At 40.2% G+C, this 144,179-nt stretch overlaps 1 protein-coding gene across 5 annotated transcripts; it reads left to right on the forward strand.

Moving 5' to 3' along the window:
* The first annotated feature begins 25,254 nt into the window (after nucleotides 1–25,254).
* On the forward strand, nucleotides 25,255–111,065 carry NCK2 (NCK adaptor protein 2). Of its 5 annotated transcripts, none has more exons than XM_017817390.1 (5): nucleotides 25,255–25,568; nucleotides 57,096–57,167; nucleotides 76,954–77,195; nucleotides 97,765–98,486; nucleotides 108,433–111,065. In XM_017817390.1, the coding sequence occupies exons 3-5, from the start codon at nucleotides 76,970–76,972 to the stop codon at nucleotides 108,625–108,627; spliced, it is 1,143 nt and encodes a 380-aa protein (XP_017672879.1). In that variant the 5' UTR covers nucleotides 25,255–25,568; nucleotides 57,096–57,167; nucleotides 76,954–76,969; the 3' UTR covers nucleotides 108,628–111,065. The 5 variants fall into 5 exon arrangements, with proteins under 5 accessions (XP_017672879.1, XP_017672877.1, XP_017672880.1 ...); XM_017817388.1 differs by lacking the exon at nucleotides 25,255–25,568 and adding an exon at nucleotides 39,508–39,526; XM_017817391.1 differs by lacking the exon at nucleotides 25,255–25,568 and having other exon boundaries at nucleotides 76,957–77,195.
* Nucleotides 111,066–144,179: the final 33,114 nt, after the last annotated feature.

A 144,179-nucleotide genomic window follows, 5' to 3' on the forward strand; every position in this document is an offset into this window, starting at 1 on the left:
GAGTTGAAAAGAATGGTGAAAATCACACAAATAATTCTTAGCATATTTAAAGTTAATGCATACATCTCAACACAAGCATGTTTTCATATGGCTACATGTACTTTGTTTCTGTATGTATCAGCCAGACTTCCTATGAGTGCATGTGTGTGGGAGGAAAGGATATGATTATGGATTTGCATAACATCCTGCATGAAAGCAGACTGAAACTGAAAACATGGAGGAAATTATAGAATCTATTTTTAAAGTCTACATTACTGCAAATGTTGCTTCATCATGTTCTTATCATTGCTGATTAATTATGTAGAATGAATGAAGATGAGTTCTCACCTTATCTTCCACCTCTGCATTGGAGAAGAAATTTAAGCAGGGTGTTTTGGGACACTCACAAAGAGGCATCGGCAAACAGTGGAGTTAGTACCACAACCTTATTTTTTTTTGTCCTCTGGTCATTCTGCAGATACCAGTATCTCTCCTCATGCATGAGATTATTGTCTCCATGGTAGTAATGAAAGATGAAAAGGTCAAATTTTAAATGTGAACAGTAAGGACCTCTTGCTACTACAATGGCTGATGTAGGGGATGTGTGCCTTTGCCTTTTGTGAATATCTCAGTTATATCAGCAATATTGATCTACTGTGGGAAGATCTTGTTTTCCTATCTTTTTGTCTTCATACCGCTTCTGTCCAGCTCTTCCAGAACAAAACTGCTATTAGTTTTGATAGCTCCCTGCCTCCTAATTTTCTTCTTTTCAAGCATGGGAGGCACTTGTATTAAACCACCTGAAGCACAGTCCTGGGCTGTGCTGGAGGTGTGTGCTTTACTGCATGGCTCCTGGAGGTGGGGACAACCCCCACACGCTGCAGCACCCCAACCTCTTCTTGCAGCCCCCAGATGGTGTTAGAAGCTGCCAGTACAGGAGAGAGCCCCTATGGCTGCTATTGTAGGTGGGGAGTGTGTCTGCTGGCTGTGTGGGTCCAGGCTCAGCTGCAGGCAGCACAGGTGGGACAGAGGACACTAATGTAGTTGGGTGCAATCAGATGAAGAGAAAGGGTAGCAGGGTGTGGGGAGTTAGGTTATTTTATTATGGAAAATGAAGAATGGTGCTGGGGATGAGAGCCTGGCAAGAGAATTTGAGCAATCCCAGGACCAACAACCCCATAGACTGAGAATACAGGGACCAGAGTGCACCCCACCCTGACATTTGTGCTGTGGCAATTACAGCTATCACAAATATCAAGGCATTTCTAAGTTGCAGACACAGCTGCTTCATGTTTCATATAGTAGAGTGCCTCGGTGTTGTCAGCCATTTTAACTTTCATGGGAACTTCCTAATAGCTGTCTTAAAACCTCACTTTTAGAGTCATTCTGTCACACAAAAATTCCTTCCTTCCTTCTTTCCTTCTTTCCTTCTTTCCTTCTTTCCTTCCTTCCTTCCTTCCTTCCTTCCTTTCTTCCTTCCAAGTTTAAGTAAACAAACTCAAAAAGGCATTGTACAGGAGACTGCCACCGATAAGCAGAAGTTTTGGATTAGAAGTAAGGGGTACAGAAGAACATTTGGAAAGTGTTAAGAAAACTAGTCAGTATGATGCAATGGTGTACCTCAATGAACAACCCAACCAATGTGAGTTTCTATGAAAGCTCTAAGAAACCACAATTGCAGCATGTCTGTCTACATTCCCACTACTCTCCACCCCTGAAAGATACAACAAAATAGAGAGAGTCTGTCTTTAAAAATTCTGCTTGTCAGGCTCTGCTCAAGTCCCTGAAAATTAGCAAGAAAACAGAATAAATGAAGGGCAGTCAAAGGGGCATCAGGTGAGTGTTGTGCTAAAGAGGAAGCAGAGACCCTTTTAAAGCAGGAAGTGAAATAAATTGTTACAAAATGGGAATGATGCAGAACTATATTTAAACTTCATTTCATGTAAAGAAAAATGAAGATGGAGTGCTGGTGATTAGGAAGTATTGACAACACTTTAGCTGTTGATAAAAAAACCTTTGAGACAATATTGGGTAAATTAGCTGCCCTGAATAAATTAATCCATAATATTGAAGGGATTATTATTGAATTGCATATTTATTCTCCTGTCTCAGAGAAAAGGAAAAATATGTTAAGATGGGGAAAGAACATAGTGGAAGACTCAGCTTGTTGATTTAAAACACCCATAAGCAGGGAGGCATCTACAAATGATGGAGGTTTCAAATGTTCCATTACAATTGGTTACAATTTAGGACTTTGTTCAGTTGTTCACACATAGGCATGGCCTGATGACCCTGGGGGACAGCAGACACGCACTGGGAACTGACAGTTGTATCACAGGAATGACAGGAAACCCACATCTCTCTGGAGCATAGGACTGGAGGCCAGCCAGGACCGGACAGGCCTTCAGCATCTCAAAATCGACCAGGCAGTGGTGGTTAACAGCCAAATCAGGAGCTGGGAGCAGGAGGTAGCTCCAACTTAAGGCACCAAGTGCCTATTTCCACAACTGAGCTACATGCAGACCTCCCACTACATTCCTCCAGTGCAAAATAGTTCAGTATAGTTATTGGCATCTAAAGATCTTGTCAGCTAACCGAAGGTATGGACGCCTAAGGTACTTTGAGCAAAAGATGCAGCAGACAGTGCCAGCCCACTGCTCTAACTTCAGGCCTCTCCTTTAGAGAGGTTTATGATGGAGCAAGCTCCCTCTCCACAGCTAACAATGAGAGAGAGGCATGGAGCTGCAATCCCTCTTGATCAAAGCCAACCTTTAAATGGAAGGGATTCCCTTTTTCAAGTGTTTGTTGCTCCTGAGAGTGATTTTTCTCAGTGTTTAGAGCAACAAAGCCAGCTTCCTGCTGGTAGACAAGAAAGGAAAGTGGCTCTTTTTCTTCTCTATGGGGTTTGGAAGTGATTTCTCCTGAAGATGCTAGGAGGGCTCATTGTATACAGCAAAATCAAAGAACTGCAACGTGCTTCAGTTTCATCCCTGGTGAGTTGGCAACCATGCTGAACATAGGCCTTAACTTCCCTCCCTGCAGAGCTGGATCTCCCACTGTCTCTGCCCCAGCTCCAGCTCACCCTGAGACTCAGAGTCTCATGAGGGGAGGCACTCATGCCCCACATGGTGCAGTGTGGGTCCCCAGCAAGGATGCAACACTCGGGGTGAGACTCACCACCTGAGTCACAGTGACAGGGACCAGGCTCAGGAAATGAGTCAATCACTGGCCTTCACCTTCTGTAGCTTGTGCAGATCTCGTTCATAGAGGTAGCTTTATTTAAAAACAAACCTTGCTTCCATCTGTAAACGTATCATCACAACACCACAGCATAGCAGACATGGCCCATGGCTTCCTCCACTTGCTGTCTTCTTGGGGCGAAACAAATCACAGCTCTTTCTGAGTAAGGCTTGCCAGAACACAGTCAGATTGGGTTGTCAGTAAGGAAAATGTGGGGTGATTTTTCAGAAGGGAAGTGGAGCATACTTCCTGCTGACATTTCTGTGCCCTCACAAAATACAGCATTGTGTCTCTACCACTCCCACCACTGAGGAGGGCAAACAAAATGTCAAGGAGAGGGAGGGGATTCCTCCAAGATATACACTTCATGCAACTGGAAGAAATTCAATTTGAAGAGATTAAGGTGAACATTAGAGCAGAAATTCCATGTGGATGACGTCTAAGAAATTACAGAGAGCAATTTTGAAAACTGTGCTTCTTAAGCACTGAGGGGAACAACAGCGCATTGTAAGGCACAGCATCTCTCACAGGTAATAGCTGTATTACAGTGGAGTAGTGTTCACACTATAGTTTAACATGAATCATAATGCTGACTGATGCATAAATACCATATTATTTTATATAGGCTATATATGCACTGTATTTATGACATTATTTTTATCTGTCCCTATAATGCAAGTTTAAAAGTTCCCTAAGCTAGTCCCTAGGAGTTATGTATAGTACTGCGTAAAACCCTTATAAAGTTTAATATAACCAGTACTCAAGGAATGTGCTCATTAACTTTAGTTTTTGTTTTGCATTAGGGAGTAAATAAAATTCAGAATTTCCTGTTTGCAGTAAACACAGATTTATTTTCAAATGTTTTTGGATTATAATGCAGCACTTCTAAATGCAGCTTGGGAATTCCAGTAGTTATCTGACAAGTGACATGGAGTAGGGTTAAGAATGTGACCATCCACTATGAATAGTTCCCACTTACAGCTTTAGTATGTGTATTTATAGAACTCCTTATTTTAGGCTTAATGCATTTAGTGGTGGTATCACTGGAATTTGTTCTTCCTGGGCCCACTTTTTTTTTAGAATACAGCAGAGACTGCTGTCTGCTTGGAGTCTGGCAAGAGACAGTATTTAACATTTATCTAGTTTACAACTGAAAATGAGGAAAGAGCGAGTTCGGTATCTACAGATCTAAGCATTTGCATGTCCATTTGCTAGCTGAACATTCAATCACAGAAGCTGCACAAACAAATTAGGCATACAGCTATACAAAACTAGTTTGGAAAATTGGGCCATGCGTGGGTGTGTGCATCTAAATATTTTACAAGCTGAACAATCACCCTGGAGTATTTTAGGTTAGAGGTAGATAAATGATATGTCCATCCAAATTTACATCTAAGCAAAATTCAAAGATGAATATGCATAAAATCTTTCAATTATCAGATTTGCAGGCATTCTAGATGTCCTTCCTGCAGGGCAGTGCTAGGAAGAGCTCTGTGCTTTTGAGATTCAATTATGTGACACAAAAGTAGCAATAAGACTACTACCAAAGTCCAGGTTAGCTAAAAATATTTCCAGTAATCTATTTCATTGCTGCGGTATAGTAGATCTTAACAGTGTTAACAGTGACACAGGCACTCAAAGAGGTAAACCAATGGAATGACTGGAAAAGTGAGACGCCCAGCCCTGCCATGCAGCCATGGTGGGGAAGGCTCACTGACATGCTCAGGAATTTTGGAGGGTTTTGCTGTTCCCTCCACAGCATTACTTCAGTTCAGCCCACAGGTCTCCGTGCAGTGCCTGGAGCCCAGTGATGTGGGGCCTGCTGTGGACAGGCAGTCTGGAGCCTTGACTCTGTATCTCAAACTGCCTGGGAGCAGGCAGCAACATCTTGTCCATGGTATCATCCACATTCCGGCATGGCTGGGCTTTGTCCCCTCTCAATGTCTTCACCTCCTCCTTGCTGAGGGCACAGCTCCAGCAAAAAGAGTGATGAGCCACTGCATCACTCTCCTGAAGTGACTCTGCCAAACCATTTTTTTTCTGAATCCAGGGCCTTCTTTTTGTGTTTGATGTTGTAATCACAGAAATTGAGCTACAGGCCCATGAAGCGAGCTGTCAAAGGCAAGCCTACAGCAAGTCATCAGCAGAATTTGTGGATTTGGATACAAACACTGGCTTACACCAAAGGACATCCCTTGTTTTCCACCTGCAGACAGGCTGTTTAAGTCTTGCTGTTTAAGGGTGCTCTCAGGATTTCCCAGGTGACTAATCTTACCTTCTGGCACCAAAGGCTTCCCTGCTATGCTCAGTCCTCATAGCCTGTACTACAAGGTTCGTATCCCTTTTCCACTTAAGTTAATTATTACTCGTATTGAAACACTGCCTTTTAATTAATGGGAGGGTTGATGATCTCATATGTTTATCTGTTAGAAGTTTTGTTACTTTTTAATAACAAGAAGCCTACAATGAAACAAACCTACCACATGAAACGATGGCAGCTGGTTGTCACCTCAAGTGGTAGAGAGGGCTGTGGTTTGGGGAAAGCCCCACCATTTAGGGCCATCTTCTTCCACATGGTGTTTGGTGTACACCACCACCTAACAACTGCTCTGAGAGGTCCAGCAAGTCTCTTTGAAGGACAGGCAATGGAAAGGGAAAAAGTAAGTCAACAACAATAAAGTAGCAGCCTTTTACGTGACACCTACAAATGAGCTGTCCTCATTACTAAGATGCTGGCAGATTGATTCTTGCAGCTGGCTAGTTTATCAAAAACTATGATTTTTCTCTTCTTTCCTTCAATGAAGATCTTTTTATTTTGTCTGCTGATTTGAAGAAGCAACTCAGAAATATATTTCCATTTCAGTTTCTGCTCATTTTTATCAGGATTGGGATACAAGTGAGAGGAAAGGAAGGAAAAGATAAGGCAAACAACTCCCTATGTGTATTTCCTGGTAGTGCTGCCTTAACTGGTATACGTCAAGCCCAGAAACACCAGAAGACAGAGCACACCAGACTTGGTTCCAATCTATTGGCCTTACCACTCTTCCAGAAGCATTTGCCAGCATTACGTTTCTCTGCCCAGAAAGTTTCTGAACCACTGAGCTACATAATCATCTTTCAGTGGGCCCTACTGGCAGTACCTGTGTGTGTACCTCTCCTCCTCCTTCCCCTGTCCTGAGATGCTGAGCATTGGTGCTCATGGGGCTGCAGGGCCCTATGGGACAGGTGCTGCAGAGGACGGTCAGCCCACTTTAAGGCATGGGAGGAATGCAGACTGTCCAGAGAAGATCCCTCCTCTACAGATTTCAGAAAGTATTTTTTCTTCATCAGTAAACAAACAATGAGTCATTGGCTGTCACATGGGAGAAAATTAGATTACAAAGAATGTATAAGTAAATAAATTAGTTCCCGTTAGTCATGGCAACAGCTCAGTGTTCCCACCCAAATATTTTATTCCAATTCATCTTTCTGCCTTCATTTTTGTAATATTGTTACCCTTGTACTTTGGGGAACAAAATTCTAGTAAGATTCTTTTGGAAATACAGTTTTTAAAAATACAGTTCTTGTGTTAGACTATATTTGAAGATGCAGTCTTTATTTTTTGATATTTATGTCCAGAGATGGAGCTGGGGAGGGAAGAAAGAGAGCTGTACCCTCCTTTGCCCTGACAGTGCTACAGGTCTTGTGTATGGCATTTGTCAGTCGACCTGTAAAAGGACCTTTTACCATACAGACATCTGTTGCTCACCTCCCTGCCCCGAATGTGGTGCATTATGCTTTATCTGTTTTACAGATGCCATCCAGAAGAAGAGCTTTGGAGGTTTGCTGACCTCTGTCCCCAGGCATTGATGCCAGAATATTGCAGTCCAAAGAACCATGTCTCTCTGGGGAAATTGTCTATTTAAAAACATGTTTCTGCTCCAGTCCTTTCCTTTACATCTGAATGTTAGAGCAGTTGATAAAAATTTTTTATGTTTTCCCCAGATCCTGCAGAGATGGAAATCTTGCAGAAGAGCTGCATTTTCATCCTTAGTTTTAATTCTGTTCTTTCAAAACCCTTGTTTTGCTAATAGCTACTGAATTGTCTAAAAATTATATAAGATGGTTTAAATGTATATATTTATTAGAACCTCAGTCCATGCCAAAAGTGTGCCCTCCAAAGTAGAGGAAATTGGAAATTTTTGGAGTCACATCTTGATTTAAATGACATCATCCTCATCTATAGGCACAAATTGATATTACCTTTTTCACTAAGATATGAAAAAGACTTCAGAAACTATTTCAGAGAACTGAATAAATTAAGTATTGCCATTATTCACAGATTTCCCCAAAACTCTTTTCCCATTGGTTTTGCCCCTTATTATGAGAGGTAGGAGGAATTTAAGGAGATGGCACAAACACCTTTTCTGATACACTTTTCAATATTTGCAACTAAGAAGATTATTCCTTTTAAAATAATATCAAAAAACATTACCCACCTTCCTGACTACAACTGGTTTTATATCTGCATGGTACTGTTACATATGTCTGTTCTAAACATAAAATTAATTTCTGCTACTCCAAGCTATAAATATGATGGCATTTTCTTGGTCAGAAGGACAACAGAAATTTTCCCATAACCAGTATTACCAATATAAATCTCTTCATACTATAAATCACAGAATCACAGAATATGCTGAGTTGGAAGGGACGCACAAGGATCATCGAGTCCAACTCCTGACCCTGCACAGGATCATTCTCTAGAGTCACACCATGTGCCTGAGACTATCACCCAAATGCTTCTTGAACTCTGGCAGGCTTGAAGCTGTGACCACTTCCCTGGGGAGCCTGTTCCAGTGCCCAACCACTCTCTGGGTGGAAAACCTCTTTTTAATATGCAACCTAAACCTCCCCTGACACAGCTTCAGACCATTCCCTCAGATTCTGTCACTGGTCACCACAGAGAAGAGATCAGTGTCTGCCCCTCCTCTTTCTCTCACGAGGAAGTTGTAGGCTGCAAGGAGATCTCCCCTCAGTCTCCTCTTATCCAGGCTGAACAGACCAAGTGGCCTCAGCCACTCCTCATATGGCTTCCTCTCAAGGCCCTTTACCATCTTTGTTGCCCGCCTTCAGACCCTCTCTAATGACTTAATATCTTTCTTATATTGTGGTGCCCAAAACTGCCACAATATTCAAGGTGAGGCCACACCAGTACAGAACAGAATGGGACAATCCCCTCCCTTGACCAGCTGGCGATGCTTTGCCCGATGCCCCCCAGGACACAGTAAATGAATCAGTTTGATTTGGACTGAATTTTCTGGTCAGTGGACCAAAAATGTAGTTTCCCCTTTAGTTCTGCTGTATTTCCTATATCTTCAATGATAACACTTTATTGAGACTATTGTCTTCAATTACCCAGAAGAGATGATGCATGAAGGAAGGAGAGAGAGAAAAGCAGTGTGGAAGGGACTTTCGGCCCTCTATGACGCACAGGTGCTGCAAGGTTTGCGAATGCATCGGGTAGGTGGCCTGGAGCCATCTCTTCCCTACTGTTTAAACAAGGATTCTTCTTATTTCTGGTCTTGCAAACATGTTTAGGCTGCAATAAATTTAAACTGCCCTGTCGAATTCTCAAGGCTCTCAGAACTTGGAGGCAATGTTAGTAAAAATTTAAAATAGGGGACATCGCAGATTATTCATGCAGTCAACTTAAAAGGCTGTGGGATTTGTTCCAGTACAGCAGAGAATTTTTTCATTATTGGTGGCAGTAATAACCGTAAGCTGAGGTCTGTGATTCAGTTTATGGTGGTCTTAATTTATGATGGAAGACTTTATTTTTAACAATAAAAGTGGGGGGATAGCAAAATTCTGTAAAGGTAATTAACTCCACAGATGCAGGACTGAAGGCTGCTCTAATGAGTGAAAAAAAACCCAAACAAATCTATAAGGGTGATGGATTTTATTCTTTTTCTTCTCAGCACGTTAACTTTAACGTATCTTTTTTTTAATTGACACTTTTAATGAAACAATTGAAATACTACAAAACTATGTTTAGTTCTGCTTATTGTTGATGTTAAAGACATTTTTACACAAAATCTGAACAAGAACAGGTCAGGTGGAGTAACATGTGTTTGAAAACATTTCCTCTACACAAAGTATAGTAAGACAGACTGTATGTAAACAAGTACTGATTCATGGTCTTGTCTTGGAATGAAAGGAGCAAATTTGTTTCTAAATTCTCCATCTTCACTTCCTAGTGGAGAATTGATTCTTGGATGCTGGACTGAATAAAATCACAGTTTGTGTTTTGCTATTTGGTTCTTTGCTTCTATTTGGATGGCTTTTTTTTCTTTCAAGGACGGAAAGTAGATGTTCATGAGCCTCACAGAGAAAAAAATAAATTAATTTCTTTCAACACAATCCATCTGATTTGAGCTGCTAATTTAACAGAGAAAAGTGAGGTCGAAAACCAACTCTCCAAAGGCCAACTCTGGTAGAGCAAGAAGGTAAGAATTTACCCATCTCAACCTGTCAAGAGTTGATGTTATTAATCCCTATGCTACTGTTTAACATATATGTAAGGTTAGCAATTAAAAGATGGATATTTCCATTCATTTAGATTACAGGTAAGGTAAGAAATTGAGGGCTGAGTTTATTTTTTCAATACTTTTGAGACATCAAAAACATGTGAAGTAAAAGAATTTTAATTCTTATTTTACGAAAGTAAAAGTATTTGTATTTCCTTGTTGACACGGTGGGTGGGAGCAGTGGAACCAGAAGCTTTGTGTTGAATTTCCTCTGTGATAATGAATTCCTTTTGATGAAAGGCAAGACTCCTAACAGCTGCACGCTGTAATTTCTTTGTCCTAAATGTAGCTGTATATAAAGTATACCTGCCTCATGGGATATTCCAGCAATGAATAGAACTGCATATGTCGAAAGTACTACATAATGCCAGAATAGCTGATACTTAGGTTGATACTTTACAGCCTAAGTGTCTGAAACACTTTTCTCATTACCTTATTATTATCTTTACTGCTTGCATGTGGCCTGACCAGGCAGAAACAATTAGACAATGACAAGGAAAGAGGCAGAGGTGTTTATAGTCAAGTCACCATAAAGTCCAGAGATTTTTTTTATTTATATATTTGAAATAATTTGCAGTAAGAGCTGAAGGAGGTTTGGATTTGGGTTTTTTGTTTGTTTGTTTTTAAGATTCTGGTATTTTCAAATATTTAGAAGAGTTTTGTGTTTCCTGGCTGTTGTCTAGCTCAAGATGATACATAATATGTAAATGTACCAGCTATTTTCTGAGATTCTTGGGAAGTCACAACATAGGCAAAAGTTATCATCAGAGTCACACTGGAAGTGTAAAAACTAGTGTGCCCCAGAGTATTTATTTAGGTAAGAAAATTTTATGCAGCTTATGGAAGAAATACTCTGTGAGGAAATTCAATTTCAGTAGCTTTTTTATCTCATTTCCTTAGTTCCTCAGTCATCCCCCGACCTCAACTATTTCTTTAGGAACCCTGAGTGAGCAGGGAAAAATGTATTGAATTTAATGGTTGGCTTGGGAAAGTCTTCCCCAAAGGACTGTTTGTCCATTATAACTGGCTGTCTGCTGCATTTATTTTATTTTGTTTTACTGACTATAAGGACATGAGTACTTACATTTACTCTCTTTCTCAAAATATTGTGGTTTGGCTGAGTGGTTTAGACTAAACTGAAGAGTTACATCAGCACTAGAGAGGATGGTTTATTTTGGTCTTTTTACCTGTGTGTTTTCAAACTCCACTTGTCCTGTAAGCATCAGGCTGTGTGTGGGAGCAGTACTACAGTGGGAGGATGCACAGGAGGCATCACCACTCATTCCTACACACTCACAGATGCAGGGAAGTGTTTTACCCAAATGCTCTGCTCTGTTGTAGAAGGGAATTTGGAGATGGGAGCAAGGCCAGGGACCCCTGCACTCAGTGAGTTGGGAAAGGTGGATTTCACAGGGACCTGGTACCATATCCCTCACAAGCGCTGTGCAATTTAGTTGTAGGCAAAGCAGAGTGACCACACTGTGATCTGCATTAATAGCACCATCCAGATCAAACCAGAGCACAGATGGTAGCCAAAGTCGACCAGGGATGTCCTTGCAGTCACCATGGCCTCATCCATGATACAGAGGATACGCACAAGCCACTCACCGCCCCTTCAGCTCAGCTGGGATGGACTGCTGTTCCCTGAGGACCCCACACCATTTCAGCTGCAATGCCTGGCTGTGCTGCTGTTCTGCTGAACAAAGGGACAACTACATTTCACCAGAATCCAGTTACTTCGATGAAATGTTTTTTCAGAGGAACGGTCAAGATGCCCGAGCCCTTGCAGCTTCCCTAGGGGCTTAGTCTCCACCTCTAGGACATGTACCTTGGCACCCTGTCTCCTGCAGCCCTGGTGCCAGGATGCCTGCTCGCCCACGGACAGCTGGGCTCGGCGCCCAAAGAAACCTGTTCTCACTCTGGCTGCAACGAGTCCAGCAGCCTATTGCTTGCTCATTCTCTGGGAAAGCCTACACTTAAGAGACCAGCAAAGCAGCCCTGAGCACGCTCCAGTCACGTGCAGAAAGGATTTGGATTACAACTCTCCAGCTCCACAGGCAGCCCAAGCATCCTGGCCTTGCGCAAATGCAGTGGATTTTGCCTATTGATCTATTTTTTTCCGCTCCAAAGGGCTGACATATGAGACCGTTGTTCAGAAGTTAATTCATGCTGCACTAGTGATTGTATTATTATTGCTCTCATGCTGCTATGGATATAGAAGACATTTTACAGGAAATCATGAAGACTATTGCTTTAAGCAAGGCTGTAATTTAAAGTTATCCAAACAACATGACCCATGCTTGTATCCTCACCTCTATAGCACTGCAGTGGTACAATACTAGTCCAGCTGATGTTCTGACCTAAGTTTTCAACATGTCCATTTTTTTTTTAATTGATATGTTTAACATTTTAGACCTGGTTCATCAGTCTAAAATCTGAACTAGAGAGCGCTTAAACTTGAGGCAAAATTCTCCTTTGTATGAAAAAGAGATGCAGGAGTCCAGTATATATACTCAATGAAGAAATGCTCTTTACCTGCTTGGGAGGTATGAGATGTATCTGCAATTCATGATTTTATTTTATAGAAGTTATATTTTGTTCCCTCAGACTTAATGAAAATGAAGAAATCAGTAATCATATTCAATTAGTCTAAATGGCATCACTGCATTATTTGTAATAGGAGACAAGATAACTTTAAAACGTGCCAGAACAAATTGTTTCTTGCATACATATTCTTTCTTTTATGTCTGTCCTAGTGTGAATATCCCCCTTGAACACTTTCCTGTATTGGACATACTGATTACACTGTTCATTTAGCAAGCAGCAAATGAATGGAAGTGCTATTAAAATACACCAAATCATTTGCATCAGAGTGCAACCACTTCCTTGAAAAATGAAGGCAGCTGGGAAGACCATGTAGGAATAACAGCAAACATGTAAACTTAGGAGGTGCAGTTCAATCTGGGAGCCAAAAGTGCAGGCCGTGCTCCTGTGTCTGGTTCTATGTGGGCTGACAGCAGCTGCAGGGCAGGATGAGGCAGGGCTTCTGCTCTCCAGGGCCAAGGGTGTTACTGGGAGCAAAAGGAACTGGGTGGAGGGGATAGGATTACTGCATGCTGTCTCTCCCTACCAGAATGAGGGTCATCCACGTTCCACCGACTTATTTGTGGGAGAGCAGTTAGAGGAATTAATTTACTAATCCTACACCCAGCCTCTCTCTTCCCTGGCTGCAATCTTCCAATAATTTCCCAATATAGACTCTATCTCCCTGTCTGCAGCTGTTCGTTATTTGTTATTTTTAATTACAAAATGCTATTTCCTAAGACTCAGAGACTTTTGTTTCTTCATCAAATCTACTTCCACCTAAAGTACATAAAGAATTTGCACCTTATACATGAAAATCTTGTCTAAACTATATCTATCAATATAATCTGAAGAAATTAGACACCTGCTCTAATAGTAAGCCAATGTTCAAGAAAATTCGGAGAATTGGAAGGCTGATTCTTCAATCACTCATAAATCACGAACATATGCTTTACTTTTGAGTAGCCCTGAAATAGTTTGCAGGAATAGTTTTTAGGTAGCTAAGGATGGCTAACCGCACTCCTGCAGTTGTTCAGTGGAGACAATGTGGGGGCAGTGTCTCTACGTGCCATTGCTTCAGCTTCCTGATTGTATGACTGCAACTTAATGAGCTGCTTAGGGGCTGACCCAATGAAAGGCTTAAGTGACTAAAAAAAGACTTATGTATTATTAAGATGCCTGTACTCAACATCACAAATCCATACCTTCCTGTTTGATTTCACAATGCTCTAAACACTGCCAGCTCTGCATCTGCACGTGCCCGGGACCGTCCCTGATACTCTTGTCATGTCTGGGTGTGATTGCAACCCAAAAATGCATCACTTGTTTGCCTTAAGGGCCTGCCACAGTAGACTTGGCACACAACCACAGGATGGATCCACTGCAGGAGGCAGCAGTGTTTATGGAGCAGCTTTGACAATGAATACCCTCCACCTTTGCTGTTGAAAGTAAAGGCAAAATCTATGGGGCTGGAGGAAGGATGTGTAAATGCCATTCCATAACGTGTAGGGTACTCACATGGAAAGGAGAGAGTTAGACAAATCTGGAGATTTCCATCTCCTAGTCAGCAAAGCAAGTTCAGGATCCCTTCATTGTGGCCAGAGGAACAGGAGTAGGATCTCTAAGAGGTGTTTATGCACCATGTCCCTTGGTGCTAGGCTGCTCCCTGAAAAAGTTGCTGGCTGAGAATGTTCTTACTCTGACTCCTTTGCCCCAAAGATTTGGTATCACAAGCCCCGGTGAGTCAAATAACCATTTTGTGACCCCAAAGCTGAAGGTCTCACCCAAATCTCACACTGGCTTTCATGCTTTGGCTTTGTATTTGAATCACCTCAGTTCAACAACCTGAAAGAAAATAAACAACAGCAAAACCTACATAGCTTTACGCCACAGTAGTGAGTCAAAGGGAGGGTCCAGTCAGGGCCAGAGCAGGTAGAAGCAGGATACATGAGTGGCAAAGGAGAGAGATGTTGCGCCTCTGTCCTTAGCTGAACATTTTGGTGGCTGCATCTGCAGGCTCCACGTATGCTCTCCAGCAAGCATCATGACCATCTCTGGGTTTGAGCCCTGCTTGCACTTAATGACCACCTCTGCTGGTGAAAATGTTAGCAAAGATTTGAAAAATTAAGATTCATTAGAAAACGATTAATTAGTATGAGCACAGGTGCCTGTCCAAATTGCCACATACAGCTTAAATGGTGGCTGCTGGGGATATGTTCCTATTAGGTACACGCTCTCCTACCTTTGAATAAATATTTTCTCCCAGAGCATAAACATTTATGATTTAATCTAATTTAGCCTTAGAGAAACCACAAATGTCTAGGGTAATCTTAACATTTGTCACAGATAATCATTTGTTGTTGGTCAACGAATAATTAATCCGATTTAAGGAGTTCTTAGGTGACACAGGTCAAACACACACACTTCTGCACTGCTGAAAGCAAAGAACTGAGGCCCAAACACAAGCTCTGAATAGGACAGGTTGCTTCATTCTTGGCATTAGCTCAGCTGATGTATATAGGCAGCAGAGACCAAACTTACCAAGACCTTCTGCCCACCCTGTCCTTTAGAAGGCAGGGCCTTCTACTTCTAAGTAGATCACAATTTGACCCAGAAGTGCATAAAACCAGTACATCATTCATCTGAGAGAAACTAATTGGCAGATATATTCCTCAAGCTGCTTTATTCTGCTTATGCAGAATGTTACATTGATTGAAGACATAAGCAGGAAGCGCCTGGGAAATTACAACTGAAAAGTGAAGTGAATTCGCTACAGGTCTAAATCTTACATTATAGTAAGAAAGACATACAGGCCTATTTGAGATAGAAAACCTTTTCTTTATATGTATATTATTAAAGAGAAAGGAAAAAAGAAGAGAAAGAGGAAAGGAATAGGGGAAAGCTAAAAAAAGGAAAAGGGAAAGGGAAAAGAGAAAAGTCTTTTGAGAGTTAATTCTTCAGCCATTTTCCTCTTTTTTTGAGCTGGTACTCCATGACAACTTTTCTATTATATGCCGTCTCTGATGTATTGCTATGAAAGCATACAGGACTTTTCCATTGAGTGGAAAATTGGTGAGGCTGTCTTGTTTACAACTGTTAACATAATAACTCTGATAAAGTAGTGGACATAATTATGCCACTTTCTGACAAATTGTGGAAAAAAATAACTTTATGATCCTTTAGCCTGGCTGTTGCACCTGAATGTGTTATCCTTAAAACCAATTGTGATGTTGCTTGTTAACAGCATCCCTGCTCAGAGAGGGCTGTGCACACTTGGTGACTTCCTGGCTTCAACAAATCATAGTAAAAGTGTTCTCCCTCCAAGTGTAGTTTAAGGATTTTCACAGTAATCGGTGTTCTCAATAGGCTCAGCTTTGGAAGAAAAGTGTGAGACTGACTTTATTTGTGTCCCACAGGTTATAGGCAGCAACCAAAGCTCTGGGCTAGAAGGGGACTAGGTGGTCGTACCATCTCAGCAGATTTCCTCTGCAGTCCTTTCTGGCTCTGCTGTGGGCTGCTGCTTCTTCCCAACTACCCTTGAAAAATCAAGTCAGGTCTAAGACTGAAAAATAAATGAGTAGACACTGCACTGCTGTAGTGATCATGCCATCCCCATTATAAAGATTCACAGGCAAAGCAGTTTAGTGCAAGCCCAGTTAAGAAAAACACTCTGTATGCAGTTGAAAGTAGACCCAGGCTACTTAGAAGCACTTAAAAAGCACAGGATGACTATTCTTTCAATGCTTTCCCTTTGTGCTTCTCAAAGTGCTTTACGAATGCTCATCAAGTATGTGTTATAACACCTGTGAGGTGTTATAACATTGCTACTTTCCAAAGGGTAATGCAATTTTTGGGCATCTATGTGGACATGCGTGAAAGTTTCAGAGATACTAAACACCCAGAGTGACCAGCCACTAGTATGCCTAACTTGTAACCACCAAAAAGCACTATTAAAACTGAAATGACAGGCTTCCTTTTATTTCCCTCCTAGTAAAAAAAAAGCTAAGGAGTAAACATTTTCAAGTGTGCCTCTACAGCTCTGAGAGCAAGAAACTTCTTATTTGGTTGGTTGTTTTTTGTTTTTTTGGGTTTTTTTTTTGCCTAAAGTAAGCTGAGACAACCTAAGCAAAGATGCAATTCAGTCAGTTTGGTCTCTAAGTAAAACAAAGTACACACCACATTGGATGACTCACAGTGAAATTTCAAGAGCAGATAAAATCAGTGGGAGCCAGGAGCTTTCCTGTAAATGATTTCAAAGGTACTGACACCAAAGCACAAGGCAGCACAGTCTTAGGCACCTGTTAGGGGAAGACACCATTAAAACACACTTCATCGTGATACAATATGTTGAATGGGCAAAGAACAGTGTGGGGACAGGCACAAAGAAGAGTTCGCAACCCCTTTAGACCAACAAGAACAACAACATGTCAACATAAAGGCACATTTCATTCTCTCTGGTTTGGATACTTCCCAGGAATTCCCCTTCCAGGGGTATTGTGGTGGAGAGGGCCCAATAACTAGGAGGTTTGGGACAGGAATTGGGAGAATGCAACCACACCCCGTTATCATTTTTCCCACCCGCCCTCCCACAGTGAAGATCTTTTCTTGCTCCCTATGCTTTCACAGGAGCTCTGAAGCAGCTGGCAAAGGGAGGCAAGCCAGCTACAGCTCTGCTGGCAGGGGGCTTTGAGGGGGGCTGCAAAAGCAGCGAACCTTGACCCTCTGCAGGTTCCCTGTGGTCTGCTGGGAAACTCCTATGGTAAATAAAACCATTCTGTGGGGTGAGAGCAGAGGAAATGGTCTTTTCCTGATTGATCTATAAAAGGACCACCATGACCTACCGTTATCAACATGAAGTAAATGATCTGCAATTAGTTTGCCTACACAATTTGCCCTGTCAGCTAGGGACCTCACCCACCAAATTTTAAATCCCAGGAGAGCAGCGGTGTTGAGCTCTGCAGAAAGTCAAGGTATAAGTAATTTCAAACCTAGAACAGACCTGATTGTTATGTTGGGTCAAATAACTCATTGTATAGGACCACTGCATTTTCATAATGCAGCTGAGCAGCACGTGGCTGACTGCTCACCGTGCCTCCTGCCTGGCAGGCGTTCACAGCTATGGTAAGAAATCTCCACTCAAGAGAGGTTTGGCATTGAAAGAGCTGCAATATTTTAAATTGGTAATTTGGGGAACTGTGCAGACCCTTGGTCTGGAATAGACTATTTCTTGCTGAGAGCAGAAGTTGCTCCTATATTCGGCAGATGGCACTGACTCAGATGCTCATTGAGAGTCCTTTGCTTCATATGCCCATTTATGTTCACAGACTACAGATAAACATGTAGTGACTTAGGTTAGTATGACAACAGTGTTTGGCTAATGAGTGTCAAAACTATAAACACAACTGATCCTCCAAACATCTGTTGAAGAAAAACCAGCACCTGATATGTTTCATTTGAGTTCTGGTTTTTTCAGCTAAATCAGAACTAATTTTGCTGCTGTGAGTCATAACACTAAAATATACCACCTGTATATGATGCCCTCTGTATTTTACATCTAGAAATTATCCCTCCATTGTCCCAGTGAACTATTACTATAAATATATAAAAAATAGGAATACTCAACTACCAAAGCTTTACTGACTAAGCTAAAGCCATACAGCACCTGGATGACAGTGACAGAGAGAAAACTAAGGCTGGGATCACTGATTTCTGAATTATTTTTCCTGTCTCTAGACAATACTTGTATGTAATAGAGATCAGCTAAACAAATGGTAGTGAAGCACATCTGAGGTTACATATGCTCTGCCATTTGTTACTGCCATGTTGCTGTCTTTGCAATAGATGCTTAAAAAGGGACTGCTTTAAAGCTAAAAAGCCCCACCCAAACCCAAGAAATACCTAACTGTATTTTGAAACCTGATTGTTTTTTCCTAGCTTCTTTGTCACTACTAAAAAGTAAGTTTGTTCCTTCAAATACCTGATTGTAATACAATCAATATTTAAAATAAATTTTACTTTACCTTTTTTCAGTTAACAACTCATATTTATTATTTTGTATAGTCAAAATTTTCTCCACCTCTGACTTAAGAACTCAGTGTTTCCAGATTCTTTTATGTAATATTTGTATTTGACCAGTAATTTTTAGATTGTTGTCTGGTATTCAGTTTTTCTGTTATGTATAATCATTCAGCAATTTCAATTATAAATGATGGAGTCACAGGAAAATTTCTCTTTTACCATATTAGTTCTTCACACTATTTTTCTCTCAGCTAATTCTAATTTTAATTAGTTTGAGCAGCAATTGATTGTACTGATGTACTATTCAATTAATTCCACAATGGTGACTGAGGTTATTTGCTGAGTGACCGCAAAATACCAGAGTACACCGTATTTTACAATAATTACACATCAGTGCTACTGGAAACAGTGGTCCATCTTCTTGTATATCCAAATGCTGATTTTAAAGTCACACCTATTTACATCTTTTTTAACCTATTTCCCATTAGAAAACAAGGATGACTTCATTTGTTAAGTGTAGAGATCATAAGATCTGTAACATTAAGAAGGAACTTTAAAAACTGACCATACAAAACATTTTGAAGTGAATTTTTTCATCAGGAGCAGGTGGAGCCTTGGTTTGTTATTGCGTACTCATTGTTTTTTTGCCTCCCGTTATTGTAGATCATGCAGATACAGGAAAATCATCTAGTGATCACACTATTGTTATGGTCTTTTTTGTCTTTTAATTCTGGATTGAAAAGTAAAACACAGACTACACTTCTGTATTTTCTGAACCAGAAAAAAAGCAGATTTGGCTATGACCTATTTAGATTGTAGATGATGTTTGATCTGCATGGATTGTACATCTGTCTAGACTGAAGCCTAAAACCTTGTGTACTGATCGCTAAGAGTCTGCATTACCCATTCAAATAGGAAATGTTGCATGAAGGTAAAATTCATGCCAGCAGATAATAGCAGAAAATTACTTACACTTTCTGACCTAATTCAGAATTGTCAACCTCAAACATTCAAAAATTCAATCAGGACACCAATCATGAAACTAATGTAAAATCCTGATTTAAAAGCACATTGATTTTTCTTTTATCTACAGGTTTTTAAGTTCACAGGGATCACGCTTCCAGACTTTCCCTGGCAGTCATGAAGGATGAAAACACTGTTTTGAAGGTTGCGCTTTTCACATAATCTTATGCCCCTTGGAATCAGTGCTCTAAGAAATGCAAAATATTTTGTATAACAATTACGATAATTGGCAATACAGTTTTCAAAGGCAGGGCCTTTGACTAATGACTGATTAGTCATCAGTTATTAGAAAAGAATTGGGAAGGCTAACAGGGAGCATTTGTTTTCTTCTCTGCAGTAAACTACAGTATTGTTAGGTCGTGTAACTCTGACACCAGCTAAACCTCTAAAGATTGAAGTTGACTCTTATGTATGAAGTTGGTAATTAAGGCTATAGACACATAGTACAGAGCCAAGGAGAAACTTAAATCCAAGTCAGCATGATGTTACAGGATCATTGTGTTTTCCCAACGTCTTGGCCCAAATCAGTGCCACCATCCCTCTGCTCCATTTGCCCAGGCTCTTGGGTTGACAGGATCCACTAAGGCATCTATGGATCTGCACCAAGTTTTTTTGCCCATATTTCCAGACCATGACTGCCATGGGATAGGCCAGAGAAGATGTCTTGCCCATGCACACAAATGCTGCAAGGCTGTGGCTGGTGGGTCCTCAAGCAAGCTGCCATGGAGCTTGGCCAGTCTGAGGGCCCACAGGATGAGCCTTCCTCCATCAATAAACAACTACATACACTCGAAGAATGTTCCTCCCAAGCAAAGAAAGCACTGGCCCCTGGGCTTATGCAACCCATAAATTGGTGATGCAGCCTATGGGATCTCCAAGTAAGAGATAACTTCCTCTGTTTCTCTTCTGTTGCCTCTCCCTGCGTGTTTTTTTGCCCCTGAGAGGGGAGTATGAGCTAGCAGTCCTGAGCAAAGTCCAGTGCAGGCAACTACATTTTGCTGATGTAACCTACCACAGCAGTGGGATGCTATATCCTGCACCACTGGCTCTGAACTGTTGCACGGCCCTGACACATGTCAGGGAGTTCTCCTCCTCCCTTGAAATGGCTGCACCTCATGGTGGGAAGATGCAATGCCTGTGTCTCTGCAGTGTGCAGAACAGCCAGCTCTGGACAGAATTTGGTATTTAAGTGCAAAATGGAGATTACTTTTAACAGCAGTATTTTGAATTTCAAAACTGTATGAAAGATCAGTTTTAACCTTTGAACAGAGTTCAAAAGATGTCCCTCAGCACACTTCCACTTTTAAATAAACAGGAGAATCAAGGGCCCTGACATTTCCAAAGCCCAAACCACCAGTTTGTTTTCCTTACATAAATACTTTGAATCTCAGAAACTGTCTACAAAAGATAATGATAGAATTTGTCCTAGTAAAATGCAATCTGCTGAAAGATTTAGCTTGCAGTTTTACAGCACCTTTGGGGAGCTTTGGTCCATTGAATAGAAGAATTTGGATGTATTTTGAGCTCTAAGGACATGTTCTTCCCCTCAACGTTTTTCATAAATGTCATTGAAGATGCAGCAGCCATGCAGTAAGTGAGAAAAGCAGCTGCCTTACCGTCAGGCTGAATTAGAATCATAGTGCAAGTATACTTAAGTGACTCAGCAGTAACGAAGTATTTGGGATCTATTCTCCCTAGTAGTGGTCATGTAATTCCCCTTCATCTACATGGGAATTGAGCACATGTTTTAAGCAGAAACTAGATGTGTAGTGATGTAAATCCTTTGAGAAGGAGAAATTTTTTTTGAGAGAGAAAAAACACAGACGCTGCTTAACTGAGTTGTAAGCTGGGAAGTTTTCTGGAAGGTGTTATTAAAATCAACATTTTTTCAGATTAGAGAGAATTAAAAATCACCTTTTTTTTTTCCCTGGAATACCCAGGGTTTCTTTACCTTTCCATTTGTTATGGCACAGTATTAACAATACCATGTTTATAAATGGAATTTATTAGAATATCGATACCTTTAAAAGGCAGTTTTGAAATGCAGGAGTAGTGATTTTTAAAACAGGTTAATCACAGAATGACAAAACCAATTATGTTGGAAAAGACCTCTCAGATCATTGAGTCAAACCTATATTAATTTAGATTTAGGTATATTTTCTCCCCAGTGGGCTAACACAGAGTGACCAAACACCTTTACTGTCTACCTCTGAACTGGACAATGCTGTTTTCCAGATTTACAAACAACTTACCAGTCCTTCTGTCTCACATTCCTACTAAAATGTCCCCCAGTGTCCTATGGGAGCAGGTATTAGCTCATACTCTAGATAGAGCAGCTGGTGATAAAACCTGGAGCATCTGGAGAAAAGATCAGGTATTTGTGCAGAGAGTGGATGGAGCTGCATCCAGGAGGTGGTAGTCATCTTGCCACAACACGTGCAAACACATTAGTGTGGTTTGGGTCTGTAAGGCTGGAATCCGTGCTAGAGATTATGGTCATGTGTCCATCCTGTGGAAGACACCGCTCTGCCAGGTGGGTGGCAAAGCACAAGCAGCATCATATGGGGGGTCAGAAAATGGGTAGTCATACAAAAAGAAAGGCAAACAAAAATAAAGAAATTTAAGCCAAAAGATATGATTTTTTTAGCCTCTTGTGCAAGATATGAACATCAAGATGAATTGACTGCCGTTATGTAATTGCAAAATAGGTCTGTCACACAACCTCTGGGTTTGGCGTTTACAAGTAACCCTGTTTGAAACAGCAGTATGAGGTAGGCTGTTTCTCTGCCAAAGACACAGTTGCATATTTTTATTGCTTAACAATTTTTTCTTTTCTTTTTTTGTTATACAGTTATGGCCTTAGGCTGGGAAAAATATTCCTGTTCTTCTCTCCTGTGTATATATTTTCTAAGGACTGCACCACTCTTATGCATATGCAAAAGTGCATGCTTTGCATATTTACTTTCTTTATACAAAACAGTGTGCCTGCCACATCATGTAATGCTTTCACTTCTGTACAGATTCCCCCAAATTTATCATCTTCTCATATTTAGAATGTAATTCTCACTCAAATCACAAGCAGCCAGCTCTCCTTAATAACAGTTATTCCAGAGATAACAGCTAATTATGACATTTCAAAAGCTGTACATTAATATTTCAGTAGGCTCAATGTTTTGAAATACTATTCAGGGCAACATCTTGGTCACTTTTGCTGGGAAGGATGTGTTCAGCAGATAGGCAGTTAAAATATCTTTCAACGTACAAACTCTTGGAAACCCTTTCTATGGTATCTTCTGCTCATGATAAGCCATAGTGTGTAAAAAAACCAGCTTTAATGGATCGCTTTGTTATATTTACATATAACATATATATATTTAACAACAGTATGCTTCAGAGTCCTTAAATTAGTCCTTTGCTTGAAGACAATGTATTAATCCAAATCCCTCCCTGAAACATTCTTCTTCTGTAAATCCTATTAGCATTAATCTGCTGAAGTTAGGTGCACTTTATCATTTTTTTTCAGATATCTGGAAAGCTTTGAGATCTACTGCTCACTCAGTGGCTTATGGTTTCAAACACTTTTGGAGGTCTAACTTAGCCTGGGAACCTTGCAAGTTCATGTCACCTTTCCTTGGACATCCTCAACTCAACAGCACTGTATGGAAAACAACAAAGTGGAGGGTTTACTGTTCGCAAGGGTGTGGTAAGAAGGGACAAAACTGAGACTGAAATCTGTGTATTTTGAATGCAAAGGAGAGTGGGATAATTCACCTCTCCTTTATCACTCCCACAGTGCATTATGTTCCAGAAACAACAGAGACTTTTATCTGAAAGTCCTTGGATGACCGATCCCATTTAAATTCAGCCTAAGCCTCTGCAGGCTGGAGTGAGGCCTGACCATGCTGTGAGGCAGAGCCAGCAGGGACCCCAGATATTTTCCAGCTCTAAAAAATCATGGTCAGATTATTGTTTCAAAAGGAAGATTAACACCTCTTTCAGTCGAAGTCAAATGCATGCACAAAAAAGACAGGAAACGGGCTTTCTGTTTCTCCTTGAGGTGCATGCAAGTCTTTTTTGGAAGTAAAAAGTGGCCACGTTTCCCTTTCAGGTTTATCTCACAGGCACGTGGAAGGTGCTTGGGGCTTCCCAAACCATCATTTAAATGCTGCAAGAATTCATAAAAGTTAACATAGGGAAGAGGGAGTTATTTGAGGATTTCTAAGCTATTTTAAGCAGGAGCATGGAAAGATTGCCAAGCACACATTTTTTACTCATCATATTTAGAGAGTATAAAGTCTTTGTCCCAAGATCTCCCTGATAGCTTTGGCTTGGTCAGAGAAAATAAGACAGTGGGGCTGCTGACTTTATTTTGGATTCGGAAAAGGTGGTGTTGCTTAGCCTTGGCACCCAAGCCAGGAAATGTCTCCTGAGGAGAGGCTGAAGCAATATGGGTAACGTGCCAGCCCACTCTTCCGGGAAGCTGCCAGGCTGTGAAGGGTTAATGGTTTTACAACGTTTCTGAGCAGTTTCTCCGTCACCACCCCCACAGCACTGGTTTATAATTCGAACTCTCCAGGTTACTCCAGAGGGATGATCCTTCCCTTTTCCCACAGCCCAGGGACACTCCTGGAGGGGGTAGTGTGCCCTGGGGAAGGCACAGGGGCCGGCAGGCCCAAGGCCAATGGCTTGGCTGGCACAGTGGCCATTCAACTGGAGACTAGGGCGACCGTGGGGTCTCCTGTCTGCCGTGTTTATCCATTCGTGGAGGGGTGCAGGGGGCTGCCTGGACCAGCCATAAGCCCAGGTATGAGGCTCTATTTTGGAAGAAAAGGGTTGCTTACCCGAGGGAATGACCTCAAGTTGTGTCAGGGGAGGTTTAGGTTAGATAGTAGAAAAAGGTTCTCCACCCAGAGGGTGGTAGGGCACAGGAAGAGGCTCCCCAGGGAAGTGGTCACAGCACCAAGCCTGATAAGAGTTCAAGCAACATTTGGACAACGCTCTCAGGCACATGGTATGTACTCTTTAAGATGGTCCCGTGCTGGGCTAAAAGTTGGACTCGATGATCCTTGTGGGTCCCTTCCAACTCAGGATATTCTGTGATTCTGTGGCTTGGGGTGGCTGCCGTCCCCGCCGCCCTTTCACGGGGGCACAACACCTGAGCAGGTACATACCGAGCACCCGGATTACCGACCACTGACCGACCCCGTTGATACGCGGGGCGCTGAGGCTGAAACTTCGTCCCGGGGCGGGAGTGGAGAGAGGGGCCGGGAACAGCGGGGGTTGCGGGCGCCCCGCGGCCGAGGGGCGGTGGAGGCGCCCCGACACAGCGGCTGGAAATTCCCCGGCGGCAGCGGCTCCGCACCCTGGTCCGTGGCAGCTCGGGGGCCATCCTTGGCGCGGCCCCGCCCCGGGGCGCTCCCCCCGGACCGGCCAGGGGCGCGCGCGCCTCCCCATCCCCAGTTCTTCAAGCGCTCGCCAGTACTTTCCGTGGGCGCTTCCGCTCCCAGCGGGGCAGCTTCCCCGGGAGTGCCGGGTCTCACGCGGCTGGAAGGGGACCGTGAAGCGACAGAGGAGGTGGCAGGGCGCTCCTGCCGGGCAGGGCCCCCTTTGCCCCGCCCCGCGGTCGCGGAGTGGTCCTGCCGCAGAGGGGAAGGAGCCGCCCGGGCCGTCCCTACCCGTCCTTCCCGCGGCGGGGCGGGGAGCAGCGGCCCTCCCGCCGCGCGAGGGAGAGCCCGGGGAGCTCCTCCCGCGCGATCCCGGCAGCGGCAGCGGCAGGAAGGGCAGGGCGAGGGCGAGGGCGGGGGCTGTGCCTGTGCCGGGGGGGCGGGCGGTTCGCGGGGGAGGGGCCGCCGCCGCCGCCGGGCGCAGCAGGCAGAGGGAAGGCAGGGAGCGGAGCTGCCGCCGTCGCTGCCCCTGCCGAGGGCCAGGGCCTTGGACGCGTCCGGCGAAGAGCGCAGGAGGAGGAGGAGGAACGGGAAGGGGGGGAGCCAGCCGGCCCCTCTCGGAGGACGCGGCCCGCATCCGCCCGGGGAAGGGCAGAGGGAAGCGGAGGGGGGAGCGAGCGGGCGCCACCGAGGAGACAAAGAAGCGGAGCCCGCCTGGGCTGGGAGCCTCCCCGCCACCGCCCGCCCCGCTCCGCTCCCCGCCGGCCGGCAGGAGGTGAGCGCGGCCTCGGGCGGGACGGGGATGGGGCCGGGGCGGGGGCCGGGGCCCGCCGCAAACTTGTGGCGGCCACGGGGGGCGACGCGGGGAAGGGACACCGCGAGCGGGGGAGGGCGGGTGTCACCTGGGCGGCCGAGGCTCCGCGGCCACCTCGCGGACGGGGGGGCCGGTACCTGCCGGGGGCGGCACGGGGGGCCCGGAGCGGGAGGAGGTGTTTGTGTGCCACGTCCAGCTCCGGGGGGGCTCGGGGGCGGCTCCTCCTCATCCTCCCGAGTTGCTGCTCCTGTGTGTGTGTGACAGCCGCTGCTTTGTGCCGCCCGCCGCTCGGCTGGGGGGCAGCGCCGGGCCGGGATACCCCCCCACCCCACCCCCTATGGGACTCTGGAGAATGGAGACGGCGTATCCGGCGACCGCGGGGGCAGCGGCGGAGGAAGGCGGGCAGCGCCTCCCGCCCGGAGCGCGGCGCAACCGGAAAGTTTCCCGGGCGAGAGCGGGAGCGCCGCCGCCCCGCACGGGGACCGGCGGGCGGGCACCCTGGGCTGCGGCGGGGACGCGGACTGGTTCGTTTTTCTTTCCGTCCCCGACTTGCGACTTTAGTAGAGCTGAGGCCGGGGGTGTTCTCGAGGAGCGCAGTGCGCTATGGCCCCGGTCGATGGCAGAAAGGATATGAAGGTAAAATTACACTTTGTAGGGTAAAATTACACCTTTTGTACTGACTGTTCAGTGAAGCGCATCCGTGGGTGTTTTGGGAAGAAAATTACTGGAGTTCGTCCTGTTTTTTAATTAAAAATGTGCCCAGGCTAACAGCTACCCCTCGGTGGCAGGGTAGGCGCTGTGGCCCACCTCAGATCAGGTTGTCAGATCGGGATTCAGATTTGTAATTCAGGTCTGACCTGCGACTGGCTATTCGTGAGTGCCTCTCGGCTCTAGTTCCCATGTTAACATCACCCACGGTTGTTTCTTTGCAGTGAATGTGTCCCTCTACGTGCGTCAGGGTTATTCCCTGAATTCCGTGCAGCATTTAACTTGGATTTGCCTTGTTTTTGTTACACGAAGTGAAACCTTTTGTTACTTTAAAAGTTGAATGGTGACTTAACGTCGGGAAGAATTTAAAACGTTTCTAGCTTGAACAATGTTTCTTCTCCTTCCCGTGAAGCAATTTTTGTTTCTGAGGAACATACTGCTACTGTTCTAGACGCTCAACGTGGGAGAATTAGACTTGCTTTTATGAAACGCGGTAGTGGCCTTTGTAAAAACAAATTTTCATGGCCTAACCACGCGTGGTTTGTATCATCGGGAGTTTGGACTGGGAACTTAATATGGAGGAATTTGAAAGGGCTCACTGGGTAGGAGATTATGAAGAATTTCTGTTTGAAAGTACTTGTTTTACCACTGCTTTTTAGGAATCTGAAGCAGTCAGCACCATATAGATGATGTTAATGGCACTGTGTTTTAATTTTTAGGATTTTAACCTCTGAAGTAAAGTGATGTTGTTGCCTGATTTCACAACTCTGGAAATTGAAATCCTCTATCTCACCAATGTCAGTTTAAGGAGTTAAGCAGATCGCTTTGTCTTTGTAATTGACTTTCTTCTTACGACTTTGACAAAAGATGTCACTTTTGGGAACAGTGAATAAATGTAGCGATAGAAGACACCTGTACCACTAAGATCAAGGCTGTAATTAGCAAATATTTTTATGTAGGCCATGAAACAGATACAGATTCACTATAATGTTAGCTCTTATTGCTGTTGTTCTGTCATTACAACATTAGCGATTGCATTTGCCTCCTGCTTCTACCAGGTGACATTTCTAATTGCTGTTGTGATACAATGATACACAAACTCTTTTTTGCTATATTTTTCTGAAACCAACAGCAGGGTCAGTCCTTGATTGTCTGGATGATCCTTGTTATTACATCTTTACTGCTGAATATATGATAAATTTAAAACTGCAACCTTTGGCTTCTTACCACAGTGGAAAGAGTATTTATTATCTTTTCTTTAGTTTCCTGGCTAGCAATCTGGAAGTGTAAGGAAAGTGTTTGTTCTCTTATGTGTCACCTCGCATCTTCTATTAGGTAAAGAGAGACGAGGTCAGTGACGAGGTGAGGTCAGTGACGTCTGCTTCTTTTCCAGCCTTTGTTTCTTATGCCTTGTGTTGCTGTTGGTATGTTAATCCTTTGCAGCACTCATGGCTTTCCTGTTATAGTAGAAACTATAACAGGAACGACTCAAAAAGTGATACTCAGATAGCTTTGTTTGCTGGTTGTGGTCTTGAGCAGCAGTAAAACTACATGGAGTATCTGCATTTTTCATGCTCCTTGAGCATAAAAGCTGCTTCCAGACTCATGGAGACAGGTGCTGTATCAACTTACTTGCCGCAGGTTTGAAATCCAAACCAATGCAACTTTGAATCCAAAGCGATTGTTCTAGAAAAATATTTTCTGTTTGTATCAAGAGACTGATGGTTTCTAAGACGCAGGTATTCCCAACCCCCCATCCCCACTGTGTTTTGAGGAAGGAGGATTGCTGGTGCGGATTTATTAGAGGTGTTCGAAGGAGTTTTTAGATAGCTGAAAACTGTGAAACTGGATGCTGCCCTGTTTTGGTTAGTTTAGTCAGACCGGGTGTAAGGTGCTGGGTGCTCATCTCTGGACACACTGCTCCCCCAAAGTAGGTCATCTGGTGTTGAAGAGGCAGAGAGTTGAGGCACTCTGCAGGAGAGCTGCTTTCTGCTTCTAATGAAATAATAAACTTACAGGCAATATGTCTTTATTTGTGTATTTACTAGGTATACAGAAGTGTTGCAGAACAATAGTTTTGATGGAGTGAAAGTCAAGAATTCTTATTAGTTCCTGAAGTAGAAGACCTTCAGAGACAACTGGGATGGTGTTTGTAATGTGGAAAATAGCATTGTGTCTTCCTCCTTAAGCACAGAAGTGAGGCCTGCACTAATCATTTAACCTGTTCACCAATGTCCAGTCTTTTGAAAAAGCTAATACATGAGATCCCGATACGTGTTTTGAAAAATTACTTTTCTGTTTGTTTTGCTTTGCAAACTTATGAATGTTGGTGCAGGAATCTTAGACTTTTTTCAGTTTAAGCTAGTTCCAATTTAAATTTTTCTTGCAAATTAATCAGGCCCATTAGTTTTCTCATAGTAATGTAGTCATCAGTATCCTGCCAATTAAACCATTGCTCCATTCAGTGGTGGGTAAAGTAATTCTTCCAAGTGTTAAGTTTGGTGTTGTTGGTATTTTTTGTTTTGGTTTTTGATTGTTTGTTTGGTGTTTTTGTTTGGTTGGTTTTTGGTTGTTTTTTTGTTTGTTTTGGGTTTGGTTTTTTTTCTTGGAATAATCTCTTTTCCCCCATCATAAGGATTCTTAATTGTTTCATAAATGCTAATGACATGAGTAAATTGGAGGTGCATTGAAATATGAAATACATATTTTTATATTCCATTAAATATATGTGACACAACAAATTAATTTGTTTCTCACCTTTAATAAAGTGAGTTCATATTTTAAACCCAGCACAAATAATAATTTTGTGTGCAGTGAGGTGGCCTGCCAGTGTATGCTTTTAAGCTTTAATAGAGTATTGTAAATTTTAAGAATTCAGGTGCAGAGGAATAAATCTTGATTAGAGAATAGCAGCCTATTGCATTTTAAATTAATGCAGCTATGGACAAAACCCTGGTGTCAGTAAAGTTTTAGAAATACTCACGCTAAGAAAAACGTCTGTTACAGTGGAAGCTCAGGCATCCTGGTATAGCCAGTATTTGATCACAGTTGTAGAAACGAAGTAGAAAAAAGCTTAGAGGCTTTTTCACTCTGTAGATTTGTTGTACTGGTTTTGGTCCTGATCTCATTAACAAGTATTAATATGGTGATATGTAACTGCTATTGATTATTCAGTGGAACAGACAGTGTGGTGAACATGCTGAGACTTTTGGCAGATCCCCGAATTCTCAAAGTGTTGCTTTTCTCTTACAGTCATGACAAGGTACAGATGCAAAATTAAATGCCATACAGGTGTGTTTTTAATCTAGACTGAAGAGACTTGATCCAGTTTTCCTCAACTCATCTAAGATAGTGTCTGCAGAGTACACACAACCATGGAAATAGACACGAAAACAGATAGTGAGATATACCGCAGATAGAATATAGCTGAAAATTCATTAGACAAAAATTATATGTGTGGTATATTTACAAAATCAGGTAGTAACTTAGGCAATCTCCTTTTTTTTTAAATAATGAAATGCAAACTTTATTTCAAAGAAGATTTTTAATTAAAAATTGGAGAAATATAGTTGGATAGTAACCCTTGACTGTTGTGTTTCAGCGGGTTGTGCCATTTGGATAGGTGGGGTGCTGGTTTCCTCTGTCGCTTCAGAGATATCTATTGTGTGGTGCTTGGAGGTGATGTGGATGGTGTTTGCTGTACCAGAGCTGTGCTGATTAACTGAGGTGGATCAACTACTAAAAATAAATGAGCAGGCTCCAGTTTATTACTTATTTAGTAATAAACTAAGGACAGTTTTTGGACTTCTGAGACATTTGAAGTTTCTGCATTTTAGAAGTGGTACAGTATTTATAAGGGCCTTAGTAAAGAGAAGTGACAGGAGTGTGAAAGCAGGTGCTGAAGTTTAGCAAGAAGATAGAGGCTGCAGATGCTCCTCCTGACACAGGGTCATGTCCTCTTACAGAGTGAGAAGCTGCTTTTAGCTGATTGCTGTCTCTTGGCTGTCTTTCCCTGCAAGTTAGACCGGATCAGCTCTGTGTAAATATGGAGGAGCCATCAGACCCTCTAGGAGAAGAGGAGGAGGGTTAGCAAAAACAGGTGCTTTTTGCTCATGCTGGAGTGGGATTCTTGGTTCTGCTAGCAGAGCAGCATTTAAAAAAATGTTTTATTTTTAAGAAAATAGAAGTAAGCTTTTGAAAAAAAAATTAGTTCATTTCTCTTTGGATTGAACTATATTGTCCTTATTTATATTATTTTCAAAAAATCATTGAACAGCATCTAAAGGGGAGCCATGAGGATGGTGAAGGGTCTGGAGGGGAAGCCTTTTGAGGAGCAACTGAGGTCACTTGGTTTGTGACAGCCTGGAGAAGAGAAGATTGAGGGGAGACCTCATTGCAGTCTTCAACATCTTCATGAGGGGAAATGGAGTCCCCCTGTTTGTGTGACCAGTGACAGGCCTCAAGGAAACAGCAGGAAGCTGAGTCAGGGGAGGTTTACGTTGGATGTCAGGGAAAAGATTCTTCACCCAGAGGGTGGTTCAGGAACAGGCTGCCCAGGGAAGTGGTCACAGCAACAAGCTTGTCTTAGTTCAAGTAGTGTTTGGACAACACTCTCAGGCACATGGTGTGATTCTTGGAGTATCCTGCATAGGACTTGATGATCCTTGTGGGTCCTTTCCAACTCAGCGTATTCTATGACTCTGTGACTGTTCTAGAACCTTTTCTTCAAAATAAGATTAGACCTTTGCAGAGTGGGAAGGTTTAGAAAGGAGTGGTGGTGTTCTTTAAGCATACAAACTATAAATGAAACATACTGGGATTTTCTAACTCATCCTGCCTGAAATAATTCTTTTTGTATACCAATTAAGTTAACTATATAGTAAAATAAAGTAATTCATGAGTGGTCCCTTGTACTGGGTCTGGCTGAGACAGAGTTCATTGCCCCATAGTAGCCCTCACAGTGCTGTGCTTTGCATTGGTGGCTAGCAGGGTGTTGATAACACACTAGTGTTTTGGCTGCTACTGAGCACAGCATCAGTGCTGTAACGTTCCTTCCCCAGTTGAGGGCAAGATCCTGGGAGGGGACCAAAGTAGGCCAGCTAACCCAAACTGACCAAAGGGGTATTCCATACCATATGATGTCAGCTCAGATATAAAAGCTAAGTCAAGGAGCAGGAAGGCAGGCGTTCACTGTCTCCAATGGCTGCCTGCTGAGGAACTGTCACCCATGCTGAAGCCCTGCTTCTCGGGAGTAGCCGACCATCGCTGCTGATGGGAAGCAGAGAATAAACCCTGCTATCTTTCACTTCGCTTTTGCACACACAAGCTTTTGCTGTAGTAAACTGCCTTATCCCAACTACAAGTTGTTTTCCATCTTACTCTCTCCCCTGTCTGGGTGGGAAGGGGAGTGATAGAGCAGCTGGGTGGGCACCTGGCATCCAGCCAAGGTCAAACCACCACATCCCTTCACAGTTTTAGGAGAGAACAGGAACACTAAATCCTATTAAAACTTACTCTGTATGTGGAGAGTAAAACTGGTGTATTACTCTGAATTTTTTAGGGCATTCTGGGCTAATAAAACATTTCAAGGAACAGCAATAAATTAAGCCTCCTGTTTAGCAAACCCTGGCACCAATACCAGAGGAGGGAAGTCCCAAGCATCGATCGTACTGACCTCTTGGTTTTAATGCAATAGGAACATGCTCAGCGTACCTTGGCTGCAAGGTTTTTCCTTCCTGTTCTTACAGTAGCAGTGTGTCCATCGCACTTGTTTTCTCCCACATCTGTTGTGTGTTGGACTTGGCTCCCAGTGCCATCCTGGGCTACCGCTGTTCCAAGGGAGCTGAATTCTTGGTTGACATCCTAATGATGTTTCAGATGAAGACAAGGAAAGTATTTTTCAACCTTTTAATGCCGAATGAGAGATATGTGGCTCTATGATATGCTCTCGGGCTGAATTTTGATAGCTGTCATGACAACAAACGACACGTTCATTTCCCTGAATCGATGGTGTCCCTCCAGACACACACAGAGTGTTATCAAATTTGACAGGTCTTGAATGATGACATGTCAAGGATTCTGGATTCCACCACAGAAGACTTGGGCTGCTGCAAATGCATGCTGCCACCTGTCTTAGCAAAACTTAATGCAGACTTTTTCTGGGGTTTGAGTTCAGGGGTTTTTTTCATTTTGTTTTTACAAGTATCCTTTGGGTTTTCATTTTAAATACATTTAGTGTTGGTTGAAAATTTGATAATTTTAGATTGAAAAATTGTTTGCCAAATGGTAGCAATAAAAAGAAAAGGTAGTTGGACTTTGTCTGGTCACTTAAAGATGTATATGTTTTAGATGCTTTCAGTGTTTTTAGAAAAAAATTCAGCAAAACCAGAAGGATAGGTTTTGAGTATTTTTTAGGTTGAAAGCAAACCCTTTATTCACTGAATTATTTTTTTTTTCATTTCATTTTAGCACTATCAGTCAGTGATGATACAAACACCCCATGGTAGTTCAGCTGTGGAGTGCAGGGACAGGAGCTGACACCTGTGTAATTGGGCTGTGAACAGGGGCAATGAGTGGCAGATGGTTTCTTCAGTTTCTTTATAACCTCGGCTGTTGTAACTTTAAAAATAAACAATCTTAGTTGGCCAGCTGTTTCTGGTTTAACTAGACTGAATAAGTCCTGCAAAGTTGGGCAAAAACCTGTATATACTGATGTTTTGTACTGGACTATTATGTTATATTGTGGTCTGTCAATATCTAGTGCTCTGGTAACTGATTCAAATGATCTGCAAAGAACAGTTTTTCATGACTGGTGTTGTATTTATTTATAGTTATGAATTACTTTTGTTAACAATACTGTCTGGCTATACCTGTAACATAAGTGAATTAAAAATTGGTACCATTTAGGTGCTGGAAAAAACATACCATGTTCATGTCTTTAATTAGTCCTTCCTACCAGAACTTGAAATCCTGTGGATGTAGCAACTTTAGAAATGTAAGCTAAGAAGTATTTTTTAAAGTCCCTGCTATTTTTACAGCTTTGTGGTTTTTATTAAGAATGTTTTTGTTTGAATTGTAAAAGAGGTTGGCTACGGTATATCTTGCTTAAGTGTGCTTTCCTTTAATCATTGCATGTTGAATACAAAAATATGTAGGTTGCATTTATAGGTATAAAGATGTCTATTTTTACCTCATAAAGGAGTGTAAGCCATTTAGAGTATAAACATACTGACCTTCACCTTTTCTGTCTTTCAGAAAAAAGATTAAAAGAGATATTGATGATCAATCTTCCTTTACGTTTTCAGGTCTGTAGGCAGTCTTACTGCTAGTGCTGCAGGGATAATATATAAATAATTATATTGTGGACTATTCATAAATTCACACTGTTTTGAATTCCATTTAATTCCGCTAGAGAAAGAAATTAATGCTAATATCCCAAATAATTAATGCTATAATAAAGAATCTGCCTTCCACTTGGCACTAAATGACTTATGTTCCATTACGTCAAAAGATTTAAATCATTTTGAGCATTCAATATTAAAATTTTAGTTCAAGAATATTAGAAATTTAATCAGATATCTCAGTAAGAACTGGGTGGATTGTATTGGGTTTAAACACTGGCAATAACAAAGCTCATGTTTAGCAGAAGTATCAAAATATGACACATCATTTTTATGAACTTTGAGGCTCTTAAGGGATGCATGGGGAATCATAATGAACTGAAATGTTATAGACTTCCTATGGCACAAAACTGTTAAAGTCTGTGTAATGTTGTTACTGTGGCAATGTGTGTCTTCCTCTGTTAGTCCTGTCTTGGTTGTATTCCTTAAGGATATTTTCCTGTTTTGCTGACAGGAGATCCTGGATGTTTATTTTATTCAGATATTCCTTTCTCCTCTCTGCAATGTGAGGAAGATAGAATGTCATAGCTTTGCCAAAATTTCATTCTTTGTTTTTTATCCCAGCTTTTCCCAGTGTTGCTGTGGCCCTGTGGAAATGCAAGCACGTGTTTAGTACAGCTAGTATTCCTATCAGAGTGGATGTCTTATTTATAAAACATGAAGTTCAGCCCTAAGTACATCTTTTCCAAGACAAGAACCACAGGTACTTTGGAGATCAGCTCTTTTAGTTACACATTCTTTACTTGTCACGACATGTATATAGAATTATATGTTGAATTTCTGCTGTACTGACTCAAAGCCAGCTTATTTTTAGGGACAGACTTTGTGTCTGTACATTGTGTATTACACTACTCTGTTGGCAGTCCCATAAAGTCCGTGGGACTGCTAATAGTTTAGCATTGTTTAATGAATGATAATACTGAGATGTTACAGAACAGGATTGGATTCGGCAGTGCTTGATATAATGCCTGCTTAAGTTGATGGGAAAACAGGTTAGTCCCTCATGGAGAAAACAAGGAATTATTTAGTTTGGTGCTTAATTTTAAAATGTGAAAACCTAGAATTTAAAACAGAAAACCAAATTTTATGAAAAAAAGGAAAAACTAAAATGCAATGCAAGAAAATCCCTTAAATGCATTGAGGGTTATAGTGCCTGTTTTGGAGGAACCAAGGTTTGAAGGTAAGTATATCAATGCAGATCATAGAAATTAACAATTTTTAAAACTCTTTACCCCCCATGTTTTAACTATAATAGAATTTTTAATGGTGCAGATAGACCTAGTTTCAATATTCTGTGATAAAAGTCTTTGCTTGCCCTTGTGATTTGACTGTTCTGTTCTTTGAATTATTTTATTTTTTGCTTCTTTCCGGGTGGATAATTTTAGTGGTTAAGTAGTTGGTCATTTGGATTCCTTTGAGTTAATATAAGTGATGTACTTGTGGTTAAAAGAAGATACCATACATAACTACAATCTGAATTAATGGCCATTGACTTACTCTTCTGCAGCAATGGCATACATACCATTACTGACCGTACATAGCATTAGAAGAAGCTTAGTGTTTAGTACATTATACTATGCTTGCTAAGCAGGTAGTAAAATTTCAAATGCTTTGTTCTTCAAAAATAGCAGTTCTGAATCTGATGTCAGTGAGTCATATATGCAGGTGAGTCAAGGTAGAGAGCACCTTTTGCTGTATGATAAAGTCACTTCAGTGACAGAAAAACCTGGGAGGAGTCTCTTTCTCTCTAGACCATAGATCAACAAGATAATCATTAGTTAACTGCCCTGCTGTGTCTGCCTGGGCAGTGCTGACAGAGGAGAGCAGTGACCTCCTGCAGCCACCCCCCAGATCAGCTCTGCCTACCTGCTGCCCACCTGCTGCCACCAAGGACCTGACTGGAGCCCTTGGCTCGTGTTTCTGTCCCATTTTCTTGCCACTGGTATTTTGTACTTGAGGGGTGTGCCTAGCTAGCAAGATGCTGTGCCTAGTGTTAAGCAGCTGGATTTCAATGGATTGTTTAAATTGCTGATGCTGTCCTTCTAAAATTGTGATGCCTACTAGATGCAAGAAAACCCCAACAAATGCAACCCCAAAAACCCCAACATCAATCAAAACTCCAAACCCCAGTAAGAATACTTGCACCTGGTATCAATATAATTCACAATTTTGGTGGTTGTGTAAATGCACCTTTAGATTTTATTATACAGAGTCTATAAATACTTAATCTTCATTCAAGAAAACTTTTGATTTAGTTGGTGCATACCTTGATTGTTGTGCTTTCTAAACTGATGGTGATCACCTCTGTTTCGACTTTGTTAATCTTTTCCCTCGTCCTTTTCCATGTGCAGTATTTTGTAGATAGTTAGGACACAACTTGATTGTGAGTGGACATGTTTTTGCGTTGACTGTAACCTATTCATATGGCAGAAATATTTCTGCAAAGAAAGTAAAATACATAAAACTAGAAAAAACTGTATCCTGTCTAATATGACAAGATTTTTGTATAATTGTTTTTAACTTTCTTCTTCCATGAATATGTTCTAGAATGGTATTAGGGTATTGGGGCAGGCTCCCTCATGTTTCACTCAATAAATGCCTTTCCTTAAATAAAAAAAAAATGCTTTTACATTGAGAAATGTAATGAATGAATGTTTAGCGTTGTTTTTGTATCATTTTCAGTGCAGTTGTTTTAAAATACTGTAAATTTATGGAAGGCTAAAATAAATGTGTGTAACTGTCTTGTGGAGAAATCTGTACGTTCCTGCAGCTTCTGTGTGTGACTGATCATCATATGTTGTCTTACATTGTGCAGCCCTCTGCTCTAATACCTCTTTCAAAGCATTTGAATCTGCCTTCTTACTCCCATCCCCCTTCAGCTCTCTTTGCAGTATCAGAGGGCACTGGTCATTGCCTCAGAGATACACATCTTCTGGTTAATGCACTCTTTCCAAGCAGTGCAGGGGCTGTCAGGTAGCTGAATGGCATCCAGCTGCTGTGTTATGAAGCCCTTTGTCTAACGATCTGCTATTAAAGTTCCCGTGGAGGCTATTACTCATGTATTCTTCATGCTGGAAGAGTCTTTCCATTAAATTAACAGCTGTGAATAGGATTTGGATGGAGGTATTTTTTCGTTATTGTTTTTTTGACTCACTATTCTAAACATGTAGTTGCACAGAAATAGGGTTGTCTATTTGCTTGTATCTGTTCAGAGTGGGAGTAAGTTCAGGGTGCCTTACAGGTTATTCTGTTGAATATCATGTTCTCATTTTCTACCTTCATATGTATATGCCTGCAACCTGGTATTTGAGAAATCTTAATTTTGAACTTAAAATACTTAAATGAACTGAATTTATGAATACTACTGTGGTCCAAATTGGGGTAGGATTTACCAGTTGAACTGGCTTTGGACTAAGATGAATTATATGAAATTAACACTGTACTTTCCTTCACTATGCAACATCCTCCTCCTGCTTGTCCACTCTTCTCTGTGGGAGAGCTGCTGTAGCGAGAACTGTGTGATGATCAGCACTGGATCCCAGTGTGATAGGGTGTTGGGGGAATAGCAGTAGCAATATTATTTAGGTTTTTCTGTTTTCCGATAGCTGGATAGTATCTTTTTTGTAATATTTCTCCAGAACATTGCTGTTATGAAAAGTCTTTGTTCTTCTGTACTGAGATGTAGCCTGGGGTTTTCAACTTGTAGATGTGCTGTAATATACTTACTGACAGTTGCTGATTTTGGGGCTTTTGTATGCATCACCAATCTGAAACTTTTACAGTTTTAGGGGTAGGTAAAGGAAAGGGAGTGGGAAAGCAGAAGTCTTGAGTTTAGGGAGAATTAGACAACAGATCATGATTTATAGTTAGTAGTCTTAAATGTACATTTTAAAAGAAGTTTCATTTGGGCATACTTCCAAGATTGTTTTTTAAAGTCATTTTTTGTGCATATCAGCTTTTGCTGCAAAGTGGGCATAATGCAGATTGCTGAGTCATTGACCCTTATAACCAACAATTTATGGATCTTTAGCTTTAGCTTCCTACCAAGAAGCAGTAGAAAAGTGATTTTTATATGAAATCACTAGGTGAATAAACTTGTTCACAAAGGAAGAGCTTTAATTTTTCTCTGGTATGTCTAATTTTTTATCATTATGTATGGACTTACAGAATGTGCTTGGCTGAGATTGATCATTGGTGTGTGAAATGACCAAATTATAACAATGGAGAGTTTTCTGAGGTGGGTAATATATTTTCATATGTAGCTTCCAGCGATGAGTTTAATACACTGAAGGCCACACTTTCAATGCTTCTGTTATTGAAATGTAGTGCTCTGATCGTTTTTCTGCTGAACTTCAATTTAGAGCTTCATCTGGAAAACATCCAAGCATCAAAGCAAAATAATAAGAATTTTCTTGGAATGCAGGAAGATCTTTAAGTATAGAATTAAAATATGCATCAAGAGCTTGAAAAAGTGCACAGAACACTTTAAAGGCTAAATCTGTAAGTTAGAAAGGAAAAGAGATTTACTGGCATGTACACTGATGTTGTAATAGTTTGCTAACTTTGGGTACGAGAAGTAAACTTTTGCACTCTTCCTGTTTATAGCTTCATTTCCCATCTTGAATCTTTTGGCTTTGCTTTAGCTAAAGGATTGTTACCATTTTACTGATAGATCCTCAAGGAGTATAATACTACTTGCAGAGGCCTGAATTGGTCCTCTGCTCCACTTCAAAGCCACCAGGTGAACTCTTCCAAATATTTAATCAACTGAGTTATGATACTCAAGCCACTTATGAATATGTTTAGTTAACTTTTCTGAAGTTTGGATTTGGGACTTTGTCAAGAAAAGCACATATGTGAAAAAAAAGTATGATTAAAAGAAGTTTATGCACAGTTGAGAATCAGTTGTGGCTCCTTGGCATTTTAGGTATGGCAGTGTAAGGACTGCTTTTCTAGATACTGTTGTCTATCTAGAATAGTTTTTTTGCCAGTGTAGTAGTAGTTGTGGGAGGACAGTAGAGTGCATGTGGCTTCAATAGCATCTTTTCTGTTTTTTGCACCTACAATTAAGGATAGTGTAAAAGTTGAATTTCAAACTGATTTTATTGAAAGAATAATGAAAGAAATTTCATCTGTATTACCCAGGAACACCTCCATATATCATGCTGAAGTAATTATCTTTTTTAGGCTTCCCATGTCAGATTTTCCTTCCTTTGCAGTAGGTCTGAACCTGTCAAACACAGATTTGGGTAGTTCTTGAATTGTTCTGGCAGCATCAGCACGTGGTTTCAGTGCAATCTGCAAAATATATAGGAAGTTCTGTAAAGTGTAGACTTTCTAGGGCTTTTGTTTGGCTTTATTCTGCCTTCCCATGAATATTAAAATGTTCAGGAAATTTAGCATACTTTATTTGTCTCCTAGGCACAGTAAATTTTAACTGTAGCATGTGGAAGCTGTGTTTGATCCTATCCGCAAGCTCAGTCAGTATACCTGAAAAACCTGGTTACTGGCTGTGGGGGAAAAGGGGAAGAGATCTGCTCGTCAACTTAAATCTTAGCAGACATGGGGATTTCCTCCACCTCTTGTATTACAGAGGACTCTTCTGCTTGCTTTAATTTCTCCACTGTCTTTTCAGCTCAGCCCACACATTTTTCTCGCTTTTCTAGGAATAGCTTCCCTAGATGGCAACACCAGCGGCTGACAGCTCTGTGCTTGTTACGCCTGGGGAAAAAACCCTGGCTTTCTCAAAGCCCACTGCCTCTAGCAGCAATGAGCAGATACACTGTCATCGTTAGGAGATGTGAGTGGCAGGTATGTGGTAGTCTTGTCTCTGCATGGCTGAAACACTCATCAGCTGGAGCAGCTGAATGGATCCTAGTCTTGGATGAACATGATTTATTAGTATAGCGGAACAGTGTTTGTGCTATGTGACGTATCCTAGGTGATGCTGCCATGAATTGTTTTAGGTGCTTGCAAGTGTTCTCTCTCAGTTAGGGTGGAAATGCTCTTGATTTTCTTCCTTATACATAGAAATTTTGCAGAAGGTCTGGATTGCAGAAGATCTGTTTGCAGAATCCTCTGTACTTCCTTGCCATCTTTTCCAAGTCACAACCCCATTCTGGATGAATGGTGTATGTACACTGTCTCCTAAACAAATTTCGCTATGGAATATGCACATGTGAAGTTTGTTAGAGACTACAGGATCCACCCCTTTTGAGTAAAATTATTTTCCTGATTTCTGTGTGTGTTTAAAAACACAGTATCATGTGCAATGCAGGTCTTCTCAACATTTACTACTTGCTGTTAGTTTTCATCCTAGGGGTAAGAAGGTGTGTGTTAAGATAACTTAGTTTCAAGAGGTGATATGAGGTTAAAAGACAATAAGGTAAAGCTGACTGTACCAGCAAAAAAAGTAAATGTTTCTCTGTATCTAAGTCAGAAAATAACACGATCTGGGGTTCCATCCTTGAAAGAAAAAAGAAAGGAGGAAATTCATTCTGGTCATGCAATGTTGTTTGATTTCAGTTTGCTAATCTGAGTTTTCTGTCTTAGAAAAGAAAGATCATTTCATCTCAGATTGCAAATAGCGGAAAATAGACATCTCTGGAAAGTAAAAACTATAATAGAAGGATGAATTAGTTGCTTTCTACCTATGGCACAGGACTCACTCATTTTGGCAACAGCAAGATGTTTAGTTCAGCTCCGCCAATTTTTTTTGAAATTTCACTCTAATTTGCTGAGCTTAGAGAGACCGTGATTATTTCAACCAGCAGGAGAGCCTTATTTCTTTTTCAGGTTTAAAAGAAATCTGTTTGCTAATTCTTCTGTTATTTTTTTGAATGTTACTTCATCATGTGCACCATTAAATTTTGTATGCAGGAATGGGAATAAGTAATTATTTCTGCTTCAGTTGGTTCACACTGGAATAGCCATAAAACTCTTGATCCTGATTCTTTGCTGTTTTGCAGCTTGTAAATCATGCACTTTGTGCTCCAAGTGCAACGTGTTTGTAAAATTCTACTATTGATGTTGATGTATCATTTCTACTTCAGTCTCACTTAAGGCAAGTGTAAATAACTTTACAGAGTTGCAAAACAGTAGGGAAATAAGCCTGCACAAGCAAATGCATCAGATTTATTTTCTGGGGCAAATGAAGAGGTTCTTTGAAGCCTGATCAAAGCCCAGGCTCTCCAGTTGTGCGCAGTATAAAGCTAGTGGTGTTTGAGGAGAATTTGTTGGCTTCAGGAGTTTTGGTTTTGTTTTGTTTTTCTTTATTTTTTATTAGGGCTTTATATCTCTGGAACCCATATTCAACATATTTCTGGAAATGACAAGTGTACTGCCATATGGTATGCCAGATTTCAAGCCACTCTGAAGTGCATGTGTGAATTTCAGAGTGCCTGGAAGAAATGAATGAAAACCAATTTTATCTATTGCCGAGCTCTGTAGGCAGAGGAGGGGGGAGGCTTTGAAGTACATTCTGCTGGAGGGATTGTGTGCTTACTTCTGAGCCACCATCCTAATGCAGCAAGGTGTAGGTGTAATTTATGTTTCAAAATATGCACTAATTTCAGCTGGACTGTCAGTTTATTCTGGGAGATGATAAGAAATTCATGGCTAGGCTTCGCGAATGAAGATTTGGGAAGGGCTCTACCCACATCTGTTACAAGCGCGATTAGGGCAGAGCGACGCTCAGGACATCCACGTATCAAGCATGGTTCTGATTATCAAGCACGGTTCTGATGTTCCAGTACCTTTCACCTGCCGTTTCGACCCTTGCCTGTCGCTACAGGGCTTTACAAATGTGGGTAAAACCTTCAAGCCTGCGCAGTGGATTTGTTAAGTCAGACACAGTATGCACAGAACTGGACCCACCCTTTAATCTTAAGGTTCATCTGCCAGGGCCAAGCAAGCTTGGACGGTGGCAGCGAGGTCCTCAGGACGTAGGTTTAATTACAGTACCCTTTGGTAAGAAATACTGAGCATCCTTTTGCTACTGGCAACTGTTATCATTTTCAATTCTTCATTTCCAACCCTTTTTGTGCCTAAACCTCTCTTTCAGACTAATGCCTGAACTTAATTCTTACGTATTGTTTAACTGTTTTTTTACATGTATGCTGTGTCTCCTTAAAAGGTTCTGTATTGATTGTACTTCGAGTAGATTTCTTAAGCTTTTGTTGGTTAGTAAAAGCTGAGGAAGCATTACTGAAGGTATTTGTACCAGGGTTATTTTTAATCCTAGAGACTTTTTGAAAACTTTTTAAATGCAGAAAAGATGTTTGGGGTAATTGTGTCAGGTTTTAGTTAGAAAAAGCATCTCCTCCTTGCAGAGGGCAAACTAATAAGGTAGTTCCTTATTACGATCAGTTGTGTTCATGTAAGCTTACACAAATTCTGTGAATTTTCTCCAGAATCAAAGACATTTAATTTTGAAATTTTCTTTACATAGAAGGGGGGGGGAACCTACTTGTGAGGTAATTTGAATGATTAGTATTTTGCCACAGTATTTGCTTTGCTGGTAGAATTTGTTAAAATTAATTCTGTCTTCCTGTAGCAGTAAGAGAGTGTTCACAGGGGAAATCATATTACTCTACTAAATCCTTTCCCCATTTTTTTCTTTTAAAAAGTGTTGTACCTGGATACAGTAATTGTTCATAAGCACTTCCAACCCACAGCCTTTATGCTCTTGTATGAAACCCCAAGGCTTTTGATAAGATTCTGAGTTTCTTCCTTGTTAGATCATCTCCATGGTTCAATTTAACTTGCTGTGTGCCAGTTAATTGCCATTTCTGACCTTGAATGAAAGCATATGTTGTGTACTCCACTTGTAACAAAAATGTGATGGCGAAGGAGTGGTCTTCAGTGATGTAAAGCAGCAGTTTTTACATGTGTTTATAATTACCAACATTTCTGATGTTCTCACATAGCCTTCTGGTGGAAAAATGTTTTCATTCTTACTGGAAAATACTGATACATTAGGTCTGTGTTAATTGATTAATTAGTTTGACAAGGATGAATCTTCTTGTGAGAGTCAAGGAGCAGGAACTCTGGTTCTTGCAGGTGGCAGGCAGGAGGGCCAGGAGCTGCCCTTGGGATCTGTGTGTGTGCCACTCTGCTCCAGGCCATGGGGCAGCTCTTTGGTGAAAGGACGTGGTCAGGGGCATGAACGGATACAGGATGTGATGCTGATAGCATGTCCTTTTGTGGGGGACAGTGGGCAGCTGTTGGAAAATTCATGGAGTTTTGAAGGAGGTGAAAACTATATCCTTTCCTTCTGAATGTTAGTTTTGGGTTTTTTTCTTGGTGCGTGAAATATTTCCAAATGACCTTATTCTTTCTGAGACAAAGGATTCTTTCAAAATAACATCAGCAAACTTTTTTTATACAAAACTTCAGTTCATATATGTATTCCACTTTAAGAGTTCCGGAGTATAAATAAAACACTCCACAATAATAATAAGTCATTGTTCTTTGCTTTTGAAATTCTGTAATACTGTATGTAACATTAAGCATGTATTCAGTGTAATGTTTATTTGAGATCAGGAATTTGGCACTTCTGAAATGCAATTTCTGTGTGTTTTGGTAGGAATAAAATAAAAAGACATTTTAGGGTTTTTAGCTTTACCTGCTTTACACACAAAACAATCTCAAAGCATAAGGTTCTGTGTCAGAATGGTAATACACTTCTCAAATTGCCATCCATATAGAAACTGATTTTGAAATGGTTTAAGAAGAGTATTACTACACTTTATTTGTTAGTCCTCTTTCTTCATACATTTGTTTGGGGTCTCTTCTTCCACTTTTTCTAGAAATCCTGTGTATATTCATATAAAGAAACCTAAATAAGAGACAGTCACAAAATGGAACACATAGCGAGCCATTTGAAGAATCCCTGTATGCTAAACCTTTTCATCATGTGTCTCTGACTTGGATCTAAATTAGCAACAAGCATTTCCCCAGTTCTTCCCTTCTGAAAGACCAGCTCTAATTCATTAGTATTTTATCTTTCAGGATTACAGTTTAAGCTGTCAAAGGCAAAACCCTAGCTAAAACCTGAGATCTTCTAGTGTAAAACTCAGTGTAGATGGACTGTGTTTCCTTTATTGTGTATAAATTTTCTTGAATGTATTATCTCTGAAATTTCAGTGTATGAAAAGCAATGTCTACACCGAAGCTATTACTACCTAACCCTTATTTTCTGTCAAATTGTTCTGAATTCTGTAATAATTGATGGTTGTTTGTCATCAGCTTGAGAAAACTAAACTCTGCATAGCTCTTCTGTGTGTATTTTTCCTTCCCTGTCTGTGCAGGGAATTGGTAATTGCTTAAAAACTTTCTGCATCGGTTTCAATTTTGTTAGTTTTATGTTTCAGCTGTTCTTGTCCTGCTTCTTTCTCTGCTTTTGACTGCTCAACCTTCTCATGTGAGTTGTCACACTAGTCTCCCAATCTGTATTGTACACAAGGCATGGAGTTTTTGCCAGACCCTTTCTAAAAGACTACATCTGCTTTCCAAGCTCTTGCTTTGAAGACACCAGCAAGGAGCAATGTGGCAGATCCCTCTGAAATGAAATTGTGATTGCATGTCCATCAAAGCTTTAAGCTAGATATTGCAGGTAATGACACTAATAAAGATGTGATAGCATGGTCTAGCAATCAAAATATATCCCTGGTAGATTCGTACTCTCATTTACATGTTGGTACTGTTTGGAGAAGCTCTGTAGACCTGAAGCAGAACTCTTGCTGCCCTTAGGCCATCAATTTACACATACTTCTAGTTCTGCAAGTTTTCTTTGAAATGATAGATGCATGTGGTTGGATTTTTTTGTTTTGGGTTGGTTCTTTTTTAGTGAAGAATTGTTTCATAACATTTGGTGGTAATTAGCCTGACTCAGTCATTGGAGCTGTGGGGGAAATCCTGCCCTGCTGAGAATCACAGAAGTCTTGTGATTGATTTTTGAGGATCTCATTCCATTTTTCAGTAAAGCTTTTGTATAGGTATACAAGATGTCTTTCAAAGTTTGTGGATGTGTGTGTATTAGTCTGATGGCTTATTCTTTAATTTGATGTCATAAACTTGACTAACATGTGCCAGTGACTTTTTAAAGCTGGTGTTTATGTTGGGATTACCTACTCTTCTGCTCACCTGCGTAAGTTGTCTTCAAGTAGCAGGTCCAGACAGTCTTCCTTCCTCTCTGCTCCAAGGAGAGCATTGATAGGAAAGAGAAGGTTTTTTGCCTGTGGGTACATTGAAAGGCTGGACAGAGAAACAATTCTGCCCTCCTTTGAGGTGATTCTTCCTTTGAGAATCTGAAGCTTTATTCAAACAGGAGGTGTTTTTGCTCTGTGACAGCTTTGTGTTTGGTTCTCAGGCCCAGTGTGCTAATTTGAAGCTCTCATCACGTTGTATTCTGCAGAAAAGGGGAGTCACGTTACTGTGGTGAAGCCAGTCAGTTTTTTTAGGCGGCAAAGCTGAAACAAAGTGTGTAACATTTATTCTTACAGTTTGTAAGTGTGACACTATCTTGTTTAAAACTTTGTTACTGATCAGCAATAAGTGTTTTTACACATGATAAGAATTTCGGTGGGTGTGTACTCTGGAGGGTGGGTTTTTTTCTGTCCTTTCTTGCCTTTGCATTTCAAAAAGCGAGATAGTAATATGTCTTTAAGAAAAATAAACAGGCCTGAATTGCTTTGTTTTAGGTATGTTTTGGGATGCTGAATATTGATTGAGCTTGCCTGAGCTCATTAAGGCCTGTCATCAGCAGGAAGCATAAGGGTAATTCTAGTTGAACAACTAAGTTTGCACATGTAAAGTTAGTACAAGTTAATAAAGCATAAGGTGAGAATAATTTTTTTTGGCAAAGAAATAAGTGGTACACCCATGTATGGGGACAGAACCAGTATTAGATGATGCATCAGGCTTTTTGTCCTTGATATTGTTTCACTGGGGTATGTTTACTTCTGACTGTTGGACCATCACCAGAATTTTGAATCCTGTTCGCACAGGATGTCTTCCTGGAGTGATTTTTTTTTTTCCACCATATGTCAAATGTGCTAAGAATGTGAAGCTTGTTGTACTGCTTTCTTAAGGTACCTAGTGCTTCTAAAAATACAGTAGCCATAATTTAAGCACTTGCTATGTTCATAGTCTGTATATAGGTTCTATTTTTGAAAACACTTAATTTTACTGGGAACTGTTACTTTATATTCCTCAAGAAGAAAGCACTTGTGGCATCTGTGGTATCACTGATCTAAATGAAAGGTTACTATAACTGATTTGTTTGAAGAAAAATTGTGTGTATGCTTTAGCAATTGACAGTGAGTTTCTGAGATTGTTACTCTTAGGCTTCATGGCAATAGACTTCGGGTTCTCAAGCAGTGTGGGATGTTTGTGCTCTTTTGCAGTTTGAGAGGTGTAACTTCCCTAGAGGATGTTTAAAGGACCCATATTTGCCATCGTAGCCTATTGAAAGGAATGTTAGATTACAAAGAAAACAAATCTAATTAAAATCCTGCGGAAAGGAGATATCGTTCCACCTCCTTTAAAGTTAACTGTGATTTAGAAGTACAATTTTCAGATCTTTATTAGCTTTAAAAAACTCAGAGATTATATTCTTAGCTTAATTTCTAGGCAAAGACATTTGGATCATGAAGCTGGTATCTTCATGTTTCTGTTAGTGAGGTTTCTGTTCCTTAAGGTCCTTAAAGGCATTTTAAAGAGCATGCAGAAAAAACCCTATGGAAATGCACTAGAAAAGCCCATGTGAGTATTATGCATGGGAAAATGCCTCCCTCTTTTGTTTCCTTTTCTAGCAGAAAGAAAAAACAACCATCAATGCTGTTGTCTTTATGATCTCCTCCACACAGAGAAAGCTCTTGCCTAGATCTTCCAATTTTAATTATGGAATTGGAGTATGAACCTTGGAATTGCTTAACTGCCCTCCTTTCCTCCATCAGTATCCTCTCTCCCTCAACCTGGAACTTACCTGTTTCTCAGGTTGTCAGTAGGCATGTAAAGGACAAAATTTAATAAAATTGTAACTAAAATTGCTTAATGAAATGGCTGAAATATTTAAAAGTCTGTTCTTGACACTTTGAACCTATCTGTCCTAGAAACAGTGTTTGGGGACTATGTTTGAAAGTGGACAGCATATGTTTTTCTGGCTTTTGATTTTTAACAACAGATCATGTGTTTAAATGTCATCATGACATTTTGATTGCTAGCCTGAATGAGGAAGATGATTTAGTCAGGTCAGCTATTAAGAAAGAGCTATTCAGCAAGGCTTTTGCGTATCCTTCAATGAGAGCTTTGACTGTGATGAGTGCTAACTACAAATGAGGGATTTTTTTATTTGTTTTCTTTGGGTTATCTATTCCCATAATGAAGGACAGACCTGGACATCTATAAACATCAGTTTTTGGGTAGTGGGATGAGATTTGTAAAGACTGTAATGAAGGTAGAGGGACACGTGATTATTATATATCCATAAATGAAGGTGCACTGAAGTGGTGAAGCATTCAGAGCTTCTGAAAGTTGTGCAAATTTACTTTGCAGTATTTAGCAATGATAGTTTTTTACATCCAGATAGGATAAGAGCTTGTTTTTAAAAATACCATCATTTTTTCAGTATCCTTCAGATTAGTGGGGTTTTTGTTTTGATCTCCCCCCGCTGCTTTCCAACCTGGTGTCACCCTGTGTCAAAGGATTCCTTACCCAGGAAATCTTTGGAAAACAACAAACAAAACAGCACCTAACAAACAAGAAAACAACAACTGGGACACCATTTGAGTAAATGTTGAATTTGCTTGGTGGTTATTAGTAGGGTCTGCATATGTTTTGAGCATTGAGACAGGAACACTTCTGTGCCACAGGCAGAAGGCACTGGTGTTTGAGAAGCATGAAATAGCAATGGCCAACCGGCTTCTTCAAGGGATGGTGGGAAGAAGAGGCATTTCCCAAGTCTTTCTGAAATGCCTGGCAGACAAAGAAAATTCAGAGCTACCTTTCTTGTAAATGAAATTTTATTAAGCTGGGATTGCTAGCTATGTCATACTGTAAAGGTGGTTGAAAAACGTGCTGATACTCATTTTGTTCAGTTTATTTTCCTACTGTAGGGATTTAAATGAGACCTAATAGAGTAATAATTGGATTTGCAGTGCCTGTGTGACATGAAGGAGGATTCATGGTACTGCGCTCAGTGTATTCTAGAGAGTAAATGCAAAAATGAAGTCTCGTATAATAAAGAACTGAAAACAAATAGATTCCTTTTATATATCCTTAAACTTTAAAAAAGTGCAAAACTGTAGCTCAAGAATTTTCTTCTAGGCTTTGTCAAAATGTTTCTGACAGCCTCATTGACTGCATGATTCAGTTGGAAACTATTTTAGATAAACTATTATTTTCATTGTAAGTAAATACAGTAAAGTATATTAATAACAAGTTTAGTTAAAATTATTGTGTTTTATATTGAAAGTTATGCTTTAACAGCAGAAAAACACGATGGGTTACTGATTTGAATTTGGTCCAAACTGATAATATCCAAAACTACTGCCTTGCAAAAGGGTCTCTGTGAATACCTCTAAAAAGGATTTTGAAATTAAGTGCCCTGAGCAGGTGAAGATGTTAGCTACTCTTCATTGGCACTGATTTTGAATTAAGGATATCTTGAGTTCTGGAGTGCAACCCTGCATTTGTGTATTATCTGGGGGTTTTTAAGTTTCTTTTTGAATTAGTTGTACATCCTAGAACATACCACATTTTGACCAAAAAGAGTTCTTATTTTCAGACTTTTCTGAGTATCCTTTATGACTGTGATCAGGAAAAAAACCCAATCAAACAGCAACAGGAAACATCCACCTCTATCTATGTGAGTCTTGGTGAAAGAAGCACAAGCCTGGAGTAATCCTAAATATAGGCTAGTTCATAATGAATGCTTGACATTCTCTTGAATTTTATATCATGTTGATAGCAGAAGCACTTATGATATATGTGAAGTGAGTTATATCCTTACTTTTGAAAGCATTCTCCATTCTGCAGACATATCAGGATTAGAAGCTTTGTCTAATCAGTCTGCTATTATTCATCATCATTCATTTATAATATATTTATTTAAAGGTTTACTCATAACAGAGATATGTTTCTAGGTAGAATGTATATACCAGTACATATTGCTCCAGTTACTTGGGATGTGCAGTTTTTATTTTAATTTCATAATATCTTTATTACTATTTAATTAAAATAATATCTATTTTAATTTCATATCTTGAGTAGTTTAATTTAAAAAAACAGATAAACTTATGTTCATCTGTAGTTTCAAGAACAGTTATTTTAATATGCCTGAAAAGAAAGAAAAAAAAAAATCCTTGTATTTTTTTCTTAGTTGATTTAAAAGACAGTTTCCGACTCCCTTCTGGGTTGATCCTTGTCTGTTTTAAAACAACAAATAAACAGAATCCTATGGCACGGTTCAGCAAACTGAATTTGCCACATAATTAAGCACTAAGACAGACACTTGCAAAGTGAAAGGAAAATCAGCAGTTGAAATGGCTTAAGGAAAGCAGCAAAGTCAGTGAGATATCATACTCTTGAATTAAAAGCCCTGAATACCCTTTGTCAAAATAAGGGAGAATAGTATTTTCTTTTATGTATATTTTAGATAAATTTGTTTCATGCTTCTGAGGAGTTGGCATGTTATACTACTGCTGTTAATGTTTTATTGGGAAAAAGAAGTTTTGAAACAAACAAAATGACAGTGGAGGATGTAGAAGTAAGCAGAAATATTTGTAATTACTTTGAGTCAATATGTCTTTTTTCAAAGAAGTGAACGTAGAAGCTATTATCTTGGGGGGCAAATTTGGACAAGGTAATTGGCTTTGACCTTTTGCCAGATGTCTAACAGTTCTTTTTTTCCTCTCCCTTGTGTCCAGATAAATGTCATGCCTTTAGGTTTTTGGTCCCTTGTTCTGGTTTCAAGAGTGGAGCTGCTTATGTAGCTAATCTGCACTTAAAATTATTTCTACTTCTAACCCCAGTAGGACTATCTTTTGGAGTATTCAGGCAGAATTGACATAATTGGATTTCTGCCCAGATACTGCACTTAGATAGCTTTGGAGATGTCATTAATTTGACAGCTGCCATAGGAAATCTTTGTTTTGACTATTGTTACAGGGCCTTCAATGTTTCTATTGCATTTTCATTTGTAATCTGCCACTGAATTGGCATGATTAAAATAAGTAGAATAAGGCACCATCAAATGAATATGAGACATGAAAGGAAGAAAATCACTGCTAAAATCCTCAGAAGATAGGCTGTTGCCAAATTTTATTTGGGTATGATGAGATTTTGGAATACCTAGTTATCTTTCTAACAGCAGTAATAGCAGAGCCTGCAGCTAGAGCTGCTGTGTGCTGTGGTGGAACCAAAGATGTGTTAACGTTTCTCTTCTTGTTGTCAACCTAAAGCAAAATTTCTGGCGGTTCAGGCAAAAACTGCTTCAACTGCTTTTCTGATGGTTAACTTGGAATTAAAAATCAGGTGGTTTGGGGAACTGTGTTCTTGGGAAGTAGTGATCCTATCAACTCAGACATTTCTTCAGACTAAGGAAGAATGAATAATTTACCAGAACAGGAACTCCAATAAGGATTGCAGTCGGCCTTTAACTTTGAATTGCCAGTGGGCTAAGTCTGCCTTACCTGACTGTCTGTAGCCCCTGCTACAGTCCATTTTCTGTTACATCTCGCCCCAAAGGAAGTCTTCTCAAACTGTTTAACTGTGAGATTTATTTGCTTATTTTAAACTTAGTCGTCTTAGCTACGAGTGGTAACCAGCTGTCTCTCCCTAGTGTTTCTCTGATACTGAGTTAGTGTTACATCCTTCTGTGGCAGTTAATTCATTGGAGTATGTGGTTTTCACTTCTCCAAAAGGCATCTGTGAATGGCTTTTTGCAGTGGGGGGGTGCATTTTCAGTAATTTACAAGTGCAGGTTACTAGATTACTGTAAAGAGTATATTAAAATGCTTTCTGTTGTCATTTTTCACAGTCCTAAAATCCACAAGTATTGAATTAAAAGCTCAGACTTGAGTAGAGAGGTTTGGAAGAACTGGTATGATTCGGTGGATCATATATGTCTTTGCCATTAAAATGTTTTACATAAAGATGCAATAGGAAAAATAAATTTCGGAAGGAGCTGCTTGGGCTGATGAGTTGTTAACCCCTGAGGTCATCCTCAAAGACTCTGAGCTGATTTTATATTTAATGGAAAAGACTGTTGTTGTGCAGTTTTTACAAACAAAACATTAAATTATCAATCAGAAAAAGGCTGAAGTTCAAATGGAACCAATTATTAGAATGTATGTACCAAATACTAGTTTATAAAATTCTGAAGAAAAGTAATTAGCTATAGATGCTAAGATGTTTCTAAAAATGAAATCTATAATTTGAATAATAAAGTATCCTATTAAGGAAACCAAAATAATTATCTCATGCTCAAACCATGGCCTGAGAAGCATGCTTAGTTAAGTATTACCTAAGGCTGAAGCCTAATCCTTACCTTTCCCTAGAGATACTTAGAGTTTATGAACAACCTTGGTACATATAGTTTGGTTTCTGCTTGTCTATTTGCAGTTATAATTGGTAATGCAGGTCTTTCAGGATACATTTGTAAAGGTTTTTGAGCTGGTTAGAGCCGTCCTAAGCATAAATCAAGACCTTTGTTGCTTCTCCTATGTGGGCTTTAGGGATATTTATACATATACTTACATAGCCAGCTTCTAAACCCTTAAATAAGGAGAACAAGAAAGATTATGAGATCCATTTCCTTGCTGTAATGCAAAAGGAAAAATCAGGGAATTGGTCTAAAACAGAGTTTGAATACTTCACCTTTCACACATGGTTCTTGAATAGGAATGCTTAAAATACCTGGGGCTATCTTGGTGGCATAGTACCTTTGTTGTGAGCCTCTTTCAGCTTGCAGAGTGTGATTGGACACAGCTTGCACTTATTTTGGTGCTTAATTATCAGTCTGAACAACAGATACATGTGGGGTTTTGGGCAGGGCGTGGGGGTTGTTTGATTTTGAGACTGCAGTATTACATGTCCTCTCAAAGAGTTTGTAGCCTTCCTGGGCAGGAAGCTTCCTGGCCTCCTATTTGTGATTTATCCACTCTGCTTTGTCGTTTTTTTCTTTTTCTCGTGCAGGGGTTGCCCTGGAAGTTTGCAGCTCAGCATAATCAAATATGAATTAGATCAATATCAGCAAGTATCAAGATAGAAAATCCTACTTAATCCAGGAATTAAAAAAATTGCATATTACAGTGAGTTTAGGTAGTAATTTGGTATCAGCATCAGCTGTTTTAATACCTTTTAATAGCTCAGACTTTTAGGGGAGAGCTGAAAGAATGTAAGAAGTATGTGATTCCTCTTAAAATAATGTGGATTTTTACAATATATGTTGTAGAATTCTTAGCAGGTGCAGTCACTAACTGATGTAACCCTCCTCATTTCTTTCCAGTTTAAAAAGGTGCTGGTCATTCATGTATTTGGAGGATATACATATAAGGCATCTGGCACTGGTAGTGTTTATTTTAAATACTGATATTATTTAGACAACCAGCTACTTGTGTTTCATGAGTAGATCAGGAGTTGGTGGTTGTGCAAGCAGATGTAAAAAATAGTCTTGTTTTTTGAAAACATCTTGTGTATACACCAGTCTGTAGAGAATATGCGTTTGACTGCAGGAGTTAAATGAAAATATAGGTCAGCGTAGTCTCTTTGGTTGCATGTGATGAGTGTGAGACAAGCATGTTTTCTCTGGCTGCATTTCTCTTCCTACCCGCCCCCCCCAAAATAAAATAGTTATTTGAACGACCAATGATACGTGTCCAACTGCTTCCTCTTTGATACAAACAGCACAACCGGGAGGTGTACTGCAGCTCTGGCATGGCAGATAGGAGCACAGAGAAGATGCACGTGTCAGAATTCTGAGACATGAATTTCTCAGGCTAAACTGTGCAGCCTCTGGTGATGGCTCCAAACCTGAACTGCTTAAAAAAGCCCATTTAAACACAGAAATTTGTCTTTGCTTCAAGGGCTAGTCTCATTTTTACAGCTGGCATACAAGTCCAAATATTTCCTTGCATGTCTTTTCTGCATGCAAGGCAGTGAACCTCTTCTCGTGCCTCATTTCACTTGCTTCTTTGCTGTTAAAGAACCACAATCTTAAGAGGAGAAAAGCTTAGTTGTGTAGAGTACATAGCATAAAAGGACTTTTAACTTGGTTGTTTCTTTTACATGTATTATAATGCAGCATCGCAATTTGCTGTCTTTCTGAAACCTTAAATATGATGTGAATCCAGTCCTCCTTTCTGTTTTCTCCATGTATTTCATACTGAGTCTGAAAGTGTAGTATTATTTTAATATTACCATTTTCTTAGCTTTAGAAGAAGGTAATAGTAAGTGAGTTTTGAGCGGATATATATGACTAGGAGGTTTAAAATACTGAGCATATAGTAGAGTCTTAAATAAATGTGGCGGGTTTCTTTTCCCTTTAAGCAAAATCAGGCAAATTTGAGCCTTTGAGTACTTAGGCTGATCTGTTTGCTGCTCCACGAAACTGGATTGTGCTTGCCCAATTGTCTGCATAGTTAAAATATTTTGAACATAGCCTATTTTGATGTAACTTCATTTGAAATATCTGCCTAATGGAGAAGTCTTAATGGAATACTTTAATAGCCCAGAGTGGTTACCTGCAATTGCTCCAGTGTATTTCAGTCAATTACAAAGAAAGGCAATATTTAATGTTGGAGTGAAGCTAGATGGTGTAATGAACTGGCAGATTGCCAGCTTGATCTTCTCCACAGGAGAATTTGTATTAATGTGATGCTTTTCATTTGTTCTCCAGAAGGTCACCAGTAATACGTCAATTGGAGTTAAAATTTCCACTCTGTGCGGTACAGGTTTATGGTCAGATCATTCTTGTGTATTAGCATATTAAGTATCAAAGAGATTATTTTAGCTATTTCATGTCAGGAATAAATAGGAGGTGGCTGGGTATTGGGAAGAGAGCCTGAGAGAATTGTCATCGAAATAGGTGCTATAAGGTTGAATCTGGATTTTAACCATGGAGGTAAAGAAAATGGGGCACATTAGAGCTATTAGTGAAAGGAGAGGCGGTTAATAACTGTGGGTGTTACTTGTAGCGCAATCATTACAAGGACCCTAGTTTATTCTTTGAGGTTGTCATCTTTAAAGATTACACAGTGAAATATAAGGTGCTTAGATGTTACTGATATTTACCTTTTGGTGCTTGTTTTCAAGCCTCAAGGTCAAACTTGTATTTCTGGCTGTTGAAAAGGGCTTTTTACAGTGGGATCTGTATAGTTCTTGTGTTTGGAAGACTTTGGTCTAGAAAACAAATGAGTCATTGAGGATACTGTTAAGGTGTGGACAAATTTGTCTTTCTGCCTTGCATGTTTGTAATCATGTGTTCTGCTCCTTATCATTGTCTTCTGTTCCTCTGCTATGGGCCTCAAGTAAAGTGAGACTATGAAGACTGGCATGAGTGGTAAGGAGCTGTGGCAGTTTACATGCAGTAGGGCCGACATTACTGCATTAGTTTGTGTACTGAGTGAGATGTGACAAATGGGCATCATGCTACAGAATTGATGGGCCCTGGGGATGCCATGGGACATGACTGCCCAGCTCTGTGCCTCTGTTTGCTTTGCTGCCATTCAAAAAAAGTTGTTGATTTGATTTCCCAAGGTTTCTGATGTTGTGCCACTTTGTCTTTCGGGTGGACAGTGTTTGCCCCACATGCTGCAAGGCTTTTGAAGGTGGTTGAAAATGATTTTGTATTCTCCAAGTTTAACAGTTCGTCCCCCAGCAATCCCAATTTGCTATCAAATATTTCTGTCTGTAGTCCTGGCTGGTAGGACACAGCAGAAGAATCAGAAAACCCTCTTTTTGGTGCAAACTCTGCCTGGCGGCAGGTAGTCCCAGACCCTAACCACTGTTTCCATTTTTTGCTCTGTGAGAAGAAAGGTCCTGAACTTCTGTAACTGAAAGGTTGTTTCAAGGAACATATTTTAAATATAAGTGAATATTTGAGGTCCAAGTTTCCATCCTGAATTTGAGTCACTTGGTAAGTCACAATGTTTTAGGTGAAGTTTTGGTCTGTTTTGATTAGTTTTTCAAGTATTGGTGATGAACAGTATTGTTTTTGGCTCACTTTCAAACACACATTCAGTATGCAAGTGTGCATTTGTGAAGATGGAAGTAGTAATTGAGAGAGTGTTGGGTTTTTCTTTAAGGAACAAAACCAACCAAACAAAAAAAATTAGAGGCTTGGTATAGCTTTTCAGTAATAGATAGTAATGGGCTGTAGATAATTTGTGAGGTAGGAAAAGGAAAGATAGTACTATTCAGAAGATCTTGTACCAAAAAATGAAGACTTTTATTTTCCTACATTTCCCCATTAATATTAAAAAAGTCCTTGTATTATTGACAGGAGAAAAACATGTACTACAGAACATCCAGCCAGCAGGAAAATATATCTGCTCTGCCTCAGGGTTTTAGTGTTGCTTCATTTATTAAAGTATCTTTCCAAGTTACTTGATATCTGCCCTGTAATTTCGATAGAGCTGTTTTCAGTGAGAACACAGGTAAGGTCTATAATTGGTTAGGAAAACTGATATAGCAAAATGTGGTTGCCTGCAGTCTGTGTCTGCAGAAAGCTGAAAACACAGGTGGGGTGGCAGGTATTCCAGCCACCACCTGGCAGAGGAGAAGGGATTGGTCACCCTGCAGTCCTGTCTACTTTCTGCTGTCAAAGGCATTATCTTCATTCAGGTGCTGAACTGGATCAGGAGGCTCTTCTGTTATTCTGTTGGAATAACACTTCCTCATTATTTGCTACCTTCCATGACTCTTTTGTTGTTTGGGGGTTTTTTAATCTTGTGTGTTTTTCAGGAGGGCTGGAAATGTTTGGTCTCCCCTCGCAGCTGCTGGGGAGCAAGGGGTGAGCTGCCAGGAGCTGAGAGGCAGAGAGTCTTTCGTGCTTTACCCCCTAACAATATGTTTATGCTTAAATATCTGTCAAACTGGGGCTTTAGTAGTTCTCTTACTCCACTTATTAGTGAGTGGAAGTCTCAATCTCCCTTTTAAACATCTGTGTAAGGTATTTATAATACCTTTGTTAATACTTTTTATTCTTCCCTTGCTTTGCTATGATGCATGGGATCATTGGATGAATTGCTCTTTTAAGTTTAATTTCTTCATAGGATGCTTTTGTAGAGTGACAACTGGTTGGAATCTGTTCAGAAAAGACTTTGAACAGAAACATTTGTGCTTGAGTGCCCTCAGGTTGCGTAGGAGTTGTAACACATCCTCCTTCAGAGGTAGAGGCTGCAGCACAGGAAGTTGCTCAGAATTTTTTTTCTTCTTTTTGAATTGGATCTTAATGGGTTTATGCTGCCTAATTTGTCAGACATCCTATGGAGTTAGAAGGGTCATTAAAAAGCAGAAAAAAATGTTTAAATACTCTTAAGTCTCTTCTGAACAGTAACTTCTGTGGCTAGAAATACTTAACAGAACAATGGAGGCCAGGAGGGACCTCTGGAGGCTTGTACCATCCAGCACCTGGCAGAGCTGAGGCTGCAGCTGGGGCCATGTCCAGTAGAATTCGAGGCATGGGAAGAAGGCCCATCACTTCTCAGGGGGCATGTGGCTGTGCTTAGCGACCCTCATGGCTTCTTTACATCCAACCAGAATTTCCCTCAACAAAGTTCTTAAACCCTACGAGCAGCTTCGCCCCCTCTTGTCAGAGCTCACTTTTGTTGGGTCGCTCTCTCTTGTGCCAGGGGGCCCCAAGCCACGTGTGGTACTAATCCATCTGGATTACACATCCCAATGGGTGTGAGTGCCTCCTGGGTGGAAATACTCAGATGCCCCACAAAATTGCTGGCTATGCTTTTGCTGGTGTACGTTCTTTCCACATGCAATGGTGTTTCCTTTCTCGTAGGAAATACAGACAAGTTAAACTGACTAATATGAAAGTGAAGATAATGGTGCTTTTTAAAATATAATCTTTCTAAAACTAGGTTAAATTTTTAATTCCATTTCTTACTGATTTTTCTCAGTATTATGAAGGCTGACTTTGTAGATGGTTTGGATTGTTTGTAGATAAAATGACCTTGTATTCATTGAGAGAAGTTAAATATGAAATGGAGTCTGTTTGTGCTAAACAGATGAATCAAGTTCAAGCCATTCTGACTGCTCTTTAGCATCTCATAGGAGATTTTGATAGCATGAAAACTAAATTACCTACTTGTAGGTCTTCTAAGTTTAGTGCTAGAACTAAAATACGTATTGTTTATTGTTTCAGACGGTGGTGTATATAACTTTGTCGGAGAGTTTTGCCTTTCACTGCCTGGATCCTTTTAACAGTGTGCCAAAGGTGAGTGATTCAAGTTCAATGGTTATTTATGAAACTAAAGATAACAAGTGCACTGGATGTATTGCTTGATTTCGGCTCTTATATGGCAGTGTAGTTGTTATATTTATTTTTTTTTGACTGCTGTGTGAATTATTAAATAGCAAGTCTTTTTCTGTCGGTGATCTGGGACAAATCAGTTCTAGCTCTTACTTTCAGAAAAAAAACCAAGAAAAAATTATAGGCTCAGACTATTAATTAAGCACTAGATATTGTTTTGTGGCTCCTGCCTCCTGCTACCTACTGCTTTGTCTTGGGACATTTTCCCCTGAAGGCACAACATGGTGGTGTGGGAAGTATGGAGGACTAGCACCCAGCCATAGTCTGTGGTGCAGCAGGCTTAATATTACTCTTTGATTGAATTCTAAAAACTAGGTAATAGCTTTGAGAGTACTGAGAGTAAAGTACTGAGTATTGAAGGTATGGAGAGGAAAGAAGGTTTTTGTGTTTTCTCTGGCAGCAGAACAGAATTGCATTCAATTTATAGAGAGTATCTTAGGCAAGCACTGAAGACCTGATGTGGCCTTATGGAAGCTGATGTTCCCTTAGGATTCTTTCTGTGTTTAGTCTGGCTGTCTTCTTTCTGCTAATTTGTGTATCTTGCTGTAAATTTCTAGTAACTGTAGTTGATCTCTGTGGCTTCACAGTGATTTATCAACAGAAACCTTTAACAAAATGAAACTCATTACAATTGTCCTGAAAAGTAAAAGCAAAATGGCAGAACACTGAATGAATAACCAGCATTGTAGTGGCTGCAGCATGGAGCAGAAAAGCCAGAATCTTAGCTTCATTCATTACTTTACCAGGTGGATTTATTATTTCTTACTCAAATTCTCTGTTTATAGAATAAAAGTAATGTTACCTTCTCCAGAGGGAAGTTATGAAGTCCAATTATTGACATTTTGGAACCTTCAAATGAAAAGCAATATATGAAGTCCTTGTGTGCCTTGATAGTTGTTGTGAGTTCTGTTAAACACTTGTTCAGTGAAGTGTTATGAGATATTGAAATTAGAATTAATTTTTCAATAAAGTGCAGGTGAACTAGTTAGAATTAAAAATGCAATCCAGTCTTAAGTATAACATCTCTGTTTGGTTTTGTGAATGATTCGATTTCCTTCAAACTGAAAAGGAAATTCTGAAGTACTAGGGTAGAATCTGTGAGATAATGGGCTTTTGCGCTATATTTTCAAATTATCTGAGATATATCTTTAAATGTACTAAAAAATTTTATAACCCTGGCCTTTTTAACTAATCAGTGTAAGTATTTTTCTATGATTCAGCGTGTTTGTAGTTGTTAATTTTTGAGGTTTTTTTGAGGAAAGCAATACTTGTTCTAAGTGTTTGATATTAGTTAGTTATGATAAACTTTGATTCTGACAGTTATGAAGAGAATTACAGGTATATGATGAGTAGATGTTTGGATTCCTTTCCCTTAAAAAAAATTGATCTTCTGTAATTATGCCAGTTATCCCAGGTTCCTAAAGTGTTGATTTTAAGCCTTTGAATGGAACTTTAGTATTACTTAAATACATTTACAAACATTTAATATAATAAATGAATTTATAGAATACTGCCCATTATGTTATGCTAGTGGCATGACCTGTAATTGTGGACAGTAGGGAAGAACACTCTCAGCCCACTCCTACAGTTCCATAACAACAGGTATACACCCCAAATTAATTGATCTTACCTGAATTATGTAATTTTAGTACTTTCTGGTTTAGCTTTTTCTTTGCTCCATTTTTCTGTTTCTCTTTTGTAGTAATTGTAGTTCTTTGCTTGAAATACAGCCATGTTTTAATTTACTAATAATATGAAAATTGATTGAGAATCAATTGTCTATTTTTTTCCAGCTTTGATAGCTTCAGGTGCAACTCATGGCTGTAGGTATCAATAGTACATGTTACAGTCCACAAATGGCCTTTGCATTTGTGCTTTAACTGCAGTCCATGTGGATTCCTCATCAGAGAACACTGTACAGCTTTCATCAATATGTGAAAATTCATTTCAGTTAAAATAAAACAATGACCATGTTTTTCCTGATGCAGGTAGTTTTGTGGTATGATAGCCAGTATGGACTTTGGCTTTCTTGTCATCCAGAGTGTCCCTTTTTCTAAGCCAAAAATACTTTGCCTGCTGGAAAGAATCTAGCGTGTTTCTCATGAATATAGCTGAGTTAATGTATGTAAAATAGTTACACTTGGGTACAAATTAGCTCACTCATATATATTAGTGAACAACCTTGGTGTCTTAACCAGTGTTCAGAGGAATGCCACTGACAGAACAGGTTATTGAGCCCCTGTTTCTGTGGTTTCTAAATAAATATATCCAGGTGTTCCACCAGTTTCTATTAGTAGATTTAAATATGCACTGCACTTTTGAGGGACAACTGATGTGACTTAGAATATGATCTTGAAAAACACTTAAAAATAGCTTATGCAGTTAAGCTACATCACAGGGAGGATATTCCGAGATGCTGAAAGTGTTTGTGACTTCAGTGAGTTACATAGAGTCATATGCTGGGGAAAGTTGGCTTGAGGCTTTTGGGATGTGGGGACCAGGAGCAGTCCTTGTACCAGCACAGTGTAGTTCAATAGGTCTGTATTGGTGCAGGGGAGGGGTGGTGAACCCAAGTCCTCCTGAAGGAGGAGGCAGATTAGCATCTGAGGCCATTGAGTTATTCCAAGATGTGACTGCCCCATAAAGAAGCATTTGTCATCTGAATGCAGACACTTCAGAGAGGTCCCCTGTCTCTGGTTGCCATGCCTGTTTTGTAGCTCTTTAGGGCTGACTGCTTGAGCTGGTGCTTTGCAGCAGCGTGCATGCAGCTGGCATTGGTGTAGGTCACTTAAATCAGTTGAAGGCCATTTGATAATAGCTGGAAGGCAGTTCTTCTGGTGTGTAGGCTTTGAGGGAACTTTAAATGATTCATTGTTCATGTTAAAATTGTTATGTCACAGAAATATGGCTAAAAATGTAAACGTGTGTTTTCTATAGTGTTCTTAACGTTCCATATGAATGTAACATTCCATATTCAAATGGTATGTATTGCATCAAATGTATTATGATGTTAAAAACAGTTGGGCTTGTAATGAATGGGAAGAGACTGGACATGCGTTTGTCTTGTTCAGTATCTGGTGAATGATTTCGTGTGTGTTACCTAGTGGGACACTGGATAACTGCTGAAATTGGTGAATTTCACAGAACAGACTATTTAAAGGTTAGTGTGGAATATTTCTTGTGGAATTCTGTTTCTAATAACTTGGTTAATTAATCTTGGATTACAATTGCTGTTTGCACTGTAGTAACAAAGCTCCAATTGTACTAAGCAGAGAGGACTGAGAAAATGAGCTTGTTCTGTTTATTTTTTATGCCAGCAGCAACATGAAGCATAGAATAACATGCATATAGATACAAGCCTTTTACAGTCTCTTTTTCTTTCCCTGATTTTAGGTTTCAGTCTCATTTGAAGATATCACAAGTTCCTTAACAGTCTTGTGGATTTAATTCCTGCTTTCCTTTGTGCTATCTCTTCACACCCTTTTGTTTCAGGGATCACCTGCAGCTCTCATCCCTCCTTATTTTGGAGGCTGTTGTCTGTGTCAGCTGCTCTTAGTTGTTCCACATAATAGAGCTTCTGTGAAGCTTTTTTGCTACCTGCTCCATCACGCTCTTTTATCGACTCCTTCTTTCTTTTAAATGATCCTTCTGCTTTTTGATTCAGCAGCTGTATGCATAATGCTTCCAGCAGGTCCCCTGCTACTGTCATTGCTACTCACACTGGGTTTTTTCCTCACTAGTTTGAGTCCTTGCATTTTTTTAGCACGTCTTTGTCTTGTGACAGCTTGTTTCACATCTTCCTACTAACAATTTAAAATTTACCTCTAGCCTGACTTTTTTTTTTCTAATGTGCAATACTGACATTTTAGCAGACGTGTTCCTATGCACAAGTTAGGTATCTGTCTCTTATGCAAGTAGCTACAGCAGGTGATATCAGAGAGATCATTTCTCATCATGGGGGATCATCATTGGGGGATCCAGATTTTCCCAAAAGGCTGATTTTGAATTCTCTATCTTGCACCAAAATCTGTAGCTCTTAGCACATACCCTGATAAGCTCAGTTGTCTCATACCATTAATTCTCAAGTTATCACATACCAGCCCCAAAAATGCTGTTGAATGAGGGTTAGACATCTCTTCATATTTGATCTCTGAATTTGTTTTTCAAGATTAAACAGTCAGAGTATTAGTTTTCCTTTCTTAGTTCTCCCTGAAGATTACTGAATGGTATTTTCTGCCAGCCCTGGATTTGCATAGGATCTGGAAATGTCTGTCCCATTATTGCTAGAAAGAGTACTGGTTCATTACAATGAAGACCTGGGTGCTTGGTAAGCTAAAGCATTTATCTCAAAACAAAAGGGTGTGACATCTTGAGTTTACTTGAATGTTTTGACTAGAACTACAAACCGTGTGTGTGTGTGTGTGTGTGTGTGTGTGTGTGTGTGCATGTGTGTTTATAAAACTGGTTTTGAAACTAGCTCTCATAAGCAAGGCTTTGACAGTTGTGCTCCTTAGAAATTGAATTTACTGTCAAAGGGATAATAGAAACTTGCATTCTCAACTGCTGACTTGTGCTTCAGGCACTCTTTAGGTGCATGGCTGCTGTAACATACTTTCTGATTGCAGTAAATTACTGAGACTTCCTGAAGTCTTGGCCTGTGAGCTGTAGGCCCTCTTCCATGTAACATCATTTTGTGGCCAAAATGGGGGTGTCCCCATTGAGTGAGGAGAAGCTGCTGCTTTGTATTCTTAAGGTAAAAAGGTTGCAGCAGTGAGATCAGAAGCCTGCTGGTTTTTGTGACCTGCTCCCTGCCTGTGGTTTAGCAGAAGTAGAGGAAAATGACAGCTCAAAGGTCAGACTAAGGATTCTGGCCTGTAGGTGTTTTTTGGACATCTCCACATCCTGAGTCAGTGCCCTGAGTAATCCTGCAGAATTCTTAAAAATAAGAGAAACAAAAACTGAGGGCAGAATTTGATGCAATGACATAGTGCTGCTTACCTTTATGGACTATGGCTTGGTTTCAAGGTTGAGTTTCTTGAACCTAAATGTATTTATTACACACTAGAGGAGCAGGAACAAGGCATCAAATAACACTTCAGACCAAGACCTGTTCCTCAGAGCTTAATGTTCAACAAGAAGCTTAAGAACAAGAACAAATAAAATAAAAATGCTTGGTATTAGTCACTTGAAGCATTCAGAGGTTCTGTGGTGCAGGAAAGGAGAAGGGATCTCTCTTCTGTAAGTTCTCCCTGAGGTCCAGGGACGGAGCAGATGCACAGATCTTCCCACTTCTCACTATTCTCTTTATTTTTTGTTTCTCTGTTTTCTATTTTATTCTGTATTACGTTGAGGTGATTTGGGAATTTTTATCTTCTACTTCTGATGAGTTAACGGATTGTAACTTGCTGCTCCTTTAATACGTTGCTCCATGGCTCCAAATATTTGTGTATGACTTTCTTTAGAAAGCCTTTTTCATTGAGGCCTGATGCAGAACTGATAACACTGTTGACCTCTCTGAGTATGGTCTGAGATAAGGAAGAAATTGTCTAATTCTGTTGTAATATCACTTAGAACAGGGTTGTAGTGTGTTGCTCTTGGATATTGACTACAAGTAAGCCATACAAAAAATGTTTTGTATGGCTCTCAGCTAAACTGGCGTATGGGACTGATGGCATAGTCATTTTTACTGAAAATCATTAGCAATATAAAATTTACAATTTTTCTTAATCTAGAAGGAGTGAGAACTCTGTGGCTAAACTTCCACATTTCAGACCTGTGGTTTTGAATCTGATTTTCCTTTATTTGATTTTTGTTCTAGTACAGTCTCTCTCCATGTCTGGAAATTATTTGGCTGCTTTTATTTCTCCTTCACATTTGTTGATGCATTTTATTGTTATCTGGTGGGAGTAAGGAAGAAAACGTGTCTGTAAGCATGTGAGGGCACAACTTCTCAGCAGTGTTAAGAGTACATAACATTTCTGGATGAAAGGGAATGTGATGTAGCAGCCAAAGCCAAATGTTTAATTTTGAACCAATTTACTGCAGGGAGATTTTATTCAGAAAAAGTAAACTGTGGAGGAATTTCTGACATAAGATAAAAATAGTAAAAGTTTTAAAGGAGTTTGAAAATACTCAGTTTTGTTTGAGCACTGGAGGTCAGAGTAGGAATAAAGGAAGATGAGAGTCCAGTGTCACTAGGCTATGTTGGTCCCTGTTGAATGTATATTTTGCTCTTAGAAATTTAGACTTTTCTACTTGCTTACTCTTGGTTTTGGGTAACTGTTTCTATGAAAAAAGTCAGATATTCCTACAGTAAAAGTTTAGTTTCAGAAGCTTATCCTTTTGAACGGCAGTTCTGGTGCAGTGGAAAATCGTGTTGAGATAATAGCAGTGGAACAACTTTTTAGATTGTCAGTGTGAGCTGTCTTAGAGCAGCTGGCACCTGAACGTAAGGGTTCAGAATAAGGATCATCTTCCTAACATGCTTACAGCAGCCTGTGTTCTCTGGAGGATGCCTGGCAGAAGGGTTTCAGAAAATCCTCTTTCATCCTTTCCCCTCTTTTGGTGAATGGTGTTTCTCTCTTGGCTTTGTCTCTCTCCCCATCGACTGAGGAATTAACAATAGCTAGCTGCTGTAATTGTGTGGCAGAGCATTCACAAGTACAATTTTTTGGAAGAGGACCTCATTTGAACTGGAGGAAGATATGTAAGAAATGATTTAATTGAAATAAATGAATGCTGCCAACATTCCAGACCAAAAATGTTGTCTTGATTTTAAATTTAAAGCATTTTTGAAAAGTTATAGGACAAGTCATTTTGAAACTTGTTTTATTTGGGAAAATGTGGGGGGTAGTGTTTCCTCTGCACTTGTGTTTTGGGAGCAGTAAGAGAGGATTCCTGTCTTGGCTCTGAAGTGCTGTTAGAATAGATAACTCTAGGGGAAGACTGGGATTGCTATTTCTTGCCTAAGCTTATACTGTCTTGGTTGTATAGCATTAGCACACAGTGAGTGTGATGGACAAGAGACTTATGAAGCTACAGCATTCACTCGCATTTCATGTGAGATCAAACAGTGTTTCTTTATTTAAATTGTGCTTTTTCTTGATACATATCCTATCAGGAAATTAAAAGCTTAGCTTTTTGAATAACTATCTCTTAATGAAATCTAACCTTGTATCTCTCAAGCTGCCTCTTTGTTTACATACATAAACACAGAATCAAGAATGTTATCTTATGTCTAGTGATTATTTTTAGCTGTACTATTCAAAAACTCTGCTTCTAGAAAACAGCTTTTTGCTTCAGAAGCTCTCCAAGATATGAGCAAAATATGTATTCATTAACCCCAAATTCAGGTAAAAATCTGTGAAACTTTGCCTTGAGATTTAAATTATCTTGAGAAGCATCTTAATTTTTTTTTTTTCACTACTACAATGCAGCTTTTTATATTGGATAAAAATTCTGGTCTGGGTGACCTGCTAATAAAAAATCCAAAAGTCTAAGAATTTATTCAGTATTTGAAATTACATTGCACTGGAAAGCTCACAGGAGGAGAGTCTGAACAGGACCTTTAAATTACTTAGTGCTCTGTAAGCTAAAAAGTTTAAAATTGTTTTAATAAATGTATTTTTCACATTTTCCTACTGTTATGAGGTAGATTGAATGGGGTTTTTTGAAAAGCAATTGATAAATTGCTTAAGACTATAAAGTGAACATTGTCTAGAAATGGACAATGTACTCTTTTTTTCTTTTTTTTTTTCCTTAAGCAACTTTGGAAATAAATGGGTTTTTGAACTGAACAAACATCTCTTCCTCTTTCTAGTTAAAAAGTGAATGTATGATTTTTCCATTGGGGAACAGAAGGTCAGGAGTTCAGTTTTATTTTCAGCATTTTATAGACAGTTTAAAGTGAAATCCCTTGAAAAGTAGGTAGTGGTGTTTCAAGGGATTAGCAGTAAAACTTAGCAATCCACAGTGATTCTGAGCTTTGTCCTTCTGTGCAAGATCAAGGTTAAACTTCTTATGTCGGAGGACTGTTCTTTGTTTATACAGTACATAAGTGTACTAACACTTCCAGTGAAGTATAACTCCTGCAGACCGTTGAATGTTTGAGCTATGGGAAAAGAAGGAGCAATGGAAGCAAATCATTCAAACACTTTATTATTTGGAATCTTGAAAGAAAGTCAAGGATGTCTCCTTTACAAAATCTCATGGTGTTCACCATGTCCTGAGTGGCTGACTGCTTTAATTTTGAGGAGAGAAGGAAGATTTATTGATAGTGAGGATGAAAGTGCATAAACAGAGGTACATTTAAATTGTTCTTTCACAGTGTGTTTCACCAGTCTGTCATATAGATAATATTACCTAAGTGTCCTCTCAGAAGAGTCTGGTTTTTTTCCTAACGTTGTGTGCTTGACTCCCTCCTACCCCATTTTTGTAAGGGACTGTGGAAAGGTTGTTAGGTGTGAAATGGTTTGTAATTTTGTCTTGTGTAGGCACCTAAGATGTATTGTATTCTTCCTGGACTTTCCCTTCTCTTTTATCTTGTTTGTTTTTGTTTTCATGTGTTTCTGAATAGAGAGGTAAACTTAAACGCTGTCTGCCAGGAGGAATGGAGAGAGAGCCGACCAGAACACCACCAGCAAATGTTAAGTTTATTTGTACCTCTGACTTAGAAAACGAACTGCAAAGATGTGGCCATTAATCACTGCTGCTGTTTTAGAGGCAAGATGAGATCTCTTTTCCAAAAGCCTCCTTTAGTGCAGATGAGTTGTGTATTAGCTGTGTGTTTTTTTCTGAAACTGCTTTTAAAAGAACTCAGGAAAAGGTGAGCTGATGCTCTTTTCTTACCCTCTTGGTGTATCTAAATGTGAGGTAGTTTGGGATTCCATTGGGTTGTTGCCACCTTCCTGTTTGTCTCACGTTGTTTGCAACCAAAGGGTCTGAAGATGTCCTCACTGCGCTATCTGGCTTTCCCCATTCCTGTCCCATTCCCCATCACTCTTGATGGCAGTGCCTTCAAAATAAAGCAAGAAAAGTCTTTTTGCACTAATAGTGGAAAAAAATCACCTCAGGTTGAGTCACCCATGGTAGCTGCATCTGCGTAGGCTGCTGATGGAGGCAGAACCAAAACTTCCAGCCACTGCCAGCACCTGCCTGAGCCCTGCCTGCTGCTGGGGATTGCAGCAACAGCTGCAGGGAAAGGAGGTTGAGGGCAGATGGCACGAGCACGCGGGGGCTAAAGGCTGGAGGGGAGGGGTTGCTAGGAAGGGATGTTAGCTGACTCTCTGCTGTTGGAGTTGTTTATATTCAGACTTTTATTGTTTTTTCTCATCTTTCAACAAATTAAAACCAGCAAAATGATAGTTCATGTTCCTTGTGTTTTCTGGTAAGAAGGCCATGAAAAGGTGTAATTTTGTATAGCCTTCAAGATATGGGGAAATACTGTCTACCAAAAATACTGTCTGGATGGGGTGAAGTAGGAATAAAATCATCTAACTACAAAAATCCTTTTTCTTAGTGATTTTTTTGCTTGATCTCTAGCAGGTTTCCAGTACTGTCTGTTAATCTTTGTCCTGTTTTCTGAATGACATAAAAATACAAATTTCTTAAAAACAACATCCCCCCACAACACACTCCCCCTCAAACAAGATGAAATATATTTGTTTGGGGTTTTTGATCCCTTAAGGTTCTCATCCCATGTTTATGGAAAGAGTTGAGCTAGGTTTTTCTTATTAGCCCTTTGCCCTTGGGCTGTGACCATACTCAGTCTCCACTCAGTAGTCAGAGACCTGTTAGAGAGTTTTCTCTAACTTTTATTACTATCTTTTAAGCGTAGATAAGTTATAAGGCTCATAGTTAGTACTGTGAAACTTTAACATTAGTTGCTATAATACCAGCTTGTTCCTGTAAAAATACCAGCCTTTTGTCCTTTGAAATAGAATTTTAAATTTAAATCATCTGTGAGATGCTAAAAACGAACACTGCCTACTTTATATAATAGGCATGCTGTTCCAAAAAGGCTATAGAAATATCCTTTTCAAGTAAAACATCAAAAGATTTTTAAAAACTTAGCTTCCTGAAACAGCAGAGTGCTTATCACATAAATAGAAAAGATAGTACTTCGTATTATGTGTCTTAAAGACTTTCACATTCATTAAGCATTTGTGTCTTGAACTGCCCCAGATGAGGAAATTCTGTGGCATAGCAGTATTAGTAATGAGATTTTAAAAAATATGGAATTGGGAGACTTAACTTGTGCGAAAGTCACAACATGAAACAAAAGTGAATAACATGTAAAATTAGGGTGGTATTGCAAGATTAATTGAAGCCCAGAACTCAGATTTGTGTTCTACTGATGCTGCAGCAGCCTACTTTGTAACATCCTGGATGGCTTTCTCTTTCTACCACTAAAGTTAGCAGGCCAAAGTATCTTTTCATAGAATCATAAAATATTAAGGGTTGGAAGAGACCTTTAAAGATCATGTAGTCCAACCCCCCCTGCAGTGAGCAGTAACAGCTTCAAGTAGATCAGGTTGCTCAGAGCCCTATCTAGTCTGACCTTGCGTGTTTCCAGGAATGGGGCATCTACCACCTCTCTGGGCAACCTGTTCCAGTGTTTCACCACACTCGTGGTAAAAAATTTCTTCCTTATATCTAGTCTAAATCTACCCTCTTATTTTAAAGTCATCACCCCTTGTCCTGTTCCAGTAGGCCCTGCTGAAAAGTCTGTCCCCACCTTTATGGGGGCCCCCTTTATGTACTGGAAGGTGCTATAATGTCTTATCTTCTCCAGGCTAAACAACCCCAAGTCTCTCAACCTGTCTTCATAGAAGAGGTGCTCCAGCCCACTGATCATCTTTGTGACCCTCATTTGGACCACTCCAGTGGGTCCATGTCTTTCCTGTGCTGAGGGCTCCAGAGCTGGGTGCAGTACTCCAGGTGGGGTCTCACCAGAGCAGAGTAGAGGAGCAGAATCACCTTCTTTGACCTTCTGGCCACACTGCTTTTGGTACAGCCCAGGATGCAGTTTGCTTTCTGGACTGCAATTGGATATTGCTGGGTCATCCAGCCTTTCATCTAGCAGTACTCTACAGTCCTTTTCCACAGGGCTACTCTCAATTCCTTCATCCTCCAGCCTGTACCAATACCAGGGGTTGCTCTGACCCAGCTGCAGCACCTTGTACTTGGCCCTGTTGAACCTCATGAGGTGCCCATGGGCCCACTTCTCAAGCTTGTCCGGGTCCCTCTGGATGACATCCCATCCTTCAGTTGTGTTGACTGTACCACAGAGTTTGGTGTTGTCTGCAGACTTGCTGAGGATGCCTTCAATCCCACTGTCTATATCACTGATGAAGACATTGAGCAGTATTGGTCCCAGTATTTTAAGAGATCACTTGAAGCAGTCCATGCTTCCTTTGGGCAGACTGATTTGTGTGATAGGATTCATGAAAACATTGGGTGGGCAGGTTTTTTACGAACATCTTTTTATACAGTCTTATATAAACAAAGATTTCATTTTGTTGAATGATAAAATGCTGTACCGACTCCTTCACAGGAAGGATGTATTTTTGGGTGTTTCTAATACGTATTCTCCTTTTTCTTTGTGCCTTTTTAAAGGATTTCTAAGATATTCAAAAGATAACAAACAAACTTAACTTCTGTGCTGTATTGGAGCTATGCAGAAATTCGTTACCACTAAACTAATCTTGAGGTTTCCTGTTTGTAGTTCTTCTGCAACACAAGATACAAGGTGCTGGCACGTAGCTGCAGATGTATTAGAGATTGGGATATCAGATACCTTGTGGGGCCAAGAGAGGCAAACACTGCTTAGCAGCTGTCAAAGACATCCGGCTGCAGAAACAAACCTCAAACCTAGCAGCATTGTGCCTGTGAACAGTGTCAGGCCACACAGAGGGGAAGGGGGTCTGAGGTGTGTGGGGTCAGGCAGCAAGGTCAAGTTACAAGTACAGCTCTAAATTATCGGTTAATTAAGACTGATCCTTCACTTTTTTTGAAGGTGTAGAGCCCGCTTATGTTTTTAACATGAAGTATTGTGTAAAAGCCTTGCACTTGCAGTGCCCACAGAAGTGGACCGTGGCAAGGCTGTCCAGCCTGGGTGCACGAACCGTAACGCCTCTGGTGTGATTAGTGTTTCCACCAGGCTGTATCGCCCTCACTGTTTCATCTATAATTATGCCTTTCTGTTTTGATTTTCTTTTTCCCTCATAAGTGACTCGAAAGGAAACCAAGTATTTTTTGCACCTAAGAAGAAATGTCCTGTGTGGTGTCAGAAAGGCTCATGGTGCCTGCTGAGCCTGCCTTTGAAGTCACTCCTGCACTGCAGCTGGGGCTGTCCCTCAGTTGGTTGTTATCTGTCCAACTTGGATAGATGGGTAGGCTTAAACCAAAAATAAGTGGAAAATGTGCAATTTAATTTGTTCATGCCTCTCTTTCTTAAAACCCTTTTAATAAGTTGCACATCCATAATCTTCTGGTATGCTGTGTAGGGTGTTGGAGGGGTCCTTTGTATTTTATTTTTCTTTAGGGTTAGAGTTTGTCTGACTACTTAGTGGTGTTATCAAGGATGATCCAATTTATGCTTTCAAATTAGTGGTGCAACTGTAACTCTCCAGAACAACTTCATTGCTCCATGTTTTCCTCAGAGTGGATGCAAAAATTGTGGTAGCTTTGTGGATGGTTTTGATATCTTGGGGTATATTTGAACATTGAAAGTGTTTAACTTTTCTTATTACTTTTATATGCTAGTTAATGGCAGAGAAGAAAATGGTTGTCGTTGTAAAATAATCCAATAGTGTAGAAATAAGTATTAAACATTTTTTCTCCTACATCAACCTAATGTTCTAATTGTAGTCAACCCAATGCTCTATCTAATTCTTTACATACTCTTTTGCTAATAATTAATTTATTCCAGTGCAATTTAATACATTTTTTGTAGTTCTTGGTGAACTGAACTACACTTCTTTTGATTCTTTCACTTTGCATTTCCTGCCTTGAGCTTGTTGCTATCAGTTTTTCCTTTTCAAAGAATGGACCAGGGAGAGGGGACACAGAAAACCTCTAGAACTTTTTGCCTCACTTTTTGAGGTTATTCTTTTAACCATATAATACTTCTTTCGTAAATGCTAAATTTTCAGAGTAGGTTGGAAATTGTAGTAAAACATTTCTCCTTCACAATGGATTCGTTTATTTACATCTTTGCTCACATTTATTTTTTACAGCTTCCCTCCTAAAGTACCGACAGCAGCATCTATTGATTGTGACTGTGTCTTCAGTTTGCACATCAAAGTAAACTAGATAATAATTACTTGCACTTACTCAGCTATCGCTTTTAGTTCTCTAGTCAATGCATCCTAATGAGACCTAATAGTGAAATACCCTAAATTAATTGTCAAGCTTGTGTTAAAACAGTTGGCAATTTTAGGCTGTCCAGGTGTGTGGGGATTTTTTGCTCAGGTAGTGGTTTGACACCTTAGAACTGCATAGCTGGGTGATGAATGTTTGGTCACTACAGCTATTTAGTAAGTTCCTTTAAAATAGGGAGTAGTCTTACAATAATTTTTGTCGCTGTGACCTCTTTCCAAAGAAATGTGTCCCTTGGGGTGGATTGACACACATTATATGCAGAATTAAAGTGTTAAACTGCAGAAGACCAGTTGGACAAGGTGGCCTTTGTCATCCATCTCTGTTTGTCCAAGCACCAGCAAATAGCTCAAGTAACAGAGCATGGGAAGGATTTTACTGGTTTTAACAAAGGCCTGTGATTTGCTATAATTTGGGGCAGTTTGTTTACTCTTTTTAAACCTCTGCATTGTGAGATTTTCTTATAGCAATCATTAGAAATATATCTTTCTTGGTTTAGGTTAACTTTGGCCTTTGAATGAAAGAGATTATATTTTCCTGTTTTTTCAAATGTATGCCACTGGAAATAGCTAAAAGTATGTCCAAAAGGTGTATTCTTTTTCACGAGTGTTTATTTGAATTCACATTTCTGTTTGTTTTAATGCCTGCTGAGTTCTGTCTTTGTGTTTGGTGTTTTACTGATCCCAAAGAACTGAGTGAAACAATTTCAAATGTAGAGATGTGCTTTTTTGAAATCTTTCTGTATGTCAAAACTACTCATCCAGGCTGATTTTAAAAAAAATAACCACACTCCCCCCCACACACAACAAAAAAAACAACTGTAAGTGAAAACAAAGCTGCAAACTTCCTGAAACAGTAGGCAGAGATTGCATCATCATAAATAAGAAGGCTTCAGATTTAGAGAGTACATCAGATTAAGTGATCTAATACAAGTTATTAATTTCAGAATACATTAAGTACACCTGTTTTCTATGAAAGAGGCCTTGGTGAAAAGAGACTTTTTTTAATTTTCTGCAATTGTGCTACCTTAGAGGACCAAATCTTGCCTATTTGCTATAGTTTATGAAAGATTAACCAGGTGGACACCAGATAGCTGGCCTGTCAGCAGCATGTGCTGCAGGGTTCAAAACCTGTTTTGCTTTTCAGAGTTTGGGGACAGGAAAAGGAGAGGTTGTTCAGCCTTCAAAATCTTAAGAGAAAACTGTATGTCATCAGCTAGCTTTTTGTTCTTGCAATGCACTTAACTAAATATCATATAGTAATTATGTCTTATTTAATTTTGTATAGCCATTATGTGTTTTATGTACATCAGTGTCATGTAAAAGCCTCTGTATCAATTTTGTCCCTTTCTTTCAGTGTGTCTTAGGAAGACATTCAATTTCAGAACAGTCTATTATATCAATTGGCACTGCCTATTAATAGAATTTTTGCTTGTTCCCTTGGTGAGGGATTAAATTTCAAGCATTACTGTCAGTAATTTTTCAGTCATGTTCCTTTTCGCAAAACAAATTGTGAACAAGGAGAGCAACTACTGCCTTTCTCGCTGCATCTTTAAAGCTCAAACATACCTCCTGTTTGCACTAACCTAACTAATCCTGACATAACCATGAGCCTTCCTCCTGAGGGCAAAGTAAAAAGTGCTGCTTTTCTACCCATTTGGCCAGGGCATTAATCTAGTTGTAATGTTAACTTGTGTCAGTCTATACACAAAGATTCTAGTTCAGGTGGCATGCTGATATGGATCCTTTTTTGTTTATTGTTGTGGGAGAAACACATTAGTCCTATATGGGGAGGGGGAAAGAGCAGGATGGTGAAATCCTGGTTTGGTAAGAGAGAATGAGATCTGTGTAACAATTATGTATAGTCAAATATTTAAAATGACACCAGCTGAGCAAATCTTTCACATGAAAAATTACTAGTAGATTTACAAGTTTTTCAGAGCAAATTCTCTTAACAACCTCTACATTTAAGTTTCCATAATCTCCAGTATTGCTTGCATGGTTCAGTTTTAAGCATTGCTTCAAAATGGCATAGGTGGGGTTTTGTCTGTTTGGTTTTTTCCCCTGGCACTGCTAAACTGTTGAATCATTGATAGTTTATTCGAACATAAACTTTTCCTTTCTGGACTTTCTTCTGATAGTCTATGCAGGAGCTACAGTACTAGATATTCCACTGACGTCTGCCTTTATTCTGCCATAGGATTAGTTAATGTTCCTCACCTGTGTGAGCAGGTATAACTGACTTGACTTTTGCTGGGTTTTTGTTCACTGCCTTCCTAGCCAGGCAGATTTTTCAGTTTTCCCCTTTCTCCCAAGGGTGATTTTGTGTAGGAAAGTTTTCATGTGTGCTTCTGCAGTAGGGCAGCTGTCACTGAAGACAGGACTCCTCTTGTAACAAAATCTAAACTGGAGGGATGAAACAAAATGGCTGAAAATACCTGAGCTCAATCTAAACTATATTAGTTGTAATATTTCAGCAATTACCGACAATTTACAATGTCGGTAAAATAGTGTTTTACTGCTGCTAACAGTGAAAGAATTGCTTGGTTAAAAGGAGTTGGAGGTGTGTATTGGTCACATAGCTGATGTAAGAATTACCTTTTTGAAGATCTGGGTTGTGGAGTTTGCTCATTTAGTGTGGTGTCTTCATTTTGGGTTGTTTTTGTTTTTTAAGGTTGGAAGTTGGACTGCCATAAAATAAAGCAAATGGCTACTTGATATGGTAAGGTAAAAACCAGGGCTACGTGAAACAATATTGTACAGAGGAAAGCCTGTGTTGTATTTGATACATTTACAGTTCCTTGCAGAAGTATTTCAAAGCTTTTCACTTGTGCTCTTTAAAGTGTGGAATGTTATCCCATCATGTATGAGGAGAAGACTGTATCTCAGTGCTAGGTTTTCTGAGCTTTATGAGGAGGAACTTTCCAGAAGGTTGTATGCTCTTTGCAGTAATGAATTTTCATTTTCTTGATGTGAAGGAATCTCATCTTACCATCAAAATCTGTAGGGACTGTGGTATTGTTTGTTGTGCAGTCTATAAGCTGTATGCTAAAGAAATTTCATATTTTCAGTGCATATCCGGTTTTATGGGACACTCAGATGTTATGGAAGGATTTGTTGTTGTTTTTTCCTTATGTTTTTCCCCAAATCTAGTTATTTGGCACACAGCTGTGTTGCAGAAGCCTTTCAAAACTACTAATTCTACAGCCCCCCTTCTGGGAAATAAATGTGTCCTTATTCCCTTACTAGGAAATCTTAGCTCTGCAAATGTCACAGGAAGAACCGTATTGTCCTTGAGGAAGAGAGTCTAATGATGTAACCATAAGAAAATAATTTTAAGAACTTTAATGTATTTCCCCACATCTAAAAAAAACCCCCAACAAAATAAAACAAAACAAAACCCCTCCAGCAAACAACCCCCCCAAAATTCAAAACAAACATCCCCCCAAAAAAAACCCCAAAACTAAAAAAATATAAAACCAATACAACTAAACTCCACACACATACATACAGTTTTAAATAGACAGATGTTTAGCTGCAATTATACTATGTATTTTGACTGTAAATCCTGTCCCCACTAGGGAAGAAAAGCTTGTGCCATTAAGCATTTGGTAAAACCTGGAGTACTTTACTGAAATGGGTTCTGTGTGAGCATGGCATGAAACTTGGCTTCTTGAAACGTCTGCTAAAATTGCATCATGCAAGGGGTCTGCTTGTGAAATGATGTAATTTCTCGGGTGTACTGGAAGTTTTACTGGAATTTAAGAAATCAAGTAGCTTTGAGCAACCTGTCCTGAGTGAATGTCACAGGACTGCAGTTGGTGTTGTCAGCCTTGATATGTGATCTCTTCCTATGGTTCTGTCCTCGCCCAGCACTCTGGAGAAAGACTTGGCAACCCCTTTAATAAGGGTCAGTTTTTTATTTCTTTTTCTTCAGAGGTGTAGGAAGAGTTTAATAGTTTTCCATCAGTCACTAGTCAAATATTATACCTAATGTGGTTTTTTATTATTAATATGCTGTAATATTGTTAGATCATTTTAACTTGCCTGTGTTGTGAAAATAGCCTTTTTTAGAAGGGGAGCCTATTTTTTATCAACATCAACCAACTGCATTGATGATGTCCTATTTTTTTTTGTTCTCCATGTCCCCAGGAATAGTAAGAATTGACCATTTTACAATCGCTGAGATAAAATAAACTAATCTAAATTGGAGAGATGGATTATATTGAGGATGCCAGGCTTCAGAACACGCTTGATTGCAGTCCCCCTGTGGCTACATGAGCTTATCGACCTGTACGCTCTCTGTCCATTTTATGTCAGAGGGCAGAGCAGTTTATTGGAGACTGAGGTCCAAAGCTCAGGTTCTCCTCTGTCATTGCCAGATGGGATTATTATCTTAGGGGAAAAAATGGTTGAATGGTATAGTGACTTATTTCTTGTAAAAGCATCAATTCCATGTGCATAAGTCACACCCTGTTTGAACTGTTTCTTCTCAATTGTTCAAAGCATGATAGCTCCTTTTAAAATTCATAATGTTATAATTATTGTATATTCTTTCTGTTTTCTGATTGGAAAATGAAAACTTAAACCTGTTGATCTCAGCTTCAGATTTTCAAAAATTATGTCCTGCATTGGCCATGAGGGGTCACATTGCTGGTGCTTGCTAGAGCTTTGCTGTCAAATGATTTAGCAACCATAGTTCAACCCTATATGATGTTCTCCTGGAAAGACAATTGATAAGAGGAGGCTATTAAATTATAATATAGTCCACTATCATGGTTTATGATTATAGATTAACTGAGGAAAGTAGAGTAGACAAGCTAGGTTGTCTACCATGCAGTTTTTGTAGTTTGTATTGTAGCTCAAGGGGGAAAGAGTGTGTGTGTGTCTGTGTGTGTGTGTGTGTGTGTTACAGACTGCTGAAGGAACCCTTCCAGAATATAGGTGATATAATTTACATTCTGAATAGAATCTCTGAATGAGGTTTGGTTTTTAATTAGCTTTCTGTACATAAACTATTAGGTATCAGTACATGTAAGACCTAGGCAACAAGGTCAAATCATTTTACAAAGATCCTTGGACATTATTAGTTTGAAGTACTCTGGGACCTTTTCCTACTAATCAGTAGTTTGAAGAAAACTACACCTTTTACTTAAAAAAAAAAATCTGCTACATTGATTTTCAAATATGTTCTCACCTCCTCCCACTCTCTCTCATCCTCCTCCACTTTCCTCCCCCCCCCAGCTCCTCCTGGCAGCGATTAGAAACTTTTTGCTGACTTCTCAGAATTTAGAAGATAAATTCAAGATGTTTTGGTTGGCATTGTAATATGTTTGAATGTCACTGGTACTAGCATGGGATTTTTCTCTTCCTTGCACACTATTGTGCTCCCTCGCATTTTTCCTGGTAATTGCTGGGACCCATAGGACCCATAGGACCCATAGGACCCATAGGAAAACATGGAGGCACACAGCTCTCTTTATGCAGCTTTATGCAGCTTTGAAAAAGTTAGGTGTTCTTACAGGTGACTGAAAGAAGTACAACTCGTTCGGTCTTAATGGAACTCTGGATAGGCTTCAGATAGGGAAGAAATGAAATGCAGCAGGTATTCTTCTCTACCCTGCTGACTAATGCCCAGTGCAGGACTGTGCTGAGCTGGGACCTTCCTGGGAACAAATGGGGGAGTGAAGGCTTCTCCTAAAATGCAGTCGTGTGCCACCTGCATAAAACATGGTGAACAAAAGCTTACTAAAGACAGTACCCTCTTCTTGATGTCAGATTTCCCTGTGAGTTACATCACTTCTTGAAGTATTTCTTGACTTTATACTAAAAAAAGATGGACAACCTTGTTAATTGAAGAAAACTTATATATATAATGTTAGTATGAGGATGAGGAACTGGGACAGAAGGAAAATATATTTTTGGAATGCAGCAATTTTTTTTCCCTTCTCAGATCAGAACTTGGAATGCCAGGTGTGGGGTAGTTTTATGATGCTATATGCAAAAATTAAATGGATTGTATAAATTATTTTCTGTTAATGTATATCTGGATGATATTTTATATACATTCAGAAAAAGTGAATGTAATACATTATGATTAGAATGTACTATCGAGGTGTTGTCATATTTTAGTGGCAGAAAAAACGAGGTCAGTATGACTTCCCTTCTTTTTAAAAGAGGTTTTTCTCTATATAGCCTTCCTATTTTTCCCTAGCCTCTTCATGCTTATTTCAGAGGAATTCAAAGATAAAAATGAGTAAGAATTACATGACATAATTTACTGATGATCGTCATTTAATATTTTGTTGCAGAAGGACTCCATGAAAGATGACAGAAGAAGTTATTGTTATTGCAAAGTGGGATTACACTGCACAGCAGGACCAAGAACTTGACATCAAGAAAAATGAGCGTCTTTGGCTATTAGATGATTCTAAGACATGGTGGAGGGTAAGAAACGCGGCCAACAAAACGGGATATGTTCCATCAAATTATGTGGAGAGAAAAAACAGCTTGAAGAAAGGTTCTCTGGTTAAAAATCTAAAAGACACATTAGGTAAGTCCTTTTGTATTTTGAAAGAAGTTTAGTAGACTTGATGGGTGTCAGACTGGGAGTGTAATATGCGTATAAGTATATTTTTAACATGCCTGTTTGGATTTTCTTAATCCTTAGTTTGAGGTGACGTGGTGAATGATTGAAGGACTGAGAGAAAGACAGAGAGTAGTGGGGCTTGGTGGAGAATCATGTGTAGAAATCTGTAACAGGTTTTCTTGCATCACATCCAGCAGAAAAAGATGTTATTTTTTATTCCAGTTTGTCAGAAATTGGGTATTTTCAGTGGCTGGAGAACTGTGTTTTCACAGAGATGCCAACTGCTGAATCTTCTCCTCTCATGCCAAGTCCTCTCACTTAGAAATAGATGGATATAAACTGGGTTGTTCAGCACAGCTATCATAGCCAAAGCTATGAATGAAAGCTTTATGAATGGGATTATACAACGTGGCTATGTACAAAGTCAGGAGTTAAGTTTCTGTGGTCTGAGATATTCCTTCTGTTTCCAAGTCTGTTTTATACCTGCACGTAAATTCTTCACAGCAGAGTATCATACAAATAAAATAATCTAGCATTGAAAAATGTTTATTTTGAAGGAATGTATTTCAAAGTCAGGTTAAATTAATTTTTCTCTATCACTTTTAATGATTGATTAGCAAAGGCTTTGTATATGGCTAGAAAAGGTTGAACATAGTGATAAGTGATCATTTTACATACGGAGGCCAAAAAAACCTACTAGTGGTATGTTAGGATGTAATTAATAAAATAGAAAAACAGGTACATGGAAGTGTTTTGAGAGGTCTTTGTGCTTGTGTTTTGTTTTTTGTCTGTGTCTTGCGAAGTCTTACATAGGGAAAACTTGTTGCAGACTGCTGTACAAAATGACTCTTCAACAGAAAAATTACAATTTGGGATTAGACTTGTTGGAAAGCTGAAAGGTTCACTTAAAAATAACATGGCTATAGCTCGTGTAGGTTTATCCTGTGCCAGTGTTGTCTAATAGATTCAGTTTCTTTGTCACTTCTTCATTACTGTGTTCTCTACTGCTGAGCTGCCATGAAGTACATGAAAATTGAGGACTACAGGGTGGGTGGTGAGCAAACAAGGTTATCATAAGATTTACCAAGCTAATATTTAAAACCATAGTCCTTTCTACAGATATTCTTGGAATATACTCATTACAGTGCCAGCAAATGTGATTATGCCTTTTAAAAAATTTATATAAAGAGTAAGCTCCAACATCAATTAACTGGTTAAAATCAAAATCCCAGGTGTGACTTTAAGCTCCTTTTATATAAATTTATGTTGTTTAAAATATATATTGTCTGCAAGCTATTTTATTAACAGATTGCAGTTCTGTTGTGGTAATATATCAAGAGTTCATGTAAAATGGGGGCAGTATTTACTTGATGTAAACATATTTTTATTTATATTCAACAGAGTGGAGGAACAGAGATGTGTCCTAGCATATGTGCATGTTTACCTTTTCAGTCTTAACAAAGCTGCATGCTGCAGGGTGCTTCCCTTCGCTGTCGTGGTGAACTGTGAAATGGTGTGAGAAAAAAGCTTGATGGTTTCGTGGCTGAGCCTTCGCTACTGTCACATCGTGCCAACCTCAGCCCTTTGCATGTACGATTTTTTAATTTCTGAAGTGCTGTTACAACAATCTACTGATTCCCTGTGCCTTTTTAAATGGTTTTCTCTGTGTGTTTGTTCATCTGAGGCTGAAACAACCTTGTGGTGGAGCCTGGCCTTTTCTTTTGCTGTGGCCACACCTAACCTGCTAAGCATCCGTGGTGTAAAGCACCTCTCATGCTTTTTTCTACTCATACATCCTGTGAGAGTAAGAAACTGCCTAAGCTATATCTAACTCACAAATTGACTCAGGGTTTTCTTGACATCCCTTCAAAAGAGGTGATGCTTAAGAGTATTCTTTTTTTTTATAGTAAGGTCTGTGAATTCCTTAGCATAATGAAACATGTCTGCACTGTGCACCACATATCTGTGCAATTTTCTTTTTACCTTTCCTGAATCGGAATCCTCAACTAAACTGTAGTCTCTAAGCCTTGCTTGTCTTGCTGTACTGTAATTTCCCATTTAGAACAAGCAGAGCATGTGTCCTTCCTTAGAGGATCCATTGTTCTGAGAGGCCATCAAAAATGCACTCCTTCTTTTTAAACAAAGGCTTGCAAATTGCAAGACTTATGCTTCATCTAGTGAAACAGCTTTTGAAAGTTTTTCTTCACCCAGTGAAGCAAGTTCTTAAGTTTTTTTTATACAAATATATCTAATGTCTCGTCAAGCCTGCCTTTCCAAGTATCACAAGAAAATTCTTATTAAAATACCTGCTAACCTAGCACAGTTGGAATGGTGGTCATGAGTATTAGTTCTTAAACCAAAATATGTTTCCAACTTTGATCTTGAAGCTATTGCCAAAATATCAGGTACTGAACTTAAGAGAAAAAAAAGTCATTTAAATAATCAATCAATAATTAATCATGAGTCTTGTGAAATCTCAGGAGAGAAACAGGAGGCTCTTTGTTGCTTCCAGTGGCTCTGGAGAGACCCTCTGACTTACAGGGATCCACCTCTCATACTTACATCGCTGCAGCAAATGGTTGCTCCCATGGAAATACACTTTTCTCTACTTCTTCCTTAATAGACTAGATTTCCTTGTGTCCAAACATATTTCATCTGAAAGCGTTGTTATCTTGCAAATGATGTACTGTGTTGTCTGTGCGATTACTGGTAGCTATCTGCCACTCTTATGCTTATCCACAGTAATTACCGGTGGTTGATTTATACTTTTGTCAGATATTCAATAAATATGGAAAGTGCTAGCCATAGTTCAAATTGTGGCAGACCCTACAAGAGCTATAGCTATTTAATTAATAGTTCTCCTAGTTGGCTGTTGAAGATGCATCATCTGAATAGTTCTTCATCCTGTGTTCTAATGAAATTTTATGGCACCAGTTATGTTGGTGTCTTGTACGTAGAAACCCAAGTGCACCACAAAAGTTTACTGTCTTTCTGAAGTTGCCTGTATCAGGAAAACTTTTAATCTCATCAGAGAATGAAGTCATGACTGTTTGATGATAAAAACTAATTTTCCCAGAACTGTTGACTGTCATAAATTGAATTTCAATCCTTGAATACTTTATTAATAGAATCCCATCAGCTTTATTGTTGTTTGGCTTGTGGTTGGTGGAAGGTTAATGGGCATGTGGGTACCTAGAGCATACAGCTTGATGGTTTAAAATATCAGCCTATTTTCAGCAATGTCTTAAGGCTTCTGAAATTTCCACTGTATTTTCAGCATTTTTTGGAAAGAACAGAAATAAAATATGTTCAGAGACAGCTCTTTTAAATGTGTTGGGTGCTTATTAAAATGCTGATTAACACTTGTTTAGCATATGTTCATTAAGCTGGTTACTTGTGGTAATGAAAAACAGCTCACCTCAAATCTCAAATGACTTCCACCTACACCCCCACTGCACACCTGAGTCACCCTACAACTTCATAGAAAACGATGGCCTTTTCTGCACCATTCACTTTTGTCTTTGCCATTCTAAGACCTTAACTCTGTTCTACTATGTCTTCTTTTAGTCCTGTCACCAGGGAATTTTTCCAAAACTTAACTTTCTTTAAATGACTTGCAGTCATTTCAAGACTTGTCATTTTTCTATGGATGACTGTTTGGTTTTTTTGTCATTTTTCTGTTTGATATACATTACCTCTGTGTTCTTAAATCTTTTTCTCAAGTGAAGTCTAGTAGTTATGTAGCTACAATGGCACAGTTTTAATTATGGAAATGTAGCATATAGGCCACCTATTGAGTATTTTAAATGATTCATCTTTTCATTTCCTTTTTTGTCTTAACTGAGTGATACGATGAGTAAAAAGTAATGGCAATTTGGCCATTTCAAATTGCTGTCTTCTGTTTGCTCATATTGAATGAAATCTGGTAATTATTACTATTCTTAGGGCAAAAGCCAACTTCCAGGCCTGTAATTAAAATTTCATCTTCATTCATTATAATGAAGTTTAAAATAGTTTCCTTGCACAGTATTTCTTTTGCGAGGGGGGTATTTTTTACACATTTTGAATACGTCTTGCTAAGCAAGAGACCTCTAGCGTGCATTTTCTAAACTGTAATTTTCTGTCATATAATTCTTCTCATGTGCTGGAGGTGGAAAGGAATTCCCATACCCATTTGGTTGGAGTGGGTGTGTGCCAGCACCAGCCCCAGAGCTGCGCTGAGTGTCGTTCCACGGGTTTCCCCTCCTGCAGCAAAGATGATCTATGCCTGCTGGCTCATCTCAGTCATGCTGAACAGAAACCTTATCTGAAGGAAGCCAAAATAATTGCAAAGTCAGTTGTTTGTGTACTCAAAATAAAACTGCATTTTTTCCATCCCTTTGCAAGTCATTTTCCTGGCACCAGCAGAACTCCTCAGACAGCAGCATGCCACAAGTGACTGATGCATGCGATCCAGCAACAGGGTGCTGTTTTCATGGGAATCCATGATTTTCTGAATGCTACTGCGTTTTCAAAACCAGCACTGCATGTAGGGTTTTCTTACAGGTTTCTGGTCTTGTTACCTTTAGTGAACAACCAAATAAGAAGCCTTGAAGACGTTTCCCCTCAGCTCTTGGTGTCGGTTTTTGAACAGATGCCCATTAAAAGAAGGAAAGTTTATTAAAAGGTATTGAAAGAGAGATTGGAGGAATACAGGAGATGTGTTTGCAAATCCATAGGAACAATAGAAACACTAGATGAGTGTTAGCAGTGATGGCAAATAACAGTCACCTGGATAATGTTTCACAGAGATGTTTGAGTTGCACAAGAGACTCTTCAAATCACTTCTTTATTAAGCTTCTGTAAGTCTGAAAAACTTCTCAGTAGCTTTTTAGTTTTAATTCTCACTTTGTGTGCCAGATTTTTGTGTGGAAAATAAGAATTGCCAAGTGAGATGTAATGTATGGAAACCAGTTCTTACTTACATCAGTGTTCCTAGTATGTTGTTTCAGAAGTGTTATGAGTGTCCCGAAGTATTTCCTGAGTTCATCAGCCACCATGGTGTGTGTTTTCCTGGGTCAATCTGCACATCTGTGCAGCAGTCCCTGAAGTACTATATATATATATATATATATATATATATAAAATTGCTTCCAGGAACCAAGTTTTCTACATCTCCCCTTCTCTCCTCGTTATTTATATGAAAATGTGAGGGGTTTTCACATTTATAACTTCACATTTTTTCACTATTTAATACCACCTTCTCCATGCCTTTTTGGAAATTGATGCGGAAGTTAGCTCTTTTTTTCATTGGAGGGTCACTGCTTACTAAGAAGCATAAATGAGGAATTGGTCATTCTTTAATGCAATATTTTCTTTAACAATGGAAAACATGGGTTAAGAGGTTTAGTGTATTTCCTTTTTAGATATAAATAATTCAACTTAAATTTAAACTATAACCATCATAGTTTTGCATAACATAATTATGAAATATCATTCTCCAGATAAGTCATCAACCTTTAACTTCTGGTGTGTGTGTTAGTGGGCCTTTTTTTTTGGTTTGGTTTTGAGGATTTTTTCTCTTTAAAAATATCTTAGTGGGCCAATTTTGGTAGTTCTGATGTGGTATGTCTAGTAGATTTAATTGTACAAGATGATATTTTGACGTTTATCAGATTGTTTCTAGATCTCAAGTATTAAAATTTGATTACTGAAGTCTTTCACTGTTGAAAGTTACTGATGTGATTTTAACGGTTGTGGTTTTGAACTGAACATTATCCAGTTCTTCAGCACTAGTTTTAAAAAGTGCAATCATGAAAAGTATGCACGGTATTTTTAGCATAGTTATAGCTATAAGTTGAGTCTTACATATTCCCTTCTTGATAAATTTGTTTGTTTATCAGCAAACTGCCTTAACCATATGAGCTGCAAAATCACAGAAAATACATCATGGCGAGGCTTCGCGAACGAAGATTTGGGGCAGAAAATACATTAAATTAGTAATATGACCAAGTACCAGTTTAAAAAAAAAATATTTCTGTTAGTTCTTAATTAGTTGTTTCCAATTGTAGTCTTCTCTGGACACCATGAGAGTGTAAAATTTACTACAGAATGAAAGAATAGTGGAAATAAGAATATAGTAAGTGCACTGTTGTATAGCACAACCTCTTAAGCCTTGTAGAGCTCATGTTAAAAAACCAGAACTGCTTTAATAAGACAAACAGAAGTTATTTTAATTTTTTTAGAACTTCAAGTTCCCTGTGTTTTTGGACTTCCTTGCCATAGACCTGTAAGAAATGCTAGTCTTTCCATTCAAAAGCAGGCATTTAATAAATTTGATTTTAAAAAATAGCTTCCTACAGTATATAGCTACTTGTCAAATTATTTATCACATATAAAGATTCCTAAGATGGAGCGATATTAACCTTTCTGTTTAGCTGAACATCTCTATTGAAATTAGCAGTAAAATCAATCCCCTTTTAGGAATTCAGCACAATTTTTTCCTGTATCTTAATGTTGCTTTGAAGCTTTCTAGCTTGTCGGAAAATGTAGTAGTGGACTACATGACAGTAGTGGAATGTCTGTTGCGCCTCTTGGAGGACTGGATGAGCAAAAGTCATCTGTATTTACACTTTTAAGCAGTCAATATACAGGAATTTAAGTTCCTTTTCAGGGAGAGGAAGTAGTCGAGGTGTTTATGCACAGCACAAATTCTTCCTCTGTTTCCTAGAATCTGTGTTAAAATAGCTCATTCCATGGTTGAATTTGTTCAATAAAAGCACTTTCTCTGCTGTGCTTCATCCCACTTTGTAGCTGCATTGCTCAAAGCAAGCATGTTTGTTTGTGGGACAGGGTGGCAACAGTGGTGACTCTTCACCAGTGACGAAATTGAGGAACTGATGGGAACTTCCTTTAGGTGTGGTGTCTTTGGTGGTTTGAGAGGAAAAAAAAAGCTGGAACAATTGCGTTTCTTACATATTCTCAGTAATAATAGGTCAGTCTGGTTGGATAGATTGCTGAGAAAGGAGAAATAGGAGATGATCACAATGGTTTCAAACACAGGGAAGAGATTACTTCCATTCTTGTCTAGAGCATGTGGAGTTAGGAGCTGGCAGTGCCGATGCCACTGGAGTGTTAGCAGATGAATTACATAATAAGGAATTCAAACACTTTGCTACTTTCTGGAAACATCTGCCTCACGATCATCATTAAAACCTAGACTTAGCTTGAGTGCCCATTTTCACTTCATTGATAATCTTTGAAGATCTAGACATATTCAATAGCAGTAGCTCTGCATATGGGAAATTATACAAGAAGATATTGCTGACAGGGTAGGGTCTGCTTTCTCACCATCAATTAGATACATACATAATGGCGAAAGAATATATTCCTTTTGAATTAGTGTTACTATTATACATGTTAAAATAGTTATCCAGAATATGAAACAAACTCACAAATGTATGGGTTTGGACATATTGTACACCCATAAATATTTAAATAACTTTAATATGGTTATCAACTGTGTCCACTGAAAGTAGCATTAAACAAATCCCGAGTCTCTGTGGAATTAAAAGCAGACTTTCTAAAAAATACTGTTATAGTTTCTAAACAAATGTGCCTAAGAAGGAAAAAAATCTGAAGTTCTAGAGCAAACTAATGCAAAACAAATTAAAAACCAAAACAAAACAACAAAAAAACCCAAACAAAATGAAACACAAACTTCATGCCTTTTAGAGAGTTGAAAGCAAACAAAATTGGTGAATATTCTGGAGAACTCAGGGTACAGGGTAATGCTTCTTTTACCGCTAAATAAGAGTTTCTCTGCTGCATGTATGCATCAGGCCCTTTATCTGCTCCAAGGTGAAAAGCCAAAAGCAGCAGTGTATGAACCTGCAGCTTATTGCAGTGCTAGCTTGTGATGGGAGCAGAAGTTTTGGGTTTTTTCAGTTCATATTTGTATTCTTCTGAAATTTTGTCTTACACGCATTATTTATTGGAGTGAATTATTTAAAGGATTTGCTGCTTCAAGAGTTTAAAACAAACATATAATGGAAATCATGATGTGTCCTACCTTTCAGCAGATTTTTCTACTGTGAGGGTCACAGTAAAATGTTGCAAGGCTGAAGGTATAAAGAAATCTTCCTAGGTTTAGTCTACGTTGAGAGAATAAAGATCTTCTTTGTATTGTATTAGAAGTTTTATGTAGTAGGTATTTTTCTCCCCCCCTCCATGCAGTGTGTGTGTGCATGGAGGTACACTGACATTTACAGATTGAAGAATGAGCCTTTATTTTAGTCATAATTATGTGTGAAAAGATAAAAGGATCATCCTAACTCAGTGTGGCTGTGTGTACTGATGTCTTTGGTATTATTTCTCTCAACTGTCACCTTGGGGGACCCTGCTTTTCCCCTCTCTGAGCCAGTTATGTTTCAGCCTATAATTGTTTGGCCTTAGAGCAAGCCCAAAAATTAGCTCTGAAGGTAGTTTCACAGTTCCCTATTAAAAGAAGTCACCCAATTGCCAGTAGCTCTTCCTATGCTCTCTTCCAGCCACGGAGGCAGAGCTTTTTACTCTCTTAGCATTAAAAGTTAGTGTCTGAACCCTCAACTCTTTTGATGTTTAATTTTTTCCATAGAATAAAATCCTTTAAGCAATCTGCTAATTATGTCTCTTCTTCTGAGCCAGTGATAATAGAGTGCTTTTATTCTCAAGTGGTGTCTTGTACTGGATTCCTTGCATTATGTTCCCTTCTGTCGCCCTTTCCCTCAGGTTCCTGGGAGGACTGAAGATCGCTGAGGCAGCAGAACTGGGGCTGCAGTGTGGGTCACTGCATTACACCCAGCTGCCTGGGTTGGACTCTTCCCATAAGCATGCACTTATGGGGGTACATGTACTTGTGTGCTCTGGGTACTGTCCTCCCCTTTGGCTTCACGTCCTAGCACACGAAGGTGGTAGCAGAGAGAAGAAACACATAGCTGACAGTAGCTGATTTTGAGGTATTGTGTATACTTTGTTTGGTGTGTATAGCTGGGTCGCCCTTCTAAAGACCAAGCTAAGGTAGCGGGCAAAAATCGACAGCCGGTGTCTTGTACTCTTGCGGACACCATTTTCCAAGGAATACCAGTGACTCAAAGGACAAATGATTTTTCCATATGGAAGTGACAGTGTCTGCACTTTCTACCATTTAGAATCATTGGGGAATTCTTCTCGTTCAGATGTGGCTATTTCCTTCAATATTCAACCCCAAGCAATTCTTTCAGTATCATTGTATCTCTCTTTTTGAGGGCTTGGGCTGTCTTAATTTTAATCCTTCAGGGTCATTTCAAGTATTAATTTGCTTCTTTTTCTCTGTGTTTCACTTGGGTTCCATTGCTTTCTGTTTCTGGGGTTTTTTTGAAGACCTTAATACTAGGTAGCTATTCTGGGTTGTGTTTTCATACCATACAAACAAAATTTCTAAATTAGCATTCACACCAAAAAAGTTGGGCTTTGTCTCAGAATGTGCAAGGGAAGGTTTCCTTCCATTTCTGAGTCTTGAAAATGTTTTGTTTTGTGGAGTGTGTCCATAAAGCAAGATTTGAGATGTGTGCAATGCATGCAGACATCAAACATAAAGTTGCTGTGTGAGAGAGAATGCCCACCTCTGTTGTTTTTGAAGGGGAAGGGGAGGGTTCCTGCAGAGATGGCTTTCTTTGAGAGTCACTTCAGTGGTCATCATGATTGTTTACTGACAGTTCGTTTTTGTGGTCTCAGCAAATGCATTTGGACAGACACTGCTCTTAATGGGAATGGCTGGTCAGGTTAGCCAGGTTGACATTTAGGGTGCTCTTTCTAATAGATTACTATTTGCAGCTGTATTTTGCACTAGAAAATTGATTTAGGACTTAGGCTGTAAACCATCTAAACTGTATGCAATCATTGCCATCACACCTGTTTAGCAGTCTTTGGGACTTTGTAAATGAAAGAAAATGGGAAGTGAAAGAAAAAAGAAAGGGAAAATGTATTTTGATGTAGTGAAAATGTCATTCTTCTTGTATATGGGCTCTACCAATTTACTAACCTGTAAGATATTTTTGTAATTGTTCGTTCAGGAAATTGTTCTCCAGAACAGGATATAAATTTATTACTCTAGTATGTGCTTGTTAATTATTAAGTTTTAATCTACAGAAGAAATTATTTTGGTTTGTGTGTGAGTTGTGGGGTTTTGTGTTTTGGCTGCAAGGACTAAACCTCAGAGGAGACAGGCTGTTTTGTTAAGTGAGCCATTTCTCCATTACTTCCCCTTTAGAGGTGGAGAGGTCTGGTTTTGTCTATATAATTGCAAATAACCTGAGAGCCCTTAATTAATGAAGTTATGTGCCTTGAAATTTAGAGAATAAGTTAGTAAAGAAAGAGTTGTATTTACTTTGTTTTCCCTTTCCTAAAAGGAGCTTTGAATAAAATTGTAGTATCTATGACAGGCTTCTAAGGAGGTCTGAGATTTATAAAGAAAACAATGTAATAAACACCTTGGATTTTCTTTTATTGTAACATGGAATTTAATGTTTGAAAACATTAAGATAGTATAACGTAAGCATTCTGGCCTTATGGTAGAATTACTAAGGCTTTACATCATGCTTGGTGTTGGTATGGGCCAACTGGAATAAAATGCAGTAACCTCAAAGAGTAGACAACCATGATATATTCAGGAGGGATTACCTTGAGCTTTTGATGCTGAGATACTGCCCTTTATTCAATATTTGCATCATTTTCTTCTAATGCATTTCTTTGAGTTGAGATGATAAGCAGTTATAATTGCTGCTTTGTAGTGTATCTGTTCAGGTTTGGGCTTGATGATCTGAACTTCAATCTCTATTTGTAACATCTGTTAAGTCTTTGATTTTCATGTACAGAATTGAGAGCAAATTTGAGCAAACAAGAACTGAAAAGACTAAGTTAGTACTATAGTCGCATGTGTCTAAAATGGAATGATTCCATCTCAGTTATTTGGAAGAGTCTTTAAATTGGAGGGTCATCATCTTGCATTCAGGGTAGTCTACTTTGTACTTGCTGTATTTTATTTTTTTTTAATTGAGTGGGTTCATGTTAGGAAGTTGGATTTGTATCCTGAGCTGCCCCGTGCACCTCTTTTAACTCATAGCTAAATATGAATCATCTTTCCATCAGATACTGGAGGAGGTGAGGGCACATAAGCTATGATGTACTCACTGAGGGACAGGAGTATGTATTGAGTTAGACTGGAGCACCTCACACATATCAGGGATTTCTTTATCAATATGCTGTTGGTGTTCATGAAGAAGAGGCAAAACGGTGTAGCTTTCCTTCTCTACATCAAGAGAACAGAAAACATTGGCGAGTCCTACAGGGCTACTGTACCTTCTCCCCATACCTTATAAATCTGTTCTTAGAGTTATGGGTCTGCCTTAGGTTTAAGGTAGTTCCAGTTATTTTCTCTTATCAGGACATCCTACAAAATCAAGAGTTCATCATTTATAAGTGAGGTGGAAATATAAAGTAGGTAGAAATATCTTTATCTGTGTTTGAAAGTAGAGACTTCTGCTTCATTTTAAATATATAGATGGAAATTGGAACCGTAGGTCTTGAGAAACCCCATTCATTTTATATGCCCTCTATGTGAGACTAAGACAGCATTGTTCCTACTCCAGAGAGGACTCAAATCCCAAGACCATTTAAATTTGTCTAGTAGGACTACTTCTTCATTTTGCCACTGGGGTAAAAAAATACATGAGGCAGTTTATGAAAACCTTCAGATCGTGTGTTTGTCTCCATCCACGTATGTTCCTCTATTACATCTTTCATTTTAACCTTTTGCTATAAAATGCTCTGGGTACAGGAAACTCACATCAGAGAAACTCACATCAGAGTTGGCATATGAATGTACCTTTCCTAATAACAGATAGGCATATTTAACACAGTGTAAAATGCAAGAATTAATGCAGTAGTTGATATGGTTGTTGAGTTGATTTCTTATGGAAACCTCCATACCAGATAGTGTTTGATGCATGGAAAATTTTGACACTACTTTTTCCTCTATTGGAAAAACAGTGATAAAGCAGCCTGGTTGTTGAAATGTCAGAATTTTACTTTGACATTTAGAGAAGAGTTTCCACTTTTTAATTTGTTCTAGTGTGGCTTTTTTTGATATTAAAGTCATTAATAAATCTCTAAGGCTTCGTTTCTGTATCACAAATGCAGCTGAAGATTTCTGAAATTTATAGCACTGTCCTTTAAAGAATGCTGTTGATGGATATGTTGCTTCTAAAACACTGACTATCCCATATGGATCTTGGCTTTTGAACATTTGCTTGGAAACTGGACGTGTAGGTGGAGGGGGAGAAAAAGGAGTGGGGGGGTGCAGTCTGAAAATGTGCAGAAAGGTTTCGTTTTTCTTTCTGTGTAACAGAAGAAACTTTAGTCTACTAAATTCCTTAGTAATAAAGAAGCAAACCCAAGTTAATTTAAAATTATAAAAATAAAAATAAATAACACAAAGCTAAATGCATGTTTGATCTGGACATTCCATCTGTCAGGAAGTTATGTGTTTATCTCTTTACTGGGTGAATAAATGACTTAATTTACATTGCATTACGGTGGGGTTTTTTTCTGAAGAATTTTCCTGAAAAGTTAATTGCTTCTTTCTTAATACAATTTTTAGTTTGCTATGAAAAAGACACTGTATACTTTGCATACTTAATAACTGTATGCATTAATATGCAATACAATTCAGAGCCTTAGTATTCAGAGTTGAATAACTTATTTGGTAAACAAAAAAGGATCATTGTTTTTAATTGTATCTGTATGAAGTCAGATGGAATTACAATTTTATTAGAATGCACAAGAAAAATAATAATATTAAGTATCTTAAATAAAAATTGGTTAAAATGTTGAATAAATGCTATCTCTAAATAAAAATGAGTTTTGAGAAACTTGCTTGTTTCTGCCGCATCTTACAGAAAACACTTGATTAGTAAATTGAATGAGAATTTCTGCTTGCTTTGTCTTTGAAGATTGTTAGAACTAGGAGAGCTGTTCTGTAAAATTTGGGTTTATATTTGGAGGAACTAAAACATGTTCACATTTCAGCTGAAATTTATTAATTCTTATATACATCTCTGAGCTTAGCAGAAATTATGGTAAAAATATTTTTTCTAGCTCCTTCAGCTATTGCAAGTATTATTTAGTATTTGAACACACTTTTGCTCTAGGTATTTATACTGGGAGTTCTCCTAACTTGTTTGTTTGACTTCCTTAAATTCATCAGCCTCAAACTTGTTTTACTTCAATGTTTCAGCTGTTTAATGGAAGTTGTTGTTTTAATAGATTATAATAATGTTAAATTTTTCAGCACTCTGGAGTGCTTTGTTTCAATTTAAATTTTGATAGGGTTATTTTTAAAGAACAAAACCTGTTATTTTAAAAAACTGGTTAAAATGAAAATATTTCCATTAAAAAATACACTGTGCTCATGCTCTTCATGATGGCTTCTATGATTTTTTGGGGTTTTTTAACCATAAAGCAAATTGTATAGCTAAAAGAATTTTACTCTAGAGGGAGGGTACATACATTGAAATGCAGTAAAATTTCTATAAATAATTTACAGGTAACTGTTGATTTGGGTGGGAGGGTTGTGGGTTTTTTTGTTGTTTTGGTTTCTTGTTTTGTTTCTTAATTCAGAGAAGAATGGCCAGTAATATAAAACAATTCAATTACTGGGTAATTCATATTGCCAATGAAAGTTCCTTTTTTAAATTCTTCTTTTTCCAGAAATAGATTTTCAAATACTCATTCATGTGCTGTTTAAAACCCGTGCTTTGACAGACTGTGTGAGGGTTGTGGCAGGATGGATAAGATTTAAGGCAGAAGCTGAAGGAACCATCCCCCAGAATTTTCTCCCTTTTTCCTCCTCTTTTCAATACCTTTGTTTTTATGTGTTAGTTTGATAGCTGATAGCTGTGAACTCGAGTGCTGAAGTTGAGCATCATGCTGAAAGGCGTTGCCTTTGAGTGTGAACAGGGAAGTTGGGTGAGGGCATTACCCATGGAAGGAGGGAGATGCTCTGCCCCTTGAAAGAACAACCCCAGCACTGTGGTCCGGGCCCAGGGGCACCACGGTGGTCCTGCTGACCCACCAAAATCAGCCTGGCATTGCATTTGACTCACTAAAATCATGCCAGGTAGTCAGCTTATCATAAAACTGTACATCCTGGATGGATTTTTGGGTACTAACCTAAATACAGAGCAAGTCTGTTTGGGGAGGGCATAGCTGGTGTGGGCAACTTGGGGGCTGGCAGGAAGGCAGGGATCTTGGCTAGCCCTGCCCACCATTCAAAATGGGCAGAACATCACCTGTCAGTTTCTGGAGAATTAAAAAAAAATAAAACATCTACAGAATTCAGTTTAGAGAGGTAAAAATTAAATGCACCACTTTTTACCCACGTTTGAGTTTGGCTGTACATGTGTCCTTTTCAGCTCTAGTATCAGATCCTGTGTTTTGACTAACTGATAGAGTGTAATTTCGTTTTTAATTGAGTAAAAGCTTGTTGTATTTCTAAATAGACTATGAAAGTACCTGTCAGTATTTGATGCACTATTAATTCAAGATATCTATTTGATGACCCTTACCTTGCTCAAGTTAATTTTTTGACAATTTATAGCTTTGTAATAATGTACAATAGCTGATGGAAAACTAATTTCAAACATAAAAGGTTGAATACATGATACAAAAATCAGTTCTGACTTGTTATGAAAAAGAATCTATTAAGATATGTAAATATAGTAAGAGATGAAAATGTACAAAAAGTTCATTTTCTAATTGCTATGGGGAGAGCTAACAGCTTTATTCAGCAGCATTCATTTTCACATTTCCAGCTGCTTATTTAGACTTAAAACTGACATCTCCAACACTGATAGAGGATATTTGAAGGACACCATTTTATAGAACTCTAGTCCCTTAAAGAGGAAGTAGTTTCCAAGAACTCAGTTGTTTTGAGACACTTTTGTTGTTGCTTTTGCAGTAGATTTTATAGTTCAAAGGTCTCTTTTGGAGGAAGATGTCCTTCCTTAATTGCTCCTAATATTTGAATAAGAATTCGTTGGAAGCTTCTTAAGGAGTTGTATCTATCATATTTAGTGGTATGGCCTTTTTCATTGAACTCTGAAGTGAGGAATTCTGCTCTGGAAATTCAGTGTTGCATTTATGATTTCTCAAAGGAATACAGTTTGTTTATATTGCAACATTTTTCTGAAAGGGCTTTTTTTTTCCTTCTGTGAATTTGATGTGTAGGTAAGCTGCTGAAAATATTTGCTCTTAAATTCAGAGAAGGTTTTAGAAAAGATAGATTGGGAGAATTCAGATGACACTAGTTTCACTTACCAACTATTTTTCAGAATTTGGCTTTTGGTATTGCATGATCTTTTTTGTATACTGACTTTTCCATTCTCTCACCTTCTGTAATCTAAAGTATCAGATCGAATTAAAATCCCTTTGGAAAGAAATGCAGCTGTATTTAGTCTGTTTAAAGTTTAGCTACATACAAGATGTTACAAATTTAGAGAGCAGTCTTGGGAAGAGGTTGCTAGACAATTTGACTGAAAATACCTTCATGTTTAGTTTATGTTATTCTTAATCAGAACTTAAAAAAAATAACTTTGAATACTGATAAGGCTGCAGAAATTTATTATACAGCCATATCAGTGAGTCTCTTCTGGGGATGAGCAAGAACAGTTAAAATACAAAATATAGTCACTTAGCAGTTTCAGACAAGGACACCACTTCACAGAAACATGGAAAGACTCATCAAATGAGCCTTCCTAAAATAAGGAAATTTTATCTTTTGTAAATAGGCTTTTTCAACTAAAGATAGTATAGAATATTAGACCATAATTAGCAAATGGAATCGAAATTTGTACTAGTGGCAAAAAAATCCCTCTATACAAGTGTTATGTATGTATTTCTTAAAGTATGTATTAAGATAATGTTTTAAAGATAACTAGACTCATTTGTCCTATGAACAAATTTTCATAAAGGTCGTAGCTATGCAACCTTGTTTCGGTACCTTCACTGGAAGCAGGAGAGAGAGAGAAAGAGAGAGAGAGAACCTTTTGTTTTTATCAGGAGAAGTCTGAGCAGTCACGACACCTGTGCTGTCTGACAGGTGGCCAAGCTTTGGGCCAGGAGTGTGGCCAGCATGGCAGGAGACACAGGTAGGGGTAGGGGAAGTAGCACTACCTCAGCATCAGGCCAAAGAAGAGCAACCAGAAGGAAATTCCACCACTTTGAGGTTTGGGGGTGCTCAAGACGTTTCCGAGAGAAGTCTAAGGAGCACGAGATGGGAAGGCTGGAAGCACTGTGGGGAGAGGGCATTGGGAGAGGTGGGAGCTGGAGGACCTTATGGGTACAATAGGAAGGCCATTGCAGGGACAAGATGGTAACGAAAGGGTGCTAAGCTGGGCCTTGCACAATGGAAACTTAAGAGACAGGAAGCAAATTCATAGGAAACTGGTCTTCAGCCTGCTGCTCAAAAAATAAGCTATTCTTTAGAGCCACAACTGAGCTAGGAAAGGAAGCGGGAACACGCTGATGCAACTGGCATGTTTCTGAATTCCCTAGGACTAAACTTGGGGCCAGAGGATTTCTTTCAGTGCAGAGAAAAGGAGGGTTCAGAGTTGATCCCTTCTCTGGAAATGATGCTAACTAGTTGATTCTTTTGTTTATCTCAGCAATTTATCAGCCTAAAAATTAAACATGTTTACATCACTTGGCAACATGTTTGCCAAGAGTGAAAATGAACTAGTTTATTGTAGATTAGTTGTAGACTGTGAACAATGTTACTTCCTATGAATTGCAGTAGCATAAAACAGGCTTTCTGCTGCTTTGCAATACTTTTTTTGCTCCCACCCTTTTCCCTTCACTTCAAAGCTGATCTCTTGCTTTAGGTTTCTCCTTCTTGACAACTATTTGTGTTACAAAGGATTATGGCTTCAGGTGAACTGTAACCAATGAGTCAGAATGGGAAAAATACAGTTGTATTTCACTAGTAGGTAAGTTTTCATTAGAACAAAGATAATAAAAAATGCCAAAATTATGACTGCAATCGCAAATATATTTGACTTTTCTGAATATGACTCCCAAAGTGCTTGAATGTTTTGTTTTCCATGAAATTCTTTATTTGGATTTCATTCCATTCGGACATAAGAATAGGGATACCCTTACAAATAGTAGTAAGTGAACGTTTCTGTTCGTAGTGAGTAATGATGGTGTTTACTCTTTTTAGAGATGACTCATGTAGACTGTACTTTTGTTTTTTTAATGGAGTTGTGAGTTTTGTCATAAATGCATATACAAAGTTTATGATAATCCGAACTTTATTCTTGCTTAGCTATGACCAGCTCTCCTATTAAATTATATTTTTAGACTTGTTTCCTAAGGAAATGAAGCTTACACTAGTCATGCTGTCACAGTCAGCTGTCATCGTCCGTCCATCTGTCCACCCTTGATAACTCAGCCAATTTTAGGCAAACTTGACAGACTGGCAGAGATAAACTAACTAGTTTTCTCCAACTCTGTGCCTGGGAGGCACACTGCTGGTTTCCCTCACTGGAGGAGAAGCCAGAACAATCCCAGATCTTTGCTCAGTCCAGGCAGGGCTGAAAGGCAACAGTGTGCCAGGCATTGTGCTTGGCTGGCCAGCCCAGCAAAGGTAGGGAGGAGGGCAGCACCAGGGGAGGTGAATTATGCTTTGAGGGCAGTTTGGAGATGGCAGTAGGGAACTGGAGATATGAGAAAGACCTGGAGATGTGAAGGCAGTCATATGGTAGGGGGGCTTATTTTAAATCCTGCAGGAGATGGAGGAGGCAGAGGAGGAATAGTGCGGCAGGAGGTATAAGGAGAAAAACAGGAACAGATTTCCTTCATTCTGCTCATGGAACAACTTGTTTCCTCTTCAGTCATAGACACAGTTATGAGTATTGTAACCTCACAGAAAAAATGATTGTTAGATAATTAACATGCCTTTCACTGTGCTTGACTGCAGCTAGGTTTCTGCATAGGTAGTTACTTTGGTCAAACCAACTGGAAACATACTCTTTAGTGCTCATTGCTGCTGTTGCAAAATGTTAATCATTACCATGCTGTCAGCCTTAAAAAGTTTGTTCACATGAAATGTTAAGCTTAAAATGAAGAACTCCAGCTGCCTTTATTGGTAAAAAAACCCATAGTGAAGTTTCTAATTTCTGTGTTCCTAAAGTTGTAATGATTTGTGTTGAACAGGGAGGATAGGAAGGAACATTTGAAATGTCACAAGCACAATTGGAAGGTTTGTGAAAAAAGGTGAAATTTAGGAAACTTCAAGTGAAAGTGCTTGAATTATAACCTTTTGATAAATGTTTAGGTACCTTTATCAGACTCCAGAGGGTTTTTTTAGAAACTTGTTTTTTTCACCTGTTTATCAACTTTTTTTTCTCCAGATACTTCAGTTTATGGCATTCTCTTATCACACTGCATCCCCATCTCTCACAGTTATCTCTGTGCTCTGATTTTCAGCTAGTTTTCTCCTGGCCAGCTACTTCATCATCTGCTGGGGTTTTATGTTTTATTAGTTCTTCTGCTGTGATTCCAAGAAGTGGTGCTGCATATATTCATTAGAGAGCATATAAAAGCCTTAGCTTTTAATCTGCAAGTTTCAGTCTCAGTCGAGGGCTTTATGTAGAGTGAATTTATTGAAATATAGCAACTTGTTTTCCATGAAGTTACAACAAGTAATTTCCCCCCTTTCTTGACAGAACAACCCTTAAGTTGTGTTTGTTTATATCACTGTAATTTAATGCTCGTTAGTTCTGATACATTCTTGTCTTTTGGTTAAAAATGATCTCTAAACTGATAAAAATTTCCAGTCTTGGCAGAGATCAGAGCCTGACCAGCTTCCGATTAGTGCTCGCTTGGACACTCTTTTCCTGTGATTGTCTCCCCTAGTACAATAAGCTGCTTTCCCTCATTTTGCCTGAAAGTGCAGCTGCCGGCTCTCGGCTGAAATGATGTAGTTAGAATGACATTAGGATGTAGCAGGCTCCAGCAGGAAGCAAGGAGCTGCTGGGGCAGGTCAGGAAACACTTTAGGATGATCAGAATTTTCTGCCATCTTCTGAGACCATAAGACTGTATTAATTAATGTATTTAACCCTTCTGGTCAATGATCTCTGCATGGTTGTGTGTGTACTGTTTGTCTGTGCTGTACAGATAAGCCTGTGAAATAAGCAAAGAAGTTTTGTGTTGAATAAACAGCTTTGCTGAAGATGCTCATAGTATATGCAAGTACATATATATCCATATATATTAAAACACACATTTTGGCAGTGGAGTGGCGAGATTGAATAGTACTGAATTGTTAAAAATGAAATACCATGCATCTCCTTATTTCAGATGATTTGAAGAAACAAAACCAAAGTACCTTTTTTTTATTTTCCTTCCATTCAATCTTCCATAATTGGTGTGTGTGCTCTTGTGTCTCAGCTAAGTATCTCACCTGCCAGCTGGGCTCTAGGACCATGGAGAAAAATACAAACGCTCCTATTTCAGTATTGGGTTTGCTTTCTGCCCCATGTGTGACATTTTGGGTGTTGCTTGGTTCGTGCTATACTGAGTCTTTTGTTTTCAGAACTTTTATAAGTGAATTTTACAGGAGAAGGCTGCTTGTTCCCTTTATTGTTTTGTTTATATATGGGCTAAAGCAGTCCTTGCTGCAAAAGATTGAAAATACACTGTGTTGTGCAGTTTTTCTTCCATATTTGAACAGTCATTAGCATGGTTCCTCTAATTAAGGAAAAAAAATTGCGTGTTTAATGTTGCTACTTCTGTGCATTGTATTTCACACTGTAAAGCTGTGACAGTACATCAGAATTTACAGATTATAGGGAAACATATGCAAATTGTCTTCCTCACCGTCAGGTTTATGCTGTTATAGTACATGATGAAATGTAGATGAAAGAGGTGTGGATTTCAGAGGGGGGCTTGCAGTTGAAAGGAGTTGCAGCTGTGCCTGCTAGGGGACTGCCTGAAGAACAAAGAGAGCAAAACATAATCTGCAGACAACCTTTTGTTTTTATTTCTGTGCTTGCTAATTTTCGTAGATTTTCTTTCACTTGTTGTTTGAACCAAATTAAAGTCGTCTCTAAAATTAAAGGGCATGGTCATTTGGCTGGAATTTTAAGATGCCTAAGAGCAAACTCTGAACCGTCTTAGAGACTAGCTTTTCTCCTAGGGAAGAAACCAGTGTGTTTAAGTATGTTTAAACTCTGTTACTTCTGAGAAGAGAATAGAAGTCATTGTAACACAAATTGCTCCTTACCTAATGGTGCATCAGCTGGATGTTAATGAGAATCTCTTAGAGGTGTTGCTATTTCCTGACTACATAGTGTTACAGAAGAGATCTCCATTTAGCAGTGTTGTTGAAGTGATGGAGCAGCATGTCACCAAATCCAGTGTTTGCAGTCTGGGGACAAGCATTCCAAGTGACCACTTTACATTTCTGTCATTTACAGGCTTGGGAAAAACCAAGAGAAAGACAAGTGCGAGAGATGCCTCACCCACTCCCAGCACAGACGCGGAATACCCATCCAACGGCAGCAGCGCCGACCGGATTTACGATCTTAACATTCCAGCCTACGTGAAATTTGCCTATGTTGCAGAGAGGGAGGATGAACTGTCCCTTGTTAAAGGATCACGAGTGATTGTCATGGAGAAGTGCAGCGACGGCTGGTGGAGAGGTAGCTACAACGGACAGATCGGCTGGTTTCCTTCGAACTATGTGGTAGAGGAGGTTGAGGAGGCAACTGCAGATTCACCCAGCTTTCTCAGCCTAAGGAAAGGCGCTTCCATGAGTAACGGCCAGGGCACCAAAGTACTCCACATTGTTCAGACACTGTATCCATTCAGCTCCGTCACAGAAGAAGAGCTCAACTTTGAAAAAGGGGAAACGATGGAAGTAATTGAAAAGCCTGAAAATGACCCAGAATGGTGGAAATGTAAAAATTCCAGAGGGCAAATTGGTCTTGTTCCTAAAAACTATGTAGTAATCATTAGTGATGGTCCTACCATTAACACTTCTCATCCACCTCAGATAAGCTACACGGGACCATCTTCTACAGGACGGTTTGCTGGAAGAGAATGGTATTACGGGAACGTTACCCGACACCAAGCAGAATGTGCCCTGAACGAAAGGGGAGTGGAAGGAGACTTCCTTGTTAGAGACAGTGAATCTTCGGTAAGTGGTGCTTAGCCCAGCAGGTTTGTAATCCCCCATGCGTGGGGTACCAGCATGGCAGTGAATAGATCCCCTGTCTTTTCACCCTTAAAGAAGCTAACAAGTCTTCAGAGCTACCAACCAATACACTTGCTGCTTGTGAGAATCAGTCTGTTAGTGAAGTGCAGTGACATTTACACTGAAATTTCACAGTTGTGGTCTGTATTATCCAGGGGTTTTTTTAATTACTGGACAAGCAAGTAAATTTTCAAGTTTCCATTTGACTTTTCTTGTGTTTCTCATGCAATCCTCAAATTTACAGTGCTACAAGATAAAATAATTCTAGCTAATAGAAAATTTGGTCATTAATTTGATCTTAAAGCTAATTTCAAATAGTCTTTGGATTGGTCCATTTTGTTCTTTTAATTGAATAACTACATAGATTCTTTATTGGTTGAAGTCCCATTTTAATGTATTTCTGATCTACTTAGATCACTTAGGTTTTAATAAGGTAAAGTTAGGTAAGATTATGATATACAACAGGGACGATCAAGTCAGCAGCTCATATGCCTTGTAAATTGAGCCGTGATGGCATCAGAGGGATATAACTAATACTGATTATGGTTCACTGTAATTCTGAAAGTTCAAATTTAAAATTCATCTGAAAGGACTTCAGTGTGTGCTGAGGCCAGAGAAATCACAGTTAAAGCACTCAAAATTTAATTATCCCTTGACTGTGATTTTGAAAAGATGACAGATTTTAATCTTATATCATATGTATAGTTGACAAAATTGACAAAGTACAATTCTGTAACAATCTCAGATATTTTTATCTGACTACAGTATTGCCTGATTAAATTTCAGGCATCTTTCCTTGACAAATTTGTTCTGCAGAAGACATGATAGCTATCAAACTACCCTTTCTTTGAAACTCTGTGTCATTGAATTCCTATTTCTGCTTAATTGTAATCACTAAATAAAGGCAAATGCAAATAAACCACAGCAGAACAGGAAGAAAAATAGTGATTAAATAAAAATAGGCCAGAGAAGGACAGGAAGAAAAATAGGAATTTAGAAATCATGACTGACTTACAGAGGCTGTTTAGTCAACAGAAGAAAAGACTGATGTGGGACATAATAATGGCCAGTCTTCGCGAGCGAAGATTTGGGAAAGGTCATTGACCCTTCCAGCCTGCGCAGTGGATTTTTTAGGTGAGACACAGCGTGCGCTGAACTGAGCCCACCCTTTAATCCTGAGGTTCATCTGCCGGGGCCGAGTGAAACTCGGACAGTGGCAGTGAGGGTCTCAGAACGTAGGTTTGTTTAGAGTGACCTTCTCTTAGATGGATTGCCTCACAGGGCTAACGAGCTCCATCTGCCCGGGGGGCCGGGAATCGAACCCGGGTCGCAGCGGTGAGAGTCCTGCACCCTAACCACTAGACCACCAGAGGCCCCAATGTGGGACATACGGTCTTCTAAAATGTAGAAAGTCACTGGAGGATTATGGTAGTCATTAAATTACAGTAGTAATTAGGCAGCATCCTATCTGATAGGGGCAGGCAGAATACTGGATGCTGTGTATTCTTGGTGTGTCTGTCCAGCAGGTAGAAACTCACTTTCAGATCTGGATGCTGCATTGTGATTTACCTTGAGACTGTAGCTATCAACTTTCTTCTGCCTTTAGGGAAAGTACCAGAAGAACAGTTTGAAATACATTACTTAAAAAACAGTGACCACCATGGCTTGGTTTTTTTTGCTCTTAAGAGTCTACCTCTTATTTCTGGAGTAAATGAATTTCCTTGAAAAAACACCTTTTAGTTTAATATGATGTCATGACGCTGAATGCTTGTATTCAAAGCAGTTTCAAATTTGCTGTCTGCATTGTTGCTGGAGAGATCGTTGCTTGTGGAACGCAAAAAGATTAATTCAGAATGTGGTCTTCAAACTGTTTCTGGTATCTAACACTTACTGGAATCCCAGAAAATTTATTCATATTACAGCAAGTTTTTTGCACACCCACAAAAAAAAAAAAAAAAAAGGCATGCTGAATTGGGGAACTTACCTTTTTTCCTGATTTTTCTACTCTTGATCAGGTCTTGCAAATCCTGTATTTGGGGGTGGTTTTAGCAATGAGAAGACTGTAGTTATGCATGTAAATGCCCCCTTTGTCTTAGTACTATTTGAGAGTTTTAGTTTTTATTAAGTTTGAAGAATAATTTACTGCATCTCAAACTTTTGTCTGCTGTAATCTTTATGTGTCATACCATCATGTAGTTTGTTTATGTATGTGAATTATAAAACATTGGAGATTGCTAGTTTTTTCCCTGAAGTGCCAGGAATGATATAAGTGAATGGGCATACTTGATAGCATTGAGAAAAAGATCATAAAAAATCTATTTCAAGCTTATTATGTATGGAATGAAGGAAGAGTTTAGTAATAACCCTTAAATTCCTGAAAGTTGCTGTGTTTCACATGCATGACTACAGAGGGTGTTCATGCTGTGGCTTAAAGTCACCAGGAGTGTCTGCACAATCCAAACAAAAGATCTTGATTAGAGAGACCAGACTGAATAGAGCCAAGTTGTCAGCTCTCAGGTTTGCTCTTTCCACCTGAGCAAGACAGCAATGGAAGACAGCACTTCCCATTACATTGTGTTGTGAACCCACATATTAAAGCTGTGGATGCAGGCCCATAGATAAAACTGTGAATCATTCTGTTAATTCTGTGTCTGATTTTTGACCTCTTTTAGGGTTTTCTATAGCCTTCCATCACCATAGTTACAAAAATTCATCTGTATAAAAGTTTTCCTTGGATTTCTTTGAGTTTTGCTCTTATTATTGAGTTATGAAAAGCTCTCCTTGTATAGAGGAAGGTTTGTGTTATTCTGTATTCTCTTGATGAGACTGTCATGTTTTTCCATTTGAAGTGTTAGTAGTTGCAAGATTTTACAATGTTTCTCTAGGTTTAACTTACCAGATGTTTGTCTCACAGCTAGATTCCTTTAGCCAAAAATATTGTCTTCAGTTACACTTACATCTGAGGGATGCTACCGTGGTGGAGAATATCCTGAGATGAACTCTGTAAGTTAGCTAGGAGCCTGATAATCTTCATTAATTACGAAATACTATTATTAGAACCATAAACTTGCTTGAACCATTTAAGCCCATGGTTTATGTAACAGGCACAGTTACCTACTGATAACGTTTTTGCATCTGTTACACCTAGGTAATGTCACCTTAGTGTTGGAGATCTAAAAGAACTGGCACATGCCTAGTTAGAAATACTGCTTGATTTGTTCTTTCTTTGCAGGCTGCTAGGTTGATGAAATTTATAGTCTTGTTTAAGTAGCACTCCTCGACAAAAAATGTAGATTTAACCTATGCAGTCTCTGTACAGCACCTTCTTACCCGTTTTGAATTGCAGGCTCTTCAGCGGTCATTTTTATTCTCTCTGTGTAGTTCCTAACACAAGACAAACAGGTCTTGGCTGACACTGGTGGCCTGGGCTGGGTGGGTGATCATCATGCTTTGAAGATCTCAGATTTCACTAAGTAGAGAAGCAAATGTGGGTAGAAGAGGATTGTTTTGTTCAGATTCACCCTGGGAAACAAGTATGCTTGCTAGTGCTGTAGCTAACAGGAAGCAGTAGTATGTCAACTCTAGCTTCTGAGCAGAGCCTTTGCTGCAGACACCCTTAGGCTTCAAAGGGAGCTTCTGTGAGAACTTGTGGGCCCCTTGCCCTCTGCTGTGGGTGGGTGCAAAACTAGTGATTAGACAAACACCAGTGCTTCGTAGTCCTATGAGGTCTTCTCATGAAGCAAAGAAGGTGTTATTTTTCTCAGAGTAGTTCTGTTTATTAGCACGAATGATCTATGCAAATTTTTTGATGATTTCAGGAGCAATTATTCATTAGGAAGTAATGGCTACCTTCTACTGGTAGCATCACAGCTATCAAATAATAGTACCCCATCCTAAATGGAGTTTCAGGGTATAGTTTTAAGATGGCACTGACAATTGTAGGTGTATTAAGATGATACTGAGGATCGTGGGTGTGACTGGATTTGTGTCAGTTCTTTGAGATCGTATTTAACTCCTGTGTTCTTTTTCCAGCAATAGTGATAATAGAGGGAGGAGGCATAGGTTGAGAGTTTGTATGTTCTTCTGAGGTGCTACTTCTGTAGCATTCATGGTCCCATATTTTCCTGGGGTTTTAATCCTGCAACTGTTGGATAGAAGCAGTGAAATGTGACAACTGTTTAAAAAACGAAAATTGTTCGTGTTCTGTGACATGCAGTGATTGATGAGTGCAGTGGACACGAGGAGGAAGTTGGGGGTTTTTTTGAAAACCAGCATAAGGAAATATCCTAGTGGTTTATTTTAAATGGAAGAACAGAAATCTTATTAGAGCTATATTTGAAGATCCATGGAACCAATTCATGTTTCTGACCTGTGTAATAATGATTTCAGAACATGGCAAACATTACATAGGGTGGAGAAGAGTATTTGGTTATGTCCAAGTGAGGTAAAAGAGGTAGAAAAAGGAATTAACCCTCCCAGATCCAGATGGCTCTTGATCCAGACTGACCTTAGATCTTTGGGCTGTGACTTGGGTTTTTTGGCTGGGTGACTGAGGAGGAGGAGAAGTGAGGAAAAACCTGGGTATGGAAGTGGTAGGAGTTGTGGAGCCCCAGGGTGGGCTCACAGATGGGAGCTCAAAGGGTCTAGAGTAGTTTGAGGAATAAGCGCGTGAGAATATCTTTCTTGGAGAAAGGGCATTGCCAAATGGAATTAGACTGAAAGAAAAAATTTGAAATAAGGTATAGAATCAGTAAAAGGCTTTCAGGGGGAGCTATTTGTCACAACCTTGCCATTTATGACAAAATTATTGTTTAAATCTCAAATAGAGATTGTAAAGAGGGAACTCTCTTTTCCTGTTTAACTTGTTTTCGCTCTTACATTGCTTTATAACTTGTTTTCATGAGAGAGTTTTCAGCTGGGTTTTGGGGGGACTTTTTTAACAGATAATGAAGTTCCTGACCAAAGAAATAAAATTAAAGGAACATCTTCCTACCTGTTGTTTTCCACATGCTGTAGGCACCAGCTAGTTTATGGTCATCTTAGTTATAGGCGAGAGTTAAAATAAAGGAATTGGAAACAATTCAAAATAGTACTGCACCTGGACTGCAGGGCTGCAGGTGTATTACAGCTAATCTTTAATTTTCTCTTTTAGGAATTGATTTAACTTCAGGTTTAGGTCTTTCCATTTATGATGGTGCAGAAATATTCACAGGTTCCCTGTCACGAAGCTGTGCTCTGTAAATCTGTTGTAGAATCGTCAACTCTTCTATAGATTTCAGGGATTAAAGCTTACTTCTGATGTGCCTTTATTTAGTGTATGTCTTTTATTCCTGGAAAAGTTAGTGTGCAAACATCCAAATGTAGCAATTAATTTAAGATGAAAAAGGAAGAAAAACTGGCCAGCAGTTGAAACAAAATAGCTTAAACAGTAAATAAAATAAACAGTCTTGAAGCAAATCCAAGGAGGTCAGCAGGGAACCAATTTAAACTGCATCAAACCAGCATAGTTTGAATTGGCAATGTTAAGAGCAATAGTTTATTTAGAGATTTTTTTAATAGTCTTTTTAATGAATTTGCGTGTTTGTTAGGGTGGGAAGGAACCAAAATAAAAACAGATACAAGTCCGATTGCTTTTGCTGTTCGTACTTGAATCCTGTAGAAGTTACTACTCTGAGACCAATAAAGGGTTGCAGGATTTTTGCAACAGCTGTTCAAGCTCTTCCATCTCCTCACACCGGATGCTGACTCTCAAAAGAGTTAGATCAGCCCTTCCGCTTTTTAAAGATTTTTTTTAATTAAATCAGATCATGAAAAGAATAAACTTTGTAACATATTCTACAGAAAATAAGTCATGATAATGTCTTCTATTTATGTATCAATCTAATCAGCAGCTCCAGGGCTGGGGAGAATAGGCAACAGTTCAGGAGAATGTTCATTCATTAAAGTTATAATTAAAATGGCAGGAATAGTATTTAGTGTATTGTGTAGATCACTTTGTAAAGATCTAAGTCTGGCCAGTACCTGGGTTGTAGGACAGTAGATCAGAGGTCCAAGAGCTATTCCTCTGTGTGTCATTAGCACATCCTTTCTAAAGGTCTAAAGATAATGATCCTTAACAGATAAAAGGAGCTTTGGAAGCTCATAACTTTGACGTGCTGAAAACAACTGGTTGTCAGAAAACATCGAAACCTTGCCGAGTGCAAAGTGACTATTTCACTTATTTTTTAACTTTTGTCATAACTTCTTTCCCTGTTCCTAAAACAACAAAAAAATGTTTCATTCAGATTATGAACTTCCCATTTGTAAATTCTTCTGTTTTAAATGAGGACGTTTTGGTTACTGTTTTTTGTTTGGTGTAGACATCACCCATGGAATCAGCAGAACTTAGTCAGCAAGACTTGTTCTTGTTTTTTGAATCCTAAACAGCTAGTCTGCTGTAAGTGCCACTCTCAGTGCTGTCCTTGGAGAGACCCTACAGACCTGCCTGGTAACCTGTGTTCAGAGCACAGTGATCAGCATGCTGCCTGGAGCCCATGCCCTAAATTTCTTTTCTGTGAGCCCAGAGTCCCAGACCTTCTGCAGAACTTCATTTGTGCAGGCCTGTGCTTTGTTACTGTTTAATGGCTTCTGCCTGGGGCTATGGAGATGCCCACTGGATCAGGGTCCTAGGCCTACGTGGTTATGGCCGCTGGAGGGTTTGTCCACACTGTATTTGAGGCCTTAACCACAGCACAGTGTTGGTACAGCTGGGTTAACTTTAACCCAGTGGGGTAGGTGCTGAAAATAGACCAGTCTTGGTGTGAGCTCTGTGCAGACTTGTTTGTGATGCTCCTGAGGTAGGGATTTAATATCAGAGATAATAATAATAATGGCCAGTCTTCGCGAGCGAAGATTTGGGAAAGGTCATTAACCCTTCGAGCCTGCGCAGTGGATTTTTTAGGTGAGACACAGCGTGCGCTGAACTGAGCCCACCCTTTAATCCTGAGGTTCATTTGCTGGGGCCGAGCAAGCTTGGACAGTGGCAGTGAGGTCTCAGGACGTAGGTTTGTTTAGAGTGACCTTCTCTTAGATGGATTGCCTTACAGGGCTGACGAGCTCCATCTGCCCGGGGGGCTGGGAATCGAACCCGGGTCGCAGCAGTGAGAGTCCTGCACCCTAACCACTAGACCACCGAGATAGCTGGCTTAAAATAGCAGTTTTCAAACTTGGACTTAGGGATGGATGACAGGGCATAAAACATATCTTGGGTGGAGCATTGGAAATCCCAAATGTTCTTATGCACATTTCTTTCCATCACTTTCCCCCACCCTCCCCAGTCCTCTCCTCTTGGCAGACATGGAGAGTGTTCTGTCTATTTTGAGCCAGTAGCTGCTCAATGCCAGAGGAAGCCTTCCTGACAGAGCCTACACTGACCCAGTCGAGGCCTGGTGACACTGGGTTATAGGTGGAAGAAGTAATTCTCCTACGGGTGTTACATAAAATTTTTTTAAAGAAGTGGTGCTTGTTGATCTGGAATGTAGAAGAGGGTTAGTCCAAAGATATGAGGAGCTTGCTGCTGCCTTGAGCAGTATAAGAGGGGAAGAGCTGCTGAACAAAGCCAAGGTACGAGTCTGGGGAGTTGGACCAGAGCCAGATCAACAGGCACACAGGAGCTTTGTTTGCTGTGAGCAGGTCACATGGAGTCAGAGGGAAGGCAGAGAAAGCATTAGAACTAAAACAGGTAAGGAGGGAGATACAAGGGATGAGATTTTGGGATAAGGCAGAACATGAGGGATGTGTAGGGCAGACACACATTGTTGCAGAATCAAGGACAGCATGCCTGAGAAAATGCTGTCCTACAGCTTATTTAGGTATGTACTCGGTGTGTATCTGACCCCTGCAAATGCAGCGTAGAGGACTCGGTGGCTTTGGTTTTGTGAGCCAGAGTCTGGTGACAGCAGTAATGTGCGAGGGCTCCTGAGCCCCCTGCTTTGTCCTCTGCAATGCCACAGCTGTGCTCGGGGTGTTTCCTAAGGCGATGCCAGATGGTCCCTTGTGGGTTTTGTTTAGCATGGACAAGTTCAGGTTTGCAATGCTGGCCCAGCTGGAGCAGCAGTGTGGCAGCGGGTTGTGTCTGGAGCCTGGCACGTGCCTTCAATGGTTTGTGCCTGCAGTTATGCCTTCAGTGGACTGAGACCCTGCAGCAGTACCTCCACAGTCACATCAGGCATTACTTATCTCCATTAAATGCTTGCTACAAACTCTAGTGTGTGCTTTTTATGTTTTCCTGGTGGCTGGCGACACCTGCCTCCATCCACCTATCACAGGACAAACCCATACTCCCATCTGTCACATCCCACTCCTATGGGGAAGGGACAACCCAAGATTCATAGATGGCTGCCATCAAAAAAGGAATGGCAAAAACCAGAAGGATCCAAAAAAACCTCATGAAGTTTTATTAGCAAGCTACACACTTGGCATAAAAATTCGTGTATGTTTTGCCCCTGCCTTCTAATAGGAAAAGAAATAATAAAATATATAAAGAGAAAGTGAAAGGGAGATCAGATAGGAAAAGAAAGGAGATCACTAGTCCTGGGTCCAGCATCAATCCAACCGACAGGGTGTCCAGGATCCTGGGGGTGCATCACCAAGGCTTTGTGGGAGTGCCTTATTCTAAGTAAGTTTTCCCCGCCCTGGAATTAGGTTTCTTGCTCTTCATATAAATGTGTTAGCATGTGTAGTCTGTTCTTCTGGCCCTTTCTGGAAATGGGTTGAGGGAGGAAGGGGGGGGGCTTTGAGGGTCTATTGGTGGTCTTGATCCCCCTCTGCTGGACTTGCCTGCTCCTTGACCCATTCCTGCACCTGGACTGTTCTGTATCGTGCAGTCTCCATGGACTAAAACAGGGAAGTTGGCCACAGAAATGTGCTGCCCTACCTCTATACATCCCCATTTTCCAGCCACGTTCTTTTCTAACTTGCCTGCTTGAATTGTCATCGGTATTTGAGGCACAGCAACATGTTAAATCCTTATTGCCCAGGCTTCTACACTGTCTCTGTAACCAGCCAGCAGTGGTTGATGGCTGGAGATGGAGTTCAGCTGGAAGCTAGGGACAAGTGTGTCCTTTCTACCATCCTATGGTGGCATGTGAAGCAGAGAGTGGAATGGCCTCATCCTGGCTGTTTGGATGACAGTGCTCTCTTTGTTAAAGCAACTGATTGCCAAGATGAAGAGATTTATCATGAGAAATTGTTCGGTTCTGAATAACTTAATTAGTGCTTTAATTTTCTCTTTTGTGGGGGGTGGTGTAATGGTGAGATTTGTACTGTGTTTTTTTTCTATAGCTTTATCTTTTTTACAAAGAAGGTGTACTCAGTGGAAGAAATGATTCCCCATGCGTGTGTTAATGAAGATAAGAGGTGAATGTGTTTTTGTCTTTTGCAATGCAAAGCAAGAACAGCCCTCTAGTGGTCACGGCTTTAAAAAAAGTGATACAGGGAATTTTCTTCGTCTCACCCAAGCAGTATTGCAGTAATTGCATTCTCCAGGGCACTCTAGCAAGGAAGGCATACATGATAAAAGTTTTTCCCTTCTCTTTGACATTCTCGTGCTTCTAGATTGAGTAATTAAGATAATATTTGCAATTTAGTCATGTAATTGGCAACTTCAGACTGCATCTGGGGAGCTTTCACTTAACTGACTTAACTGTGCACGTTAATAACAATGGCAATTATTTATTGAATAATAGGCTATTGGGTTTCTTAAATAGCTAAAGCACTGAGCTGTGGAACAAAGACTAACAAATTACCGTCAACTGTATGACACAGTTTGTTCTTGAAACCGCAAAATTACGCCTACATTTTGTTCACGTTTATGTAATTATTTTTTTTCTTTTTGAATTCTTCTCAACAGCCCAGTGACTTCTCAGTATCTCTAAAGGCGTCGGGGAAGAACAAACATTTCAAGGTGCAGCTCGTGGACAATGTCTATTGTATTGGGCAGCGACGCTTTAATACTATGGATGAGTTGGTGGAACACTACAAAAAGGCTCCCATCTTCACCAGTGAACACGGGGAAAAGCTATATCTTGTGAAAGCACTTCAGTGACGTTGAAGATGGACTTGGCCACCTGGGCCTCTTATAACTTACAAGCCTTAGGTCCTAAATTCACTTTTATAGAACAGAGCAATATCTGAAGCAGGCTTAAGGAATAGGCTCTTTCTAAAGTGTTTGCTCTGTCAGTTGCTGTTTGTCCTTTTCTTTTTTTGTTTGTTTGCCTCTTTTTGTGTTCCAGTTCTGTTAATCTCCGACCACCTCTCTTCAGGTTGAGAGTTTCCCTTGGGTGGCCGTGGTGAGCACTCACCTTCCCGGCTGAGTTCAAAACTCCCCTCTCTTGTGTACGTTTACATAGTTAGCTCAGATCAAGGAGGGGTGTTTTCAATTCAAACCAGTGTTAATCTGTTCAGATTTGCTCACACAGGCAGAACTCTCCGTTCAGAGACATCGGGCACAGTTTGAATGCACTGAAGCCGCAGCTGCTTAAGTGAGAGAGAGTAGACGTAACAGTTGTGGCTGTGAGTTCTGTAGCTATATCGCTTACCGGGTAGGATATTACAAAAATTCCTAGTTCCTAGAAGCACTCTTTACACTGTACTCTGCTATTACATTGCCTCTCTGACTCTTTGTGAAGAGTACACTAATTAAAAGCATTTTGTAATAGTACTTCTTAAACTACTATGGTAAGATTGTAGTAAAAGAAAACTATCTAGTGTATTTTGGTCTGTAATTGCAACAAAGAGAAATTTTATTTGAAAGTTGATTACTAGAGAAAGAATAAATGAATCGTAAAGGCTGAATGTTTTGGTAATCTACAACCAAATGTGCCATCCACATAATGCTTTTTCCTCTTGCCCTTCTGCTTGTTTGAATTAAACGATTATGTATTTAATTCTCAAAGTAATATGTATCTGTAGCTGATTGTTGACACTAATACAGAAGATTAATAAAAACTGATCTTGGGACAGGGTGGGGCGGGCTACCAACACTATATATATATTTGCTTTACAGAAAGAAATCTTCAGGTTTTACAGAGGATGATGTGGTTGGTAGGAAGAGACACACAGAATGTTTATGAAGAAAATGCATTTTTCTCTTTTCTTTACATTTAAAGTCCTTTATGGTTTAAATATACAGTCTTTAGATGGCACATTCCTGAGATTGAAGAAGGGATCATGAGATCTCAAAATCTTGCATACTCAGTTTTTTGGATATTGTAATAAAAAAGATATTACGTCATGATGGAGTACTGGATTTATCCTTGGGTGGTAGTCCTGGTGTTACTTTGTCAACGTGAAATAGAGTGAATAATGAATTTGTTTGTCTTGGAATTTGTGTGGCCTAAAAAGGAAACGTCTGTGACTGCAGAGGACAGTTTTGATAAGGGGCAGTATCTAATGGGCTCTGTCTTTCTAGTTTCTGTGATAATTAAGTCCATTGATAGCTTTAATGAAAACTGCAAGATGGACCTGTTTTCTGGTACCTTTTTGCTATTAAAACACATTCCTTACCTATTCTGTATTTCAGCCAGTAGTAGTACAGCTACCTCTGTGCATAACTCCAGTGCAGGATAAGCAGACACCAGCACTGTCTGACTTGCTTGGGGGTTAATCATGACACTGCCAGGAGACTGCACTGTACTTCTGTGAATGAATTGCAGTCTTGCTCAGATCCAAGAGGCAAGTACAATTTTTGAAGTTCTACGCATCTACTATTTTCCCACCACTCTTGAAATCTTATTTCTGTAAGGTTTTCTGAATTGACAACTGTATTTGAATTAAAAACTGTATTTTTCTGTATGTGCATTAACTAAAATTTGGGCAGTGATACTTGTGCTTGGTAAAGCTTAATGAAGGAAAGCAGTGATTCAGAGCAATCCAAAATGATCATGCATTATCCTGAAGAGCACCTATCTGTGACTGTCTTCTAAGAAGATAGAAGTTTTCCTTAGGAAGTTGATGAGAAGTACCAGTTGTTTACAATCTGCCTACAGAGGGACTCCACAATGGGCTGCTTCTTAAACTTCATGAGTGAATTCTGCAGAGAATGTAGGGTTTTGCCTTCTAATACCTAGTTTTTAATTAGGTGAATCTGAGCATGTACCGGGTATGGCAATGACATTAAGAAAGTCAACTATATGTTGTATAAGCATTTTCAGGTTTCAGTGAAATGCTTTTCAGTCTCATTGTCTCTTTGTAGTATTTGGAAAAAGTATATATGGGAATGGTTTACCTTTTCAGTAAACTGATTATGCTAATTACTCTTTCACGCCCCTTGTTCATTTCTTTTCTGAAATATTCCCTAGTTTCCTGAAATATTCCCTAATTTCCTGTCCAGCCTATGTATTCCTCTTGCAATTTTTTTCACCTTTTTCTATAGTCCCTTTTTACAAGCTCTCTTAGTTCCTAACCCCTTTCTAGTCTTAATAGCTTAGAACTAAATCAAATACATATAAATGAAGGTTTAATTATATGCTTTATATTTTAATGCTTTGTTAAATTTTGTTTGGATTTGTTACCTCATCCTCTGTAAACAGCTTCTTTGTCTTAAAGTGTGAATTGTTAAAGTTTTGGGTTTTTTTATTTTTTGGAAGCTGTTAGTTAATTTATGACAAAGTGCTGTAAATTACTAGCTCAAATAATATTTTTCTTTTAAATAAGTCTCACCTGGGTTTTGCCCATGCTATATTTAATCAACATGGTTTCCATTCAACAGGCTCATTAATAGTTCTTCAGTTGTTCTTGTCTTTACTAACTGAGATATAGTCATGCGAGTTTTGCTGCTTTTTGCTGCCCTTTTGGCATCTTTTGTTGCATTTGGCCCGAGCATTAACAATCCTCAGTACTAACTGCTCAATAAAGGGGCAGTAGACTTGGGTTTTATTTTTATTTTCCTATTTTATATGTACCTTTCAATTGTTTGACAAAACCTCACCCTTATTTTTTAACTATTTATAGCCTCTTTGTCAAAGCTTGGGGGAGGGGTGGTTTTTTTTAATATGAGTGGAGTCATGGTGACCTGAGTTTCTTTGCCTGCAGTATTCATTAAAAGCTCAAATAATTTCTAATGGAGTAGAAGTGTTGATTTTTCTTTATGGTGTTCAGTCTGGCTTTTCCCGTCATACCTGCTTTGTACAGGTCTATAAGTTGTACCTCTAAGTATTATTCCTGTGCAGCTGTTAGTGTTTTGTTGCCTTGTTTGTGACTATAGAGGAATATAAGTGAGTTGTCTGAATCCATAGTAATTACTGTATTTTCCATGCAGTGTCAGGAATTTGAGATCCATGTTTTTGATTTTAGGTCTGGGAGCTTGTTGACAAGTTCCCACTTGAAGTTATCTTGACTGTTTGTGCTATCACCCTTTTGGTATCACATATTAGATGGGGACAAATTAGTAAAGGATTAATCTAAGAGTGAACTGAGAGCATGCCAGGCAAACTCACATGGATCTAGTGTATCATAAAAGCAAAGGATTTGCTTAGTCTTTGCTTTTGGGGAGAGGAAAAAGGCAATAAAGATGTTCAGTTGGGTATTTAACAGGAATGTGGACTACATGAATGAACTATAAAGTCCCACACTTGAATGATTCTGCTTAGTGTTCTCTATTCAGATATTTTTGTCTCATAAATTTATATTAAATCCTTAAAGTTTATAACTGTTTTTCCAAGCTTTTATTGTAGCTTTTCTGGTACTATACAGTTTGGTCTGGTTTAATGGTTTCACTATGAGGAAATAGAGATCTTCCACACTTAGAATGATACCTTTTGTTATAACGCAAAGTTGGAGTACTTTTAAAATGCCGTCATACAATTTCACCTGTAAAAATGAGTCAGATTTTTGCCTAAATTCTGAATCAAAAACTAGAAAATGGATCACAGTTCTTTTGAATTAGGTCTGGCAATTTACTTAGCAAAAGATACTAAGTAATTGTAAGGGCATTCGTTTTTTCTTGGTCTTAAAAATAATTTAATTCTGTGCTTTAGAGGTAAATTAAACTTGTGCAGTCTTGACAATCTGAATCTAACAAGTTCTGTTTTCATACTCCAGTGGGATGGGATGACTCATTTTTAAATGGAAACTCATTAACATATTTATAATGGTAAATTGTGAAAGTTGTATTGCTAAAGCAACTCTGAGTTCTTAAAGTGCACTAGTAACCCTGAATCTTCCTATTCCTTTCTCTTCAGTACATTCAAAATTCACTGTTGTTTTTTATAAAGTGGGAAAGTGCAAACCAGCAAGAGCACAGGATGCACAGTCCTAAAGAGTGTTTAGGTCACACCTGGACCATGTGAATGAAAGTTTGTAGAACAAAAGGAGGATGCAAGTAAATGTTGCTGTTCACTCACTGTTTGCACCTAGGTGGAATAAGCTTTTGAGTAATAGGTAAATCAGTTTTGCAATACTGTTCTAGAAAGTATACTGCAATTGCAACCCAAATGTGCAGCAGCTTTAGTATGTGCTAACAATGCCTAATGTATGTGTATGTTCCTTTGCCAGTTTCTTGTGAAAGCTTACTGTCTTTTTCTCTATTTTAGGTGGGTATTCCTACCTGTAGCTGTTGTATATAGTTATAGTTTGTTGGAAAATCCAACACACAGAATGGTTTATGACCTAAATTGACTTCACATGAAAAATAACCTATATATAATATACTTAAAACTGTAGTATTTTATGGTCCTTTGCATGCTGCTGGGACCATATGCTCTTTTTGTATTTCAAAATGCAAGGTTTTTTTGGCATATTCTTAGTGTTTCTTTTCTTGTTAGAAAATAGGTTGTCTCCCCTGTTGTTACTTGCAATATCCACCCAAGCTGATACAGAAGCTGACTAATAGAAGTGGCATGTAACCATTGACAGATTAGGCAAGTTTTTCCTTGCATTTTCTTTCCCATGTGGTAATATTAAACCTTTTAAGAGTGGGAGGTTAAACAAAAAGAAAAAAAGAAGACTGTTTAACTTGACAGGGTATCTTCAGCAGTGGGAGTTCACAGTTATGAGAAAAAAGTAGCAGGTAAGAAATGTTCTTTTCTATTTTCTTAAATGGATTTAATTTGGAATTTAGCTTGACATATATGGCACTAGTACATGAAATATTACAAAGGTTAACAAATTAATGCTGATTTACTCCATCTTACTGAAGGCTTGGATGGATAAAATTGTTAATCTCAATGTCCTACTCTAAGAAAATAGTAGTTATCTTAAAAGGGGAGAACTGGGATTTTGAGGACTTTTTTGTTGTTGGTGGGATTTTTTTGTTTTGATTTTTGAGGGAAGACTTCAAAAGTGGTGTCTTGCTCCAGTTTTCAAGCTATATTTTGCTTCTGAGCTTCTTCCCAAGAAACATCTCTTGGGTGTGAGCCAGGCCACAGAGAATATGTTAACTGTTATTATTCTCCTAGCTGTAATTGAAACTGGTGGTGAATAATGGGTTACTTTTTTTTTAAAAATTTTGATCTCCATTAGATTGGATACGTACATCTATATGGTAATTAATTAGTGGGTTCTGTGGGTTACTGACTTAGTTTTTCATCTGGGTTCAACTCTCTAAAGTTAAAATAAGCTTGATGATTTTTTCTTTTAATTTCTTTTTACGTCACAGAACCAGTAGTGCGTTCAGTGCAATTATAATTGGTTATGTAAAGAAGCCCTTCAGTTGTGGGCAGCTGGTATGTTTGGAATACTAAGTCCATAGATGATGATGATGATAATACAACCATAAAGAATTGCAGGTAATGGCACCAGCAGACAGTCAGAGAGAACAGGTTCCTGGGATCATTAAGTGAGTATCTTGATGTTTTCTCTTTAGTGAATTAGGATGTTTATTTTCATTTGAATATAGATAGGTAATTTGTAAAAGTGAAACTTAACCCTTTTTTGGTGTACAGTGGGTTTATACATAAATAAGTTCCAGGAATTGGCACTGCAGGAGGAAATGTGAGTGTTGAGGCTCCAAGAAAATGAAGGGTACTGGTGTTTGTGGCAGCTTTTCCTACTGAAGATCCTTCTAGGTTTATATCCCAGTGAAAAGTGGAGTACTCCTTCGTGTTACTTGGTTTTGCACTGGCATCAGCCTGACTTTGTGCTGCCATGGCCTGACTTTGTGCTGCCATAACCTATCTCCACCAAAGACAGGATAGTGTGATTATGTTAGAAGATATTTTCATAATGTCAGGGCTGTTATGCAACTGCCTTGGGCGAAGCACAGAGTGCAATGTGAAGAGAAAAACAAGTTGAAGAACTCACCAGAAATGGTTGGGTGTCATAGAGAACTCATTAAAACCAATTATTTTTGTCCTTTGACCTTACTAATTCAACAGTGAATGCTGACATTATCAGTGTTTGATGTTTTGTGTTAATAAGACTCAAGAGTTGTTTCTTGTGCTAGCTGGTAACTTTGATCTGATGTGCCCCTTCTGTAGCTGATTGATGTGAAATCATTCTGCTATGAAATTTAAAATGGTTTAAGAGAAATTATTTCTTCTTTTTAGCCTGCGTTTCTGATGCACCTACATTGTCAACCTTCTCATGCTCTTTAGTATTACCTCTTCTGTAAAAATGAGAAGTCTGAGCATGTTTCAAAAGTTAACAATCTCAGCTCAGTCCTTTGCCATGTGGTAAGCATGAGATGACCAGTCAATGGGCCCCTTGATGGCAATATTGTCTAACAGTGGTCTTGGAGACTTGTCTCCCTAAATTAAGATAAGATTTGTCTTTTTTTTTCTTTTTTTTTGTCCTTTGGTGGTTTTTTTTTCTCTCTGCTTTTTCCTCAGAAATACACATGCTTCTGTCTTTGGCAGTCCTGTTACTTCCCAGAAAGTCTCCTTGTTCTTGGCTGCTCTTCTGGAACTTTGTGGCTCATTTGGAACAATGGTGTTTCCATCCAATATTGGCTTATTGGGAAACAATACTCTTCTTTATGAATTACATGATCCTGTGGTGGGGAAAATAGGAGCCAAAGGTGCTTTCCTATGTTATGCTGTTTCTGGGAAGCACTTTATGCTGATAAAATGAATTCTGACCATTCTTGAGAAAAGAAACAAAAAAAAAAAGGGTAAGAGGTAAGAGTTCTGGATTAAATAAAAGATCTTTGCAAATGCTTGCAAATCATTCCAAAAGTGTAAGAATGGAGGAGCTCCTTATATAGCGCAATGTCAGGAACTGCTTTAGTTACTGATGGAAAGAGGAGATGGCTTTCCTCAGTGTTAGCAGGACACTAATTCTGCAGTAGTCTTGGAATTTCTGAAGAACAAACCCAATCACCTTCAAGAACGTATCTGAAAGCAACCTGTGCATACTACAGTTCTGAACCTTTGAGGGTAAGGCACTGCACAGGCATCTAGCTTGAATTTTTGTTATTTTACTGTTAACTGCAATGATTTTACTTTTATGATGACTCAGATAAATCATTTTTCTTGTGTTTTTTTCTAGTACAGTTACACGTGGTCTGGCATCGTAATCATTCAAGCTGGTTGAGCTTCCAGAAATCCTGCTTGTCCTGTGCTTTGTTTAACAGCACTGCCATCCTACCCTGTTTGCACTTGGTTTCCTACTCTGCCTTTTTCTTTCCTCAGCAGTATTCTCTTGTGCTTCTTCAGTTTTTCAGCTCCTTCTTTTTGTCTTCAATTATTTCTACTCTCCCTCCATTGTTAGCCTTTAATATTTAGAGCCTACTTAATGAACAGGAAGCTTTTCTGTACTCCACACTTCTCCCTTATACACCCAGGTTGCAGAGGAGCAGGCCCAGTTCACAGTATGGAGCTTTATTTCTGCTGTGGGAACATCAAGGAACAGGCTGTCGAGCAACTTTATTGCTTGAGCAAACCTGTTCTTATTCACAGAGATGATTATTGGATGATATAATCCCTGCTTGAATCAGCAACCTGACTTTTGGGCTTCAGTGCAGATGTTCTCACTGTGGCAGGCTTGGTGCTCAAACAGGCTATGCAGCTGCAATTCTGAAATAGGGAGTGGAAAATTACATGGTCAGTATTTCTGCATATTTACGCGAAATGCCACACAACATGCTCATCAAAACAGAAGCAGTGAAATTCTTTTGTTGGTATTTGGGAGTGATTGCCCATCCCACCTTTCTTGCTGAAGTTTCTTCTTCCTGACCTACTGGATGATATTTTCTAGTACTGAACAGAGAGAATAGCAAGGGTTCCTGCAAGAGAGTTGCAATTCAGCAGTAGCAATTTTTGTGAGATCTGATTTGTTTGAATTGCATGGATGCATATTTAGGCTGATACAGTGGAGTTGTTTCACTGGCATGTAACCACACCACTGTGTTATTGCTGTAAATGCCAGTTTGTGCTGTTTATTGGGGCTGTTATAATTATGGTGTGTGCTATAAAGTCTTCGTTCAAAACCTGGTATCATAAACAAAGCTCTTTAATTGAAAAAGGAAAAAAAAAAAAACAACCCTCAGCCCACATACAAAAGGAAGGAACAAGCTCAAACTGGAGAGCAGCCAAAATAATTGTTCTATACTGTACAGTGATGATGGAGAGCAGACAAAGAGCATACACCGAGGAGCCGTGGAAATGAAGCATCATAAAGAGACTGGCAACAGTGCTATTAGGAGTGTGCTCACCCACACGAACGGAGTGATGCATATGTTGGCACCAGTAGTGAGCAAGAGAGGAGTTCAAATTTATTGCATGAGACGTTTGCTGAGGGACTGGGCTCAGCAGGCCCAGGCCAGAGGAACTTCAGTTTTGTTCTGGAGAAGTTCATACTTTTTCTCCCAAGATGCAGAGACAGGATATAAATAGCAGTGATCTTGAATAAGCAGTCAGCCTCTGCATCTGCAGCAGGAAATGAAGACATCTAAGAAATCCCCTTTGTCCTGATTAGATGTTGTGTGCACATGTTTACTTTCACTCCATTTAAAAGACTTCTTCAGATTTGATTTGTTCCAGAACTAACTCACTTCTCAATTCAGAATCAGCACACACCTTTCTGTAGCAGAGTGATCGCTGGGGAAAGGTTTGATTATATTTGAACATGAGTGCAGTCTTAAAATTCAAGTTATGATAAATTGTGATCTAGGCAGTTAGAGGTTTTCATGTTTATCTGAGATGATAGATAGGCAGGTACTGAAAAACAATAAGAGTTAATGAAGACATTTCTTTCTCTGAATGTTTCCACCCTTCCTGTAAGCCTTTCAACCAATAGGGAAGTTTGACAATGCTTCCTCCCCTCTGAATTTCTTGCCCTGAAACTCAGGAAACTGGCCAGTCTTGGTACTGTCTTCTGGTAAATGCTTACAATTTACACTCACCATGTGTTGAATATACAGGCTTGTTAACATATTTCAGCAAGATTCTTGTATAATTATGCAAGCACAAACACAAATCACTGCCTCTCAGTGATGCTGCCTATACTGAGAAGTGCACATGTACCTTACCTAGCAGCCTGATTGTTGGTTTGATAATGCTTTGCTTTTTAATGGGCAGTGACCGTGAACTGAGATGCAGAAAAAGGAAATTATTTGCAAAGAACCTTGCAATATTATGCCATAATCGTAAAGAGCCTCAACATTTACTTTACATGTTTTCTAAGGGCTTATACCAAGGCAGGCTGAAATTTAATGAAAAGATCAAAATGACTAGACTTGGCTTTGGATCAAACTCTAATACAATTTGTTTCTTACTGACTTTTGTTTGATATCAAAAAAGACTTGCCTTATGATTTTAAGAGGCCTAATTTTAGAGGATATAGGGGATCAGAAATGTTAATTTCCATTCCAGAGCAGCTAACTGAATTATACATCTGTGTTTTCTAAACTATCATAGGTGAGGCATATTTACTTTACCAATCTTGCAAAAGGATAAAAAGTGGAAATGGTGCCAAGTCGGCAAAGAAAATGTCACATGAAAGAGGATTTCATGCTTACTTTGATATGAACTATTGCACTGTTCTTTAACTGAACCTGACTTCCTAAGTTTTCTGCTATAGAATTTGGCTTTTCTCAGATTTTCTGGTTATTAAAATTCATCCCTCCAACTTCAGAGATCCCTTTCCTAATATTATTTCATCCTAACTAGAGGAAAGTGGTTTAAATGATAGATATATTTTGAATGAATGAAACCTTAATAGTAAGAATTTAAAGAATCAAAGAATCACAGAATATGCTGAGTTGGAAGGGATTCACAAGAATCAAGTCCAACCCTTACCCCTGCACAGGACCATCCCCAGGAGACACACCATGTGCCTGAGAGTATCATCCAAATGCTTCTTGAACTCTGTCAGGCTTGGTGCTGGGACCAGTTCCCTGGGGAGCCTGTTCCAGTGCCCAACCACCCTCTGGGTGAAAAACCTCTTTCTAATATCCAACCTAAACCTCCCCTGACACAGCTTCAGGCCATTCCCTCAGGTCCTGTCACTGGTCACCACAGAGAAGAGATCAGAGCCTGCCCCTGCACTTCCCCTCATGAGGAAGTTGTAGACTGGGATGAGGTCTGCCCTCAGTCTTCTCTTCTCCAGGCTGAATAGACTGAGTGGCCTCAGCCACTCCTCATACAGCTTCACCTCAAGGCCCTTCACCATCTTCATTGCCCTTCTCTGGACATTCTCTAATAGCTTAATACCTTTCTTATATTATGGCACCCAAAACTGCACACAGTATTCAAGGTGAGGCTGCACCAGTGCAGAGCAGAGCGGGACAATCCCCTCCCTCAACTGGCTGGTGATGCTTTGCCTGATGCCCCCCGGACACAGTTGGCCCTCCTGGCTGCCAGGGCACTGCTGACTCATATTCAACTTGCCATTGGCCAGGAACCCCAAGTCCCTTCCCATGGCACTTTCCAACATCTCATTCTCCAGTCAGTACATCCAGGGTTGCCCCATCCCAGGTGCAGAATTCTGCACTTTCCCTTGTTGAACTTCATATGGTTGGTGATTGCCCAGTCCTCTAATTTTTCAGGGTCTGTCTCTAGGACGTCACTACCTTTGAGGAAGTCAACAGCTCCTCTGAGTTTTGTGTCATCTGCAAATTTTCTTAGTATCCCTTCAGTCCTGCATCCAAGTCAGTTATGAAGATGTTGAAGAGCCCTGTGGAACCCATATTATACTTCTTCCAGACTTAGAAACCTCAAGTTGGAGAAGAAAAGAATACTATCATTTTCTTATTTTATTTTGTTTTATTTCACCTTTCTATTAATGTTCCAGCTCTGCAAGGAATAACTAGGGTATTACTGTGCCTGTGCACTTGGAACTTATGTTTCCATCCCACAGGGGTTTTGCAAGTTTTCTTCATCTATAGTAAGCTGATATTAAAAAGTACATTTTGGATGTCTCATAGAATCACCAAATGGTTTGGGTTGGAAGGGACCTTAAAGATCATCTAGTTTCAACCCCTCTTTCATGGGCAGGGACACTTTCCATTAGACTAGATTGCTCAAAACCCCATCCAGCCTGGCCTTAGGCACTTCTGGGGATGGGGCGGCCTGTTCCAGTGCCTCACTACCCTCACAGTAAAGAATTTCTTTCTGATGTCTAATCTAACCCTACCCCCTAAGTTTAAAGCAATTCCCCCTTGACTTATTGCTACATGCCCTCGTGAAAAGGCCTCCTCCAGCTCCCTTGTAGCTCCTTAAGGTACTGAAAGGCTGCTGTAAGTTATCCCAAGAGCTTTCTCTTCTCCAGGCTGAACAACCCTAACTCTCTCAGCCTGTTTTTCATAGTAGTGTTCCAGCCCTCTCATCATTCTCAGGGCCCTCCTCTGGACTAGCTCAAATAGATCTATGTCTTTCCTGTGCTGGGCCACCAGAACCGGATGCAGTACTTCAGATGGGGTCTCACCAGAGCAGAGTAGAGGCACAGAATCACCTTCTTTGACCTGCTGGCCACACTGCTTTTGGTGCAGCCCAGGACATGGTTGGCTTTCTGAGCTGCAAGCACACGTTGCCAGCTCGTGTCTAGTTTTTCATTCACCAAAGTACTCCAGAGTTCTTCTCCTCAGGGCTGCTCTCAATCAGTTTTCTGCCCAGCTGGGCTCTGTGTAGGAGCATACAATCCTTCAGTCTTTTGGAATTACAGAGGAGACAGTGTCCCGCACTCTCCCAGTTTTGGGACTTGTCTTTGGGATAGTCACTTGTTGCACTGTCATAGTGAAAAGTTTATCAATATGTGAATGAGCTCAAAAGGTAGGTTATGAATGGTTATTTCCTTCATCTCATGGGGTTTGATGTTTACCTTTGTGATGGTATAGCAATATAACACAAACCGTAAGTGAAGATTGGCAGTTTGTTCTTCTTGGGTTCTCTTTCTTTCAACTTCTCAGTCCTCGCTGTTTAGTGATGTTCCTTTCTTCTCTACTGGATGAAACAAGCTTCCAGTCCTTACTCTGGAATTCATTATAAGATATTTAGTGTTGGAGATTGGATACTTGAAAGAAAAGAGCAGCGTGTTTCCAGGCAGGGATCAGGTCCTGACAACTGCTTGCAGAAGGATTTAGTGAGGTTACACCTGTTTATCTGCTGCAAGCTGGTCTTTTTTTCTTGCTGCCGTTTTCCCACGTCTTCAGTGATTCACAACCTCCTACACTGTGGTCCACTGGGACTGCCAGAGATGACTTCGTTATTAGTTGATGTTTCTTGGATGACCCAAGTTTTCCTTGTAATCTGATTCCATCAAGAGGATGGTGTTAGGCCTCTGGGATTTTCAGGAATGACTTGCCTTGCACACACTTAAGGAAAGCTTGTTCAAAGTGACTAAAAACTTTAAAGTCTCAAAGGAATTACCAGTTTTCTGTTCTGGCCTCGAAAACATGACTTCCTGAAATGCCCATGTTCTTTTGGATAAGTGTCCTTGCTCCATGCTAAACTCTTCTGCTCACCTCTTCTCTAATCCTAAGCTCCTCTCTGCAGGCATGGTCACAATCCTGTGTGTACATGGGGCACCCATGTCAAATTACCCCCCATGTCTATGTAACCCAACTGTTATTCCTTCCTCTTGTATGTGTGTGCTTAGTATGTGAGATTTCTAGATCACACATGAAACCGAAAGCACAACCTTGGGCCCTGCTTATGAGATACCATTAAAAAGGCCTCTACACACTTCTGCTTGTCTTGGATGTGTGAAAGTCTGCCTTTTTGACAGAGTGGTATGTGATAATAAATCACAAAATATCACAAGATTTCTTCTGTACACTGTGTACATTCTTTGTAGATTCCCCCCAAAATACAGGAAATTGAAAAAGGAATTATAAAAATAAGTGGTACTTTGTATTTTCTGCCAGTGGCTTAGACCTCCTGTTTCTTTCACGTGCTTTGCAGCACTGAGAAATATAAACACTAGTCTCTTCCTTTTTCAGCACTGCTTAGCCAGTGTATCCCTCTGCTGCTCGAATTCCTTGCCAGAGTTGCCAAGTGGCAAATCACATGGATTCATCACGAGTGGATGTTCATTCACATGAAATGGCTTGGTGCTGCAAAATTTTTCTATAGGTCACTGATTTGCCGTCGTTCAGGTGATCAGCAGTGTTATTCATCATTTCTTGTTGCTGTTGATCTGAGCTACACTTACTCTGTGAAGAAGGGTGCAGAGCATATTCAATATAAATCTGAACTGCGCAATTCTCTTTTAAGGCACATGTCGTAAAGATACCAAAGAATTACTTCCCTTGCTGTTTCTGCCACAAATAGGATTTAATGTAAGCCAAGAAACTTCAGCTGATGTTCCATGTTTTATTGGATGTCAGGCAAACCTGGAAACTTTCTCCGTGAGGGCTGTGCATGCTCTTGACTGATGAAATATTTCATCCTCTTCAACAGTGGAAGATTGCTTAATTAAAGGAAATAGGTAGTGTATACTATATCAAACATTTTAATACTGAAAACTTGGAAATGAGAATTAATAAATTCATGCAGAAGCGTGTTTACAGGGAATTAATGACTGTTGTTATGCTGATGATTATTCATTTCCATTTTGAATACATTGGTCTGAGAATAATCTTAGGATCAAAAAAAAATTAAAAATGGAGATGTGGGGACTTGAAGATGGGAAGTCCAGGGCTGAAATGTTTTTCCCTCCAGTGACAGGGCATAAAAACCCACTGGCTGATGCTTCAGGTAACTGTGACTGTCATTTGAGCCCTGCATATGGGCCTGGGACTTTTTGTTTAGATTTCAAGCTTGCATAATGCCGAGGCTAAGGCTTAAAGAGAGCTGAAAATAAAGGGGTGAAATGTTAAGGAAAGCCCAATTTCATGCCAGTGGCTGGCAGGAAGCACAGTGAAGGTTTGCACGATCTTCATAGGGGCTTTGGTGTCATCCTTCTCTCACTGACATCCAGAGTCCTCCAACAGGCTCTGAGACTTGAATCAGACCTAGTTTGCCTGGATTATCAGTGCAACCTCTTTTCTCCCATCTCGCTTCTTCCAGAATAAAAGAAACTGCCTCCCAGTTCTAGGACTGGGATTTAAAACACATGAGCAGTATTAAGATACGTAAGTAAGCCCTTTATAAGACATGCCCCATGGAATGGTGTTTGAAGAAAAACTGAACATGGGTTAGAACAAGAGAAAGCCAAGGTACCAAAGTGTGAGTTTTTCATGCAGCAAGCATGAAGTGGGGGGTGACAAGGAAGATCAGGATGAGGAACAAATCTCCACCAATACTCACAGAGGAAGGGAAGAGTGTTAAATCAGATCTATTGACTGGCATTGGTACAAAAGTAATACTTTCCTTTTAAACACAACTCTGCTGTCACAGCTGTTTGGTTACTGATGTCTCTTCCCAACAAGACATTACCTTAATACAGAGAGGACACTTTGAGCTTCAGGAATAACTGAAACTGTGACGTATTCTCAAGCACGGTTACGCAGACAATTTTTTCTAGTGCATTTTTACATATGTGGTTTTATCTCCTGAATGCTTGTTGGTAGTCAGACTTCCTGAATTGTTACTGCTCACATTAAGTGTTAGGAGGAGGGAAGAGTAAAAATCTGAACATTTATGACGGTAGGCTTCTTTCCCTCACTGTTGCAAAATTGTTGTTGGCAACAACTGACATCAACGTGGGGGATTAGAGAAACACAAGAATAGCACAAGGGATCAAAAAGACAGCGTAAGTGGCTGTAGAACAACATCTTCCCTCTCCCAAATGAAATTTTTTCATCCAGTAATTCATCTATCTCAGCCCTTGTTAAAGTTAGTGGGAGCCTTTCCATTAGAAGGATATTGGATCAACCCCAGATCCTCCATGCTGGGTGTAACGGGCACAGTCGTTAAGCTCAGAGGTGAGTGGAAGGAATTTTATGACTGAAGAGTCTGTGTGAAATTTCAGCCTTCTTGAATCCAATGGTGAAACTCCCATTAACTTCATTAGTGCTGGGATTTTGCCACTAGACTCAGCACGAAGTGAAATCAATGTGGCAAGAGTCAGTGGGATGTTTGACAACAGAGGTGCTAGCTGTGTTTTACCCACGGCGGGAATGCCAAAGCATAAACTGTTTTCACTGTTGACGTTTCATGCTGCTATTTCAGTGGCAATAGGGGTGAGTTGAGCTCTACTGCAGCTGCCTGTCTGGTACAGAGAGAAATTCTGGCATGGCACCTGACACAGGCTTTCCTTCCAAAAGTCTCTCTTGGGAGTTTTCCAGTATATCCAGAGGTGGCTGTATCTAATATGCAGCAGATAACTGGAATATAGCACACTTCCATCCAGCACCAGACACCATGTCTATAATCCCTACCCAGCTGGAAAAAAGCATAAAGCAAGAGTTCAAATCAAAATAAGGAATTTGGAAGAAGCTTCTAAGAAAGTAATGAGCTGTACCCATCCAGCTGTGCTATCTGCAGGGAAATGATGTATTTTTGAATTGGAAAGAGATGCATGTATGTAAGAAGGAGGAAAAAATGATTGAAAACACATGAGAACGGAAAGGATTTTTATCACCCTCTCCCCCAGTTTGAAAAGAAAACTGTCCATTATAATAATTGCAGTGTAAGTTCCAGAAATGTTCTGCAGTGTGAGGCCAGATCCATCCCTGGAGGGATTGCAGGCAGAGATGAATATAAAAAGGCACAGGAGTTCAGGGATAGGTCAATATGATGATTTCAGTTTTTAAACCCTAGTACAGGCTTTTCTAGAAAGAGTTGGAAATCTCTTTCCCTTAAGTGGTTGGAGTTGAACTCCAAGACCCAAAGGCTCTTAAAACTTTAGTTGTTTTCTGAAATATTTGTGCTTATCAATATCTAATCCTAGCCTGTTTCCCAGCCTTGGGCTGACTTTGAAGTATTATTGAAAAGAACTGCTCTGCACTCCTCCTCTGCGCTAGCCTGCTCCCTAAGCAGGTTCCAAAATGAAAGGGTTTGTTGAAAGCACGTTTCACCTTTTATTTCTACATGTTCTTGACTGGTATTAGCAGTATCTTCCTTAAAAGAGATAAGGATAATAACAAGGTGATGCTTAATTGAGGTCCCTGAAAAAAAGAAGCCACTGGCTTTAGGCTCCCTCTGTAGCCACCAAAGCTCTTTGTCCTTGAGGAAAGCACATATATGTAGGTGCTCCGTTTTAGTGCCTGCATTTAGACGGGCTGCCTGTAAGTCTGACTTCCCCTGGGGTTAAATGATTCATCCGTTCAAATACTATTTTATTGGTATTGCCAGCTTGTCACTCATGTAGAGAAGCATCAAATAGGCTACATTTTTTCTGTCTCCTTTTCCACATGTTAACAGTAAACTGTTTACTGTTCCCCATTCCTACCTTCAACACCCCCTCCCCACTACCCCACTCCCTTCTCTTTCTGGAGCATTCAGAGTGCATGACTTCATCTGCTTGATTATCTCGAGCCTTGGGAATGCTGGCTTTGTCTCTGAAACCACCAGAATGTGCTGAGCAAACACTGCTCCTAGTCAGGCTGCATCAAGGCTGGCAACTAAAGCCTCCTATGCAAGAAAACTTGCTAGGAGCTGCTTTTCAATGAGATCATCTTTAATGATAGGGGGTTGTCTTATTTTGGTGAACTAGATTGAACATGAGGGCAGTATCAAGGCCAAAATAAAAGAGCTGTTGTTTCCGAATGTTTTTGTAGCTTTCTAGGATTGTGGTTTTGCACAAAAGTGGGCATTCATTCTTTGTTATGTTGCAGTTTCATCTTTCATACTGACAACGTGGTTTCTGTCATTGGTAGTGCCAGTAAAATCTACATTGGTAGTGCCAGTGGATTTTTAAAATGTAATTGGGGAGAGACTGGGTTTTCTCTGAGAGGGCTGGACAGCTGTATCTCTGACTTCTTAATAAGAACTATGTTGTTCACTCAAGTTAGTCTGGCTATAGACCATTGCTGTTCTCTGTGCATCGAGCATCTCGTGCATGGAGTAAACTGAAGCAATGGAAAGGGAAGGGTGGCTGACAGGTATATAATGGGGGCCATTTCAGAGGAACTCCTGTGATGGGAGTGCAGGAGCACTCTGTGCAACATCTCCAACTTGTTGAGGGGTGTATTTGCTGCCACAGCTGTTCTGATGTGCCATCTCATGAAAGAAACAACAGGAAATTAGAATAGGTTAGATATTACTGGGATACGAGAAAGAGTATTATGTTTCCATATTAGCTGATAATATCTAGGCTATGCAAATGCAGTCTTTGTGGTCTGCAGATATCTCCTTCTGCCCTCCATGAGGAAAATAAGTTTTTAGAGCTTGCTCAGAACTTCACAGAACATCAAGCTGTGGCATGATACTGTCAGAAGTGATCCAAAAGCGGGGAGGTAGTGCATGGAAAAAAAAATGATTTGAGTTGTGTACCCTGGCCTCCAGTCTGCAAGAGCCAGGCACATCTTGACATCTTGAATTTTCTCCTTGATCATTCAAAAAATGTGGGCCTGCCACTGTTGGTACACTGCAGAGGCAAATAATGCAGATGGCAATTACAACCACTGTTCAAATCTTAGTCAAGCATGTGCTTATTAGTCTGAACACTGTCAAGGTCCCAGATTTCTCCCTCTCAGGCAGTCCAACCCCTGCAGGTTTAGGAGCTGCCAGTGCATGTGAGGACATTTGCTGTTTTCTGTCACAGTTCTTATATGAATATGAAGTTGAGCATTACCCTGGTGTTACAGTGATTACTTCCAGCACAGCTTTTTGGGTGAAATAAATCAGTCCAGTCAAATTAGGAAGTGATCCAAGACCTTGCTCATAACCCAAATTAAGTAGAACAAAGCTTTTATTTTATTCTGGTTTAGAAAAGGTTTAACTCTTTGGCATGAAGCCCTTTATAGTCTCTCGTAGTCCATCACACAAGCATCAAAGAAATTGCTATAGCTTGGACAGAAATTCTTAAAGATGTTCTAGAAAAGAGATTATTCTCACCGAGCTGAGAAGATGAGCTTTTGCTGAGCTGAAATTGGCTTCCAGGAGCTTTCGGGTGAAAGCTTTGAATGTCCAACCTGGAGACTGGCTCAGTTTTGATTGTTTCTATTGAGATTGGTGCTCAAGCCAGTGCTAATGCACTTTTACATGGCCTAGCATATAGAAGATGTAGCTCTACCACAGATTATGAAATTGAAGTCTTTTCCATTGGCACAGAAGCTAGAGGAGGTTACTCAGGACAACTTCTGACTCTGAACATTTTAGAATTCTTAAGTCTAAGAAATTTGCATCTGTGAAATTTTAAAGACCTGGAGATAGGAGCTCTGTTGACTCCTTTATGTTGCTTTTTAGGCAGTGAGTGGAAAAAAGTGTACTGCTAACAGGCCATGAAAATTGAATGCTGGTGGTAAGTATAGGTCGATCAGCTTGACATTGATCCAAAGCAAAATAAACAGAACAGACAGAACAACTGAAATAGGAGTCCTTAAATAACAAATTAAGGAAGCAGCACTTTGTTAGTATCTATCTACCTGAGCCTAAGGAAAAACGAATCTTGTCAAATCAGTTTGATGTAGTTTAGTTTACCAAGATTACAAGCTTGCTTGATAAAAGTTGCAGAAGCCTTCTGAATGGGCCTCCTCCGCATCTTGATCCAGAGAGAAAATGGACAATGTCCAACAGAAAGTGGTTTTGATGCTGACAGAACTCTGAATGGAGATGGATGGAGGGAATCATCCCTGAGCTGTTTGTGTATATAGCAGGCTTCCTCGGGGATCGTTTGCTGGCTTTTCAGTATTTAACACTTGTGTCAGTACCTTGCTAGAAAGCCTAAAATCATTATTCTTAGTGTTTGCTGATGTGCATACAGACTGAAGACAAGTGAGGGAATAACTAATTCAGCTCACCCACATTATTTGATAAACTATGAGAATGTAAAAAATGCTCATTTATTATTTGCCTGGTACATGGGCTTCTATTTAAAGCTCATGACAGCAGGTCTTGCGGGGGCCAGAGGCTTTGGTCCTGAAAAGCAGCAACCAAGAGGCCCTGACGGATGGAAAAGGGAGTATAAATCCCGACACTCTGCCAGGGTGTGGGGTTTGATAAGGCACCATTGTGGATGTGGAAGGAAACATTAGAAAACTAAGCTCAGTATTGGTAAAAAGGAAGTGGGTTGTTTACAAAGTCACTGTATGTTGGATAAAATCCACTTTTGTGCAAAGGGCTAGCACAGATGATATCAAGGTTTGGAATGAGATTTTCATCTTGGACTGCCTTTCAGTGCAGGAGTGGAGTTTACCCTTCAAGCCTCAGTATGTAATTATGCTACATCAGGATTTAAATTCCTTATTTACTGTTTTCTGACAAACATTTAGGTAAATGCTGCATTAAGTAGACATTTATTTTTAATAACATTGACATTTCTCTTACTTTTCTCCTGACATTTTTAGCATCTTCACGGATACCTGCATAGCTACTTCTGTTCTAAAATTTGCAGTAATTAATTGCTTTTCTGTGTGTCTGTGGGAGCAGCTATCAGCAAAGAGAAAGGGAGGCACTACAGTTTCACATCCTTTGATTAAAGGTAAATTGAAATAATTAAAGATGTGGTATTTAACGTAGAGGCTTTAGGGCTAAAAACCAATATCCTGATACCTGCTGAGAAATACCTTTCACCACAAATAATCTCTGTTCTAGTAACTTCTGCTGTGACTCAGGCTAGCATTGGAATGTGGCCTGCAATAATTACTGTTCTGAGACAAAGGGGAGGCTTTCTGTTCACCCAGAAATAAATCATGTTGACTGCTTTTCTCCTATGGCAGAGCAATATATGTATAATCTAAGATGTACAGTGCAGCAGTGGAGTCTTTTAGAAATGTATCATCTCATTGGTCAGCAGTAAGAAACCTAATGCAAGTGATAGGTGAGCAGATGAACACTAACTGTTTTGGGAGCTGGCTGGTGTCAGGGATGCTACACCGTACTTGTGCGTCTAAGAGCGCCGTCCATCTTTTGGTCACCAGTATCAGTCTGTCTGGAGGTGAGACCCTGCAGGAATGTCTCAGGATTGGTCTTTGGGGGATTGCCTGAGCACTGAGTGGAGCTGCAGTTGTGTCAAGAAAACCAGTGCATCCTGTCAAGTGCTGATAACAGGAATTAAGTACTTCTGTGAGCACATATTGGAAGCATAAACGAGTATTGTTTGGTGTCTCTTAACAAGCTGGTTATGCATGTCCATGTAATGACTCTGAAGAGCCTTGGAATAGCTTTTGGAGTGGGAGGCAAGGGAGAGCATCCATTTTGAGCAGGTATTTGCTAAAAGTGCAGGGTTTTCTCGTAGCTGTGAGTGGAGCCTTTCCATGCACAGCCTGACCTCACGAATGCAGGGTTGTTTGTTTTAGTATTAACCAGCTACTTGGGGAGGGGTTCTAAAAACAGCTCTTTTTTATTACTTTGCAAACGCTCGAAACAAAATTGCTGATGTGGTTGTATCAATTTCCTTTCGATGATTGTCTGTTCTTTCTTTGCTTTGGTGTCTGAGATGCTTTGGGAAGTCTGGGATCTTCCTCCCTCTCTTCTGTGACTCCAGCTCCTCTCCAGGCTGCACTGTCAGCCACAGTCTCTCTGTCTCTCATCCTGCTGTGAAATCTTCAAACCTTTAACCAGTGCTGTAGTTAAACGGCTCCTTCTCACAGTGCTGCAAAAGCTTGTCTTGCTCTGCACGCCCCAAGTTTCTGTACTGGAGTCACAGCTAGAACTGGAGGAACAGCCTCTGCCAGCAACCACCCACCTCTTCCAGGACTTTCCACCCGAACAGGCAGCTCTTGGCACTTGGTATCATCCCTGCTGTGGCTGAGAGGAGAGGTGAACAGTGAGCACCAAGGTTGTGGTGTAACGAAGCATCTGATGAGGTGGCATCAGGCAATGTTAGCGAACCTGGGCTTGATACCACGTTTTTTCTTCCAGCTCAGCTGAAAGGCTGACTCAGGAATTTTAGTAAAACGTGTTAAGTAGGCACCTGGCACCTGCCACAGACAAGACTGCTTCATTGTCTCGCATGTGTTCATTTGAAAAAGCAAATATATGTAGTTTGCATGTCTAATGCAACTAGAAGAGACAGAAAAAGACCAAAAAAAGATGTTTTTCTGATTCATTTCTGGAGCCATTCTACTTTTGTGTAAAATCAGTATTGTGATTGAGGCATTCTTATTATAATTTTGCAGATACTTGTTTGTAATGGGCGACATTGCCATGTGGCATTCTTACGCCCTTTTTTTTCATCCTTTATGAAATTTTATGATTTCAGTTCTGAGTAAATTAGTTTTGGATTGGCTGCTCCAGATGTAGATGCTGTCTGTTCATAAAGCAGGTGCTGTACAGCAACAGAATTAAACTGCCAGTTTAGTTGCACTTGAGCACCTCTGATTTGATCCAAAGAAACCTTCATGCCATCAGAGAAAGTTAACAATTTTGTTTTCAGCGCAAGCATGAACTTTTATGATGCAGAGCTCTTATGATGCAGAAGTTGTGCAGCTGACTGAAGTAAACTGACTGGTGATATTGCTGCTCTTTCATGCCTGTCCTCATTTACTGGTTATAAACCCCTGCCTCTTTACCCCCCTGTCCACAGCAGGTTTCTTACTTTCTGTATCTTCTGGGCTTCGGTAACATGTTTGCTGAGAAAAACTCCTGTTGTCTAGTCTTGAGCCTTTATGTGTTTTTATACATTTGCTTTTTATTTGCATTAAAAGAAAAAGGTGGAGGAGGGGCAGAACTTGGATCCTAATGAGGGCTTCATTAAGTAGTGGGTGCAACTTGGAGGCTAAATGAAAGCTTTTCCTTTTGAATCACTCTGCATTTTTACAAGCGCAAGGTGCCCTTAGTACCTTTGTAATTCGAAGTCATTTCCAGCAATATGAGTGCAGATGGAGCCAATCACTGGTCCTTATTTTTAGGCTCTTTCTATTTTCTCATGGAGAAAAAAGTCTTTCTGATGCTCTTTTGAAGCTGAACATGATGCAAAAATCAGGCAGACCTTTCATCTTTCCATCTTCTCTGTTGAAACATGGGGACATGAGTCTAGCACATGGATCAAGTCTCCTGTACACAGGGCTGGAGACAAATCACAGCCATCTCTTCTGTACAGGACCCCAAGAAGGTGCTCACCCCAGCCCCAGCCTATGGAACAAACAGTTTCCTGAGGGTCTGTGCCCAGCCCTATTGCAGGACTGGATCCCCATCTCACTCCAAGCAGGAACCTGGGGCAGGCTGCCCTCACGTGGGGACAACATGCAGCGCTGGGGTGAATGGCCCTTGCCTGCACCTGTTGCTATTAAAACCTGTGGGAGATTCCTTTTCCAGAAGCCTAATGGGATATGTTTCAATCTGTTCTAATTGAGTAGTACTACAAAACAAAATGCTGTTTGAAAATCAATGTCCTTTTGTATGTAGATCTTCTCTTTCACCTCTCTCATCATGATCAAGGTACGGAGCTGAATTACAAGCCCTGCAACATCTGGGTGATGACTGATAACAGGGTACATTCGCAAGGGGCCAAAGCTTGGTCTAGACCGGGGAGCTGGCATAGAGAAAACCACCTCCTTTAAGGAAATCTGGCACCTCAAACAGACTGGCACAGTTTTTCTGCCGCTCATCCAGACCATGGTTAGCTACCGGGCTGGCACACTGGTGGAATGCTCCCCACATCCGTCCTCTCTCTGTCACGCACAATCTATCCCTCTGTGCTAACCACTGGAAAAGCATGTAGGAGTTATTGTATAAAGATCTGCCTGTGCAGCTGGTGAAGTGAGAAGAGCTTGCTCTTGGATACAAACTACAACAGCTTTTTATTTTTTTGAGTATATTAGGCGGCATATGTGCACTGTCTTCAGAGTCATTTAAAACCAAATTAATGCCATGCACTTGTAAGCCGAGGCATAGGGAGGCAAGTAAATCCTTCTTCCCAAGTCTCAAGGGAGTTGCTGTTTCCCTGCAGCATGCAGGAGGGGTTCATGTGTGCTTAAAATGCCGTGTATCAGTTACAGAGACCATGCTGCTGCTCAGATGACACCACTGGTAAGCACACAGTTTTCTTCCTTCTTGACCTAGTAATGTGTGTGCCCTCTCATCTTTGTCCCCCATTTTGTTTTAATAGGGAGCAGCCTACACTACCAGCATAACAATTTGTTCCACAGGGGCTTCTCCTCATCGAAGGATGATCTTTAGAAAAAGGCTGAGGTTGGATTGACACATGGGAAATTATTATACTAAACCTAGATTGCATGGGGAGATCTGCATTCAAAGCTGATGCTGCTCTTGCTTTTTTAGGATTTTTAGGATGGCAGAAATTCAGGCTGGATGCAGCAATGCTGTTCTTTACAGCTGGAGGTGCAGGGAGAGGTTTGCTGTTCCCTTATGTGTCGTCATGGGCTGTTGGGTTGCTGGAGAAGCTGACAGGTTGCTCCAGATAACTACCTGGGTGGGGTATTTTTGAGTAACTGCTTCTGGGATTGTCCTCAACCCAAAGACCTGTTAAAATTAGAGATTGTCTGCTGAACAGGGATTTCTGCTCGTAGCCATAAAGGCTAAAATGACCAGATAGAAAAAACTATCAGTTTCCAGTTCTCCTTGAGCAGATGTTTCTATCTCCCCTCTAGGGGTGAGCAATGAATGGAAATTAGTTATAGGGAGTTCCAAGGGAAGGCAAAAATAAAAGCAATTTAATCATAAGGTAAGTGTTTATGTTGCAGAAATAATGAACAGGTTTTGAACAATAAAGATTTTAGGATATAAAATAGGGAAATGAATATTTTATGCATGGAAAAAAATTTTGGTAGATTCTGAATACTAGATTTTATGCTGGATTAAATTTGTACTATTAGTTCTGTGCAGAAAATTGAGATTTTTTTGTAAGGGAAACAGTAGTAGGACATTGTCTCATAGAGAGACATGATGAAAGAAGGGCTTTCTCTCACCCTACATTTACATCCAGAAAATTTTGCTTTTTTTCCTGTTAGTATCTTGACCAAAACCCCAAACATTTTTAATGCATGCTCTGAATACTGCTTTGCCCTGTACTGCACAGACTAGAGGCAGCTAACTGAAACAGACTGATGGGAAAGTATCAAAATTATTGTACAAGGAGAGATTGTTTATATATCTTTATTTAGCAAGCAAAGTACATTGCCAATAGGAAGGAGAAAAATGGAGACTCAGCTGTGTTTACCAAGGCAACAGAAATTTTCCTGAAGTGAGGCCAACTTTGATATGAGCTATTAATTTTGCTTGATTTTTGCAGGGGTAATTCTCAATAGGGCTTGCATGTCATGTTTTTGTGCGAGGACATAAACAACTTGCTTTCAGTTCATGTTAGCTTTGCATCTGTGCTTCTGAAAACTGACACCTGCTCTGGCACTTACAGACCTGTGTCATGGCTGAGAAACAGATTGTACCCTGTGCACTTTTGGGAAGGTTTGGGATCCTGGTGGCACCAAAACAGGTTCTTGAAGCAGTGCCAAGTGCACTGTGTTAATCTTGTATTTTTTGCCCTTCTCTTCTTCCATCTTAGCAAAGATTTTCCTTGTGGCCTTGATCCAACAAGCCATTTAACTGCATGCAGGTGCAGGCATATGATGGGACTTCCTGGTATGTCTCACTGTGAGCTAAACTGTGTTTTCAGTGAAAAAACAAATACAAGACAACTTCTGTGCCCACCTACCCCTGCCAGCCACAGCCTTTGTTAATGATGAGTACAAACATATTTCCAGAGCACCAGTGTACAAAGGTACAAGTCCCTCCTTGTATAAGTCCCTTGACACGTTCTGACCTTCGAAGACGGGTACAACTGGGATTTACCTGCAGCACTTTGGCTTTATCCATGAGAGCAGTTTTGCTGGGCAGTGCAGCAGGCTGCGCCTGGGTCTCATTGCTCCCTGGATGCAGTTGTCTGAGCACAGGTTGTCTGGTCATGCAAGGCCACCTGCAACTCTTGCACCATCAGTGATCCACATTGTGCCAGTTGTCAGTGACAGGCACGGGTGGTGGTGTCCTGGAGGTTGCCATCCATGAAACACTAGAGAAGGGTGAACATTTTTCTTCAGAGTTTCCTATGAATCACACTTTTTCCCATTCCCTAGGTGTGGCTATTAGTTGGTGGCTTCAATACCTGCAAACCTATGTGAGATGTCAAGTCTATTTCTGCTTCTGTCCTGCCTCAGATAAAGTGCCAATCATGAGTGCCAGTGGATGAATGTCCTTTCTCATCCCACAAGGCCACTCGTCCTCCTGATCCATTGACCATTACCGTGAGAGTCTTGTTCCTTGGCCCTTTTTCTACTGCAAATGTAGGTAAGTAGCTCACATCCGCTCTAATAACTACCCTTTCCCATTGGCAGGAACCCTTGGCCTTCTCCTTCCCCACTGACACCTTTCCTCACAATATCACTCTATTGTTACCCCCCTTCTCCTTAATCCAAACTTTTCTGCCAAGTAGAATTTATTTAGGTTGAAGTGGTTTTTTTGATTTCTCACTGTGCTCAAATTGCAACGCCTCAGAGTGAGCCCTGCCTCTCCCCGTCACCTTCTTAGCAGAGCCAGGTTGTAAGAGTATACTATTAAGTTACTTCCTTCCACTCCCTGGATTAAGAGCACATGTAGTAGGCATTGTTCAGGTTTTGGCGGTAGTGAACACTCCTGATTCTGTTGAGTAAAAGGGAAAAATTGAAGGCTAGAAATTTTCTTGGCCTGGCCAAGCATGCAAACTCTGACCCATTTGGCTGAATCTCTTGCATGTGTGACTGCCCCCTGAAGAGCTCTATTGTTGTGGCACTACAGTGCTGAATTGACTGTATCCTAGTAGGGAATTACTTGGTGCTACATAAGTGGAAATGTCAACAGTCTTGCAAGTATGAAGTTATCACCAGAATCTACTTATGTGCAAGTTCTGATAGACTTCTATACACTTTAAGAAAATAGCTTCATCTGTAGCTCATATCTCCTGGCTTGCACAACTGAGAAGAGTCAGTCTCATGGAGTTATTTATGGTGTTTGCGTGACACCAATATTTTCCTCCTTTTGAGCACTGTAAGCAATCACTGGGTACAGTCAAGTTGGTAAGATTTGGTTGGGAGTTTTATTTCAAAGGACTTCTACGTAACACCTAAATTAAGATTTGATTTGAACCCTGAGGAGAAATATACAACTAATGGACATGACTCAATTCCTCCTTACTTAGAAAAAATCTACTAATATTTTTTGACAAATGGATTTGAATGAGGCTTAACCAAGGACCTTAAGCTGTGGGCCCAGATAAAGAGGTTCCCAGAGAAGTCTTCGTGCAACTTGTCCTTTCTTTTGGTAGCCCCAGGCTGATGGAAGCTCTAAACTTTGTTCCTTTCCCAACCCAAACACTAACCCTAGGCATAGGCCAAACCCTTTTCTAAGGATCACAAGCTGTAGCAGCAATCAAGAAGCTTTCAGGGGAGAAATATTTTTACAGCCTCCTTTGTCAGCCACAACACAACTAGAGTTCAAGGATTTTCCCTCTCCTGACCCTAAACACTGGCCATGGCTGGACTAGCACAAACCACACCAGTGATGAAATTTTCAGAGACAAAATCCTAATGAATCCTATCCCTCCCTCTGAGGGAGCTCCTTGGCAGCTCTACATCACATGCAGCTTTAGGCTTTGACATTCTCCTGAACCTAACCCTAAACCCTGTGTGTAAGCTGAGCATTTGCCAAAAACACTAAGCCATGGCTGAGATAAAGAACTTGTGATGGGAGAAAGCTCTTTGCAGCCTCTCCTTTCCCTTTGGCTGTGCATTAACAACCATATGCCAGCTGGAGCTATAGGACCTGTAAGTGCCCTCCCTGTAACCCTAAGCCAAGGTGTGGACTGCTTCATAGGTAAGAACACTCAGCTATGGCTGAGATGAAAAATGTAGCAGGGGGTTAAGTTTTTTACTGTTCATTCCAGCCTTTTCCAAACCCTTTGCAGACCCATGCCAGCTGGAGCTCTAGGCATTTTTCCTCTTCTGCCCTTAGCCCTAAAGGCTAAGTCCCTGAGGACACCTGATCCTTAGACAGGCACACAAAGCAATGGTCCAGATGAAAAAGCAACAGGAGGAGAAATCTTTCTGTGGCCTGCACTTTCCTTCAGAAGTCTCTCACCAGTGCTAACTGGTACTTTAGGGGCTTCCCTTTCCCAGCACTAAACTCAGCTATAAGACTGCACAGGGAATGAACCCTTTGCTGAGGACCCAAAGCCCAAATCAAGCAGCTGTCAAACCTTCTAGGAGACTGCTGCTTCTTTTGGCAGCCTGTGGGGAATGGAGCATCTACTGAAGCTTCTGGGTTTCTCTCCTTCCTAAAACAAAAGCCTGACCTTGAGTTAACTATAGCTAGGGATAACCTGCTATGGTCCCGATGAAGATACCAGAGGCACAACCTTTCAGGTAGCCCATACCTTAATCCTAACCCTCAGTGTAGCATGAGCCCTTGTTCATCATTTAAATGAAAAAGTTGTAGGGGAAAAACATTTTTGCTGCCTCCACCTTACTTTGGAAGCCCCTTGGCAACACCATGCCAACTGGAGCTCCTGTGCTGGCTTTCTTCCTATTCCTGTCTCAACCTTAACCCTACCCCAAACTCTCACCTCAGCTCTTCTACAGCCCAGGGAAAAAGGTTGTCAGGGAATCATTTTTTATCAACTTACACATTGCTTTGGCAGTCCAATGCCAACTGGAGCTTTAGGTCTTGTCCCATTCTCAAAGATTAATGTCACCGTTACCTGAACTTTAACCCTATCCCTAAACTGGGCTATTCAAGAGATAACCAGGTTACTTAGAATCAGAGAATCAGACAGGTTGAAAAGGACCTCTGAGGTCATCAAGTGCAACCCTTGATCCACTACCACCGTGGTTACTAGATCATGGCACTAAGTGCCACATGCAGTCTCATCTTAAAAACCTTCAGGAACAGAGAATCCACCACATCCCTGGGCAGTCCATTCTAATGCCTGATTACTCTCTCTGTAAAGAATTTCTTCCTAATATCTAACCTAAACGTCCCCTGGCAGAACTTAAGACCATGCCCTCTTGTCTTCCTGATAGCTGCCTGGGAGAAGAGACCAACCCCCACCTGGCTACACCCTCCTTTCAGGTCATTGAAGAGAGTGATGAGGTCTCCCCTGAACCTCCTTTTGTCCAGGCTGAACAGCCCCAGCTCCCTCAGCCTCTCCTCATAGGACTTGTGCTTGAGTCCCTTCACCACCCTTATTGCTCTTCTCTGGACCTGCTCCAGCACCTCAATATCCTTCCTAAACTGAGGGGCCCAGAACTGAACACAGCACTCCAGGCGTGGCCTCAACAGTGCTGAGTACAGGGGAAGAATCACTTCCCTGGTCCTGCTGGCCACACTGTTCCTGATACAGGCCAGGATGCCATTGACCTTCTTGGCCACCTGGGCACACTGCTGGCTCATGTTCAGCTTCCTGTCAATCCAAACTCCCAGGTCCCTTTCTACCTGGCTGCTCTCCAACCACTCTGTCCCCAGCCTGTAGCACTGCGGGGGGTTGTTGTGGCCAAAGTGCAGGACCCAGCACTTGGCCTTGTTGAACTCCATTCTGTTGGAATCAGCCCAACTCTCCAGTCTGTCCAGGTCCCTCTGCAGAGCCCTCCTGACTTCCAGCTGATCGACACTCCCCCCATCTTGGTGTCATCTGCAAATTTGCCAATGGTGGACTCAATCCCCTTGAGTGTTGAAATGCTGACAATACCCTTCCTTCTACCTGTAGTGACTCACTTTTTAAGGTCTCTGTTCCTCTTAACTCTTTTCTTAGTGCCACAGCCAGGCACAGCACAATTAAAGATTATTAACAGAGTTGTGGTGCTAGTGTGTTTGTAAGACCTATTTAGGGTTCTTCCTCTCCAATGAAAAAAAACCCCACACCTCTGCCAGGTAGCACTGTTGTGTCTGTGATTAATTATGGGGTGGATTGAGACAGATGACATCCTCATGAAATGAGCACATTTGTCCACTAACGTGTGTGACCTCTGTGATAAAGTGGTGGTGACAAGGGCTCCAGACACCAAGTGTCTTCCTGCCTGTTCTGGTGCAGGCCAAGCACTGTTTTCCCCCCATCCTGAAGATTTTCCCTTGGCATCCAGCTGGGCAAAACAGAAGGGTCAAACCAGCTCCCTGTTCTTTTGCATCCAGCTCTTGCTGTTCCTGCCAATGGAGCTGAGAGGAAGACCACATGTTCATTTTCATGTCATTTCTCCCACCCGTCAGCTGGAGCAAGCCATGGATCCCTGCCATCTAAATCCTGCAAGTGTTTCCCTTCCCCTCCCGCCCCCTTCAAATATGTGTGCCCATGCTGGAAATCACTTAATAATAAAATAAAAGGCTTCCCATATTAGGAAAGATTATTTTCTGTAACTTCTGGTACAACATGTTCCAGTATTTTCAAGGACCTCTGCATGTCCTCTATTATGTTTAATGCTGGGAAGGCTGGGGCATCCATCCCCAGGGCATGTATGGAAACCTCAGCACCCATCTGCCTCAGATGTTCACCATGTCCACATGGGAGGGCTCACAGAATGGTCATTCTTAAACACACACACAAATCACCCCCAAGCCCATCAGTAACGAGGCTGTGCAGGAATTAAGGTGGAGCACTCTGGTAGGCAGGAGCTGTCAGGCCCAGAAGATCTGCTCAGAAGTTGTCATCCCCACCAGCTCATAAGACTGCTGCTTTCCTCAACAATCAGAGAGCTCCTCTCCTGTGCAAGCAAATCACAAAATCTTACACAACTCTGCAATGTCATATATTCCCAGGCTCAAACTCTGGGAACGTGAGGGGATACCTATCGTCCTGAAGAGAGACCCAGGGAGATGGTGTTGGGTAGCCAGTAGAAGAAAACAAGCAGTAAAAGAAATATTTTCCATCAGGAAAAGGAATGAGCCAGGAATGATCCATGTGTCTGGAAAATGCGACAGTGAATGTTAACAGATCCTCACCCTGAGATGTGCCCTCTGGTTGTTATTGTTTCAGATGGCCTCAAATGAGGGTTATCTCCTGTAGCTTTTCGGATCCTTAGCAAAAGACTGAAACCTGCTCCTTGAGATCAGCCCAGCTGCATCTAAGGCTGTGACTGTACCACAGCTCAGAGGTATAGGACTGAATTTAAACTAGTGCAATGGTTATCAAAGTAAACATGCAGCATGTTCAGAGACCTCAAGGGTTTGAGGCCAGGAAGGGAGGACAACCCTGAAACTTGGAAGGAAAATGGAAAGAGCCGCTAATATGAAAGAAAATTGCTGTATTAGGGATTTCTGTAGGCCAATACTAGGTTAAGTGCTGATGAATGGTAATTGCCCGAGTGTCACTCATGGGTTATTGCAGGGTGGATAATAATACATTATTATTCAGCTGGGAGAGCCCTAGTGCATTTTCATGTGATACACAAGGGCTTACCTACATGGTTTTGGTAGTGCTATAACTCCATCTGTAGCAATTAAATCAGGACATCCCTCTGGCATGGATGCAGTTAGATGGATGGGACCTGACTCCCACACATGAAGTAGGGAAGGCTACATGGATGCAAACAACTCCAAGCTGATACAGCCACCACCCGCACAAAAGTTCGTAGCATTGCGATGACACAGTGTAAATCACAACTCTGTACCCAACAGTAGAGTGAATCACTAAAAAAAACCAAACCCAATCCCTGTGACATAATTTTAAAAAAAGAAAAGACAAGCTTTGTTTTACTGCATGTTCATCTTTCCAGCTCCTTGACACCAAAGGCCGGAGGGATACATGGATGCACAGGCAGCAGCAGAGGGGAAAGGCAGGATGAGCTAATGTTGAAGATCTGTCCTGGCACAGCACATTGAAGCCATGCTGTAACTACTGCAGGGCTGTTGTGCAGTGTAACAGGCAGCCTGACAGAAGCAGAGTCTGAGAGAGGGTTTGATGAGGCTGAATTTGCCAAAGAGCTCTTAAGCTGTAGGAAACAGCGATGGGGAAGGTGCCTAAGAGAGGAATGAATGGTGGAGCGGGTGCAAGGGTAAAACAGTTGGCAGGGTATTGGAAAGCCATAAATCTTCAGCCCTGGTATATATCTGACCATTTAATATGCTTGCTAGGTTGGCGAAAAAGGCATATTATCAAACTGTTGCATCCTGAAATGTGATACATTTTAGTAGAAATAATGCTTTGAAGCAAGATATATTATTTATTCCTGACCCTTTCACCTCAGCCAGAACACTTTTTCATATGATTTAACTGAATTAACAAGTAGGCTGTGATCTGATGAAGCAGTGAATTCTGCAGTGGTGCTAGGGGACAGAGTTCCCCTGTCTCCAGGGATGGGGCTATGCCACAAGGTGAGAGCAGCAGCTAGGGGAAAAAACCAAAAAGAGCTTAGAAAACATTTATTTTTGTTGGATGTTGAGGTGATGTGAATGGGCAGACTGGGGTGAGGGCTTCAGCTGGTCTTGCCATGATGTTTTCAGGCCTGAGCCAGCAGCTGCTCAAAGCAGAGGAAGCAGCAGAAATAACAATTTGCCAAGAGCAGTTGTGATGTATTTTGGTTAATGCTGTTCGCAAAAGTTTACAAAAGATCACAACCTGCTCATAGGGCCAAATTAAGCTGAGGAACATTTTTTTTTTAGATTTGAAAGGAGACTGTATTTATTTAATAATATGTCCACAACAAAACCAAGTTAATTCTCAATACAGAAATCAGGAAGTGCACTTCCAGCAGGAGGCATGAAGGACATGCATGACCACCACTCATGCAGCAAGCTGAAAACATGCTTTTAAATGATGGTCCTCTCTGGTCACAGCATTTAGGGTGACTGTTAGAAAGCCCAAAGAAGTCTTGTGAGCCTCTAAAATGTCTAACTGCATGAAGACGGATTTTATTCTTCCAGGAGCGACTACTGCTTCCCGTGGTTACTCTGAGTGGGGCTTGTGTTTGGTGTCGAGGCAGTGCCTTGTTGCATACTCAGTTCCCCAGCTCAGGGTCCCTTTGCAATGCTTGAGGGGGATATATTGAATGAAATATGTTTACTAAGTCCTTCTCAAAAAGTACAGCAGGAGGAGGAAGAAGGTTCTCTTCTCTCAGAAAGTGCCAGCATTAGTGCAGGATGTGGTAGATGGAGATTAGCTTCCTCCTCTCTCCCTCAGGCTCCCCAGGCTCATCTCTCACACCTTCCTGTTGAAGCTGCTTCACTTTTCTTCAGTAGTTACTTGGCTAGAGAAAAAAAGAGCAAACACAAGGCAATTGCAATAATAATAGCAGCAGTAGTAGTAGTAATAATAATAAAATATAATAATAACAATACTAATAATTTACTGCTGACAGCTGCATGGATCACTTTGGGTTCTGACCGTTTTTCTGATCAGTGTGTTCTCTTGCACCTCTGAAAGGGCAGATGTGCTGGCCCTGATCTCCATAGGTGAGTCAGAAGGACACTGAGGAGGCAAATCTGAACCACTGGAGTTGCTGTCTGCTCCCTTCAAGACTCTTCTTACTCTCCAACATAACCAAGAATGCAGGGTTACAGCCTGTTCATCTCTGCTTGGGAGAGAACACAACTGATCCTCAGAAATCAGAGTGAATAATTCCTTTTGCACAAGAAAAAAATAAAGCGTAAGGAAATGACCAGAAAGGAAGAATAAACAAACGTGCTGAAAATAATTAGTATTAGTAGATGCAGATTTTGCCTAATCAGGACGGTAAATGGCTGGGGCACTGCAGAGGCTGAGCTTGAACATGAATATATTTCTAGCCTTGCACATCACCACTCTGGATTTAAGGAGGCGTCAGCTGGGGAAGAACTTGCACTAGTGATTGTCACATCCAAAAGCAAAGCCAAAACAGACCTCTTACAAAAGCTAAATCTTGATCCCCATCCCCCCTTTACCCTCATTCTCAGATCGCTAACCACTGGTTGCAGCTACTCCAGGCTCAAAGGGGAAAATGCTGAACTAGGGCAACTCTTCCTCCTCCAGGACATTTATTAAACTAACACCTTTATTATTCAAAATATTTGAACAAGTGGTAGCAGGGTTACCTCCCTTTTTCAGAGGGCTGCTGACGCCAGCCCTAACACAGCAGAACAAAGCAGAGACTTTTGCTCAGCACACCATTTCTCGTCTCTCTGGTTCCCCCTGCACGAACTGACCCCTGATGAAGGGCAGGCGAAGGCCTGAGCTTTAGAACAGATTATTTTGTTCACCCTTGGAATTGAAAGCAAACACTCTCAATTCTCCTTTGATGCCAGCTGACCTAAATCAAAGCTCGCAGACCCCTGGCTGATAATGTTTACCAGATGCAGCAGTGAAGAAGGGTTTCTAATCTAGCTTATTGCTTGCTAGGCATCCATACTGAAAATTAAGTACATGGGTAGGAGTTTGGCATCTGACTGCTGTGAGAGAAGGCTTGCAGAAAAGAAAAGGCAAACAGAAAATGATGATCTTTCTTCATGGCCCAGGACATTCAGGTACTTGACTAATAGCTTGTGATAATCCAGGTAAGTGCAAAAGACCCCATTACAGGTTCTGCAGTGCTGGGGTTTGCTGGCAACTGGATCTGTACTAACATTTGGGAGCATGGGGGGAGTTCTGTGTGGCAAATATACATTGGCAGGAAGGCAGAACCAAGCAAAGGGAAGGAGCAACAAAAGTAGCATTAATATTTTTGCTGGCAGAAACAGAAGAAAATGGGAAGTGTCATCTGAGGGACTCTCAGTGGCAGATACGGACACTGGCAGGGCTTGATAGTGCTGGGAATACAGAAACCTCTGTCATCTGCTGCATGGAGAGGGAAATGGGGACAGGTACCTGACATCACCCCATGTCGAACAGAACAGTGATGTGATGCAGATATTACTTCATAACCTGCAATCATCGTCTTGGAGAGTCAGTCCTGCTGACAGCTCAAGAATGACAAAGCAAAGGTGCTTCAGTACGGAAGGAAGAATGAACTCGTCTTAGGAGAAAGGCAAAGAAAGTCTTACAAATGCTTGACTTTCAGAGGCACAATCTATTACATGAGCACTTCAGTTGAGCCTATTGAGAAAGGGAGAAGGAGAAGGAAGGGGGGAAAATGTATGCATTCATATTTCGGAGGCCCAGCTGCCCAAAGCAAACCCAAACAAAAGGCACCGTTGTCCCATTGCTGGAAATAACAGCAAGATCCGGCTTTGGGGCAGCAGGAGAGAACTAAGCATCACATGACAGGACATGTCCATGCTTGTGACGGCCTTTGTGCTGTATAGATACAGAAAAATACTAAACAAAAGAAGAATATCCAGGCCCCACAACTCACTGTGTATCCTTGTGTGTCCTGGGGTTATGCTTGTACTGCCAGGACACAGCTCTCCAGTCACATCAATTCCCTGGGGATCCTGGGAATGTGCTGGCCATCCTGGGGGATGGACCCTCCTTTCAGAAACTGCCTTAAAAAGCAGCAGCTGGCTGGGAGCAGGGAAAGCAGCCAAAGGATGTAACCTTGTGCATGAAGCAAAGGCTGGTGAGCATGGGCTGCATGGGGAGGCTCTTGTCTGGTGTTCAGGGCAGTGGCAGGAAATGTGGCATGGCTGCAAGTCCTGCATACAGGGAGGGGGAACATAAAACAGGAGTCCACAGGAATATTCTCCTCTCCCTTCTCCTCCATTTTTTTTGTGTATGTGCCAATTGCCATTTCTGAGAGATCATGTTAAGGTAGTTTGACCTGGGCTAAGCCCTCTCATTTATCTTTGCTTTTTAAAGAACTGGGGCATAACCACATCGTGTGGACAGCGAGCTTCACACTGTGCTCCTTCACACCAGGCTTTGCTGTCTGAAGAATCACTAGCTTGCTCTCAGCTCCATGAGCCTGTGACAGCCAGAAGGCCAAAGAACACAACATGGGATGTGTACATCCCCTCCAGAGGTTGAAGCAGCTGCTGCACAGTAGCTGGTCTCTCCATCACCTGTCAGGCCCACATCAGTTACAGCTGCCAGCGTGCTCCCTCACCTTCTTCCTCATGTATCATTGACACACAGGAGCCACAGCCTTTTCTCCAGTACTGGTCCCACCTAAGTCCTTCTCCCAGAGTTGTTTTTACCTCTGTTGTTCTGCAATCCCTTCGCCTGAGCAGGACCCTGACACTTCATGATTGAAGCAACAAATGATACATAATTAAAAAACATACATGACCTGACTGTCATATGCTGTTAACCAGTTCTTTGCAAGAAGAGAGTGGCAGAACCCAGCTATCCTCA

Source organism: Lepidothrix coronata, unplaced genomic scaffold, assembly GCF_001604755.1.
Source record: "Lepidothrix coronata isolate B3197 unplaced genomic scaffold, Lepidothrix_coronata-1.0 Scaffold60, whole genome shotgun sequence".
NCBI lineage: Eukaryota > Metazoa > Chordata > Aves > Passeriformes > Pipridae > Lepidothrix > Lepidothrix coronata.

Excerpts from the sequence above, each read along its gene's own strand:
- NCK2 (XM_017817390.1), top strand. The coding sequence starts at position 76,970 with ATGACAGAAGAAGTTATTGTTATTGCAAAGTGGGATTACACTGCACAG. Across the intron at positions 77,196-97,764 it reads AAATCTAAAAGACACATTAG|GCTTGGGAAAAACCAAGAGA; the intron begins GTAAGTCCTTTT and ends TGTCATTTACAG. Across the intron at positions 98,487-108,432 it reads TTAGAGACAGTGAATCTTCG|CCCAGTGACTTCTCAGTATC; the intron begins GTAAGTGGTGCT and ends TCTTCTCAACAG.